At 38.2% G+C, this 137161-nt stretch overlaps 23 protein-coding genes and 1 long non-coding RNA gene across 35 annotated transcripts; 6 read left to right on the forward strand and 18 right to left on the reverse strand.

Moving 5' to 3' along the window:
- Positions 1–2814: 2814 nt before the first annotated feature.
- On the reverse strand, positions 2815–5659 carry LOC117623736 (protein yippee-like At5g53940). Its single transcript, XM_034354693.1, has 5 exons — positions 5419–5659; positions 4410–4453; positions 3799–3907; positions 3167–3222; positions 2815–3090 (listed from the first exon to the last, which is right to left on the reverse strand). The coding sequence occupies exons 1-5, from the start codon at positions 5512–5514 to the stop codon at positions 3012–3014; spliced, it is 384 nt and encodes a 127-aa protein (XP_034210584.1). The 5' UTR covers positions 5515–5659; the 3' UTR covers positions 2815–3011.
- A 4986-nt stretch (positions 5660–10645) lies between these two features.
- Positions 10646–12055, reverse strand: LOC117626085 (ethylene-responsive transcription factor 4-like). Its single transcript, XM_034357735.1, has one exon. The coding sequence runs from the start codon at positions 11767–11769 to the stop codon at positions 10975–10977; it is 795 nt and encodes a 264-aa protein (XP_034213626.1). The 5' UTR covers positions 11770–12055; the 3' UTR covers positions 10646–10974.
- A 4328-nt stretch (positions 12056–16383) lies between these two features.
- On the forward strand, positions 16384–20513 carry LOC117626300 (MACPF domain-containing protein NSL1). Its single transcript, XM_034357971.1, has 7 exons — positions 16384–16990; positions 17458–17696; positions 18137–18332; positions 18681–18761; positions 18842–19025; positions 19122–19288; positions 19617–20513. Exons 1-7 carry the CDS (start codon positions 16736–16738, stop codon positions 20307–20309), a joined length of 1815 nt encoding a protein of 604 aa, XP_034213862.1. The 5' UTR covers positions 16384–16735; the 3' UTR covers positions 20310–20513.
- Positions 20514–20646: 133 nt separating this feature from the next.
- On the reverse strand, positions 20647–23628 carry LOC117623838 (pentatricopeptide repeat-containing protein At5g04780, mitochondrial-like). Its single transcript, XM_034354839.1, has one exon. It carries the CDS (start codon positions 23591–23593, stop codon positions 20750–20752), a length of 2844 nt encoding a protein of 947 aa, XP_034210730.1. The 5' UTR covers positions 23594–23628; the 3' UTR covers positions 20647–20749.
- Positions 23629–24424: 796 nt separating this feature from the next.
- LOC117623839 lies at positions 24425–25025 on the reverse strand. The gene is made up of 2 exons (XR_004585234.1): positions 24855–25025; positions 24425–24681 (listed from the first exon to the last, which is right to left on the reverse strand). It is a non-coding gene; the product is annotated as an uncharacterized LOC117623839 (long non-coding RNA).
- A 1092-nt stretch (positions 25026–26117) lies between these two features.
- LOC117626697 (protein DEHYDRATION-INDUCED 19-like) lies at positions 26118–29348 on the reverse strand. Of its 2 annotated transcripts, XM_034358507.1 has the most exons (5): positions 28818–29348; positions 28565–28704; positions 27489–27566; positions 27104–27387; positions 26118–26498 (listed from the first exon to the last, which is right to left on the reverse strand). In XM_034358507.1, the coding sequence occupies exons 1-5, from the start codon at positions 28900–28902 to the stop codon at positions 26390–26392; spliced, it is 696 nt and encodes a 231-aa protein (XP_034214398.1). In that variant the 5' UTR covers positions 28903–29348; the 3' UTR covers positions 26118–26389. The 2 variants fall into 2 exon arrangements, with proteins under 2 accessions (XP_034214398.1, XP_034214399.1); XM_034358508.1 differs by lacking the exon at positions 27489–27566 and having other exon boundaries at positions 27104–27381.
- A 1262-nt stretch (positions 29349–30610) lies between these two features.
- LOC117626649 (protein NUCLEAR FUSION DEFECTIVE 6, chloroplastic/mitochondrial) lies at positions 30611–33958 on the reverse strand. Of its 6 annotated transcripts, none has more exons than XR_004585602.1 (4): positions 33704–33926; positions 33473–33594; positions 31923–31994; positions 30611–30930 (listed from the first exon to the last, which is right to left on the reverse strand). XR_004585602.1 is itself a non-coding variant. In XM_034358433.1 (4 exons), exons 1-3 carry the CDS (start codon positions 33856–33858, stop codon positions 32595–32597), a joined length of 285 nt encoding a protein of 94 aa, XP_034214324.1. In that variant the 5' UTR covers positions 33859–33926; the 3' UTR covers positions 32095–32426; positions 32551–32594. The 6 variants fall into 6 exon arrangements, 4 of the variants coding, with proteins under 4 accessions (XP_034214326.1, XP_034214325.1, XP_034214324.1 ...); XR_004585601.1 differs by lacking the exon at positions 30611–30930 and adding an exon at positions 30975–31183 and having other exon boundaries at positions 33704–33958; XM_034358433.1 differs by lacking the exons at positions 30611–30930; positions 31923–31994 and adding exons at positions 32095–32426; positions 32551–32602.
- A 587-nt stretch (positions 33959–34545) lies between these two features.
- Positions 34546–36603, reverse strand: LOC117625770. The gene is made up of 3 exons (XM_034357316.1): positions 36501–36603; positions 35219–35377; positions 34546–35066 (listed from the first exon to the last, which is right to left on the reverse strand). The coding sequence occupies exons 1-3, from the start codon at positions 36510–36512 to the stop codon at positions 34782–34784; spliced, it is 456 nt and encodes a 151-aa protein (XP_034213207.1). The 5' UTR covers positions 36513–36603; the 3' UTR covers positions 34546–34781.
- Positions 36604–43219: 6616 nt separating this feature from the next.
- On the reverse strand, positions 43220–44429 carry LOC117624606 (protein E6). The gene has a single exon (XM_034355956.1). It carries the CDS (start codon positions 44362–44364, stop codon positions 43504–43506), a length of 861 nt encoding a protein of 286 aa, XP_034211847.1. The 5' UTR covers positions 44365–44429; the 3' UTR covers positions 43220–43503.
- Positions 44430–46735: 2306 nt separating this feature from the next.
- On the reverse strand, positions 46736–47368 carry LOC117625880. The gene has a single exon (XM_034357470.1). It carries the CDS (start codon positions 47315–47317, stop codon positions 46856–46858), a length of 462 nt encoding a protein of 153 aa, XP_034213361.1. The 5' UTR covers positions 47318–47368; the 3' UTR covers positions 46736–46855.
- Positions 47369–47773: 405 nt separating this feature from the next.
- On the reverse strand, positions 47774–56399 carry LOC117625752 (glycogen phosphorylase 1-like). The gene is made up of 22 exons (XM_034357294.1): positions 55567–56399; positions 55232–55346; positions 54905–55005; positions 54676–54767; positions 54079–54214; positions 53881–53949; positions 53622–53723; positions 53331–53429; positions 52644–52754; positions 52247–52453; positions 51846–51953; positions 51355–51450; positions 51183–51239; positions 50483–50629; positions 50315–50374; positions 50106–50210; positions 49657–49818; positions 49429–49502; positions 49161–49284; positions 48743–48831; positions 48437–48557; positions 47774–48319 (listed from the first exon to the last, which is right to left on the reverse strand). Exons 1-22 carry the CDS (start codon positions 56269–56271, stop codon positions 48161–48163), a joined length of 3039 nt encoding a protein of 1012 aa, XP_034213185.1. The 5' UTR covers positions 56272–56399; the 3' UTR covers positions 47774–48160.
- A 719-nt stretch (positions 56400–57118) lies between these two features.
- Positions 57119–59453, forward strand: LOC117626800 (dnaJ homolog subfamily B member 1-like). Its single transcript, XM_034358642.1, has 3 exons — positions 57119–57697; positions 57992–58428; positions 58785–59453. Exons 1-3 carry the CDS (start codon positions 57533–57535, stop codon positions 59221–59223), a joined length of 1041 nt encoding a protein of 346 aa, XP_034214533.1. The 5' UTR covers positions 57119–57532; the 3' UTR covers positions 59224–59453.
- A 115-nt stretch (positions 59454–59568) lies between these two features.
- Positions 59569–70030, reverse strand: LOC117626801 (homeobox-DDT domain protein RLT1). The gene is made up of 18 exons (XM_034358643.1): positions 69314–70030; positions 68763–69215; positions 68038–68111; positions 67214–67621; positions 67046–67135; positions 66809–66973; positions 66462–66684; positions 66218–66318; positions 65822–65908; positions 65566–65718; positions 65308–65463; positions 64545–64754; positions 63697–64410; positions 63059–63613; positions 61834–62463; positions 61605–61709; positions 61078–61341; positions 59569–60699 (listed from the first exon to the last, which is right to left on the reverse strand). The coding sequence occupies exons 1-18, from the start codon at positions 69465–69467 to the stop codon at positions 59947–59949; spliced, it is 5295 nt and encodes a 1764-aa protein (XP_034214534.1). The 5' UTR covers positions 69468–70030; the 3' UTR covers positions 59569–59946.
- A 1366-nt stretch (positions 70031–71396) lies between these two features.
- LOC117626802 (triose phosphate/phosphate translocator, chloroplastic-like) lies at positions 71397–74680 on the reverse strand. Of its 3 annotated transcripts, none has more exons than XM_034358644.1 (12): positions 73983–74680; positions 73799–73873; positions 73649–73714; positions 73363–73441; positions 73139–73259; positions 72939–73034; positions 72671–72783; positions 72489–72566; positions 72273–72389; positions 72041–72140; positions 71858–71958; positions 71397–71728 (listed from the first exon to the last, which is right to left on the reverse strand). In XM_034358644.1, the coding sequence occupies exons 1-12, from the start codon at positions 74237–74239 to the stop codon at positions 71711–71713; spliced, it is 1221 nt and encodes a 406-aa protein (XP_034214535.1). In that variant the 5' UTR covers positions 74240–74680; the 3' UTR covers positions 71397–71710. The 3 variants fall into 3 exon arrangements, with proteins under 3 accessions (XP_034214535.1, XP_034214536.1, XP_034214537.1); XM_034358645.1 differs by having other exon boundaries at positions 73978–74218; XM_034358646.1 differs by lacking the exon at positions 73363–73441 and having other exon boundaries at positions 73983–74246.
- A 1874-nt stretch (positions 74681–76554) lies between these two features.
- On the forward strand, positions 76555–79196 carry LOC117626803 (pentatricopeptide repeat-containing protein At5g46100). Of its 3 annotated transcripts, none has more exons than XM_034358649.1 (3): positions 76555–76686; positions 76924–78490; positions 79086–79196. In XM_034358649.1, the coding sequence occupies exon 2, from the start codon at positions 77035–77037 to the stop codon at positions 78469–78471; it is 1437 nt and encodes a 478-aa protein (XP_034214540.1). In that variant the 5' UTR covers positions 76555–76686; positions 76924–77034; the 3' UTR covers positions 78472–78490; positions 79086–79196. The 3 variants fall into 3 exon arrangements, with proteins under 3 accessions (XP_034214540.1, XP_034214541.1, XP_034214539.1); XM_034358650.1 differs by having other exon boundaries at positions 76954–78490; XM_034358648.1 differs by having other exon boundaries at positions 76555–78490.
- Positions 78833–79807, reverse strand: LOC117626804 (protein DMP4-like). Its single transcript, XM_034358651.1, has one exon. The coding sequence runs from the start codon at positions 79717–79719 to the stop codon at positions 79075–79077; it is 645 nt and encodes a 214-aa protein (XP_034214542.1). The 5' UTR covers positions 79720–79807; the 3' UTR covers positions 78833–79074.
- A 9814-nt stretch (positions 79808–89621) lies between these two features.
- Positions 89622–90251, reverse strand: LOC117624197 (protein DMP7-like). Its single transcript, XM_034355340.1, has one exon. It carries the CDS (start codon positions 90249–90251, stop codon positions 89622–89624), a length of 630 nt encoding a protein of 209 aa, XP_034211231.1.
- A 2696-nt stretch (positions 90252–92947) lies between these two features.
- On the forward strand, positions 92948–96793 carry LOC117626805 (receptor-like protein kinase HSL1). Its single transcript, XM_034358652.1, has 2 exons — positions 92948–95657; positions 95910–96793. The coding sequence occupies exons 1-2, from the start codon at positions 93062–93064 to the stop codon at positions 96299–96301; spliced, it is 2988 nt and encodes a 995-aa protein (XP_034214543.1). The 5' UTR covers positions 92948–93061; the 3' UTR covers positions 96302–96793.
- A 2633-nt stretch (positions 96794–99426) lies between these two features.
- Positions 99427–101237, forward strand: LOC117624892 (serine/threonine-protein kinase-like protein CR4). The gene has a single exon (XM_034356398.1). It carries the CDS (start codon positions 99766–99768, stop codon positions 100759–100761), a length of 996 nt encoding a protein of 331 aa, XP_034212289.1. The 5' UTR covers positions 99427–99765; the 3' UTR covers positions 100762–101237.
- Positions 101238–104222: 2985 nt separating this feature from the next.
- LOC117626370 (NAC domain-containing protein 73-like) lies at positions 104223–106637 on the forward strand. The gene is made up of 3 exons (XM_034358033.1): positions 104223–104494; positions 104645–104834; positions 105573–106637. Exons 1-3 carry the CDS (start codon positions 104351–104353, stop codon positions 106190–106192), a joined length of 954 nt encoding a protein of 317 aa, XP_034213924.1. The 5' UTR covers positions 104223–104350; the 3' UTR covers positions 106193–106637.
- A 2075-nt stretch (positions 106638–108712) lies between these two features.
- LOC117624450 (guanylate-binding protein 4) lies at positions 108713–116027 on the reverse strand. The gene is made up of 14 exons (XM_034355697.1): positions 115451–116027; positions 114687–114848; positions 114487–114552; positions 114257–114397; positions 113943–114056; positions 113573–113674; positions 113274–113459; positions 112729–112818; positions 112530–112664; positions 112038–112160; positions 111871–111956; positions 111154–111766; positions 110932–111009; positions 108713–110273 (listed from the first exon to the last, which is right to left on the reverse strand). The coding sequence occupies exons 1-14, from the start codon at positions 115709–115711 to the stop codon at positions 109227–109229; spliced, it is 3204 nt and encodes a 1067-aa protein (XP_034211588.1). The 5' UTR covers positions 115712–116027; the 3' UTR covers positions 108713–109226.
- Positions 116028–118569: 2542 nt separating this feature from the next.
- LOC117624946 (glutaredoxin-C9-like) lies at positions 118570–119244 on the reverse strand. The gene has a single exon (XM_034356480.1). The coding sequence runs from the start codon at positions 119141–119143 to the stop codon at positions 118715–118717; it is 429 nt and encodes a 142-aa protein (XP_034212371.1). The 5' UTR covers positions 119144–119244; the 3' UTR covers positions 118570–118714.
- Positions 119245–124418: 5174 nt separating this feature from the next.
- LOC117624972 (MLO-like protein 12) lies at positions 124419–127494 on the reverse strand. Its single transcript, XM_034356521.1, has 12 exons — positions 127324–127494; positions 127172–127229; positions 126778–127049; positions 126385–126445; positions 126182–126270; positions 126014–126088; positions 125850–125938; positions 125686–125735; positions 125544–125584; positions 125253–125426; positions 125130–125165; positions 124419–125026 (listed from the first exon to the last, which is right to left on the reverse strand). The coding sequence occupies exons 1-12, from the start codon at positions 127447–127449 to the stop codon at positions 124607–124609; spliced, it is 1491 nt and encodes a 496-aa protein (XP_034212412.1). The 5' UTR covers positions 127450–127494; the 3' UTR covers positions 124419–124606.
- A 1423-nt stretch (positions 127495–128917) lies between these two features.
- Positions 128918–134565, reverse strand: LOC117624607 (auxin response factor 3-like). Of its 2 annotated transcripts, none has more exons than XM_034355957.1 (12): positions 133618–134565; positions 133443–133499; positions 132692–132925; positions 132509–132593; positions 132254–132344; positions 132018–132182; positions 131780–131899; positions 131632–131707; positions 130760–130919; positions 129779–130671; positions 129553–129650; positions 128918–129225 (listed from the first exon to the last, which is right to left on the reverse strand). In XM_034355957.1, exons 1-11 carry the CDS (start codon positions 133894–133896, stop codon positions 129597–129599), a joined length of 2214 nt encoding a protein of 737 aa, XP_034211848.1. In that variant the 5' UTR covers positions 133897–134565; the 3' UTR covers positions 128918–129225; positions 129553–129596. The 2 variants fall into 2 exon arrangements, with proteins under 2 accessions (XP_034211848.1, XP_034211849.1); XM_034355958.1 differs by having other exon boundaries at positions 128921–129225; positions 132743–132925; positions 133618–134564.
- Between the last annotated feature and the right edge of the window lie 2596 nt (positions 134566–137161).

The following is a 137161-nucleotide window of genomic DNA, read 5'->3' on the forward strand; positions in this document are numbered from 1 at the left end:
GCATTCTTAATTTTTAGAATTTTATAATGCAATAAATAATACGGGCACAAAGAAAATGAGAAAGATGGTTTGGATTTGATTTGAGTGATGAAAGTAGATGAGAAAAATCTCTTGGTCAAATATTTGTAATCTTTTCTTTTCCAAAGTCCCTTTTAGGCTTTTAGGACGGCGGCTTTGGTCGCTAAATATATCCATATATCATATCATGTAGGCTAATAGGTACCAGCCCATAGTGTGTTGTGTTCCTCAGGTCGCATTCAAAATGTAATGTCATTTTCATGTGTAGCACAAGAAAACTCTTTTGCCTTTTATTTGGTATTGCATTTAATTTGAATTTACCACTTCATTCCATACACTACTATTGTCCTAGACTACTCCTACCCTACAGCATTAATGACTGGATGTGGATATATATTCCTCATCCACAGTACAAGTTTGAATTTTAGATACGTGATAAAAACGCTATTATCATTTTGTCACGAGTATAGTACAATCTAATCGTTGTTATTAAAATCAAAATTCATAACGCATCAAAGACTGAAAATCATTCATGTACGCGTGATCAACTGACACAACTTGACTTGATGTGAGAAATGTTATGAGAGAATATGAGATTTTATTTAATAATAAATACATAGGTTATCAATATTAGTAGTGTATAAAAGGTGTTTATATACATATGGAATATGTGTATAGACGCAAAGAATAAGACAGCGAAAAAAAAGAAGGGAAAAAGAAGAACAATGACACGCAAATTGAGAGAGAGAGACAGAGAGAGAGAGAGAGGTGCGTGTAGGTGGTGCAGTGCAGTGAGCAGCAGACGAGACGACCTCTTTAGTCTTTACTTTAGACTTTACATACTCAGAGATTCACCTAATTTCAACGTCACCACCATCAGCATGCATCAGCGCTGCTGCTTCTGTAGGCAGCTCTGGCTTTTGCTTGCTGCTTCTGCTCTGCTAGCAGCTGCAGACTTGTTGTATGTAAACTTAACCTAACCCCGGCCGTCAATTCAAAAACTGATCGATTTGACCCTCCCACTGCCCTTTGGGTCCCCACCGCCCTTTCTGTGCCCCCCCTCCCTTACTCCACTCTGCTTTGGTTTTTTTATTTAAAGAAAAAAATCATAAAACTTTGAGATTTTTTGTTTTCAAAAATATCTCTTTGTTGTGGGACCCGCTTAATTTACGTGTCACCCTCAGGCACGCTGGCCGGTCCCATACCCAAGCGAATCTGTCGGCACCAGAGGCATCACGGCCGTCTCTCTCTCCCCAACGCTGCTGTTTTGGTTTACGTAGCGCACCCCACACCACACCCACAAACTGAAACAAAAGAGTAAACAACAACAATTTTAAAATAAAACCCAAACCCAAACCCAACAATAAATAAATAATTAAATAATTCAATTGTGTTTTGTCCGTTGACGGCGCGGGTGCGCCTGCTCTTTTCGTTGTTGCTTGACCAGACGTGCCACCGGTTAAGATATTGACCGGAGACTTGTTTGGTCAAGCAATAATAATATTATTTTTTATATGCTAATTAAGTAACTAATTTTTTTTAAATAATAAGCCCTTTATATTTAATGTTGGGTTGGCGAAAGTACAACCAGCCCTTGTAAATTTTAAAATTACTTTCCTTTGTAATGTATATATAATAATATTCTTCCAGGATTATAATTTATATATACAGAGGCATGGCCTATATACTACGTTCTTGGGGAGTCATGTTTGCTACATGATAAATGGAGGACATGACATGACATGAGCATGGATACAGATGGTCATCATACATACATGATGATAATGATGATGTTATCAAGGACGTGAAGAAGGAAGAAGAAAGAAGAAAGAAGAAAAAAGAAAAAAGAAAAAAAGCCAAATGAAATCCCATCATCATGGTCTTCTTCACTGGTGGTGAGGCGTCCGTGTCGCCCAAGTAAAAAAAAAAAGAAAAGAAAAGAAAAGATGGTCGATTTGTCTTTGGCCTGTCGTTTTCTACTTTCCTCTTAACATTTGTTTGTGTGTATGTAAAAACAATAAATAATGGATTGATGAGTGACAACTCAGGAGGAAAAGAAAAATTCAAAATATAGAGTAGAGAATGATGAAATAGAAAAAAAGAAAGAAACGGAGGAGGAGGAAGGCGGTGGGGTGGTTGCTGGGCTGGCTTTGACTCAATCTCTCTCGTGCATCACGTGGGGGGTAGAGAAGAGACAAGAGAGAGAAGAGGCGCATGCACGGCCGTGCGGTTCCATTAATAACAACACAAGAGTTAAAAGATGATCTCACATCACATATCATATCATATCATATATACACCACCCTCGTCGTCGTCGTCGTCCTCCTCCTCCTCCTGACATATTTATTTCTCTCTTTCACCCATTTATTCTGTGGGCCCCATCTCTACTTTATCTCTATGTACGGTGTGCCCCTCACTCAACTCAGTCAAACAAACACTCAAAAAGAACCAAAACCAAAATCAAATGCTTTCTGGCTCACATTCTTTTCACATTAATCTAAATCATCAAGAACTTCAAAATAATAAAAAAATAAATAGTGAATTTCATATGCCATGCATGCACTGCACCCCACTTAACCCCACTTAATATTTAACTCGGGGCAATTTATTTTTAATTATTTGGGACGGCAGAACACCTCCTACACCTAAACAGTCACTGAGATGGCTCCAAAGGAGAAACCAAAATGGGCCCCAGAAAAATGATACCCTTGACAAAGGCGCACAACTTCAAATGATGGCTAAAGCCCACCATCACCATGCATAAACATACTAGCTTTTCAGGTCTGCAATAATCACTCTCAACATATTTATCTGCTCACATCTGAATTCAAAGAAGAAGAAAAATAACAATTTAATCCAACATGCTTTGCTTACAGAAAAATGCATCTTCCTCATACTCATAATAGTTACAAATGGCTGTTCAAATTGTATATATGATAACATGTATAGTATAGCATCCAGATCTTATTAACTGTATGATTAGTGATAACTTCCTAAGGAATTTCTGTGTCACTTGAACCGGGAGGAGCGTCTAAATTGAATTCCTCAGCAACATCCACTTCTATCCTCCATCTGTTTACAGACACAGGCGCTATAGTTCAATCTGAAACAGTAAATACAACCAACAGTAAAGCTAGTGAGTGAGTACCTTTCGAGCACAAACTTTCCTTCCTTGTATATTTGGTTTCTGTCATGTGCAATTACCTAATAAGATTCAACTTCAGTATAACTCATTTGTGAATTGACATCAAAGACTACACACATAAATATGCCTTCTCCACACATAAGCTGCATGCCCATCTTTTAAAAGAGGTAGGATACCCTTAAGAAAATTGAATATTTTTCAGGAGACATTCATTCAATTAAGCTCTACCATAAAATAAAAAACTGGCCGTGCAAAGTCTGATAGAACCGCATTTTATCATTGGCCTATGCATTTTTTAGTGATGGTTTACATCTCTCCTTGGTGCTGTTTGATTTGATTAAAGATGACCAACTTTACATCTTAAAAGAATAATAATTCAACAAACCATTACACTCGACACAAGTTTAGTAATGTATAATGAATTTGTTTAGCATATTAATTCATTAAAGATGACATTATCTCTTTGAGGCCACAATATTTTTAAAACAAAAAACTTTCTTCTGTTCGTGAGAAAACGTGTTCATTTATGTTTGTGTGTCTTGTGTTTTTCTCCTTTTGTTTACTAGTTTCACGCTCTAGTCCTGCTCCTACCTACCCATACCAACAACTAAACCAGAGAGATAAAGAATCCATACATATTTCCATCCAAGAATCTGTCCGCAGCAGCAGCAAAAAATATCTTCTACAGTATGCAAACCAGAAAGCATTAGCCTCTCTTCCTCGGGACCAAGCGTTATGTTCACCCTGGATAAAATTTTCATAGGTCAGATGAGAAGAAAAAGGACAAAACAAAAACCAATTCACATTTCTCATGGTCTGTCAAAGAAATATAGCATCCTTATTTCTTTGAACAAGAACAAATGCAATTGCATCAAATTTCATAACATTGTGACCAGCATGTTGAAAATAGCTCGTTTGTGTTCAACAGTGGCATCCTTAAAATGTACTGGCCACAAAGTTTAGGACTTGGTAATTATCAATTCAAACACAGGTTTCATTGAAGAAAAACATCCATTTAGAAAGAGAGGCTGGCAGCTGATGAATTTTAAGGATCAATAAATTTGCAGTTTAGAGAAGGGACTGTTCCATTCATAAAACTGACCCAATATGGCTAATTCACTCTACGATCTTTGTTTATTTGCCCCAAAAAGAACAAATAATAAGTACCGACTACATTATGTCAGCCAGAAAATGACATTAAAAAAGTCAACTAAAAGCAAAGGCAATAATAATAGGAAGAACTTACACAGTGCTGAACAGATATGCCCCTCCTCGACGGCAGCTGAAAGACTAATCAAATTACAACAAACTAGAGTCAAATTGTTGAGCACTAAAGCATATTAGATTAGATCTAGGTGAGAATAAAATAAAATAGTAAGGATACAAAAAAATTATATATATATATATATATATATATATATATATATATATAAGAGTAGTGCACATAAAAATAACTTCTAAAAGATTGAGAATGAGCTACATGGCATAGAAATAAACTATAAAAGTTTGGCTGCAGCGTCAGTAGCCAAAAGTTTATTTTTTATCAGCCACTTCAGCGGGGGAACACTCCTCATGGATTTTTATCCAAACTAAGAATGAATCTTTGGGGCATTTGTGCAATTTATGTATGTATGTATATATTTTCCAATCGTATTCAAAGCACTAAGTGATTATCTCCTCCCAATGGAACCATCCCATTGAACCTAGCTAGTGTTTTATAGCCCTTACAATCTTGTTGAATGCTGCCATGTATTTCAAACAAGAACCATTTAAAGTGCACAAGCAATCCAGTCCTTGTACTATTTTGAGCTTCCTAAAGCTTCCTCACCAAGAAATACCCCTGTTCTATGAAATCCCAATTCCCAACTCAGAAAAACAATGCTACACAGAATCTAGTCAATACACGGCCTGAAAAACCTTCCAGCACACCCTTAAACATAACAGCAAACAAAGGGGTTAAATGCTAAAATGCTTCACTCATGCTCATATCAACCTTTACCGACCATTTTCCTCTGAATTAAAAAAAAACCCCCAATTTCTAAAACCCTTCAGATCAATATAAACCCATCCCTAGCTTCAATTCTTTACCCATTTCAAAATCCCACTAACAAAAGGGAACAAAATTTCAATCTTTCCTTGATTCAATCACAAATTAAGCATATACTGTTTGTAATTATGCTTATGACATCGACATAATCTTTATAAATGTAAAAAATAAAATAAAATAAAACTTGATAGAGTGAGAGAGACAGTACCCGAGAGATGATATCATCGGCAAGGGCAAGGGGGCTGTCACAGAATCTGCATCTATAAGCTCTGCCATCTAATTCAACCAGGAAAATTCTCCCCATTCGAGTTTTGATCTTAACCTAGAACTCTAACAGTGTCTCTCTGGCACTCTGCTCTCTCACCCAAATTCATTTACCGATTTACCATGTCCAAATTTGAAGTCCTCTTTACTCAATAAACCCGAATACGGGAAAAACAAGGTCTGCTGTTGCTCTCCCACCCATAGTCTGAAATATCGATAATATCGAGGAAATATCGAGGATATTTCGGAACATATCTATGTACATATCGTATAAATATTGACAATATCGATGATAATATCGGAAAATATCGATGTCGATAATTTCGCTTACATTTCAGCAATATTTTGTCAAAATATCGGTGTAATATCGCGAAAATATCGATGTGAAGGAAAAAAAAGTTTTTTAAAAAAAAAAGGGAAAAAAGGAGAGAAAAAAACACAAAGGGGATATGAACCCCTCCCATTTTACTCCTCCAACACCTTAAACACCATATCACTTATGTTTTTGTGATAATATGCTAAAATATTTATATTTATATGGGTGGTATGTTAACAATTACATGCAAAACTATTTTGTGGATTTATCATTTGATGACTACTCTTCACAATACACTTATTCTACACATAGAGATGATGAAGATAGTGAAAATTTTGAACCTCGTAGGAACTCTATGTGGTACTAAGTCACTCATGTATCTTACCATGCAATGTATAAAGTGTAAAATATTATAGTAAATCATTATATATAAATGATTACGGTGTATTTAATCTTTTTTCATTAATTATTACATATTTTTTACACTAATAGTGTTTGCCCGCTTGCTGTATAATCAACTTAAAATTAGTTAAATCCATCATGCAATGCATTTTCTTCTAATTTTTTTGTGATAAATCCATAGATAATTGACTAAATAAACATTCTCCAAAGTTTCAATGAAAATTTCCAAGTTTTTCTTACAATTTTCGTGGTTTTTATTCAATTTTTATCGATATCGATAATATCCCGATATTTCCATCGAAATTTCCATATTTTTGGACTACCAATATTTCCGATATCATCGATATTTTAGACCTTGCTCCCACCGACCCAATCTCTGCTACCGGAACCGGCAAATCCCGGTGCATCATCCATCTTGTGCTTTCCTCTTCCTGTTTCAATTTTCAAACACGTGGGAGTGTTCGTTAGTCGTTACACATGCAATAAGGCGACGTGTCGTTCTATTATGAATGACATGCCGTTCTTACCCACACCACATTTAGGGGTCGTTTGGTACGGCGGACTGTCATGGACTGGACTAAATCCTTAGGACTGTCTTGGATTATGTTTGGTGTTGTGTCGGACTAAAAAATAATTTTTGCAATATTTAAATTTAATTGAATATTTTGACTTAAAAAATATTTATATTTAATTAGGGATATTTAATTGGGGTTGATGTGTGAATTTTTTTTTAAAAAAATTAATTTTTTATTTAAAAATTAAAAAAATTAAAAAAAAAAAAACCATTATCTCGTTCTTTCCTTCTTCCTTCCTTCCTCTCCCTGGCTCTCTGCCTTTCTTTCCCGTCTGTCTTCCTCTCTCTCTGGCTGTGTCTTTCTTTCCAGATTACCAAAGAGAAAAATAGAATAAACCCAATAACCCCACACCACAACTTTTGACAAACCACACCACAAAATTAAAATTAAAAAAATACCAAAACACAATTGGGATCTTTTTGATCCCTTTCTTCTTCCTGGTAGCATACCCTGCGAATCCAGTAACCATAATAAAGTCCCTGCTTGGCTTTGTTTTTGTAATTCCTTCTTCTCAAAATCATAAAAGGGATATGATGGATTGGTATCATCGCAATCAGTGGAATAGTCGACCCATTTTCTTACACAAGCATTTTTGTACTCAGATCGGCAGGTATGGAGGTCTTTCCCAACCTCAAGCCCACCGGCAACTAGCTCCACATCCTTGTTGCCAACGGAAACGGCACCATCGAATTCGACAAGCTACTCACCGCCATCTTGCCTGACATGAACGGGGAGGATCCTCATCAACCAGGAGCAGCTCATGGAGGTCGCTGTGTGGGTCGGACTCGATGTTTCAAAATAGCACGCTCGCTATTTTGCGAACTGCTTTTCATCCTCGCAGTATTGGATGAGCGAGTCCGGTGATTTTTTCAAAAGTGGACTATACAATCCCATTTATTTTAGTCCCTCTTTCACCAAACGTGGGTTTTAAAGTGTTATTTAACACTGTCCAGGTTAGTCCAGCCTGCCAAACATGCCCTTAAATCACTTCACAAGACAAGACGGCATGTTGGGTCCTACAGAAATTTACTGTATTTTATTGTCTACGTTCACATCTAGTCCAAAAGGCAAAAGCTGATAAAACTTTGAAAACTTTGAATTTTGATGACAAAACCACTTTTTTTTATTTAGTGGTTTCTAGACAAGAAGCTACTCTCATACAAAGTCATACATAGGCATCTCATATTCTTCTTCGTAGAGTTCATGACAATAACATTACGTATGAACCAAGCTGCTGACATCTGTCAAATTTAGTAGACAAAATACCTTTGGCTTTCTCCACTCTCTTGCGATTAATGAATTTTGATACACACATGTTAACTATTTGTAATCTTATCTACGATATCACAGTTCAAATTAATAATAACTGCACTATATTCATTCACCAAATTCATGTTGTTAGGAACAATTAAGATATTCACGATGAACTCATTTCGTTAATACATATAGACGATTAAACGATTCTATTTCGAACGAAAATGTATCAATTCCAATTATGATTTATATGATGAACAGTGAGGTGAATGAGAACAATATACTCCAAGCGCACAATACACGCTTACCTCCTGCTGAGTAACTTTATCACAAAGCTAACACATATACAGACTACAGTCGAGTCTACGATGCCCTCCTCTCACGCAACTTACTACCAATAAACTTTTGCTAGCTACTATTCATTCATTAGTTGAGGTCAAATCTGTCTCTCCACTCCACTCCAACGGATTTTATTCTTTTCTTCTTTTCTCTCTTTTTTTTCAAAAAAAGAAATGACAAGAATTGGTCATATGGGATTTTAACAGCTAAGTGCCACGAGTCCATTCACTGACTGATTGTCTTAGAACCTCATCTTAGAATATATTTATAACCCTACCTATCCCAAATCACCATCACAAACACTTTGATACTTCAAAGAATATTAATGTAGGGATTTCATTCCAATCTCACAACATTATCATACTTTATTTTATTTTTTCTTTAAACAAACACAATGGTGGAATCATGAGTTTCGACCGGGACGGGATAACTAGTTTTCATACTGCGGTTGACACCTACATATAAGTGTGAACGATTGATCTTAATTATTGATTTTTTAAAAATAAATAGACATCCGGCACAGTGAAAAAGCAAAACTGGAATGACAATGACGTGGTGTGTGATAGTAACTTCCAATACAAGGCAACCATTGTTCAAGATGAAACTACTCCATGTAAAAAATATACATGGGACTGCACACATTTTTGTGGGAAATGGGGAAAGCGAACACTTTCACACCTTGGTTGGGTTGGGCCCAACAGAAGCACGTAAGACTGCGGTCTGGTTGATTCTCCAAAGCGCACGTACCAAGGCACCTCACACGTGCACGCTCCCCTTCTTCTCACGTACGGCTTATCCTTATCCTGTAAATTCAATTTCATCCATAGTGGAACGACGTCGTTCTTTATTCAAATGATCTAGAAATCTCCGGCTGAAATGCGCTGCTAAAATACGCCACGTAGAGAGAGAGAGAGAGAGAGAGAGAAGAGGTGAAGAAGGTGTCACCTCAGGAGGCAACAAAGTCCACTATACAGAAAAGGGCAACACCAGCCGCCCACACCTATACCACCTTTATTATATTCATTTCTTCAATGCCATGGCGCTTGGGTTTTTTTTTTTTTTTTCGCTTTCTCTTCTCCAGGACGCGATACGTGGCGCATCATGAGGCGTCCCAGTCTCTCTCTCTCTTTCTGTTGGCGGGACAAAACCCGTTGGGTCCCGCGCAGAAACAGCCTTGAAAAAAAACACGCCGACCCGCCGGCGTAACTGTCTGTCCCTCCCCGACACGTCACCCTCTCTCACGGCTTCGTACTCTTTCTTATGTTTTTATTTTATTTATAATTATTCTCGCTCGTTCCACGTTGCTACATAAATAATCGTAAATTTAAATTCACGAAAATTTGATGCCATGCCATGAAAATTTATATTCACGCGTGCTCCAACAACTTTGAATCCTTGCGCATACCACCTATACCCTATATAAATAAAATATAAAAAAACCCAACCCAATATCCTAGCTAGCCTTTGCTTTTAATTTGTTTTCTAAAATCAAATAGCTAATTCGGTAATCTAAAGATAATTAAAATTAGATGGGGAGGGAGAGAGAGAGACGGAGCAATATTCTTGAGAAAAAAGGACGGGTGGGCTCCACTAAAAGCGGCAGCCACGCTTTCCCACTTTCACTCCCAGCGCCCGCCTCCACGCGGGACCCGCCTCTGTCTGCTACTTTCCGCCTTTTTCGCATTGCTAAGCAACTCATCTCTTTAATTAAATTACTTTGTAAAAATAAATAAATTTAATAGGTACGCGAGATCGGACGGCCGTATATCACGTGCAATCTCAACTCGAATCTCGAGACCTACCCAGTCAACACAGAATTAACTTTCGGTCTCAAAACTACAACACCGCTCTCTTACCCGATACGCGCGCCGATTCTCATTGACCCATCATACGCGCCTAATAATTTCGATTTTGTTTTTGTTTTTCCTTTTAATCCCCAAATTCCGCCAGAAATTAATAAAATATTTGTAATTAAATGTAAAAGCACTCGTTTTCCCGAAATAATGAGGCAAAAGCAAAGGAAGCAAAGAAACTCGACTCGCCGTCCTACTCATCTCACTCGTCCCAGTCAATTGAGGGCCGCCGACGCGTGGGACAGACCCAGCCACGCGGCAGCTAGCCAGCACTCCAGGAATGGGGCAAGCTATCGTCAACCACACCAAATCACAAAATTCGTGCACTCTTGTCCGTACTTACATGGATCGCCGATTTTATCATAGTTAATTCAAAGGCTTATAGCAAAAACAAATAAATAAATGAAATAAGCTAAGAAATAATACTGGAGATTCAGAAAATATGAGTATGGTTCTGTTGATGGAAAAAATTATTGCTGAAATGAAAGATTACAACTGAAAATTGATGACAAGAAAGGTCTCTACAATTTAGAACAACAGATTGAAACTTGCAGTTTCGCTGCTGCAAAAAAGGATGATTACGACCATCCGCTACGTATTCACATGGAGCTTCTTACATTGGTTGCTCTCAACGTATTTTTTTTCGTTTTCTATCTTAGAAAATTCGAAAATTAAAAAAAGAAAAGAAAAAGGAACTGAAATTAAAGATCCCTAATAAAGTATTAACTCAGGCCATCGCGCTTTTTTCTCTAAAAACAAAATCAAGCGAGCTCCGGAGGTGGAGGGAGGTTGAGATCGAGCAATCCTCCGCGAGGCAGATCGTGGTTGTTCAGATCGACCACCGAGGACGAGTCCGAGTCGCTCTGGGCCCCACACGCGAAAACCCCACCGCCTCCGTAGGCGTGGAAGTCATGCTGCTGAAGATTATGATGATCAAATCTCAGCCGTTGATGAAACTGATGACTCTTCACCATCCCGGCTCGGAACACCGAGTCGAAGTAGAGCGCGTGATTCGCCGCCGCCGCTGCAGAAGCCGGAACTCCGATGACGGCTCCGACGCTCGGAACCTGGTGGTGCTGGAAGGGGAACCGCATCGGGCCGGAACCGAATCCACCGGAACTAACACCCTGAGCGAGATTTAGATCCAACGGCGAGGAATCGACCATCAGAGCCGGCGGCTCACGGCTGGACGACTCCACGGTGCTGCTCTGGCTCGGGCTCTGATTGTTGCTCCCGCTACTATTTTTATTTATATTATTATTTATATTTATGTTATTATTTTTCGTCATATTGAGGCTAATATTCTCAGAAGGGAGAGGGAAGTTGGTCTTGGCCTTGGAGCCGCGGAACTCTCTGGCAGCGGTGTCGTAGGCTCGAGCGGCTTCCTCAGCCGTGTCGAAGGTACCGAGCCAGACCCGGCTCTTCTTGCCGGGGTCTCTGATCTCGGCGGCGTACCGGCCCCATGGCCTCTTCCTCACTCCTCTAAAATGCACCTCCTTCACGTTTCCGTTGCCGTTAGCTCTGACGGCGGTGGCCGTCTTCTCTCTCGGCGCCATATTACACTGGAAACTGGAGAAACAAAAGATAAAAACGGCAGCGTTTTTGTTTTTTGTGCGTCTGTGTTTGGGTGGGGAAGAGTGGTTGGTTGCAGTGAAAATATGTGAGAGAAAAGAGAAATGAGGAAGGAGGGTGTGATGAGATTGCAATGGGGAGGATGTGGCTTTTATATAGAGGGGAGAGCGTGTAATTAAATAGAGAGAAGAGAGAGAGAGAGAGGGGGGGGCACACAGTCAACGAGGGATTTGACTGAGATGGGGTTGAGGTTAGGGGCGGCTCTGGGACAGAAGAAAGAGAGAGAGAGAGAGAGAGTGCATGTATCAAGTATGTGTGTGGTGTGAGTGGTATTTTAGTAATTTAGCACTGTTAGTTCCCGTATTACGTGGCATGTGGGTTGTCGAGAGAGCACACCCATCATTATTATGATTATCTAACGGCTGCAAACGCACTCTTGATTGCGTGCGGTGCTTCTTTCCCGAAACCCCACGCTCCTTCCCGCGTGTTACCCTCCCGCGCCATTTACTGCCTTGGGTCAAGATCTCTCTCTCGGGGATGGTATAAAATAAAAATGATAAATGAGGGAGCGTGGGAATATTTCAATATTAGCATTGCGCCGGTTGAACAAGTTGTCGACATAATGTGCTATCTCGCCGCGTGACTTGGATTATTTTTTGTTTTAATTTTTTACTTAACTGCGATTTTTAATTAATTAACCGGAGCCTGCCCTTCCTTTGGTTTTATCCTCCCTTTGAACCGCTCGCGCTCTTGGACCAACGGCTGCTTGCCTCTGGCCGAATGGAACTCCAACAAGTGTCGGTTTCTTACGCGTGTTGAATGAAGAGCGGAGGATCCTCAAGCCACCGGGCCCATCGATTCTGATGGAACACATGGGTGTGGTTTCTGACAGCGGTATCGCTTTTATCCGACATCTACTCCTCCCCACGCTTCATATTAGAGACGTGGCTTACACGCGCAACGAAATTTACTAGTTGCTTGAGGACAAAGGCTTTTCAGTAAGTAATTTACCTGTTTCTAGCCTCCGAGTTCGTCACCGAGCTGTCTGGTCAATGTAGACAGATTTAGGAAGCTCGTAAATGGGGGGCGTATAGTATTGACTGTGGATTTCGGTTTACATTTATTCCTAACATGGAAACCAAGTAAAGTTATTTAAACCGATGCGTTCTTTAATGTGTTGGTAACGCATCAATATGACGAGGGTAATTTAGTCTTATTTATATGTACAAGAACATTACTCGTTTCAGTCGTTGTCAGACATTAATTTTGAAAGAGCTTACGAATACTGAAATGAGTATGATTCGTTTGCATTTATTCTTGCGAATGCAATGTGTATTTGATTCATGTGTGCGGATAGTAGGACCGCGAGTGGCAATAGTTGTTTGTTTTCAGGAACAGATTTTAGCCTAGGGAGCGAGCGATGTGATGTCGAATAATCGAAAGAAAAAATTAAAATTAAAATTAAAAATCTTCTTCATTTATTGGTAAATAACCATATATAATAAATTAAAACCTAACCTTTTTCCTTATTCCCTGTGTGAGGGGGCATATACGTCATTTTCAGGGCAGTTACTTTGTCCTATTTCCATTGGACGTTGGCATTTCAACTTTGTATGGCTTCGATTCAAAAACATGATGGGGACGAAAAAGATGCCGGCTCTATGAGTTTGGTCAGAGCCACAAGAGAATTTTGTGGACCAGGAAAATACTTTTTTTATTTTATTTGAAATTTTAATAATGCTTTTGTAAGATGCATTTAAAAATATTATTTGAGCAATTAAAATGATAACGTACTGAGGATTTTTCTTTTTAATATGAACTCTCATTATGGGACACGCTGTCTAGTTGTTCGTCAAACTCAAATGCTATATTTTTGAATTTGAGATCTTTAATTTATAAGTTAAAGACTATTTTCAATTGAGATAGATCTCGTTAGCTATCGGGGGTTATAAAATTTAGTTAAAGTAATATAATAAGGGTGCAATATTTTCCTTTCTTATTGAGATTCTTTTATTTCCTAATTGTTTACAAGGGATAAAAGTATTATAATAATGGTTGGATTTGGGAAACAAGAAAGAAACAGGCAGGCACCTTATCCTCCACCGCCAACATACACATCTAGAAAAAAGACATAATCCCGAAAAAGGTGATTATAAAATTTAGTTTTTTATGTTTCCTAGAACAACCACCAGATACACACAATGAATATGCACCACCTAATCCTGGCCGCCAATATTAAAAAAGAAAAAAATCAGCCACAAAATAATTTGCTGGATGAGGACCCACCAAATATCAGCCTCAGATTGATTGGATTTTATCCTGTAATCCATCTTTTGCATTATTATTAAAAAGATAAAGCATATCTTAAAGCAGCATATTTTAAGGCCTCATATGGAAACATCATCCTTCGTGAAACACATTTTCTAATACGTGGCCTATTCTACTTGTTCACAAACCTGCACCTACTTTATTAATTGCGACCCATAATGAATATATTCATATACGTGTATAGGCATCATAAGCTATTAGCAGCTGAATTAAGCACGTTAATTAATTAATGTCACAGTCAATTATGGATATTTTTTGTTTATGATATAATCAATATAGGTAGGAGGGAATCGAACTTAAAAATGAATAAATGCTCTTAATCAATTTAATTGTAAATCTCTTGTAAATATTGTGTAATATTAAAACATGAAACACAACATTTATTCATATATAACGTGACAGTATTTTAGTACTACCCAATAACAAGTCGATAGGAGGTGATCAAAGTAGAGAGATTTGGGGTATATGCATGATGAATTGAGTGTTGAGTGCATGATGACATGCGGTGGTAGATAGGGTTTTGTTTTGCTTTATAGAGCAATGAGGTGAATATGATACAAAAAAGCAGACAAACAATTTGATGGAGGGTCTGAAGTGTGAACTGCAAGTATGAAAGGGAGGGAGAGAGAGAGAGAGAGAGAGAGAGAGAGAGAGTATGTGGTGATGGTGGTGTCAAGTCTTGCATTTTGCATGTTGGCAAATTAATGAAAGGGGACCAATTTTTATGGCGTGTTGACTTGTAGTGTCATGAAATTGTCAACGTGTTAATCATGCTTTGGAGCCCTTGGACTTGTTCCCTAACTTCCCTTGGTTTTCCTTGTTGGTCAAAATTACAAGATGAGCTCGTCCACAACATTATAAATTATTAACAAAGAAACTGTGTGATTAATGGTGGTTTTAATTATTATAATCAGTGTTATTGTATTGACAACGAGGAGTCAAGTTGGAGCCACAAATATTAAGAATCGTTTAGAGCATCTCCAAGGGAGATGTCAAATACTAAATATCAAATTTAAATTTAATGGTTGATGTGGCAATTTGATATTTAAACAGTTTTACACTCAATCCGATATGTCAAATAAATAATTATTGTAACAGTCAAATCATTAAAGATAAAAAAGAAAAAAAAAGTAAAATTATAAATGAAAGTAATAGCCAATTGTCTTTAAAAATAATAAAATATTCATTTGACATCTTACTTTTGGGATGTCAAAAATAACTGCTGAACTTCCAACCTTCATTCCACATCAGCTTTGACAATTCGGTTGGAGTGATGTGAGATGTTATTTATAACCGTTAAATGTCTATGTGGCACTTTTAACATATCGATTAGAGATGCTCTTAGAAGGAAAGATGTCACGTATATAGGTGCTGCCAATTACTTTTAATAGCCCAACCCTAAGGATCATCATGCATTGATTCGTCAAGAAAAGAAGGAAAAACATTATTGACTTCACCAATTCTTACTTTATATAATTGTAAATGCCAACAACCAAGTACTAATGAAATGAAAATGTCACTCTATTTGAGAGCGATTTTTCTTTTTCTTACCCATGGAAAGAAGATGAGAAAGAGTTGAATTACTATTTTTTATTGAATAATTGAAGGATATTAGGTATTATCATGTATGACTTAGAATTTCTAATGAGAGATTTTTTGTTCACACTCTGCTCCTTGTGAATGGCCGTATTAAAGAAAACACGTCAATCAATTATATTGAGTGACACAGGGGATTATCTCTTCCCATACCTTATTAAAATTAGTATCCAAATTAATCCAATTGATGAAAGGTTAAAAGGGTTATGCTATAAAAGCTTACAATTTTCCATGTTGATATTCTATACTTTCACCACACACAAAACCTAAAAGGGTTCATTTACCTAATTACTAGATGGGAATAACCAAATGGCATGTATAAATTTATAATATTTTTTAACCAATGAGGGTTGGGGATGCAATTAAGAGGAGAAATAACACAAGATCAAAAGCTAGTTATAAAAAAATTTATTTTGAGTTATATAACTCATATTACCTACCTGTAAACATCCACGAAACTCATAAGAACGACTGGTTGGGCCCTTGGCTACTTTCGCCTCCAGGAAACTCATATGAAAAGATAATAAATAAATAAATAAATGACTTAATACACATAGGAAGGAAGTGCCGAAGAAAAAAAGGGTCAAAAAGAAATGTACGAAAAAGAAACAAAAAATAATAACGCGCTGTCACGTGGCGGGAAAAGAAGGGAGGCCGCCAGCCGCCTCCTCCTAGCTTTGGAAGTCTACGTTCCCACTTAGGCTTAGACTTCCGGTGAAGTCGCTCCGCGGGAGGCTTCAAACAAACAAAACCAAAACCCATTGTAGCTGGAAGTCGCTTTCAGCAAATGCATTAATATTCAAACTGTTTTTTAAAATTAAATTCTTTTAAATTCTTTTAATTAAAAAAGAAAATCAAAGAAAACAACTTTGTCCCGGTCTCAACGCATCGTTGAAAGCTCAAAACCAGAGACCCAAAACCCACTTCAATGGGTCTTCGCCTAAATCAACCAAACCCCATAAGCACTCACAAGCCTCGCGAACTCTCTCTTGCTACTTATTCGCTGTCCGATTGGTTTCGAACTCAATGGCACTCAATGCGTTTCGCTCCGACCCCCAGTATGCAGCCCAGAAGGCCGTCTCCGTAATCGGGTCCGGGTACGATCTCTGCAACGATATCCGGTTGACCGCATGCAAGTCCATGCTCATCGAGCTCGACCCGACCCGGACCCGGGACCTCGTGGTGCCGGGCGGGGCTGTCGTGCCCGACGTGTCCACCTCCATCAAGTGCGATAAAGGCGAGCGCACCAGGTTTCGCTCCGACGTCGTCTCTTTTAATCAGGTTTTTTTTCTCTTTCTTAAGAAGGAAAGTTCGTTAATTTTTGCTTTTGGCGCGAAGTGGTTTCTGGGTTTTGATTGTGGTTGGTGGGGAATGAATTTGGGGAATATTTTGGTCACATTCGGTGAAGTGGGTTTTGGTTATGGTTACTATTTATGGCTGTTTTGATTACGGTGCTGGGAAATTCTGGATGAAACGTGCTGAATTTGTGACATTCTATTAATAGCGGCAGAAATTGAGCTCTTTTCTTGATTGAGTGATGGTGAATGGCTCATGCCTAAATAATTTCATTTGGCACTGACACAGAACACAAATTTGAAACTTCAGTTTCTTTTTAACCATTGCTCTTTTTTGATCCATCTGAGAATTCTAGTTCTTCTTACTCATTACTAAAGTGGAACAATTGGCCTATATTGGTTATAAGGAGGTTCTCTTTTCTTCTTACTTTGTCTACATTGGTTGCATTCCAGATGTCAGAGCAATACAATAAGGAGCTGTCTTTATCAGGCAAAATTCCGTCCGGCTTGTTTAATACTATGTTTAACTTCAGCGGCTGCTGGCAGAAGGATGCAGCTCCCACAAAAACTCTTGCTTTTGATGGTTGGTTAATAACGTTGTATAACATTGAGTTAGCAAGATCCTATATAACACTATCCCAGAATGTGAGACGAGAAGTGCCTTCTACATGGGAACCTGCTGCCCTTGCTGCGTAAGATTTCTTTAATCGAAAAACTTTTTTATGTCGTTAGTTGTGGTTTCGGCTGAGCTTATTAATGTAAAGGCCCTCAATCTCTATATAGTCTGAAAGGAAAAAACAAAAGAAAGGTAAAAGAAGAGTGTTTGTTAAGTTTGGAAGACAACTGAATGTTCTTCAATGTTTCCTTTCCATTGTTAAATGCACACGAAAGTTCTGCAGAGTAGACACTTGAAACTGGATACACGTTCTGCAAACAAGCACAGATAAACCTAATATAAATTACAAAGAAGCTTATGTAATGCGATTCAAGTTTTTTGAAATAAGCCAAGTGTAGATATAGATACTTACCATATTATGAAGAAGTAAATGCAGAATGTATATCGTTTGCACTGAGGTATATACCACAGGCTTGTGCCAATTTGCACTGATGTTTTAAGTAATTTGATTTTCAGATTCATTGAAAAATATGGTACTCATATTGTTGTTGGGGTGAGGATGGGTGGAAAGGATATAGTTCACATAAAGCAGTCGCAAAATTCAACTCTTCAACCCACTGAAGTGCAGAATTTGTTAAAGCAGTTAGCTGATGAGAGATTTTATGAAGATGTAACTGGATCGAACCCTGATGATTTATCAGGAAAAATGAAGGTAAGCAGGGTTTTATGATTGCATCGTGATTATCTACTGCTCACATTGGTCGTATTATTGAATATGTGAACTGTAAAAGTACATTACTGTGGTGTTATGACTTGTGAGAATGAAGGAGAGAACTCAACAAAATGACTGGAAACGGGAAGTTTTCTGATTAAGAAAAGTCCATAAAATAAGAGAAGGTCCTTAATTACAGCCATTTGCAGAACTGCCGATATCGACAATTGGCATTTCCTCTTTTTCTTAGAGTCTTATGGGCTCTGTTTTATCTTGATACACGTAGTATGTAATGGAAGTTGACGATTTAACTTATTCTTACTTTAATGTCTATGTCCATTGTTTCAGGATGACCATTCTATGCCCCGGAGTGTTCAGAGAACAATTGCGGCCCCAATAAGGCCACCTATCATCACTCAAAGGAATGATGTAAGCCTTTTTCTGTCCGTTTGAAACAATCAACCTACATTGAATGGATTGAGATATCTATATTTTCTCATCTAATGCAGGGTACAGTGACCATTTGTGTTCGAAGGGGAGGTGTTGATGTTGGTCAAAGTCATAGCAAGTGGCTTTCAACTGTATCAGAGTCTCCTAATGTCATATCGATGTCCTTTGTCCCCATAACTTCACTTTTGGGTGGCGTCCAAGGAAATGGATTTCTAAGCCATGCAGTGAACCTCTACCTTAGATGTCAGTATCAGTTTGCAACTTTTTGTCCAAGTTAGCTACATTACTGTTCCATAAAAAAGTTTGAATAATCTCATATTTCTGTTATAAATATTGCAGACAAACCGCCAATAGAGGAACTCCATCAATTTTTAGAATTTCAATTACCACGTCAATGGGCTCCAGTGTATGGTGATCTGCCTCTTGGTCTCAGGCGCAGAAAACATGTGTCCCCGTCACTCCAGTTCACTTTTATGGGCCCCAAGCTATATGTTAACACTATGAAGGTAATATCTTGTGATGTAAAATATTGACACAGTAATTGCTTATAGAATGCTGGAGATCCCTTTTCCTTAGAGGACTTCCATTATATATATATATATATATTTATATATATATTTATATATATGTATTTTATTATGCAATGAAGTTCTTGAGAAAAAATTTGTAACGGGAGAAAGTTGTGTCAACGAGTATTGTGCACCTATTTATTTGCCTTTATAAAATTTATATGTCCTCTTAAAACACTAAATGTCTTTGATCACAGTACTCGAGTATATCATTACATACATGAGTTTCTCTTTACTTTGTGGTTCCTAATTTTACAATTTTCAGGTTGATACTGGAAATCGACCGGTGACAGGAATGCGTTTGTATCTTGAAGGTAAGAAAAGTGACCATCTGGCAATGCATCTCCAGCATCTTTCAACAGTTCCGGATACCCTCCAACTCTCAGATGATCACAGTTATGAGCCTATTGACGAGCCAGAGGAGCGAGGCTACTTTGAACCTGTCAAGTGGAGCATATTTTCACATGTATGCACGGCCCCAGTACAGTACAATGGTGCCTGCATTGATGACTCTGCTTCAATTGTGACGAAAGCCTGGTTTGAAGCCAAGGCTATCGGAATGAGGAAAGTTTTGTTCCTGAGGCTTGGATTTTCAACGGTGGCATCTGCAAGAATCCGTAGATCAGAGTGGGAAGGACCCTCAAGCTCTTCTCGAAAATCAGGATTCATCTCAACCTTAATCAGCACAAGGTTTAGTACTGCATTGAATCCACCTGTGACGCCAAAAAAAGTGGATTTGAATTCAGCAATTTACCCTGGTGGACCACCTTTACCGACGAAGGCACCAAAAATGGCGACGTTTGTAGATACCAAGGAAATGTTGAGAGGTCCTGAGGACTCGCCAGGTTATTGGGTGGTAACTGGAGCCAAGCTTTGCGTAGAGGGTAGCCGAATCTCAGTCAAAGTGAAGTATTCATTGTTGACAATAATGTCAGAGGATTCTATGATGTTGATGTAAGAAATCAAATAGGAAAGAAACACAATGTTATTTTGTTGTAAATGTTACCTTACCATGTACATTATCCATTCTTAAAATCGGTTTAAACTGATTGTATATGGCCCAAAGCCATCCTGATTTGGAAATGTTGATTTTTTCGAGGAATTAAACACCCATTTTCCTCTATATGTGAGTTTTTTTGGTGGCAGAGCCTCTTCTTGATGAGCCTTGGTGTGTTAGAGAGACTTTGAATGTTTTTATATGATGGAAGCTTATTAGCTTTTAAGCTGTTAAGAACAAACTCCTTGTCTCAAAAGAAAAACAACTCTTCATTTATTAAAAATGACACTATAGTACATAAAAATGGCACACAAAAATTGGGTGGTTTGAGTTAGTAGGGCAGAAAGTATAGCTTCTTGTATAGGCCCGTGCCTACCAACTTTAACACTTCCCCGGTAAAATCACCAGTAATCCCCACAAGAGCATGAACCATCTTTGAAATGATGGAACCTATTGATGTCCCTCACGATAATCTCCCTTGAGACGATTTTGCAGATGAACTTGAATGCTGTGTGACAGTCCACACATACTCGTAGATTCTTCTTCACCCTAATGGGTGCCCCTGGTGGAGTGGCAATTAACCCGAAAGCCACTGCAAGCTTCTCGCTGTGGTAACGTAGGAGCCGCTGCTTTTCACTCTGTTCCACATCATGGAGGTCAATCTCCACCATAGGAGCATAGCCAGCTTTATACATAAGGTCAAACAGCTCATCAAGTTTAGCATATATTTCCCTGCTTCTTGAATGACTTCTATCTCCTACTATAAAGGTATGTACCTCGTCTTTGACCTCAATCCAACTCATCCCCGGTTCCTTCTTTACCTGGCCATCTCTCATAAGTCTTCTCATTTTCGCCACATTATCCCACATGCCAGCTGATGCGTAAATATTTGCAAGAAGTACATGGGTACCAGATTTTTCGGGCTCAAGAGCTAAGAGCATTTCAGCAGCACGCTGGCCAAGCTCAACATTTTTATGGATTCTCGCTGCACCAAGAAGTGCCCCCCAAACAGAGGCGTTCGCCTGAAATGGCATCGTGTTGACAAGCTCTATTGCCTCATTTATCTTCCCTGCTCTGCCAAGGAGATCAATCATGCAAGCATAATGCTCTTGCCTTGGCACGACTCCAAACAATTCTTTCATGGATTCAAAATACTTTCTGGCTTCAGTTACCAAACCTGCATGATTGCATGCACAGAGAACACTGACTAAAGTAATATGATTGGGGGAAACACCATCTTTGAGCATCTGATTGAATAAGTTGAGGGCCCGTTTTCCATGCCCGTGTTGAGCGAGTCCTCCAATCATTGCAGACCATGAAACTAATCCTCTCTGAGGTACCTCAGAGAAAGCACGATCCGCATCATCTATGCTTCCACATTTTGCATACATATTAACAAGAGAATTCCCGGCAAAAGCATCGGACATGAATCCAAACTTCAGAATGTGAACGTGGATCTGTTTCCCTTGCTCATATGCGGATAAATTTGCACAAGCATTCAAAAGAGAGCTGCATACAAATGAATCAGGTTTGTTCCCTCTCTGTTGCATTTGCAGATAGAGTTTTAGAGCTTCTTCGCCTTGTTCATATTGAGAATAGGCTGTGATCATGGACGTGAAAGCCACCACATCCTCAGTTGGGCATCCTTCAAAAATTTTTGCCGCATCTTCTACTTTGCCACATTTTCCATATGCATCAAGAAGGCTATTTATAACATACATGTCACACTGAAAACCTGATTTGACAGAAAGTGCATGAATTTGTTCACAAAACTTTATGGCCTGCACGCTTGCTGTGGATTTGAGAACTGTGGATAAGGTAGTCTGGTTGAATTCTATTCCCTCCTTGTACATTTCAGAAAATTGGGATACAGCTTCTATATCTTCCCCATTCTGTGAATGTCCAGAGATCACAGCATTCCATGCGATCATCTCCTTCTTTGGCATCATATTAAAAAGCACCCTTGCATCATCTATCATCTCACACTTGCAATACATATCTATCAGTCCCACATTGACAAATGAATCTGATTCTGTATCCATCTTTATCAAGAAAGAGTGCAACTGTCTACCCAATTTCTCAAACCCCAATCCGGCACAAGCTTTAAGTGCACTTGATAATGTAAACATATTTGGACAGATTCCTGATCCGTTCATTTGTCCAAAAAATTGTAGAGCCCAATCATGGTACTCGTGAAGAACACACCCAGCAATAACAGCATTCCAGGAAACAATATCAGGTTGTGCAATTTTATCAAAAACTGAAATCGCATCTTCAAGACCTTTGACTTTTGCATACATGTCAACAAGTGCATTGGCCGAGAACGAGTCGGACTCATATCCAAGCTTAACCATATATCCATGAATTTTCCTTCCTCGACTACCATCCCCCAACCCGGTACATGCATTTATTATACTAGAAAGACTATACTCATTAGGTCTTACGCCACTCAGAATCATTTCCTGAAATAAATCCATTGCTTCTCCATAGGAATCACTCTGCACATAACAAGAAAACAATGCATTCCACGAAACGACATTCCGTTCTGGAATTGCATCAAACAGTCTCCTAGAATCCCCAAACTCCCCACACTTTGCATACATAACAACCAAAGTATTAGCAACAAACTCATCGGACTCAAACCCCGTAAGCAGTGCAATCCCATGAACCTGCTTTCCCAGCACCAAATCTCTAGTAATAGAGCACGCCTTAAGAACACTGGGAAATGTAAACTCGTTACACTTAACCCCCAACGAGTGCATTTCACGAAACGCTGAAAGGGCTTCTTTACCAAGCCCATTTTGGGCATACCCAGATATAAAAGCAGACCAAGAAACCAAATCCGGTTCAGTACTTTCATCAACCAGTTTCCGGGCGTGCCTGAAAAACCGGCTCTTGGAGTACAAATTGATCAAATGGTTCCGAAGACTTTGGTCTCCGGAACATCCACATCTAATTATGTGGGCATGGACTTCCATGCCCACACCAACAGACTTGGAAGCAGCGCATTGTGACAAAAGCTTAGAGTAGGATATGGAAGTGGGTGAGAAATTGCCCTTTTGGACTGAGCTTGGAACAGGGGTAGTTTGAGCGTCTGTGCTGACTTGAGCTGTGGTTTGGATGTGTTTGGCAGAATCTGGAAAATGGGTTGAGAGGGTTTTGGGTTTAAATGGCAGGTAAAGTCGTTGGGGAAGAGGGTTTTGGAGGGAATGGAAGAAGCAAAGCTTCATGGTCCATTTGATCATTGACTAACCGTTCAACGCCTGGTAACGTTAGGCAGTAAAACGTTTTATGGCGAAATCAATTATGTGTAAAAATAGATGTTTCTCGTTCAATACCTTTTGTTTGGGTATGATTTAGAAAGAAAGAGTGCTATTTTATTCGTTTAATAATTTTTTTTATTACAAATTTGTAATCACGAAAAAAGAAAGCATACCTTTTTGGAATATAAGTTGGTGTTTTGAGTAACATAGAAATTCTTGGAAGGTTCTACAAAAATCTTGCATGGTCTCACTTAATGTAAGAGTCTGGAAAAAAAAAGAGAGTAAGAATTATGGGGTTCATTGTAATTACATTACTTGAATTGCATGCTTGCATGCCAACATGTTTCCCCAATAAATACATTACTTGAATTGCATTAAGCCTTTGAGTTCATTGTAATTTATGGGTTCAAATTTGAGAACGTTGGTCTATAAATTAAGTTTTTTTTTTTTTTTGGTATAAACTGAACTAGACCCTGTTGGCTCAAATAACTCTTCTTTTTAATGGATTTCATGGAGAGGTTTCTCGAAGCCTGATATCTTGGTTAGCTTGCTAACAATTAGTCAATGCTTTTGGTCCTTGATGAAATTGCTTCCAGTGTTTTTCAAACATGTGGGTTTGGATTAACAAAGTTTTAATTTCTTCGGGAGGGTTGGGCGAAAACGACCATTTATGTATATATATCCTGTTGACACTTGATTAAGGTGCAAATTACAAATTTGACAACACATGTTATATTAAAATTGGAAGCAACCTGTGTTAGTGTGTGTTGCAACTCGCATTAGCCTAGAAGGATATCAAAATTGACAAGATGGTTTAGCTCAAAAGCTAGCCCTCAAAGAAAAGGCTTTACCTTTCTTGAGCTTTATTATCATATTTGGCATTAATTACAAGATGATCATATCATCATCTGCTAATTAAACTAAACTAAAAGATAATTAACCACTGCTTGGAAATATTGGGGTGTCCTCCTATACTTCATAAACAAGACAACATGCGGGGCGGCGACCAGTCTATCATCTCTGAGCTCTTATACTTTTGTTTGCTTATCTACCACCCAAATCCCAGAAAACTGATGAAACCAAACAAAACAATTCATACAGTTTTAAAGTTAGGAGATTAACAATTATATTCACTGAGGCAGAGAGAGAGAGAGAGAGATAATTCCGAAGATATGGGAAATGAGTCTCAGATGACTAGCTAGATCAAACAGAGAGAGAGAGAGATGATTAGTTATTTGATTACCTGAGAGATCGAAGAGCAAGGTGACGGGTAAGGAGGTGGAAGAAGAAACTGGCGCCGTGAAGGAACACCACAACTCCCGTGCACCCCAACACAAATAGCACCACCATCATCTATATATGGATCTTCTTCTTCTCTATCCTTTACCAGTATTGTCCATTATCTATTGGACTTAATACACCGACAGAGACAGTATATATATCAACTTGAAAACTGTTTTCAAATCATAAAAATTTGAGAACTTGTGGGTTGTTAGAAAAAAACTGAAAAAACATATATTTTTTATTTTTAATAATTAGGTGTTTTTTGTTGTTCTTGAATTTGAGTTTTAAAAAATAGGACTACCAAACAGGTTTTCTTTGTTTTGGACTCAAATTTTGTTTTTAAGTTTAAAAAATTGAATACAAGTTGAATACCAAATAAACCCTTAATTTCTTGTTTTTTGTTTTTATTTTTTAATTTAAAAGAACCAACCAAACAGTCAACTGCCCAATAAGAACATAATGGAGTGCCGTATGATATATCATTGATTGTTATTTTATTTATCTTATTAACAATATATTCCACGTGCATGAAATATGAACCATATCATCTACTCATTTCATAGTACTCAGATTATTTCAAGTCATCTACTCATTTCATACTACTTAGATTGATAAAATCATATGACAGGTATTAAACATGGCAAGTATGTGGAGAAGAACTCTACTTAAAGCCTTAATTAATTCAATCGGGATATTAATCGTCCATGGGACATTGCCATTGGCCACTCATGCGTACATTTTTTTTTTCAAGCCCTAATCGAACCACTCCACAATATCATCTTACGATCTAAACCGTTTAATTTTTACGTCATACGATCATTGCAACAATGTTATTGCACTTGTGTAAAGGAATGTGAGAGGGTGCAAATGGAAGGCGACTCGAATGCTTCAATGCTTAATGATTTTGATCGATTTGCACAAACGAAACGATTGTAGTCTAAATCTTTCAATTTGGTCGTTTAGACAAGATGACTTCCATAGGAATAAATAACAATGGTTCTTCAATATTAATAATTTTTTTTTGGGGGTCCTCTTTAATTTCAATTTAAGTAAATAAATTCAACAACTTAGTCCATGCAGAAACAACATTCTGTTTTCAAATTAAAAAAGTTTCCTTTAATTATCAGAATTCAATTAATCTGCTTCAACTGGAACCAATTGCGACTTTTGCTATGCTGGAAACTTACACGTTCACCCGTTTGTTTATCATGTACAAGCTAACTATCATAAAATTAAGGTTCTCCATTGACTAAAGAAATCAATGTTTCTTCAGACTGCATTACATTCTGAATCTGAAGGAAAGGTGCTTAATAAAAGACAGGTTATTTTAATCAAGCACTCATACTGCTGCTGCTGAAATACTCATATGAGGCAGGTATTGTATTGGGTTGTTTTAGAAGGTAAAACCATTAGAATCCCACCCAACAAGAACCGCCATCATAAGATTTTGAATAACTCATTTTTATTTTTATAGAAACAAACTTACTGTCTCCATTAGTCACCTAACAGTGTCGAGAGAAACAGATCTTGCATAAAACCAGCTCTTCCAGTAGCTTGTCGAATCCTTTTCGCCCTCTCTTCATAACTCAATGACGGATCAAAACTGCAAAAGAGAGATAGACGGAGAGAGACGGAGAAAGAGAGAGACAGACAGAGAGCCATATTTCAGATTCAAAGAACAGCTTTACAGGCGCTTGGGCATGTATTAACCTTAAAGAGGGGCATCAGCTTCTTCAACATTAACAGTACTTTGTTTTGGTGTCAGATTATTAGTTCTACGGTCTAGGAAATACTGGATGCTTAATAAAAACTAAGTATTGTCTAGGAAAATAAATTGACACCAATTCAAGCATTGACTTGGCACCACCTTGGCTACTAATACTTATACCTTGGAGAGGTCTGACCACACCGATCCAAACAAAAGTTTGTCAGTGTATACTCCATTCTGTATGACCAAGATTGATGATTTTATCTACCACATACTTTTGATGCACCAAGAACATGCACAAGAAATTTTAGAAAGTAAAGAGAGATAAGTTGAAACGAGTACTTCCTCTATACACGGGAATGAGGTAACAAGGTAATAACCACCATTCAAAATATTGTGTGATGGTGACAATTATGTGATGCATATAATTGAACAATTAATAGGCTAAAGAAAGGGCTGAAAAAATCAATGAAAGCACAGTTTCTAATACGAAACAGTACCTTGATTTCCAAATATGTGCCGGCGCCACATTCTTTGCAGAAATGTCCTCAGCAGTGGTTACCACAGATTTTGAAATTTCATCTGCTCCTGATGCAGGGAAATTCAAAATAAGTGATGACAGGAATGGATCGGTAGCGGCATTAGACACATTAGCATTGTCTGATCGATATCCACCACTCCCTAGAAGCACCTGAAGATGAGCCTCACGAAGATCCCGGCCAAGGAGGGACAGTGCCTGACTGTTAGGAATAGCAACTCTACGTAACCTGCGACGTCTCTGCAAGTGATATTCGGTTAAGGAAACTACAAAAGAGAACAATCAAACTTTGTTCACGGATACAGTATCAGGAATCCAATTTGATAAAATTCCAATTTAAAGGATATCTTGAACAAATGTCCATGTTGCAGTGTGATATGACTTAACATGTCCCGTGCAACTTTAACAGAGCAAATGGGACAAACCTACAAAAGAGAGTAATTTTTTTGCATGAAATATTAATCAGAAATAAAGGGTAAAAGTACCTAGCACAAAATGAAGGAAAGTTGATTACTTTTTGTTTAGTTACTACAAAGTTTTATCATTGCAAGGATAATGGTGGAAGTACAGAAGAAAAAAACCAAAAGAATAGAAGTACCAACCACACCATTTCATCGCTCAAATAAAAAAGAAGCTTAATGTGGCTTAGAGTTGAACAGAAGGGTGAGAATTGGAGGCGTTCTATATAAGCAGACATAACATGAAAGAGGAAGGGTGAGAATTGGAAGTGTTCTATATACAGAACAGAAGATACAATGATGAAGAGTCATATTCCAAGTCATCATAGAAATTCATTAAATGGGTCAAAGATCAATCATTCTAGAAAATGCCAAGAGACATTTCCCAGCTTGTGTTGAGGTTTTGTGTATGAAAATAATCAACTACTTAAGCCCTCTTACACGTTTTCTATCAAATAAATCATCATTATGTCACACATTAACCATCTAAATCTATCCTTTGCTTAAACATGCATCATATGGGCAATTCCTGGAAATTCCTTTGTATTAATTCCTCCCTTCCTTATCCAAAAAACCAAAGGGAAAAAACAACAAAATTAAATCATTTCACTAACATATGAACCATTTCAAATATTTCAGGAAAAAAGAAAGATACTTGGGCGCATTCCTACCCGTCTCTTTCCTCTTTCTTTCTATAAGAGGAAAAAACTACGATTTTGTTTTTAAACCAATACAGGACTGCATGCTCAAAAGAAGAAAGCAAAGACAAGATAGCAGTTATAGTTATACGCCTTTGATAAAATCAAAAAGTCAATCGCAGATTTCCAGATTAGGCAATAACATTTGACCAACACCAAAAACAAAGATCGTAGCTTCTTCTTCTTCCAGTAACCAAATTAACAACTTTATTTATGTAACAAATATTATGCATATAAAAAAAGAAAAAGAGATAAATAAGCACATACGGTGACTTTAGATTCGCACGAATGCTCGTCTTCGAGGTGTGAGCACAAGGACGCGATGTCGAAGTCTTCGTAACAATACGGGCACGGGAAGTCGGGTCGGACCTCGTCTTCAACCTCGAAATCATCGATGCTTAACCGATCTAATAAATTTTTTTTTTTACAGAATAAGAAAAAGGAGAAATGATATATCAGATTCAATAATTGATGAAATGAGAAATGAACAAAAAAAAACAGAGCAAGAGAGCGTACGGACCCAAGTGGGAGCTCTGGTGATGGTGCTGCAACGTGTACTGGCGCTTGGCGGCGGCGAGGCGGGAGGTCCAGAACTCAGAGTCCATCGAAGAAGAAGAAAGATACGATTCGATCCGATTCGCTCAGGCGTCAAGCTCTCTCTCTGATTGATTGATTTCTCAACAAATTAATTTTCACCCAAAAAAAAAAAATCAACAAAATTAGAAAATCAATCTTTATCCTCCAAAGTCGGTGTTTATATTTGCGTGGCTTAATTTTCAGTTTCTGTTTTCTCTGAAATATTATGGAAGTTGATTCTTAAAAAATGAAGAGAGAAGAGAGACCGAGAGATATTTGAGGAGGAAGCTGGATTATTTGACATGTATAAATAGAAATAGAAATAGAAATGTAAAATATAAAATATTCAGATTGTGGAATGAAGCATAAATAAATAAAATTTCGGAGAAATTTGACTTTTTCTTAAATATGAGTGTGACTATGAGGACGCTGAGGAGGAAGCATCAGAAATAACGATAAGGATAATTAAGGCGGTAAGAGAAGAATAAAATGATTGACGACATATTATATAGGATAGGATTCATTTCATTAATTAATTTTTCGTTAAATTCTGTTTTTCAGGTTTAATTGTAGGATTCCAGACCCTAAAAAAGGTTTAATGCTAGGATTTGTGGTCAGCACTGAGTATCGGAGTTGACATAAAGCAAATGTGAAAAGATATGTTGGTTATTTTATTGGTGGTTTAAATTTGTGTTCTGTTTTTGTTTTGTTTTGTTGTTAAGTTTTTAATTTTGTGGACTTAGATCACTGAGGAAATTTTGCCCACATTCGCCTCACCGCATTGTCTTGTTCTGCTCTTAATATTAGTGCCTTCATCACTTAGTTTGAGAAACCTCCATATTTTATTTGTGATTTTTTATTTAAGGATTGTAACATGTAGTTTTTACGGACATGTTTTGAGAGGGATCGGAGCACACTCTATTAGAGATAAGATTCCTACTCCCACTTACAGTTGAACGGATAAAGTTATCCGGTTAGATTGACGATCGAGCTCATTGATATAAAGACACTTTGTTTTTGTATTAGTTACCCATATTTTCCTCAATAAAAAGCTACCGCTTTTCTCTCCAAAATTATTATTATTATTATTATAATTTTCCATTTCGAGTTTCGACCATATATTTATAACTTCCATGTTTCTTTTCTTCCTTGGATGGAACGTGAATGGAAGCTGACAATAATAATAAACCACCAATGAGACGAACAAAAAAGAATTATTCGACATCAAACCCTATACATATAACTTTTCAATAAATAAATATATATAACTTCGCTTTTGTTTATTTTTCCTTTTCGAGTATCGAGTCTCAGCAATGAATTTATATATATATATATATATATATTTTTAAGTGTAAGATGCCAATGATATAAACTGCTTAGGGATTTTTCTGTGTCTGAATAGGTACTAATTGACTGACGAGAAGACAAATGAGATGTAGAATTATATCCTATAGGCTATAGCATTCATCTTGTTTGTTTGTTTTGTGAATGATGATGGATCTTTCCCTCTTTGGATTCAAGAATCAAACAAAATGCTTCGATTTGTGAGTGTTCCAAGTCTTAGCCTTGACTGCATTTAGTTCTAGTCAAACTGCTTTCAACCGGCATTCAGGCCATCTTTAAAGCCTCGTGGCTCATGGAAGAAGAGCAATTTGGCTGTTCATAAAGTCAAATTTCTCATCGGCCTGTTTCCAAGTAGATGTATTTACTTCTTTCATATAAAAATTAAATAAATAATTAAGTAAAAGATATATTTACTTAGTAGGATCAGAATCATGAGAATTGAGGAGAAGGGAAGATGATCCATAGCTTGGATCAATAAGTTCAACCTCAACCTCATCATGAACAGGATTTAGAAATTGGAAAATTATATAAAAACAATATAAATCATCATGACATCTACTTCCTCAAAATGATTGTAGAACCAAAAACATTTCTGTGAATTATCACAGCCAACTATGATGAAGCATGCCTCAAGCAAAGTCCTAAAAAGTCGATTGAAATCCAATGAAAACTACGATCAATGCACCGCATCCCAACAGATAATAATCATCCATCTACAATAAAAGAACAAAAAGTAAACTTTTTATGAAGACTGAGAAATTTGGAACCATTTTAACCATAATTTGCAGTTCAGATGAAAACGTAATGTATAATGAGACAAAAGCATGAGTCAATTTAGACATCAGTTTCTAAGTACATAACAACAACGTTCACAACTGAAACTTTATAAGCAAGGTAAACAGAATCGAAACATGGAAAGTCTCCAAGCCAAAGTCTGAAGTCTGCTAATGAGGAATCATCACAGCCCTAAACAAAGAAAAACCCACAGTCAAAAGAAGAAGAAGAAGCTTACGAGGGATTTGGAAGCGGGTGGCAGAAAGGGAACTATAACATTTTATCTTCTAGGTCCGGAGTCACGGATACGAGTTAGAATGAAATTTGCGGCAAAGTTATTATCATCCTTAAAACTGATTTCAGCAAGTATAAGAATCTAGTGCAACTGTGCAACTATTGCCTAAGAAACTTGATACAAAAAGGGACAAGTTATTAGCAACATCAGAATCATATGCCTACACTTGTTAACTTTTCTGCTCATTCAATCAAGTTATAACAGCTTTCTTGGCATTTCCCAAATTATTCTATGAACATGAAGTGCAAGTACTAGACTACCATATCCTCTATCCAAATAAAGAAGGTTCAACACTAAAGACAAATCTTTGCTGAGGAAGAAACTAGATTAGAAACATTGAGTGTTTCCTCCAGAGATGAAAATAGAATGAAGTCATTAGTTGAAAGTGAAACAAGATGTGCACGAGTGCAATCCTTAAACTAATTTATGAGGAACCATGATCATCATTGTAATTGTCATTATCATCACACTACAAACAGATTCAAATTGTTTTAAACCAAAAGACCATTAGGAAGCACCCAGACATAATTTTAGTTCCTTTCTGCATCAAGAACTACATTAATTTTTTTCACCACCTTGTCCAGCTATATAAAAAGAATCATCTATTAACCCTACCAAAAAGCTGTATTTAACCACCTTGTCTTAGGGCGCAAGTACATAAAACTTTGCTCGAACCCTCTGATATTCATCATACATCATCATTGCAATCTGAGTGAATACAACAAATCAGGATTATTATTATTATTATTATTGTAACTATCCTTGTATGACTATGGTGACACAAATAACAAAGAAAAAAGAAAAGCAGTTCCGCCAGAATTTTCATGTTGACTAAATTTTTGCATTTCCATTCAAAGTTTCAATGTTCATATCGGCAGAAACCATCAGATATTCAATTCACCATTGTTGAAAGAATTGCACAAAAGCACATTTATGCAAAGGAATACAACTGTTATATGAATGAAAAACCCAATTTTACACATAAAAGTCAACACTTTGCTAGATAATTGTAGACTGATGGTCTTCTCATCTATTCTACTGAAGAGAACAGTCCAATGAACACTTTCAAAAGTCGACAACAAAAACAAATCCAAGTCACTCCATATTTGATGCTTGATCCTCATCTAGTCTTGTCTTGCCCTACAAAAGAAAAAGCATATGCATTCTTTCATTGTGCAAGACAGGGGATAGATAGAGAGAAAGATGGGATAACCCAAAGAAAATAAGAGATTTTGGAAGAAAATAGGCAAAAAGATTGGCTCACTGATTCAATGTCATGGCCACACTTCCATCCATCATCATCTTACATCACCCCCCTCCTCAGACAAAGAAAAAAAAAAGAAAATTGAAGAATTTTTAGAAAGAACAATTAGGCCATCTGGAATGTAGGTAAATTACTATACTTCCTTTGCATGTAAAGTTGTCCACTTTTTACTACACCTTGTACAAAAAAAGAAAAGAACTGAAATTGAACAAATTAAAACATAGATTCAAAGTAATGCTAAAGGATCTTTATTCCTAATAATTCTAATTTAGGGAGGTCCCTCATTGGAACCCCAAACTTAGCTTTTAGATCTTTTATAAAGGACTGGCCAAAAAACAGATCTTTTATAGAGGTTTCCTAGATACCATGAAACTGACCATGGTAGCCAATCATATTCCCTCAGCAAAGAAGATCATATATGCAGTTAATTATTCTTAACCATGTGAGCCAATCATTTCCTTAACCATTCTCTTCTGGGCATAGATTTCTAAATTTAACTTCTTCCTATTACTAGGTTCAGAACAAACCGAAAAAAAAGAAGAAGAAGAAGAAAGTCTACATAATAGCAAATGAATCACTAAAGGACCCCCGACTTCACTTCAGGGATGAAACAGAAAATACTGTGCAATTAAAAGTAACCACAGTGCTCAAACCTCAGACCATAAACTAGCAATCGTCGACCAATTCACAGAAAAACTACAATGCAAAAGTTGGCCTTGCTTATCACAAATTAGCTTGCCTATTGGCTCCAACATCCCAGATATCACAACTTGTAATGTACACACAAAGAACATAAATTGAACACCACCACAAGTAAATGAGCTGATAAGCAATTTCCAGTTGCAATGCCACAAATAACTCAAAACAGCAAATAGCCATCACGAATCATGAAGCTATAACTCAAAAGGAAAAGAGGAAATACCTTCAGGGGTCCAACCGTAGGAGCGCTGAGAGACAGAGAGCATCGAAGTGAGCAATGCAGAGGCTGTGGCTGTGTGGTACGGAAGCATCGTCTCCACACAGCAGCTCAACTCCACAGGCGACCTTCACAAGCCCAACACAACATATCACGCATGTGAATGAAAATGAAAAAATGAATATGAACAAACAAAAATAGCAATAAGATTTAGGGTTTGATGTGCATTTGCTTTACCTGAAAATGCGAGGAGAGGTGGAGCTTTGGTTTAGTTTGGGGATGCGAAATGGCGAGGAGGCTGGTTTGGGTCTGGCGGCGGAAGCGAGCCTCGATCCGACGGTGGCTCGAGCCGCGGTGGAGCGGAGGACAGACCTGGCGGCGAAGGAAGCCATGGCTGAAGGGGTGGTTTTTGGGGTTTTAGGATTTGACGAGGACTTGTTGAAGGTTTTGGGACTTTAGAGTGGCGGTCTCATGTACGTGTGTGTATGTCTACTCCAATGGATGAGGGACGTGGCATATGATGATTGGGAGTTATATAGACGGCTATGATTGGGGGATTTAGATTAGTTTAGTCAAGATCCAACGGTTTGTATTTATTTGTAAGTCAACTACAAGTATTTTTTTCATTTGACCATAATACTCATAAATTTTAAGTATAGTTTACATGTATTTATATTCAAACCCATGTATATATTTCACATGAATATCGTTACAAAACATAAGTATTCACGGTGACAAACGAAATCTCATGTTTGATTCCCCTCCTTTCCAACACCAACATCATTATTAAAAACATACAAAACATAAGTAGGAAATCTTATTTCCAAATTCCAATTGATCTGCTCCACCTATCACAATTATTAGAAGAAATGGGGAAACTTTATGTTAATTTTGTTCTTTGTTACTTGTTAAGGCTATATTGTTTTTGATCTACATGATATTAAGATCTCTTGGAATATGGTGCTTGCTTAGTCAATTTGCACACAAGATGCTCTTATTGCTATCAATCCTTTTCCTTTCTTTTTCATAATCAATTTGAAGAAGGCAACCAATAAATACCACAGCACTCAGTGGAGAACTGTCTGGGGACCCTGGGGTCCTGAACCAAGCTATCAATGACCTCTTGAATTTTTATCACATCCAAACTTTTATCAAGTCCTTAGAGCTTTAGAGTAAATTTTTTAATGAAACAAACAAATGCAATAATCTAAATCAACATGTCAACTCAGTTCTCAGTACACAAAATGGCTGAAGAAATTAGACACAATGTTGTGAAAATTTTATTTCCCTTGTGTGGCAGTGTAGATGATGTGGTTTAGCCTTTGCCATCAAACACTGCCTTCTTTGACTTGCTCTTGCTCTTACTCTTACTGCGGCTTATCTTTACGAGAGCACCAAGCATCAATGGTATGCAAATTCGTCGAGACGTGTCTACTTGATGCCTTGTAGAGACATCAGAATGTGAACCCTTAATGGAATTCCTGTCATGTTCTTCGAAGCAAATTGAATTTGGGTAGTACAAGCGTCCTCTATCCCCCGTTCGAAACCCTATTAGCCGGCCTAGTGACATGCTGTGGTCTTGGAAGAAGGATGCTGTGGACTGTTGATTGCAGAATATATAGCAGCAACACCAATACATCAGAACTATATAAAAGTTATAACAAATGCATACCATATTTCATAAGAAGGGAACAATTTTGCAATGTGGGCAACCAAGCACTTGAGATCAAGTCAGTTAAAAGTTCAAATTACCTCAGTGTCAAGGTTGGAGGATGAAAAAGAGGTGAAACTAGCAGAGCGTATGTGCAAAGGACGGTGTCCTACAACTGCAGCCGGTAAGCTCTCCACCACTCTAAGTCTCATGTTCATGATCTCAAGCCCAAGGGGCCATCCATGGGGCGTTTCATGATCCTGGGGAGTTACCAATTCAAACATCACCACATAAAATCTTCAATTCATCAATGTTTTTAGCCAATCACATCTTACTAATATTATAACATATATGCGCTCAGTCAATATATAGGAAAAAATACAACAGAAAATGCAGGTCTTGGTTTAAAAAATATTAAAGCTAATTCATAGGGCGTTGACATTTAAGTGTAAAAGTGACCTTGTTTAGGTCTACCTGCTCACTCTGTCTGCAGCTCAACCAATTTGTAATGAAATGATTGTAAAAATGCTCATCTAGTCTTTCTATATAATTCATTTCTCCACAGAGAGAATTACAATGATGCATATTTTATTCTCCTAAAAATGACTTTACATCTAACACGCTACTTTGAACTTCGAATCGGTACCCTGCTAAAAACTATGTTTCTTTGACAATTTCTAATTAATCATCTTGCAGATTCCAACCAGACGAAATCTTAGTATCAATATAACATACAGCCAATAATTTTGTCAAATTACATGTTAGGAAGAAGAACACAGATGTAATCGCAATTTTGTTTCAGAAAGAACATTCTAAGTCATGGAGCCATTGATTTGTGGCAACTTAAAAGTCTTAAATCATGACCTAAAAAGCTGAGAGCCAGAGAAGAACACTTTTTTCTTCCACAATAAATTTTCTTCTTCCTCCTTTTCCTGATATTGAAGTGACAATCAAAGCAGCCTTTGTCTGAGACAAAAGGTGATCATGAAGGATTTTGTCATTGATGAAGGATGAATACTCACACATCCATGACACCAAAAAAATGATACTACAAGCATGCATGTTCCATTTCTGCTCTCTTAAGAACCCCATAAGCCAAAACAAAAGAAATTGTTTTAAACATTGAAAATTAAAAAGAGGCAGTGAAACTGAGGTAACAATGAGGTAACTATGAGCGTGACCATAACCAGAGCCAGAGGCAAAGCAAGTTTCAATTCTCATCAATCCTATAAAATCCTATTCAAACACTGAAAACCCAGAAACAGAGAAGAAACCAGACCATCATTCAGAAAACAATGGAACAACAAACACACACTAAGAAATCCTAGAGAATTATAAGTACTTCAGTTATAAGAGTTCCAAATGTAAGGCTGAAAATGTTACCTCCGTGGCCATGGCGTGAACAGCCTGAGTAAAAGAAGAAAAGAGAAGCAGAAGATTATCACAGGAAGTCCACACACTGAGAAAACGTTATTGGGAAAACAAGGGTTGTTTATATTCTTCCTTAAAAAAGATTACATCAGGAGATTAAATGAGCTTGGGTCCCATCTCGATGTCTAGTTCAAATCAATTGATGATATAACTGCAAATTTACACAACCTCAGCCTGTTGTGTTTTTAATTAACATTTGATAGTTACCATGGCTCAGACAAACGTCAACAGTTTAACCACTAATTCAATTCCTTAATTAAAAATCTTATCTGTGCCACATAACCACCTATTTAAGTAAAGGCTTAACATCATAAATGTCTGGTCTTTTTAGTCTGTTCTTGGTGCAGCCGTGCAGTAATTGAAGTTGAATGTTGTAAACCATGTGGAAATCAAAAGGGTTAGGTGGGTTCATTTAGAAATGAGAAAATATATATTTATTAGGAAACATTAGGAGGTTGAAGCTGTTGAGCAATCTCTGCTGCCTTTTCAAGAGCTGACTGTGATTGTTGAGGTACACTTGGACCTGATGTGAAATTACAATTGTAAAATGGATTATACAACAGAACAGAAAGGGTTGTTTTTTGCAGTTTCCTTTTTGCTGCTTAATTATCCTTAAGTTTGAAACAACATTATGATCATGACATCTTAACCTTAACGTGGAATTGCACTGTAGATGTGACAACAGCAAGCAGATAAGTAATCATGATCAAGGTAGAATTCAATTTTGTGTTTATGGTGCTGTTGTGAAATTCATGAATTTCTGATGCAGTATCATTGACATTTCCAAGAGCTTTCTAACAGGTTGGCATTTGTAGCCTTGTGGTGTATAATATATATTGGATCAAATCATGAATAGTATGGGATGGGGGGGACAAGGCTCGTACTTGAAATGGGGTTTTCACAATGAAGCTGCGAAGCCTGTAATGTAATTGCTTTACATATTGTCTGTTTAACAGTACATTTTGAGTTTCAGTTCTTTCTTATCCAAAAAGAGCACGCCATTGATTTCATCATGTGCATAATGATATGTGCATGTATTCAGAAATTGCAGCTTGGGAAGCTCTAAAATCAAATCACTGAAAACGCATTAATAACAGGTGAAAACAGCAAACTAAAGCAGGCAGCTGTAAATTGTAATCGGACAAAGCTAGCTTAGCTGTGTTTCTTGGCCTGCAGTGCAGCTGCTTTTCCCCTCCGCTTTTACTACAAGCACTGTCCACCAATACCAAAAATGGATCTTTGGGGTTGAAACTTTTAGTGGGTCCAGTTTCTGGGTTGCTAAACTCATTCACTTCATACCCTTTTTTGCTATATATATGTCATTCATTTCATGCCCTTGAATTACACTTCAAGTTAATTACTTGAATCAACAATTGGAAGAAGAAGGAAAAAGATTGGAACTTTGAATCTTTGATCAATCAATTTGAACCAAGTTCCAACGATTTAACCTTTTTCACATGTCGACACTGACATGCAACTATGCAAGTCAGAGAGCAATTTCTGTGCCCATATTCATTATTCACCAAGAACTCACGGCACAGAAAGTAGAAAGAGAAAAGTTATGGCGTGGGCACATCTGAGAGGCTAAGGGAGGAAAGGAAGGAAAATTTTCAGGTGAGAGATTAAAGACACCAGTGATGCTGGCAAGCAGCTTGAGTTGAGATGAGACAATGAAGGTGAAGGTTGAAAGTGAATGGTCGCAAGGAATGATTAGTTGGGTAGGTCAGGTAGGGACCAAAAAGGTCAGGATCAATTTTCCAAAACGTGCCCAACACAGTTGCACGCATAAAATTATTGTTTTGGTCGCTAGCAACTGGCAAACACCAGCCAAAGCTCGAGTGCCAAGACCCCCTCCACCCTCCTAGGATTTTGAATGCCGACACCGTCCATTTTCTCATATGTTATCCCAACCCACACGGCACACTTCCAATATACTTATAAGCCCGGCAAATTTGGCATTTTTTCATTAAAGAAAATGCTAATCACAATCGCAAATCGTTAATTAAAATGAACCTCACTCTTAATAGTGAGACATAACATAGTACATTTACTAATGCATGCATTGAAAGGTTGTATGGCAAACCTCTAAATTGATTAGGGATTTTGTGTGAGTAATTTTTTGTTACTGAGGAAATGCCAACTCCGCATGCATCAATGATCTGAAATCACTTACAAGATCAGAAGTGACACACCGTAGCACAGCTCGTTGACCTTTTCTTTCTTCTTGTCAAAGTTCAAACTTTTTTATAATGGGTTTGCCACCTCCAGATTGTTTGGTATTTCTTCGCGCTTATGCTTGAAGAAAATTGGGCCATATTTTGGTATTTCTGAGAAATGTTAAACCACAACGTGTGGGCAACTACCCATAACCCATTACAAACATGGGCTTATTTTCTTCTGGTGGACCTTTAAAGCAGGTGGACTCTTAAGTTTAATTGTAGGTCAACCTTATTAACTAGGAATTACAACGTTACATCAATCAAACTGAGGTTGGTAGCCATTAATTCCGGCCTATATTTGCAATGCAATGCATAAAGTAAAGCTGCAGATTCCGAATGCAATGCAATCCATAAACTAAAAAGCTGTTTCATGCATGCCTAAAAATTGAATTACCTTCTAGACCATTTCTTCGGCCGCCTAGAAGAAGAAGAAGCTTCAGCAGCAGCAGTCTCTTTTCGTTCATTTTCCCTTGGCCTCTTTGATGAAACTAGTGTATGTGTATGTGTACGCTGCTGCGCTTCCGCTTCATGATGATGATTTGAAGGACTGGTATGTATTGGCGTCGGCCACCATGGGAGCACAAAAGGAAAGACTGGGAATCTTCCTCCCCATCTTAAACTGAAAGGTGTGAATTGAGTGGTCCAAGTGGTCTCCTTTGACGTTCTTGCACCAATGTTGTACATGACAATGCGACCAAACAATTGTAGATACAAGACATCCTCATTATTTGGATCAAAAGCTAGCACCAAAACCCTTTTGGTGCCTCCTTGACTCGAACATGACGTTTCCAATCCCAATCCCAAACACCATGACCATCGTCTTTCAACTCCCAAACACTCACAGCACCTAGAGTGTGAGCAGGATCATCATGATCTAAATTGGTAGAGGAGAAGACGCACATCCGCAGACACCCTTCTCCTCCTCCTCCACACTCACTTAGGAAGTCAAACCTTCCAGATTCGATTTCAGGCTTATCAATGTAACGAAAGACATATATACTATCACCAAGCTGGTCACGAGGAGAGTAGAGATCCAACCCAACAGTAAAGCCCTCAACATCACTCCACCAATACAAGCTTCCATTGTGAGCAACCCCGGGGTAGGGAGCCAATTTGCTAAAACAAAACCTCCGTGTGGGCTATTTACAAGTCCTTGTGTCCATTGACCAGTCTCAGAAGAGAAGATCTCCAGGTAGAATTCGCTGGAAACCCCCGGAAAGTCCAATTTATCGTCATTTATTCGCACAACCTTGTACCTATACTCAACATTAAAAAGATTATGATTAAGCTGAATACTGACACTCCTACTAGATCTTTCTAGGTCTGCTGCTTGCTTTCGATAGTAGGGATCGCATATGAATCCAACCATTACGCACTTGTGGCATCCTCCTGATCCACGTCGAGGTCCACGTCGAGGGGGAGAGGGAGAGCATCCCATTGCTTGGTGTATGGATTGCAGATGTAGTAATCACGTTGATAATACGTGGTTGCACAACACAAAATTAAATCATTATCTGCTCCTATCACAACCGGCTCACCTTTATAAGGATCAACAATATCAGTTTGGAAACAAGGGAGGAAACCCAGAGACAACTCATGTTCATGTGGTTGATGATCAGGCTCCGATGACATGGAAAAAAATTTCCTTTCACATGGTTCATCTTCATCAGGTTGCTCCGATGATGACGTGGAAAGAAATTTACTTCTTCTTGTTGTACGCCTTCTATCCGAGATGATTATAGCACGTGCACGTGCACGTGCAATGGTGGAGTTTTGGTTATTATCACTTTGGATGAGACTGAACCAACGTTTGGAGACACACATGCATGGAGCCGCACACTTAGGAGGGAGTCGGGAAAGAATTTCTAGCAAAACAAACTCAGGGAGATCATCAAGACTAATATTCATGGTTATGGCTAACTCTTTCGATATTGGTTTTTCGGGTGCTCACCTTTTTCATCTTTTAATGGAGACTGATAATGATCAGAGGCTTCTCCAATAGGTTTGGATTGGGATATTCTACTGCTCCAACTCCTTTTGGTAGCACGAGGTCTCATCATGGCGCCGATCGATCCGTGTGCAGTTTGACTGACTATTGCAATTTGCAGAGAGGATTTGGGTCTTGAAACATGCATAGCTACTTATCCTACTTTTAATCACTATATATATAGGAACATATATATATATATATATATATATATATATATTTGGGGTCGAAAATAGGAAAAGATATCTATAAAAAAAAAAAAAAAAAGGGAAGCAAGCACTAATTATTAATTTATAAATAGGAAAGAAATCCTCATACGAATAGGAATTAATTTATAAAGGAAATATATATATATATATATATATTGGGGTCGAAAATAGGAAAAGATATCCATAAAACAAATAGGACAAGCAATCACTAATTATTAATTTATAAATAGGAAAGAAATCCCCACACGAATAAGAATTAATTTATGAAGGAAATATATATATTTATAAGCCCTGCAAATTTGGCAAGTTTTTCAATAAAGAAAATGCTAATCACAATCGCAAACCGTTGATTAAAATGAACCTCATTATCGCAGTTTTTACTGATGCATGCATTGAAGGCTGTATATCGAATTTTTATAAATTAATTGATTACGGACCACACATAAGTAATTTCTGATCGTTGATGAAATGCTAGCCTCTCATGCATCAATGGTCTAAAATCACTTACTCGGGTGGAAGTGACTGACCGCAGCACACCCCATTGACCTTTTCTTTCTTCTTATCAAAGTTCAAACTCAAAAGTGTTTATATTGGGTTACATAATGGGCTGCACAACCCTTCCAGATTGTTTAGTATTTCTTCGGGCTTGTGCTTTAAGAATGGTATTTCTGAGAAATGTTAAACCACAAGCTATGGGCAACCACCCATTGCCCATTACAAAGAAAAGTCCATTGGGCTTAATTGTGGGGTTCATACTTTACACTGAAGGGAATCAAAATTGAAGTTCAAGATTAAGACCTACACTTGCCCTCCACTTTCTTGACTGCTTGTGATTGATCAGGCAGGCAGGCTGGTGTGTAAGTAGATTTTTATTTATTTATAGGTCACTTTACAGTAAGATGCTAAATAAGTTGAGGGTAGATAGAGACGGTGGGAGGACACTATGATGAAACTGAAAATTTTAATGGGGTGGGGATGATTATTAGTCCTACATGCTCTCATGAGTACTAGTACTGCAATTGTATGCCCTTTTGGTGAAATGGGCCTCTATATTCATAAAGACTACCAAATTTTCAAGAACAGCTTTTGCTGCTAGGGAACCTGTTGCCCCTATATCTGGTCTCAATTAACTGGGTTAGTTAGTTCATAATATAAATGCACGTGAATGCATTACTTGGATGGATGAGGAAGATGGCAAGAAAACACACTCAGCTTACTTCTGATGAAACGGCATTGAAAGAAAAGAAAGTTTTGGTGAGGTTTTAAAATGTCTTGATTTGGCAGGGGACGACCCACTAGTGTAGTGGTTTGGAGTAATTGCTCTCGATGCAAGGTTTTGAGTTCAAATTCTAACATCCGTGTTGTATATGAGTTTAGTATATTATCGTCTCTCTCAACAAGAAAGGTCCTTAAAAAATATCTTGATTTGTAGCTAGCTTTGCTCTTTATTGAATGAATAGGTAATGAAGCTTTAAAACTGGACCAAACTTAACGCGGAAATCGCAAGATAGCTTTTGCTCCTAGAGGCCCTTCTACCCTCTATCTGGTCCCAATTAAGTTGGTTGTTTATATAATATAAATGCTTATTAATAATATACATGGATTGGGTGGATGGTTAAAAAAAACAGAGTTACTCTGTTACTCAAACTTTGATAGTTCAATTCCATAGCATACTGGGATTAATTGGAGACGACAAAACTACAGTTAATATACCTTCTGGCTTCACAAACTACATAGAAATGGTACATTTTGAGGTTAAAGGTTGATGCGCGTTGGCAGCTCAGATCATGACAATCAAATATCAAATCTGGAAGTTGATTTTGTTCTTTTTGCTCCACTTTCTTTTGTGCAATGTACAGTATAAGATGGGCGCAAAGGAAACCCACATAGCTGTAGTTTTGTGTATAACCATCCAAGGAAGGGAAAAAAGAAAAAGTTATTGGTCAAAAAGATGGAGACCCCAGCTTCCCCGCAATTGAAGTTGAATGACGTTTTGCTTTTTACCAACTATTTACTCTTGTGGAAAATGCATACAGTGCATGCCGCCTGGCCTGGCCATATTGAAAACTTGAAAGCAACATTGATCTCAGTCTCCTTCCTTTGTCTTTTACAATATGACTATGAGCCTGCTAGAAGCTAGCCTAGGGCTCAAGGCTTAGGTGAGCGTAGGTGATGACCTTGTTATGAACGAGCCTGAATGAACAAATATGAACTATTTTGCAGAAATAAGACCAACCAACTTAGCAAATTAAAGAGTTAAAATAAGACAAATGCTCTTATAAGCAGAAGCTACCATCATATACACTTTATTGACTGTTTGTTTCAACTCAAGTAGTCCACAAACTTCAGCTTTTTCAAAGCATGAACATTAAGCACTTATGAAAAACCAGAGACAACAGATACATAATTAAATAAACATTACAAAAACCCTTCATAAAATATTCTATTTTTCTTGTGTTTTTAACTCCCACGTGAATATATGATCTGAGGATAAATATATCAAACACAGCAAAGCGGTACTAATCAAAACAAGTCTCAGCTTATGGCACGAACTCTTCTTCACTCTCTTGGAACTGATCCTCGTTCTGGTTCACATTGTTGTTGCCATAGTTACCCCTGTTGTTGTACCAGAGTCTTGAATCCACCACCCTTGAATTTTCATACTGGTTCTGATTGTAGTTGTTCTCGCTCTGAGTGTCATAGTAGTACTTTCCATTCTCCAAAAACCTTGTGTCACTCATGCCCTGCTTCTCAGCATTGTAGTGGTTGTTGCTTTGGTAATTGGTTGGGGTTGTGTAGCTGCTCTGTGTAAGCCTTGCATCACTCAAGCCCTGCTTCTCAGCATTGTAGTTGTTGTGGGTGTTTTGGTAATTGGTTGGGGTTGTGGTTGTGGTGTAGCTGCTCTGTGTGAACCTTGTGTCACTTGGGTTGCTCTCAAAATTGCCATTGTAGTTAAAGTTGTTCTTGTTGGGGCGGTATTGGGTGCTGTAGGTCTCAGGGTACTTGTTGGTGTGCTGCTGCTCTTTCTCTGACTCAGCTGTATATGGCAGATTGTTGTTGTTGGTGGTGAATTGTGCACCATTGGTGGTGGTGTAGGGTGCACCTGTGTTTGTGGTGGTGTAGGGTGCACCAGTGGTTGTGGTGGTGGGAGGCAGCTGGCCAGACTCATGGCCATAGAGACCATATCCACTTTGGGTCTCTGGAATGAAGGCTGGCTCTTGCTCTTGTTTTTTCACAGGGGTTTCTGTTTTGGGGGCCTCTGGCTCCTTCTCATAGTTGTTGTTGTTGTTGACATTGGCCACTTTGCTAAAGAATTGGCTTTCTCTAGCTTGAGCTTGTTGAGAGAAGAGGAGAGATGCAAGGAAGAAGAGGAAAGAGAACAATTTTGCAGCAGAAGCCATAGTGGCAAGTGAACTTGTTGGGAGGCAGCTGCTGTAAACAGAGTGTATGTAGTGGGGGAGAGCTAGTGGTAGTCCATTCTTTATATAGAGGACCCTTTTTCTTTTCTCACCCAAAATTTTCAACTGATTAGGTGCAAATGGGCTGGAGGATGGGTGATGGTTTGTGGTCCCCAGTGGGGGCAGAACTTCAACAATATTGAGTACCTTTCTTTTCCTTTTTCCAGTTAATTAGTTTATTTTGTTTTGTTTTTTTAAAAAGATATGTATATACACATTACTTTTTCCCCATGGATGCACTTCATGCTTTCCATGGAAGAAAACAACATAATTATCTGCCATTTTTCTCTACTAAAAGCCAGCCAGTCTGCTCATTCTGAACTTGCTTAACATTTAGCTTAGATGACCCATGATTTTTCTTTTCTTCTAAGCAAATCAAAATATGATAAGATAAATTAGAATAAAACCCAGCTAGCAGAATTAACAAGGAATATGGAACTTTAATTGTGGGTGTTGATGGTGTTCCCTAAAGTTGAGGGGAAAAAAATTAAAATAAAGAGGCAGCAACCACAAAGGATAATTTGGAAATTAACTACATGGTGCCAAAGATGAACCAGGACATTGACGTGGCCGTCTAATTATGCGTGGATTGTGGAGTGGGTGGGGCATGCATATATAATATCATATGGTGCACGCAGCATGTGCCCTCTTTGCTCGGTCAAATTTAAGATACGTATCTAACCTCTACTGAAAAAGAAAAGAGTACTCAAGACTGAAACACTCATGTTCTAAGTCCCTGTCATGTTTTAGAGTTGTGCTACCGTCAGTCCCGTTGAGTGCTTGACGCGTTCTCAGCTGTTGATGAGTGCAGTGAAAGCCAAACTTCAACCTTGTTCTGGTTCAGCTCATTTACTGCTTCCCTGCGATTTAAACCAGTATTAGTAATGTCTTCTTCTGTTAGTTGGAATATTTAAGTTGCATAACCAAAACCTAGTAGATGGACAGATAGATAAATACTCGATACCAATCTCATTCGATATAGCGGTCCAATTGGTGAATAATAGATAGATACTTCACAAAAATCTCATCTGCTAATATGTAGATGCCACTATGATCCCAACTACTGGGTTGGTCCACTACTAAATTATGAAATTTGTCAACAGAGGAGAGAAATAATAAAGCTGATAATGAAATTTCCTGTTGGTTAGATTTTGTTACATTTCCCAACTTCTGTCGCATTTAATTTTTCTGAAGGTCATTTTTAAAGGAAAAGAGAGGAAGGTTAAAGAAGCTTCGATGCCTACATGCGCCACTAGCTCCTGTCCTCCCACAAAAGACTCAAAGCATTACTTCTAGTTGCATCATGAAAGCCAAAGCAAGGGAAGAAACAACAGGTACATGCTATCATTGAAGTTGATTTTGGAAAGCAAAAGCGTGTTAGCACCTTCCTCTGAAAAAGAGCTTAGTCTTAAAGCAGTAAAAAAAAAAAAAAAAACCTTTGAAAAAGCAGCCCTTTAGGTTAACTTATAAATCTCACATTACGTAAGTTGTTTTTTTCCTTCTAATTATCTTGAACCAAGTTTGTTTTTTTTTGGTTACATTGGAAAGAAAAAAATCACTATAGGATTTCGATCTTGAGTGTCAAGCAGGGAGGGCCACAACCACTGTGGTAACTCCACTCTACATTTTAAAACCAAGTTTAAGCCTTGGTGAGATTTTCAACAATCTCAGTGAGTGGTTAACTTACCCAAACAAAACAACCAACAAAGTGAGACTTTTTAAAAAGATAAACAAAACATATAGTAGTCTCATCTCAAGGCATCCAAGAGGCAAGAGGAGCAAGATCCAAATTTCACATCAAGCTTTCATGTGGCATTCCATTTGGTGATTGAAGTTTGCATGTGGCAAGTAAGTCTTCAATGTTTGGTTATAGCAGTTGCAGAATTAAAGCACTTGATTGATAGAAAGGGTGGGGGCCATTGTCCTTTTCTTCTCTCCTCAACCTCCTTCCTCAATGGAAAATGGGGTTCACCCACCAACACCCCTCTCTTCCTCACTCAAAGCAATAGACAAAGGAAGATGCTTTTGTCAACGTTTGTGCTTGACAAAGCAGCCAGAGCCTTTTCTTTTTCTTTATATTTCTTTTCACTTTTCTTTTTATTGAATTATGTGAAATTTGTTGCGCGATTAGCGGAAGGAATAGTTTCAGCCTTTCAAATACGTTTTTTCTTCTCTCCTTTTTTCTCTGTCCTTTCCTTTTGTTTCTCTTGCAGACTTTGAGTTTTGAACAAAAATTAGTGGGAGCTCAAAATTAATAATACATTTATCTGTAAAAGACTACTGATTCCAGCTGAAAGCTAGCTAGTATGAAAAGTTATGAACTCATTCTTTTATATATAGAAAAAAGAAGCATTAATAATAAAACATAGATTTCTCAAAGACCCAGATACAAGAAGAGTAAGATAAGATGTTAACAACAGGAACCACTTTTAATTTAAAGAAATGGGTTCCAAAACAGAAGAGAAAGCAACAAGAGATTGGGAACCAAAATAGGAAGCACAGGATTAACATCACCCCCAAGGCGTTTTCTTCTCATCCTTTTCCTAAAATTTTCTCTCCTCTGCTCATCACCCCACTGAGCTTCCTCTATTCCTTTTGCAAGAATCAATGGTGGGGGCAGGTGATAAGGGCATTTGGACCTCCAAGAAGTCTCAGGAAACCCAAATCTGGAGACCCTTTTGAGGAAGAGAGAGAGGCCCCATTGTAGATGGATAGGAGGGAAGGTGGATTTGGTGCAGAGGACTGGTGGGTAGTCCCAGTTTAGGTAGCATGGGATTTGGGTGGAGATGAAGAACTGAGAGTGAAGAGGTGGTGTGGTTGTTGGGTTGATTAGGACATGAGTTAAGGCATGGAGCCTTTGCTCCCATGTCGTGTCTTCCATTTTTTTCTTACTCATCTCTATCCCAAGAATCAAGATGAGGTTGGTTGACTTGAGAGGAGGTAGGCGCTAGGCGGCCGCCTAGGCGGTCCTCTTTATTTTTTCGGAAATATATTTAAAGAGTATAGCCGCGGCTATACTCTTTCAATAAGTCGCCATGTCGTATTTTGAAACAGTATAGCCGTTCGGCTATACTAGTTAAATATTCGAATATATTTGAAAAGTATAGCCGCGCGGCTGTACTTTTAATATGTATATGTTCTTCATTTTATTTTATTGGTTTGAAAAGATGTTTTAAAGGTTAAGCTCAATTTTTTTCTTTTAATTACATAATCTGTTAGATAAGTTAAATTTCTAATAACACTAGTATTCAAACTTAAGAAAAATATAAAGTTAATACCTTTGTCCTTATTTAGAAAATAAAATTAATAAATACATTGCTGTGAGATTATTTGAATTTTATGAAATGTGGCCAATAAGAAGAAAATAATTTTATTGATTATAAAATCAGTAGTCTTTTTTCCCTTGGTTTGAAAGTAGAATCAGTGTTCTTCTAACTGAAGGCATCCTCAAAGAACACGTTACATCCTTTGGTCGTTTTTGTAAAACTCAATAAATTGTAATCGTGCAATTTACAGCTTAAAGTCTTTACTTGAGGCTATAGGTATATGGCCTATAGTTATTACACTTTGAATTGCAATAGACCTACGTATACACAAGTAGTGGTGGCTGTCTCTTTAGTACCCTCTCATTGCCACAGGCTCACAGCTCCTTATCTGGAACAGATACGTTATTTGAAAGCTTATTGACCATTGATTCAAATCTGTAAAATGTTGCTACTGGGGTGTGGATGAGGGTGAGCTAGCCATCAGATGGGAATCTGCATGGTTCAATTCCCCAAGTCTTCTCAGCGTAGTCTCGGATTGTTCTGTCGCTGCTAAATCTCCCCGACCCGGCCGTGCTAAGGATGCTCATCTGAGTCCACTTATTTGGATCCGCAAATGCTTTATCAGCAGCAGCCTGTAGTCATATAGATTCAAATCCCACGCACCATAGTAAAGTTATACAACACCAAACTGAAACTGCATGTATATATATGCTTTGGGTTGGGACTGCCAAGTAAACAGAAATAATTACCTGAGCCTCTAAATAGCTTTCAAAATCAGAACCAAGCAAATAGAAGTCTTTACCACCGTCCACAGTATCACATAGAGATTCAAAATAGTCTTTAAAGCCGAAATAGCCATCTCGGACCATCCTACACATAATAAATATCACAGCAGAATTAGAACCTGAGGAAACAGTTTGCTCAGAACATCACACAATGGTCAAAAACGACATCAAACACATGCCCTCTAAAGAATCTGAAAATTCTAGACTGGTCACCCCAATCACTAACTGGCTAAGTGAGTATGATTGATTGAAGTGACTGTAATTGCATACCTTATAACACGTGCACATTGCAGTGGCATTTTAGGAGATCCTTCCTCACGCAATTTGGGAACTTCATGAATCTTTGCCCCGAACAAAAACTGGAGAAAGCAAGTTCTAAGAGAATTATCTCTGCTATACTACAAACAAGTATATACCAATCTAAAATCTTGAAATAGTCAATACACAGATTCCATCTTGCAAGAAGTAACAGCAAAAGCAAATTTCAGTTGCTCGACAATACTTGACATCACAATCAGCTAAGCTGAATTCAACTACATTAAGTTGGCTACATAAATCTCACTCGGACTTTCCATTCTCTACAGAAGCTCATGTTATGTTCAGTCACACGTCGTCTATCTTTAGAGAAGGTCTCAAAGATCAATTCATATCACAGTGGTATGCTTGAATAATTTTATATAAAATTTACCAGGTTGTCTGCTCCTATTTCTTCAACAATTTCAACTGTAGAGCCATCTTCTGTAGCTAAGAGTAAACATCCATTCATAAGAAATTTCATGCTTCCAGTTCCAGAGGCCTCATGCCCTGCGGTGCTGCAGAGGAATCATCACAAGTTGAGATATCAAATATGAAAACCGCAATAACATTGAAGTTTGGCCAAGAAACTCCAATAAGTATATGGAAAGATTGTGTTTTTTGGGGTTTCATCAAATTTAGATGCTGCAAAGTTTACAAACCTTATATGCTGTGAAAGGTCAGCCCCAGGTATTACCAATTCAGCAACAGATACATTATAATCAGGAATAAAAACCTGGAATAACAGAGAAATTACATCAAATAGAAGATAATTGTATCCATATGTAGAGTGAAAAACCAGAGATTTTAACTCATGCTAGTTCCTCTCAATATTTGTACAAAACCAGATAGGAAGAATGCATGGAAGGATACATAATTCTTTCTCTTACCAACTTCAGAAGATCTCCGACATCAGTGTCATTATTTATTTTTTCTGCTACAGCATGACAAAGTTTGATAATCTTCTTGGCAATCTCATAACCGGGAGCAGCTTTTCCTCCAATAATGCAGACACGAGGTACAACCTTACTCCTTTGACTTTTCTCCATGTTCTGCAGCAAAGTGCTCATCTTATAAGTGGGGGCAAAAAGGAAAGAAAGCTCTTACCAAAAAAGAAAAAACATGAGAAGAAAGCTCCAACTCCACATCATATCTCATTGAAAAATCAACAAATTACTGTCCAACAACTTCTTAAATTACTGTGACAAGAAGATGAAAAAGGTATGCACAATACTTGAGGATGGTGATAGCTCCCTTAAGAAGGTATAAGGTAGTTCTTTGTTAATAAGTTATAAAAATATAGAATGCAAAGTTCTTCACCATATAAAATCAGATTCACCTTGATACAGTCATATCGATGGATAATGCCAAGTATATTAAGCAGCTGTCTTTTGTACTCGTGTATTCGCTTTGTCTGCACGTCAAACATTGCATCTAAACTAACCTGCAGTTGAAAGTGATAAATTTCAGTGTAATCTATTAGACATATCTTCCAGACAAAAGAGAAAAGATGAACAGGATAGAAGTTCTAAGAACTTGTGACCAAACCTTCACACCACTCATCGCTTCAATGTACTCAGCGAGCCTCATTTTGTTAACCTTCTTAACCTACCACATGGGCATATATACAATAATAATAATAAAACAAACGAAGCCAAAAGCATAATATATTTTTGGTTCCTAAGCAGCTGTACAAATATCAAGCATCGGGAGTACCATCATCCATTCTTGTTGAAGGTCAGGATCTGCTGCATATGCTCGCAAGCCAGTTAGAAGGTCAACATCACGAATCCAAGCTTCTGTTCCGAGCCATTTTGAGATAAGAGCACACAGGCTAGGATTACTCACCACAATCCAGCGGCGCTGAGAAATCAAATGTCAGTACATTATCACATACATGCATATAAACAGTATACTGCTAAGAATAATGATGAATCCTGATTCATCGATGCATCATAAGAACCTCCTTTGAATATGTTATGAGCCATATAATAACAATAATAGTAAAACTATACGCACGTGTATGTATGCATGTATATGCACAAATAGAAAACCTCTCAGACCAAGATTACAAACTGTACAGGAATCTATTCTAAGTTCCACAGCATCATGCATCCAATTAAGTGGTCACCAACAGACAGCATCAGAGTCAAACATTAATTAAGACATTAAAACTGCAGGAAAGGTTGATGCATCCCAATTTACTGCTCAACTGGGGTAGTTTAAAAGCTTAAACTATGTCGAACACTCTGCTCCATAAGCCCCATTTGATAACTATAACAGCACAAACTACAAAGGCCATCAGAACCCATCTTTGGAGGTGTGTATCTCACCATTCTTCTTCAACCACATAAACAGATTGAAAAATCTAATGAAACTAGCAAGTACTTTATAAAAGATGCTATGAACTTTATACCTGGGTAACACCATTTGTCTTGCATTGAAATTTCTCAGGCCACAGCTCATAGAAGTCCTGTGAAAGAGAAGAGGTGTCAGATGACCTAATTTAAGGTATCATAAGAATTTGGACATCTTCAACTTTGTCATAAGACAAGGGAAAAGACAACGATGCAAGGAACACATAGTACCTTGAATAATTTTGCTTTTAGCAATTCTGAATGTACTTTGGAAACACCATTCACAGAATGGGAGCATACAATCGCCAGGTTTGCCATTCGGATACTCTGTCAAATCAAATGGTAATTGAAGGTCAAATTGCTAAACAAACATTTTCTCATCAAGAAGACCAAAGAATCCTTAATAAACACCTTAAGAATGTACTTTTGAAAGGGGAAAAAGAAGCCAAAAACTCATTTAAGTACAAAAGACTGCCTTGCAGAGATTTCCAAATGCCCCGTTTTCTATGCTCTTCTTTTGTTATGTCATCATTTAAGAGAGATTATGCATAGGAGACATAATATGATTGCAAGAATAAGCACAATGGTGTACGGATTAACTGTAGAGTTTACAAAATACTACATATAATACCAGACGCCAACCACAATTTAAGCCCAGAATCATATATCTATCAAGAATACAATCAAATATACCATCAAATACAATATGGTTTTAAACATACCTTCACAGCGCCTTCCTCAATAATTGACATTCGGGATAGCCGATTGTAATCTAAACCAATCCTCTTCTTCAACTCTTCCACAAACTTAAAGTTTATTTCATATATAATCTGGAGCAATAAAAACCTTACCACAATGATTTGAGTGACAAAATAATAATCTCATAAAATAATGGCTATTGAACAGATAATTCTATTATAATTAGTTTATAAGGTTGCTTCAGTATAAAGGAAAGCATAACAATCTCATGGAAATAGAACTCCAGGAGTAAAGATGAACTGATGCACGAATTGATACAAATTTCCAAAAACCTAGCAGACCACTATCTTGATGTAAATTTGTAATATATATGACAATTAAATCATTATTTCTTCATGTCAAAAAAGAGTCTTTAGAATCGCACTTGTAAATGGCGTGGGAGAAGACTGCCCAGTAAATCAACAGGGATTTTCTCCAACCCTTCAGCAATTACTGCGTGTATTGTGAACGAAAAGATTTTGCAAGCAATGTCCCACGCTTTATTCCAACCCAAATGCTCTTTATCAACAAGCACTCTCATGACCTCAGCTATCGCAAGAGATGGGTGAGTATCATTGAGCTGCAGAGCAACCTAATTAAGACGAGGAAAAATGAGCTGAGGAAAAAAGGAAAAACAGAAAAGCAAACCTGAATGACTATCAGAGGAAAGTAATATATATAAAAGTTCATTGTAGCTAAAACAAGCTGCCATATAGGGTAATAACATGGTTTATTCCCTAGAAATCAACATATGATAAAACGCATAACATTAAGACTTGGACCTTCTCCGGAAATTCATCAAAGTTACTGTGAGCCTCTCTAAATCTCCGAATTATGTCTTGTATGGATGCTGAGACAAAGAAATATTGTTGCTTCAATCGCAGTTCCTTCCCCTGTAATACAAAATAAAGTGAAAAGGGAAACATACTAAGCAACAAAATGAGAATATACATGAGTCATCCCCATGGAAACCACGTAACTGAGTTCATGACTTTTCTCCAAACTTCTAAGAAGGTACATTTTCTCAGAAACATGCAGATAAAATAAAAGAACAATAATGATAAAACCATCTTTCTTTTTTTCAAATAAGTAAACATGATTTACAACATAATGCTGGAAAAGAAAGAAACTATCATGTACCCAAGACCTCAAAGATGTTTAATGTTTACAAGGTGGATAGAAACGCAGGGAAATAACAGCATGATTATTGTACTCCAAAATCCTAAAGTTTGAGAGTTCAAGCTATCCATACAATTCTTATACAGAATGCTAGATAACAATATGTTGATAAACTGTCCCAGCATCTATAAAAACCTTAATGATAGGCATAATGGAAAATCTTCATCTCATTGAAGTAGCCAGTTTCTGCATGAACATATCATCTTTTGATACAATACAAATTACAATACATATTCAAAATATATTATAAATAAGCAATAAATAACGGAATTAAGAAGAAACAAGCAAACCTGAAACGAACGGTCATCAGGGTACAATACACTACTTATATTTTCTGCTTTCTGTCTACAAACAACAGCATTGATGTAATCTCCAGTATTATAAGCTTCCTGCATGTGCGGATCATTGCATAGAAAAATTAGTCTCACCTAAAATTTTTAGGAGGCAAGAGATGGATTCTATTGAAACATGAACAATTGGAGAGAATACTGTAGCTACTCTTTCATTTAGGATTTCCGTAGGATATTGATTAAAAACGCATTTCTGGAAATGCATAATGTTTAATGTTAGTAAAAAATTACCATATCATGTTGATCACTTGGTTTTCCAGCCCATAAACGGAGAGTAATAGTATTCCTTGTTCCATAACCAGGTATGGGATTATCATAAGCCACAGCTTCTACCTAGCAGTGTGGAGACAAACCACTAAGCTGAAATAACCAATTATATTCATCATGTTTACAAGATGCAATCCATCTTGCACATATGAATTAAACAATATCAAAGGACTTGTAGAACGAATGCAGCCTTAATTAATGGAAAAAGAGTTTATTGTCTTACCACTTCTCCAGGGATCCAAACATTGCATTTTTCTCCATTCAAATTTTCCTCTTCAACGACCCCATAGAACTTATCCATGTTAATAATTAAAAAACAGAAGTTAGCAAAAGGTTTTGAAGTTTTAGGAGATATAATGAATATCAAAACAACCTCAATTATTCAATGAGCACTTTAAAAACAGGAGTAGTATTTGCACACCTTCACTGGATACGTTACATGAACCCGCTCTGTTTCCCAAGGATTTCCAAAGTTCAACCAGAAATCGGGTTGTTCATGTTGGAAGCCATCCAGTATAACCTGGCGGAATAATCCATATTCGTAACGTAGTCCATAACTGCAAATTGAAGATGCAACGTCACCAAATTACATCCCATGTAAGAAATTGTTGGCAAAAAACTAGTTCCATAATAAAAACGGTGTGGAATTTTCATATTGATTAATAAGTTTAGTTCTCAAAGCCATTAAGCATGCACATTATTATAACGCATAATATAAGTGAGGCACATCAAAGCATTTCCTATGGGATCACTAGCCTATCTGAGTTTTGAGTTCTCTCCAGAGACTGCTTCTATTCTAATTTATAAAGTGTAAAGAATCATGTCTGCCGCATTTTTTTATCAAGCGGGAATAATATGCTATACATTAGGGGTAACCCTCGCTTGCCTAGACTTCACTGTCTTGGAGGAGGAAAGAGACCAAAGAGCTAAAAGGGACTGTAATCCTAGTATTAAAGACAAAAATTTGATGGGGGTATAATGAATTAGATTATTATATGCTAACAGAGAGTCAGCATACCCCCATGCAGGATAGTCCAAAGTTGCCATAGAATCCATTTGGCAAGCTGAAAGACGAGCTAGGCCACCATTACCAAGGGCAGCATCTCCTTCCTTGAAACATCAGGAAAACACTTACCATAGCAGAATAAATTGCTAAATTAAGTATATATTCCATGGTGTGCATGGTATATATAAGAGATCATAATGGGGGAATGACATCAGCAAAAGAAAAAGGTGTGCATACTAACTTGCTCTGCCAAAACTTCAAACTCAAAACCAAGCTGGCTTAAAGCATCTGCATATTGATCCCGGATGCCAAGGTTGATGACACTATTTGACAAGGAACGACCTGACAGCTCAGTAACAAATAGCATTTCAGCGGCAAGCAAGCGATACATCAAGGAAAATATACACAGCACTAAATTGGGAACTCATGGAAAACAAGCAGTCACTTCATTACAAGATCAAAATGAAACATTATCAATTAGTCTAGAGAGGCTTGAGGTTAACAGACACTAGCATCATCCAAAGTCCATAGATTGTATAAAACAACTCTGATGGAAGTACATAAATACCCATAAGATACTCAAACGAGAGGAAGTATACGCGCTTAGGGTCTTTCCTCTTGAAGTAAAGCTGAGTGTCATGCGAACGTTCAATCAACCGGTCTCTTACACTATGCGCCAAGGCCTGCAAAATAATCATAACAAGCGTAAATAAATATGCAAACACTTGATAACTACAATAAAACTCAGGGAACCCAGAATAATGATAAATGACGAAAATAAAGAACATTTCCCGCCAAATTTGAGAACATTCAACTGTGCCCTGTTATGCCAATTTTGGAAACCACAAAATCAAACTATTCAAAAACATAAGCCTAAAGATTACTATAAGAAAACAAAATTACCTGATAAGCTTCAAAATCATCGAAGTTAAAGCGGGACCTGGCCACCGTGTACTCAACGTGACGAAGAATATCCTGCTGCAGACTAATGGAGTCATTTTTCAAAAACCCATCCATTAGCCTGAACATCCTTTCAGCCTTGGCACTATCGGAGCCCAAGCTCATGCCCAAACCCGACCCGGGCCTGCGGACCATCACACCTCTCGTGGTGGGACTAGCGGGACCCATCGAGACCGTACCACCGTCTTCGATGGCGTCCGTCAGGGCCTTCTTGATCCTATCGAGGCTATCCGGGTCGGCGATTTTCGCGCCATGAGAATCGGTGACGAAGAATCTTTTGACGAAGAAGTCGCCTTCGAACTCGACGGTAGCTTTTTCAACGTGGAGGCCGAGGACTTTGAAGACGCCGGTGATGACCTGGAGAAGGCCGATGCGGTTTCGGGCTCGGATCACGAAGAGCGTGCCGGACGGGTCGGATTCGGACTCTGAGTTCTCGACGGTGACAGATGAAGCGGCGGAGGGCAGCTGGCTAGCGGGGGCGCGTATGGGTTTGGCAACATGAGTGCGGCCGTAGAGGATCGATGATCGCGGTGACTGTGAGAAGCTTCGAGAATGTGAGGGAAATAGAGGGAACAGAAAGGTGGAGGATGAAGATGCGAGCTTAGATTGGTCAGTGATGGTGAAAAGCCGTGAAGATAGCATCGACATTGTAGAATGCGGGGATTTGGAGGGATCACATTCGCATGTGGAGAAAGACTCTGGTAGATAGAGCTTCGGGGTTTGGAGGTGGAAGAAGAAGAAGAAGAAGAAGGAGCTTTGAGTGCAATCACAGTAAGTCTGTGAGTGACTGACCGTGATAGTAGGAAAAAGGGACTTTCTGGACTTTTCACTTTTGGAGGGGACAGGGTGAGGATACCAAGTGGACAGCCTCATTTTCATACGGTGAGGCTTCGTATTCTTTATCGCCACCTATATTGATTTTTGTTTTTATGTATGTGAATAAAAATGCAATATATTAGGCAATGGAATTCGTCACTACCGAAAAAAAATATCGAAATTTGCTCCATGTTTACTTTTGAAGGATGGAAGAAGTCATGGATTGGAGAATTTAAATGGAGTAATCAAGATATGAGAATTAGATTAACTACTTCTTTTATGAGTGCGGCCGAAGTTGATTTTATTCCCGATTTTGAGCGTATTTGATTACGGATTGTAGTTGATTTCATTCATGATTTTGAGAGTATTAATTACGAATTTTAGTGTGAAACTCATATAATTTTTTATTCTTTATACGTTAATAGAGATATAAAAAGTCAAGAATTGAAATCATTCAAATTCACATGTGTTAACAAACACGTAGAATTTGAATTATTTCAATACCCATTCATGATCGCAGCACCGCATGTGTCACAATTGCATTGGATCTAATGAGAAGAGCAATGGGGTTGAATGTGGGCGATGAATACGGGCAAAAGAAGGGTCGTCCCATTGGTTTGGGCAAAAGGCAAGAAAGATGAACAGCAAGCACGCCCCTTCCTTCCACCATCGTACTTGCATAATTGCATTGCACCCTCCACAGTCACGAGCCCCAAAGCCCAAAATTATTCACAGCACAGCAACACACAAAGCCACCTCTCCGCCTCCCGCCAGCCGTCACACTCACACGTGTCTTTTATTGGGCTCAAGCATTTGCCACCTCGTTATGCCCTTTTACCATACTGTAAACTTTAGATGCCACGTCACTACAAACCACACAGTAAAGTAAACTCTCTATCTGGAAACTTCCACACCGTTCTGGTTCTTTCGACATATTGTTTCTCTTTCCTTCGAATTCCAGTGCCACTTTCCTTAATAAGAACAAAGCATCAGTTTTCGAACATACTCAATTATAAATTTTGATAGCCTTGAAGAATTTGAGCAATTCATTGAGTTTTAAAAACACTAGCAGCTGTCTGAAGAGCAGGAAGATATGGGTGTGGATTACTACAAGCTTTTGCAGGTTGACAAGAACGCCACAGATGACGATTTGAAGAAAGCTTACAGAAAGCTGGCCATGAAATGGCACCCCGATAAGAACCCCACCAATAAGAAAGAAGCTGAAGCGAAATTCAAACAGATCTCTGAGGCCTATGAGGTTGGTCTTGTCTTCACCCTTATCTTCCTTTTCTTCGTTCACCTATTTTCTTTTGGTTGTTGTTGTTGTTGTTGTTGTTTTTTACTTTTTATCATCTGGGTTTTATACCTCTAAGCGAATCCCACATGTTCCTCACCTCCTTTTCTATTTAAGTCTCATTGTATAAGTTAAAATTTCTATCTTTTATATATAAATTTCCTCAAAATGACAGAAAGATTCCATCTTTCATCGTTTTCTAGATGGTGTACGAATGCCAGAGCTTGGAATCTGATATTGTGTCTTTTGAATTTATAGGTTCTGAGTGATCCCCAGAAAAGAGCAATTTATGATCAATATGGAGAAGAAGGCCTAAAAGGCCAGGTGCCGCCACCAGATGCTGGTGGTCCTGGTGGAGCTACCTACTTCCAAACTGGGGATGGTCCAAATGTCTTTAGATTCAACCCCAGAAATGCCGACGACATTTTCGCTGAGATTTTCGGGTTCTCAAGCCCCATGGGTGGAATGGGAGGTGGAATGGGAGGTGGTGCTGGTAGTGGCATGAGGGGTACCAGGTCCTTTGGTGGACTGTTTGGAGATGACATGTTTAGCTCATTTGGAGAAGGCCGGCCCATGACTCAGGCTCCACGAAAAGCTTCACCGATAGAGAAGAGGTTGCCATGTAGCCTTGAGGAGCTCTATAGGGGGACTACTAAGAAGATGAAAATATCAAGGGAAATTGCAGATGCAAGTGGGTAAGTTCCTGCTTATCACTCAGTTTTATAGAACATACTTGTGTTTTTACTTTTGTACTTGTTTAATTTATTTTATGACTTTTTCATAATCAGTTATTCATTCATTCGACAATTTCAGAAGTTTCTGTAAAAAGGATGTCAGCAGTTTTCTGCATTCCAATTTTAGTTGGACTTTATTTGAGTTGATCTGTTTATTGTGTTCTTATCTTTTGAAAAGAAAAGGAAAAAGGAATATAAGTGTTGCTACCATCCCATTTCCCTGCTGTTGATTGAATGATTCGTTATTCATAATGCAAGTCATGTGACCAATCTATATCTATTTTCTGGTTAGTGACCTTACTTATCATGTGATGCAGGAAGACCTTGCCAGTGGAGGAAATCCTAACCATAGAAATCAAGCCTGGCTGGAAAAAGGGAACAAAAATCACCTTCCCAGAGAAAGGGAATGAGCAAGGAAACGTAATTCCTGCAGATCTTGTGTTCATAATTGATGAGAAACCACACAGCACATTCACAAGGGATGGCAACGACCTCGTTGTCACACAGAAGATCTCCCTAGCAGAAGCTCTCACGGGCTACACAGTCCATCTGACCGCACTAGATGGAAGGACCCTCGCCATCCCCATCAACAATGTCATTCATCCAGACTATGAGGAGGTTGTCCCTAAAGAGGGTATGCCCATACCTAAAGACCCATCCAAGAAGGGCAACCTTAGAATCAAATTCAATATCAAGTTTCCGAGTAGGTTGAATTCTGAACAGAAAGCCGGAATTAAGAAACTTTTGGCGGCATGATTTGATTTCGGGGTATGATTTGATTCGAGTCATTCGATCCACCATGCGCCATGCGAATCTTCTGGGATCTTCTGGGACGGTTGTGAATATGTTTTTTGAGATGGCCTGGATTTGTATAACTAGTTAGTCTTTGTAAGGTTAAACATTTGTTTGCCCCACAGATGTAAGCTGGTCAATTCTAGCTTGGAAGCAGCAGCAAATAAAGCTTAGTTATGTGTTCTAGAATTTAATCTTGTTCAGTGATCGCATCACACGATTGTCTCCAATATAAATGACCCTTTCTCCAAAATTGAGTTGCTTGTTTAAAAATGGGAAAATAAAAATGAGAAAAAACTCTTATCAAAATATCTTCAAATACAATCTTCCATGAATATAACTGAAATATAAAAGATAGGATCTTTGCAGTATAACTTGCTCACCTTTTTCATTAGGTAAAGGTTTGTTACACGCTTAAAATGACTTACATGTTACACTGCACAACTAGTGCAGGACCTCTATCCAGTACTTCTATCCAAACTACTGCTAAAAATGTAATCCATAAACAGGGAAAGTTTAAAATAAAAGGGAGGCTAATAATAATAACAATAAAAAGAAGATTTGGTGGGGCAATATTGATTCCATCACCAGGATAGGATGAGCCGCTAGTGAAGCTGCAATATCAAAAATTATATTGCAGCCAGTATATCTGGGATGCTTGCACAAAGGCAGTTCAGGTTTCAAACTTCAATCACTATAGTCATCTGAAACTGCAGAATCTGAGCCATCATCATTTGTAATCTTGTTTTGTATTTCATCCGAGGCATCACTCATATCTACATCCCCCTCTGAATCTTCATCTCTCACTTCTTCAATGCCATTATTGTCATCTTCAGAAGCATCCATATCCTCATCACTTGCTTCCAGTAAACTCTCGTGCCATCCGCTGGAAGTCCCATCAAATCCAGTTTCCCAGTTTCCTTGTTCATATCCCACTGCTTGGTCATCGTCTTCAGATTCCAATGCCTCTGCTTGTTCATATCCCTCTCTTTGTTCATCACCTTTCATATGGATCATATCTATCTTTTCATCATCCCATTCCTCACCCAAGTTTCTCGGGGACTCCCCTCCACTCTCAGGGCTACTGCGTACGTCAGTCATGCGGCCCAGAGGTGTCCCCTCAACAGCCCTGTCCTTTGTTCTCCTCTTTCTAACAGTTCTGCGACCCCGTGCACTCCCTTGTCCTTGTGTTCTTTTCCCAACCGGTCTAAACCCTTGATTCAGATTCCCACTACCCTTTTGCCGACTTGCACCAGATTTGGAATTATTCACTTTTCTCTGCCACTTTTTACCGCGCCCTTGCTCACGACCTCCCCTACCACGTCTAAAGCTGTTTCGTGCACTTTTCAGGTGAGTATTGTTCTCTTCCCGAATGTATTCATTGTGGCCTACTTCTGTTTGTTCAGACTCTTTCAGTGGGGCAAGTCTCATAGGGAGCTTCTGTGGACAAGAAAAGCACATGTAAGATCACTCGTTCATGGCACGTTGAAAGTTGTATAAACACCAGCAACGTAAATTCAACATATTCTATAAGGCAGGTCCCATGCAGATAGACTGATATGTAAGACCACTTGTTCATTGACACGGTGAAAGTTGTATAAACACCAACATCAATTACATCCTGTGGCTAACATATTCAACATTGGGGGGTTCCATCCAGATAGACTAGAACCGCCAGATCTTCATAATATCACAAGATTTGTATTTTTCTAAAAGAATTGCAAGCATTTGTGTCAGTAATCATACACCTGATTCTCTTTCAACTTCTTTTTTTGGGGAACCCTCAATGAGAGCAGAGAGAAGAACAGGAACACTCACCAGATATTCTTTGACTTCCTTGTCTCTGTTGGGCTCAGCTTTCTCAAGCTGTATATGTGTAATCGATGAATCCATCTCATGAAGCCTCAGAGCCACAGCTGCAGTGGTATGTGGTATCCAAGGAAGTAGGGGAACTGATCCACTGTCTAGAAAGTCAGGAACAAAAACCTCTGATTGTTTGCTGGTGCCAAGTAATTCCTCCGTCGCTGCAAAGTTTGATGACAGAAAGTCTCGCTTCACGGCAGTCTCAAGCAGAGTCAATATCTGCAACAAAGTTTGTCCAAAATTGAGCAACTCAATATATAAATTATGTATCACGAATTGACACATCATGAGCCATGGTCATACTGGTCCGAAGCTCACCGGTGAATAGAATACCATAACACGTAGAAAAATGCATGCGGAATTGATGGATAAATATTTCCACATGATATTTTCATATTGTTTGTGAAAAAAAATCAGGAAATTAATTTACATCATGACAAAGGTTGAATCATAAGAATGAAACTAAAAAAAGGTAAGACAACCTGTAGAAGTTCTTCCGTTGATGATGATGCATTCAGTTTCCCACCCCAGGTCTTTCGACGGTCTTCAGTCCAAAATGATTGAAGAGCTTCTGGTGGAATAGATACCTATCAAACAGAATGTCAGTGATGTATAGACTCAATAAAATAAAATAAACAAGTGCACATACATTAGATGCCACGTTCTTAGGCAAGCAAACTCAAGATTATAGTGAAGCCATTAGCATCTCACCTCAATAAGAGCTATTAATGCCTTGAGCAATCTTCTGGCCAAGGGAAGAGAAGTACATGGCATATGGGAATCCCAAGGTTCCAACTTCCTTTTTTCTTTACATTGAATCACATGTTCGCTAAAGTTAAAATTTGCATAGAAAGCACTGAAAGTCTGATGGCAAAAAGCACAGTGGGAATCTTCGAAGTAGTAACAACTAAGGCAGAAATCGCAAACATCAAACAGTGATCTGCACCTCTTCTTCGCATACTTCATGGCACAAAATGTAGATGAGCTAAAGCATTCTTTCCACATCCACTTCTGAAAATCTTGATACCTTCTCAAGGCAGCCCTTTTTTCTGCTTCATTTCTGTCAAGCTCAATTCTGAAAGAAGAGGATGTCTCTGCTGTATCAGAATTCAAAGCACAAACAGTACTGCCAGGGCTGTCGAAACCAGAAGGGCAATCAGGGCTAGAATCCATGTCGGCTTCATTTTTAACACGGTTTTTACTTGGGCCTGCACTGTTAGGACAATGTGAAGTTTTCCGAACATTCTCCTTGAAGGATGCCTCAATCTTTTGCAACATTAAGCGTAGATGGGATTCCCTAATCCCACGTGTGTCCAGAGACGTCAATAGAGCATCAAAGGCCTACACAGATAATGGATTCAACAAATTAAAATAATGAAAAAAACAGAAGAAGCAAGGTTAAAACCAAATACAAGTCTAAAAGAATTGAACCAGAAAAGTATTTATCAACATTTAGCACCAGAAAAAGGTTGAAAGCGCAAGAAGCCACCATTATTGGGATACCAAGACCAAAGCATCTTAATCTTAACTTTGCAGAAAAAGGAATATAAGAAACTCTTAAAAGGAAAATTGAAACAGCATATCAAATCTAACAAACATAAAATTTGATTCAACCAAGCAAGCAGACAAAACCTATTACCAATGTAAGACGTGCTGCCAACATCAATCACAAGACCCAAATCTTGATGATCAGATATTTTATTCCAATTGGTAACAAGGCCAGCAAACAGATAATAAAGAATCAACTTTGCTAATAAGCAAATGATGCCTAGCCCAACCTCAATTTACTCAAAAGGGCTGGAAGGGTCAATGGCAGTTTCTCCTAAGGAGGATGAAATGCAGTCATAACCAACAAAAATATTCACCAGTACTAAAATATTCTCATGTCATACACAAGCCCTGAAACAAATTGTTAAACCCGTAAGCATTTAAGTACCTCTTCAGTGTCAATAAGCCTCCAACTTCCATTATTCAATTCAATAAAAATCCTGCCTGAACCAGGATCATTGCTTGATGCAGATGCAACAAATTGCCAGTATCGATTATGCCTGCGATCTTGACCAAGAGGCAGGGACCTATATGCATACATCTCTTCTGCTCTATGTGCAATATATGATTTTAACTGTGAGCGCGACCTTTTTGATGCATATGCAAGTTGCTGACTCAAGAAGTTGTCAGGACCCATGGAAATATCTTGGGTTCCTAAAGTCCTTTCAACAGGCAAACCATTAAGCTGATTCTGAACCCCTTGTGAACCATGGATTGACTTTTGATTTTCTGCAGTGCCTGGAGATGCTTCAATATTTCTATTATCAACATCCCGTACAGGGCTTTGTCCATCCTCCACTCCGATAACTTGTGTTTCAGATTTGCCTCCCACAAAAGATGGAAAATCTAACTTACCGACATTCTCTTCTTTTAGGCGACTTTTATCAAGCTGTGCTTCTGCCCACATTTGCTTCTTAAGAGCATTTGCAGCTTCTAAGCGATCCTGTTGAACTCGTGGTGTCAAATTTAACACAGAAAATACAACAATTCATTGATTTTCACAAAATTGAAAAAAAAAATGTTTACCTCAAGAACAACACGGATGGAGTTTCCTTCATTTGCAACACCAATTAAGGTAACCAGGCCATTAAGACGCTCTTCCACACTGAGATCAGAATATTCCCCTTCTGTAAGTCCTTGAACCCATGACTCACCTGATTTGCTTTCATCAATCTCCATATTTTCTTGGTCAAGATTACTAGCACTAAAATCCGCACCCGAAACACACTGTTTAGAGGAAGCACTAGGGCAGTTTGCATCTTTGGAACCACTCACTGGGGAAGATGAAACATCGTTTTCAAACTCATTTTGCACATTCAGTGCAACATCATTGCATAAATCCTTTCCATTTTCTGAGAAAGTAATTACTTCATTGTAATCATCAGGGGATTTCTTTGCAACTGATGGAGTAGCTAAGTCATCAACTTCTGGATCGTCATCAACTTCATCACATTCAAAGTCTTCGTCTCTTTCAACCTCATCATTTTCAACCTCATCAGCATCATCTCTTTCAACATCATCGGCATCTTCTGCAGCTAAAAACCCATTTTCAAATATCTGAATTTTCTTCCGTGCTGCAGAAAGTATGGCCTCGGCATCAGCAGGATCCTTTCTGTAAGCAGCTCGTACGCGATATGTTGAAGGAGCTATTCTTTCGAAAAGCTTAGTATCTCTTGTCAAAGCAACAGAAATTGAAGCTTCAGGAGTCTTGCTTGTTGTCAGGTCCCGAAGGCCAGATTTCTTACAGAAAAGAACAAATAACAGAAAGAGAAAAAAAATCAGGAAAGAGGGAGCAAATAAATCCCGATACCAAAAAACTCAACTCTTGTCGCAAGACACACAACAGAGTTTCTGCTAACATTAAATCAAATCACCTGAATCTTGTCAGCAAGCTCTAACACTGTTAGTCCCTTGTTTCCCTCAAGTGAAAGCACATGAAAAGCTGCAAATTTTACAGTTCCAGGAGTCAACCGGTGTCTAGATTTTCGTGGGGCTAGTAAGCCTTTTTCTTGCATTATTGCAAATGCATTTTCAGCTGCTGAACCATTGCGAAGATTAGAAATTGCATCCTGACAACCTTTACCCTGAAATTACAAGTAATACTGTGCGTTTTACAATTTTTGGAATTATTAAAAAAAAAAAAAAAAAAAAAAAAAAAAAAAAAGCATGTCTGAATGTACTCTATTGATTGAGCAAAATTTACATAGGGACAGCCACCTTTAAGGTGGTTTAATATGAATGAAAATTGATACTGAATTAGAACACGCCGTCCAATCTGAAAGTCCAAGATTTTAAGTCTTTGAGCCTTGTGCTAATATTACACTTCAAGCTAAGTCCAAACGACATTCATATGGGTTCCTTAGTTATTTATATTTTAGAGTTTTTTAGTAAAAATAAATTAAAATTCACTTTTGTTGTGCTTAGTATGCTAAGCCTGAACTAAATCACTACCTCAATTCACCCTTTCATAGAGTTCAACTCACAAATCAATACTGAGCGGAGAGAAACATCTATCAGGAGAGTATGACCATGCGGTATTCCTTTTGTTTTTCAGTTTTTTCCTTTTACTCTTTCCTTAACTGATGAAGGAGATGAATTCCTTTGAAAGAAAAGATAATAAATAATTGAAAAGAGAACCTCATCATTATCAGGAGAGTATGACCATGCGGTACTCCTTTTCTTCAACTGTGGCCCAAATCCGGCAGACAGTGCTAGTTGCCGGAATATTTCTGGCCATGTTAGCAGATTTAAGTGCTGCTGCCAGTTTCGTATATCAAAGCCCCATGCATATGCCTGAAACAGAAAGTAAAATTCAATATATTTAAAGAACAATTAGGAAAAAGCAATAAAATGAACAAACAAAACAACTGCAAGCATGCAGAGAGCGAAGATTACTCCTTCAACAATCTGTGGATGTCCACCACCAGGATTAGCAGCACCATTTTGATTTACTCCTAATCCAGTAGAAGGAGTCCTTGCAACATCTTCAATATCTTTTATAATCAACCTCAAGAGAGCAACATGGATCTCTCCTAACAACCTTGAATCCTGATATCAAAATTGTATGGAATTAAACAGCAGCAGAAAACAGATGAAGAACAGTTAACTAGAATGCACAATTTTGAAACAAAATAACTCATTGGTGGCTCACATAGTCATGAAAAGCTTGAACAAACTCATCAAGAGTAAAAGGCCATAACTCGAGAACATCAGCAAAGGTAATCAAAAATCTCCAAACCTGTCACCGTCACGATACTCAATTATCAGAACCAGAGGCATAAATTCAAATATCAGCAAGAAAATAATCTATTCAAAATAACATGCATATGACATTATTGGAGAGAGCATTTAATTTATAACTGCACAGAAAAAACTGAAAGCCATGAGAATCACATGCCAAGAAGAGCATATTGAAGCTGGACCATAGATATTACCAACCATGCAGTGTGCATAAGGAAATAATGTAACCATCAGCCATACAAGAATATAAAAAATATACACATAGTACTTCTAAAATCTCATGTAAAAGGAAAAAGGAAGGACGCACCATTAGGAAGTTACCAATATTCTCCTCTGAGTTGATCCACGGCTGAACTGCAAATGGTCTTTTTAATTGCACAGACTTAGGTGGGAATGCAGCCAGAGAATCTAAAGCAGAAAATCACCTCATCAGAAAAATTGGTAGAGTTACTACAGAAAATAATGAGCCAAAACAATGAAGACAATCTCATGGAGTTGAGGAGGGGAACACAAGATGAAATTCTCAGTGCAGAATGCCAAGCAATACCTACCTCTGAATGCATCAAGGTTTTGCAAGGTGTCAAGATCAATACAAATGATTGAGGATAAACCCTTGCTTGCAGCAGCCAATTCCATTAGTTCTAGTTGCTCATCCTCAATAAGCTCCATAGATTCTTTAGCAAGCCTGCGTGCAGTAGCCTTCTCAAGTGCTGCTTTGCGTCTCACTGCCTCTCTCTCTTTGCGAAGCTCTTCCTTTTGCCTCCTTTTCTCAGCCTGCAAGATAAACCCAGGAGAAGAAAAGCAAAAAAGACAAGGGGGGATCAAGAATTTATCATTTTATGCTGAAAAACCAAAGATACAAAACAAATGCATTACATTAGTGGCTCCTCAAACTTACTCTTATATATTCTTTCTGCAAAAACTTTTCCCTTCGTTCAATTTCACGTTTTTGCTCACGCTTTGATCTCTCTTCCTCTCGCTGCCTTTCACGCATCAACCTCTCTTCTTCTTTTCGTCTCTCACGGTCATGCCTTTCCATTTCTTTCCTCATTCGTTCCTCATTCTATAAACAGAAAAATATCAGCATACAAACACCTATAGTTCAGAACAAACATTTTGGAGTGAAAAATAGAACCTTTCTCCTCAGAATATCCTGTTTCTCCAGCTCCTTCCGGATCCGAATCTCATGAGCTTCAACTTCTTTAGCAATTCTAGCTTCTTCACTCTACAAGGGGCAACTATTAAAATAATCCTTGATTGAGAAAATATAGTTTTCGAATAAAATTGAATTGCACAAGTATACCTTGCGTTTCCTCTCCATTCTCAGCATAGAGTCATTAATTTGACCATCAGACAATACATTAGAGTTTTCCGGTGCAACAGTAGGAGGATCACTAAACTGAGTATTTACTCTAACATTAGTAAAGGAGTCCCTTTGTGGCACACAGCCATCATCACCAGGAGATGGAAAGGCCACTGCTTGCCTCTCCTGCTGAGACAGAAGACGAACACGCGACACATGACCATGACCATGGACACCATGAACCCTTGACAAAGGCTCATTTCCAACTGCAAATGATGAAGCTCTGGCACTAGGACCATCAATTGGTGAATCTTGAAAATGAGATTGTGCGGCTTGTCCATATGCATCAGACCGAATACTGGAGTGATCTTGAAGAAATGGATACTCATGGAGAGCCCTTGGAGTTGCCTGAGATGAAACACATACTAATTCAAAATTACAAGTGGTGATGCAATTGTCTTATGGTTATTTGATAGAAATACATTCACTTTCTATTTCTAAACAACACATCATTTGAAAAGAGTGCGTTTATCAGAGTTTCTTAACAGAAGGTTATGGTATACTGGCAAGCAGGAGAACAAAGTAGTGGTATATTTATTCGCTAAAAGAAAATCTAATACCCAGAACTTGGAAAATGAGAGAGCAAATGGACGCTTCTCTCGTATTTTTAGGGATAAAGTCACATAAGTTATAAAGGATGTATCATACTAATAAAAAAAGAGCAATACATGTATATCACTTAATGATTCACCAGCATATCATTGCATATGCCATCATATGGTGCATATAAAGTAATAACTTTTATCAAAGAAAAAGAGACAGACTTTATTTGGTTTTGCATCATGCCGCTCATATTTGCCCTCCAAAGCATGGGCAGCCCGCTTCTGCTGCTCTGCAACTGCTTCACCAAGCATAGAAACAAAAGGGTTAGCAGCAAACCGATCGCATACAAGAATCAGTCAAACAATAGGCAATAATATGCTAGGTCAATAATGTGGCCTTTATTGAGCAATAAATCATATGTTTTTGCAATTTTTCTGATTCCAATGCAATAATTTTAGGAAATAGTCCATACTTTTAGACCACCCCCACCACCACAAGATGAAAAAATTTGGAACTCAAACTTCTTAACATAATCACCACAGTGCATAAAGCCTCAAAGCAAATGTGAATGTTAAACTACACTAGAAACCAAAGTTAAACCAACTAAAAAAACCTTAATTATTAAGAAAATTGGTGAACCAAGTAGCAAGTGTGATCCAAATGCATCTGGAAACTTGTAAAGCCCATGACTGCCATAAAATAAACAAACTTATTGATACATTTAAACATGGCAAAAAGAAAAGTCATGAAAATAATTTCTGTTTATCTTAGAGATGGGAATGCAAAATACAAATATGCTCTGAGAAAAACAGACCATCATAAACTCACTAGACAACTACAAGCACAAAATTCTCTGCATAATGCTGCAACGAAATCCCATATAAGTCAAGTACAAGGCATTGCTGAACTGAGCTGTACAATCAATAAGGGAACCCAATAGTTATACCTATAGGTGCCCCGAACGCATCTGGCGGCAACCGATCGAACTCTACGCCGAGAACTGGCCCATCTTCCCTCAATGGCTCTCCCAATTGAGCTTCCACACAAGCAATGGCTCTAAGCTCCAATATCGACTGGGGTGACTCGTAATACCTCCTCCTCATTGGCACGTCGTCAGCCCCACTCCTGGAAACCACATTCCGCAACTCCGCATGCCCAAACGGGCTTGAGCCGGAGCCTGAACCCGACCCATAATCACTACCTGGCTCAGACCCGTGAGCCAAATCATCAATAGGAGGCTCGGGCAAAGTGGGCACCGATTTCCGCTGTTTCTTTGTTGGACCCCCTTCCTTTTTGTCCTTCAATCTTCTGTGACAGAACCACATCTGCAACTGCCGATCAGTAAGCCCTAATTTTTCCGACAGCTCCGCCCTTATCGCCTCCGACGGGTAGGTCTCCACTGATCAAAAACCCAAAAAATAAAAGAAGCTTCAATTTTCACAGACAGTAACTATAAATTTAAAACAAAAAAAAGAAAAAAATCGAGATTGAACTTACAGGCATAAGCTTTCTCGAGGGTTTCAAGCTGAAAGGGGGTCTTCATCTGGCGCTTGGGCTTGCTCTGTCCCTCACTGGAATTATTAAATTTCCCATTACTGTTGTTATTTTCATGATTTTTAGTCGGATTTTCTCCTTCGGAAGCACCCTCCATTGAAGCAAGATCAAGATCTGGGCAGAACAAAGCTTCTTCCTTCAAGCCTTCAAGGCCCCAAACCTCGAAACCTCGAAACCCTAGAATTCCCAAATCCTCATGGAGAGAAAAACAAAACAAAAACTGGGTCTTCCGAAAGCAAACAAACAAACAACGAAGAATCTGATTTCTCCTTTTCTCTCTCTCTATCTCTATATCCTCTCTCTTTTCCTTTGTTTAAACAAATACCGTAACAGTCAAGGAAAAGATCAAGAAAGAGAGAGGCGTAGAATTATCATGATGGAATAATGAGAATAACATGAATAAAATAAATGTGAATTTCGGGGATTGACATGAAAATATGACAACAACAACATCAATAACAAGAATAATATCAAAAAATAGGAAAAGGCAAAATCAGGAACATAAAACCAACAGTCTTTCCTCACTCTAATTCCACCTTCCATAATTTTCTTATTTTTTTTGTTTTTCACTTTTCTATTTCTATTTTCTTTTCTTTCGGTCTTTGTTTTGTTTTTGTTGCCTTTTCTTTTTTTTTTTTTTAATTCGATGGTACTTTCATACTTCGTTGCGTCAAACGATACGAGGCCCTTTTCTCAGTTTTAATGTTGCGTGGTTTGGTTGGGCTGGCTAAAAACACGAACCCAAGTTCCAACCAACAAAAATGAATTTCTTTTTATTTTGTGTTTTGTGTTTTGGTTCCAGCGAGCGGATGCCGAAAACTTCTCTTCGTGTTTGTTTTTAATTCGATTGACTTTTCAATTTTTTAGGTTGTACGAGTTTTTTCTTTCGTTTTTTTATGTTTTTTTTATTGATGACTCTAATGTTATTGCAAGTGTGCGTGTGTGTTTGATTTCGAAGGCTTCTGTCTGGTTGTTAAATTTGGGTTCTTTGTGATCTTTGGATGCGATCTTCGGCTGCGATGATCGAGCATGTCTTTCTGGTTTGTGTTGTTGCGGGCCCCGCTGTCCGCTTTGGAAATCTTTGGGCTAGGCTTTCTGAGCTGGGCATGTATTAAGTACAAAAAAGGGTCCGCCCACAACAAATTTTAGGCATGTTATATTTTCGACTTTTATGTTTTCTGGCTTTTTTGTTCTTGATAAGTAAACATGTTGTTATAATTTCTTGATCAGAGAAAAAAATATGTCGTTATAATTTTAATTGTTTCTGAATCTTCGAGCATTGCTCGAGAAGAGTTCGAGTAATGCTCCAGGGTCCCAAAATGCTCGAGTACAACTCGAGCGATTATTTTTTTAAATCTTGGAAGGAAAAAAACTACATGTATTTATTGTGTTATCAGAAAAAATTAATTTTCCAAATTTCACAACTTCCATACTAAAAGAGCATAATAAAATACCAACACCAATTAATCAATGATCATTGAATGCCAGCAGAGACTTAGCTGCCTGATTTGAAAGATGCGAACAAGATCAAAATGTTCCTTTGGGGTCTTGGGCTCTGAGCTCGTGGCAAGCTTCTCACCAGTGAGCAAATGGCTAAAAGACATCAGCAGAGGATATCATACATCTTGCTCTAGCTGTAGTGGTCCACTTGAATCTCTAACCCTTCTTTTTAAGGACTGAGATAGAGAGTACGTAGAGCTGGTAAGGTCCTTATCCTTTACCCCTAAACCTCAATATTCTCCATTCCTAAGGCAAGAGTTTTTGGGTCTAGAGTGAGTTTCTGCCCTCTCAATTTGGTCACATGAAACTAGAATATCTTTGAGCCACTTTCTAAAGTTCGACGCGATTCTAATAAAAACACTTATGAGCAGAATGAGAGTGGGAGTGAGAATGAACTTAAACAAAATAAATAAATTCTTTGTCTTAAATATCGTGTATATTTCCTATCCTTTCTAATGCATTACTTTACTTTTGAATGAATGAAGATCTACCCAAAACATGTAAATTGGCAGTTCAAGCATGTCTCTAGATACAGATAGCAATCTATTCACTCACATATAAAATCTCCATTATGTTGACCCTTTTTAGGCTTCCATCCGTAGGAAGAGCTCATTGTGAGAAAGATAAAAATTGATACATTATTGAATTCCAGTCAACATGAGACCATTGCAAATTAGAATGTCTTTGTGCTCTCAATCAATCGGAGTAAAAAAAACGTTGGAAGGGGGAAATAAACTGTGACATGGATAATAGACAGATACTCAATTTGCCATTTCTTCTGAAGGGAATTTATGAAATTTACAATGCAAGGTTCCCTCCATGTCCATTCTTCCCTTCTTCTCATGCAGCTTTCCCTTGCTGGGTTTTATGAACCAAAAAAAGGGTCAGAAGAGCAATAATATTAGACAGATAAATTTATTTAATGGAATTGGATGCAAGGGACTAACTGCCACATGCATGAGCTAAATTTAGCTATATCTGACTTACTCGTTTCTCTTCTTCTATTTTGGCCTTGATGTAAGAGTAGATTGCCACTCCTGCAATCGCAATGGCTGTCCCGATACCAGTTTGTGTTGAAATCTTGTTGCCTGTGAGCAGCAAGTAGCAATTAGTTATACAAAAGAATAAGGAAGTTGAAGAAGCAAAAGCAGAAGAAAAGAAGAGCCTTACCAAAGACCAAGATGGAAAAACCAATCACAAATACACGTTTCAGCACATTTCCAACTGCATGCGTAAGAGGTGCCACTCTCTCCAGGGTATTGGTGGCCAACTGATAATTTCATAACAGGATACTGATCATTAACTTGGGCAAGATTTGAGTTATTTTGAGAGGATTATCCTCCTACTATTACAAAGCCATAGAACCATAAGTTACAATAGAAAGTAAAGAAAACAAATGCACCTGATTATAGAGATGGTAGAACAATCCCACCCAGAAGAGATCAGAAACGAACTTGACAAGACCTACTTTAGCAATTACATCATTGAAGCCGTACTTAATCAGTTGAGGCCCCTCTACCTGTGATATGAGAGAGGACATTGAACCAAAATTCATCACAATTTTTGTTTCAGTTGCACAATCAAACTTCAAGGGTTCTCAAGTGTAAGTTTTACTCACGATGAGAGCTGGTGGAATGCAGACAAGAAGAGCAATGATCGAAATATAGGCATAGAGATTGGTACTGTCCATATCAGTCTGCAAAACCAATAAAACGTTATACAAGTAAGAAGCAATCTTTAGCTCCCCATGTTCTGTCCTATTCAAAACAAAATGCTAGCTAAAGTTCCAGAGCCACTCACCATGGCTTTCTTTGAATAGATACTCCTGTAGGTAAAGGAGATGTTTGAAATCATAGCACTAATGAAGCCAGTCCAGTTGAATGACAACTCAGTCAGCGATGCCATCGACACACCTTCATTTTAAAAGTACGTAAATACTAAGTGAGCAAAGACAGTCTGAATAAATTCTCATGGCTCGTAGTTTTTGGGTATCTGCATGATTTACATTTTCCATAGTTTTCAATAGTATGATTGCAACAACGGGATGAACATAAAGAGAAGAGCATACCAAGAACAACAGGAGCCAGGGACAGCCATAGAGACAAGGGGATTGATTGTCCGAGGATAAATTGCGAAGCAGAGGCATTGAAGAATGGCTCAAGAGCTGCAACAAACAAATTCAACGTCTAAATGCAATAATTAAAAGTGCACTTGAACAATTTTGGCCATTGTACCAAACATATGAGAGCATAAGATTTGTCCTCTCACCTTTGATGGTATGTGTGAAGGAGACTGCAACGGCAGCAAATGAGACATTGCTGGTGACGTGGCCAAGTGCATGGCACACGGCCACAGGGATAAGCAGCTTCAACAGGTTTGAGTCAATAGGCTGCACGGAGAGGAGAAACACCAGTCAGTCACATAAACAAGACAACCAACTGAACAGACTGAGAATAGCATTATGGGCCTGGGCCTGAAGTGAATTCACTTACAGCGCGTTTAGGAAGGCCCACGGCCCAGCTTATCAAACAGTACACCACTCCCACGCCCAAGTGCACAACCGACACAAAACTGCACACAAACCTCAAACCCACTTATTCGACCCAAAAAAAAAAAACCGCAAACCCACTTCATCAGAAGTTCAGAACACAGACCGAATTCAAATGGCTAGAACCAGCTAAATTACGCCTGAACATGAACACATATGCTCTCCTACGCTTTTTCATTTATTTGTTTACAAGAATTATAGGTAACGAAAATTGAAAATGGCACACTTACTAGGGATAAGGGAAGTAATTGTAGATCTTCTTGTTCATGATGTTGAAAATCACATTCAGAAAATACCTGCGCGCCAAGGACGACTCCGTAATTTCACATACAAAATATTTCTCCAAAAAAAATGCTTGAAAAGTTCATAAAAAAACGTACCACATGAAGAAGAAGAAGCCGGTGAGGATAGCCGGGTACTTGTCGAAGAACCCGAGCGGCGCGACCTTCGCGTCCCTGTTAAGAGCACCGAGTCAGGCAGAAAAGGCCAAAAAGAAAAAAAGCATTAGTCCGGAGGCCGACAGGGCGAGTCAGACCGAGTCGGAACGGAGGAAACGGACCTCACCCGGCGGAATCGTTTCCCTCGGTCGGAGAGGAAGCGGCGGCTAGGCAAGGCCGGAGAATCTCCCTCTTCAACGGTGAGGCCTCGAGCAGCAGCGCGGGGCGGAGTTGCCTCCCCCATATGAGGTTCCCGCCCTCGCTCACGGCGCCGATAAGCCGAGCCGAGACGAACGAAACGGCGGCGTTTTCCCTGGGAGATGGTTTGCGGTGGCAGGGGAGGGCTCCGAATGTGGTAGCGCGTGATAGCACTCGCGACTCCATGATTGCTGGGGCAGTGAGAGAGAGAGAGAGAGACAGACAGACAGACAGAGTGGAGAATGTGGTTTGGGAAGCTGCAGTGAGCTCTTATTGGTGATTCAGAGTAGACACGCAGCACAGCAGAGACAGAGATGATGCGCACCGTTTTGGAGTGGGTGTTCGAGGGCGGTTAATTGCTTTTGTTTTTGTTCGTCTGGGATATAATCTGTTACGACGCGGGACAAGTTAAATAAAATGCATCCCCCAGTGAGATTAGATGAAGAACTTGAAATGATGAATGGGAGGGTGTGGAGAGGTCGATGATGGCGGGATATGGTGAGGTGGGGGAGGGAGTATGGGAGGTTATGGTCGGTACGGGATATGTTTATGGAGGAGAGTGAGTGAGGGAGATAGGGATATAACTGTGGAGGGGGGTGGGGACATCTTATCCCCAGCGTAAGGCTTACGAGCAACGAAGATTGGCAGTGTTTTGAAGCCTCTTATCGATTTTGTTTTCTTAATGGCTTTTTTTTCTTTTTCTTTTTCTTATTTGTGATGAACTGTCAAAGCTGTCCGTGATGTTGTTATATGGGGTTTTTGCTTTTTATTCACTGTTCTCACGAGAAGCCAACTGTTTGCCTCTGTAAAAAAATTATTTCTGCAGTCCGTCCCAACCCAACTACTAGTCTACTAAATTAATTTCGTTTTCTAAGTAAAGAGGGAGATTCAAATTTGGAACCGAAAGAAGAATATCATTACATTAGGAGTAAATTAGTGATCTACTTGGCTACTATTCCGGTCATTGAGATTTCAAGTTTTCTAAGTAGCAAGAAGAAGGAACATGCTCACTCCTATTGAACCCGGCTATAGCCTATGGTGATAGGATAAAAAATCCAAGCACAAGCACAGGAGTCGGAACTGCCATGCCAACGCCAAGATGCGTTACAAGCTTAGGTGGGCCCAAGCCACCAAAATTACCCGGGGCTTGCTTGAACGGGTTGTGGTATGGATGGCAACAAGCTTTCATAAAACTCATTGACGAGCCAAGGAAGTGGTAGTTTCGGGTCACTTGGGGGGCCCAAAACTCAAGCCTATTTCTTCGGCCCGAAATGTATGGGTTAGCATGAGAGAAGAGAGAGCATGACCCAATACCTTAGAAAAAAAGTGCAAAGCCTGTTAGAAAAGGCTAAGACAATTAGAAAGCCTAAACGTGCTGTTAAAGTGCAATAGGCAAGCTGCTTCCGGCAGCTTGACGAAAAGCCCAGTAGATTGACCAGAAGACATATCACCAATTCAAAGCCTAGGAAAGAAAAGCCCAGCCCAAGCTCTCTGTAAAATATCTGGCCAAGCACGTTTTGTCCCTATCCGAGAGAGTCAACAGCAAACATCTTAAAAACCAGAGGAAATCCACACAAGCAAGAGGTTTATCCGCTGAGTAAAACGTAGCTCCTTTCCCTCCCATTGTCCTGGCAGCTTGCATAGGAAAGGTCGAGAGAAAAACAAGCGGCTCTTCACCTCTATGAAGAAGGGCCAGCAAAACCAAGACCTTGGAACCGCAAATGGGGTCCTTACCCATATGTCTTGGGCGGATAGGATTCATCAAAGAAGACGAAGTGGGGAAAAACAATGGAAAGAGGGAAGGAACTATGACGAAATTAGAACCCTGAGTGGCTATAAAAGGAGGACTTCTGCTACCCAGAAGAACCAACCCACTTCCAGAGCTCGACCAAGCATTGTCAAGCAGCTGGAAAATCTACTCAAGCCACCCCATCTCCCCCTCCATTCGTTTTCTTCCTTCATCAGGAAGGAAACCAGCTGAATCTTCCTTTGCTTGCTCTAAACCTCCATCCTCCATAGGAAAATTCATCTCTCTCTCTCAAAATTGCTAAACCTGTGAAAGCCTAGCTCCCATGCCACATGCTCTTCAAGCCAAGCTCTTCTGTAAAATTGGTTAAGTTTGTTTGGGCTATTAGTGAGGGAAGCCTGAGAGTGTTTTCGTAACAGTTTCATCAGGCTCTGCGAAAAACACTCTTCCAGGCGCTTGGTATCGAACCCAGGCACTTGGGGAATTTTGCTCACTTCTCTTCTTACGACAGCCCAAGCCCATTCATCAGGCTGCTGGAACAAAAGGCCCCAACACATCTTTTATAACAAGTTGGTTTTCTTGGTGGAATTGAAACCCCAATATAGAAGAACATTGTCAACTAAACTATAACTGGCCATTTATTGGGCCTATGACAGCGTAAATTGTCGATGACCCGATCCATTTGTCTATGGGCCTAATTGAAGCATTGCATTGCATCATTGCATGTTCCCATTTTGATCCAAATTGCCAATGTCGTCGAGTATTCGCGCCCTAGGCCGTCTAAAGCCTCTGCTGCTGAGCATTACCATTCAGGGACCGTCCAAGACGTCGGGAAAATACGATGAGTCTGAAAGAGAAAAACAATTTCATGATAATCAGTCCGCAGGTAAGGTTGCTGCTACTTCTGTTTAAATTAAATTTGTATTTTCCCCTCAAAAATTTTGTGTGATTTAAAGTTCCCGCCTAAGATTGGTGTTACGGGACGACATCTGTTTGATGAAATGCCCCACAGAGTTTAGACTAGGTGGCTTCTTAGCTTGAATTTTACTGCTAATCGATTCATGTTGTTCGTGGGTAGTTCTTTTTATCTGGTTCTTGTCTCATTTTGCTCTTATGTTTATAGAAATGTAGAAATTGATTCAGAGATTTGCAGGCAGAGCTTTTATTGTGCAAAACTGAAACATAATTGGAAGTGAATGATATTGTCTTACTGAGAAAGAGTGCTGCCAATACAATGGGAAGCAAAACTTTGTTTAAATGGTCGCAAATCACTACTTCCCAAGTTGAGCAGCTGATAAAAGCTGAAAAGGACATACAGAAAGCTATTCTCATATTTGATTCCGCAACAGCCGAGTACACCAATGGCTTCCGGCATGATCACACCACCTTTGGTCTCATGGTCGCTAGGTTAGTCTCCGCGAACCAGTTCAGGTCAGCCGAGGCGTTACTTGATAAGATGAAGGAGGAGAAATGTAGTGTTACAGAAGATATATTCCTCTCTGTTTGCAGAGGATATGGCCGCGTTCACAGGCCACTGGATGCTGTCAGGGTCTTCCACAAAATGGAGGACTTCCAGTGCAAACCAACCCAGAAATCTTACATTACCATACTTGGCATTCTTGTTGAAGAAAACCAGTTAAAGATTGCTTTCAGGTTCTACAAGTATATGAGAGAAACAGGCATTCCAGCTAGCGTTGTGTCGCTTAATATTTTGATCAAAGCCCTTTGTAAGAACAGTAGTTCCATGGATGCAGCTCTTCGAATATTTCGTGAGATGCCCAATCATGGGTGCACCCCAGATTCATATACATATGGTACTTTGATTAATGGATTGTGTAAGTTAGGAAAGATTGGTGAAGCAAAAGAGCTCTTCAATGAAATGGAAACAAAAGGTTGTTTGCCCTCTGTTGTTACGTATACTTCCTTGATACACGGCTTTTGCCAATCCAACAATTTGGATGAAGCTGTGGGGTTGTTTGAACACATGAAAACCCAAGGTATTACTCCAAATGTCTTTACTTACAGCTCTTTGATGGATGGACTTTGCAAGGGTGGGCGTTCTTCACAAGCAATGGAACTATTAGACTTAATGATTCGTAAGCGCCATAGGCCAAACAATATCACTTATAGTACTTTGCTTCATGGACTCTGTGAAGAAGGAAAGCTTCAAGAAGCTTTGGAGATTCTAGATAGGATGAAGCTTCAAGGCTTGAAACCAGATGCAGGGCTGTATGGGAAGGTAATTAATGGCTTTTGTAACATTTGCAAGTTCCAGGAAGCTGCAAACTTTCTTGATGAGATGGTCCTTGGAGGAGTTTCACCTAACAGACTAACTTGGAGCCTTCATGTAAGGATTCATAATGCAGTGGTCCAGGGCTTGTGTAGTAGCGGCAATCCAAATCGAGCTTGTCAGCTGTATCTTAGCATGCGTTCCAGGGGTATCTCCATAGATATGAAGACATTTGATACTCTAGTGAAGTGTATCTGTAAAAAAGGGGACCTGCACAAAGCTTATCGAATTGTTGATGAGATGGTGCTTGATGGATGTGTTCCGGATGAGGGAATATGGAGTTCCATGGTGGATGGATTTTGGAATCGCAGGAAGGTGCGTGAACCTGCTGAGTTGTTGCAGGCTGAGCTGATGAGCGAAATGGTTGAGCCTGAAACATAAATCTGAAAGTTTTGAGCTAGTAAGTGCTCTTATCCACGTTTCATTTATTTGCTTTCTGGTCATGGAAGTTTGTTCACCACATTGCCTTTTCTTTTTCTTTTTATGAAATTATAAGTTACTGGCTCAAAATATGACTACTTACGTGGCACATGATTTATAAAGCACTTGCTTAGTATAATGTCATTGGTAACTGTCCATAGTGAATTTAACCATGAACGTTGGTAACTGTAGCGCTAGAAAGGATTTTTCTGTATATTAACCATGAAATATATTTGGTTGACAATCTTGAAGTAAATTGTTCTTCCTATTATTCACATACCTCACTCATGTACTACACTCTTTGGCATATAAGAGAAATAAGTATGACAAGCATTTGTTAAATCAGTACCAGATACAATCTATCCTGTCAAGAATCGAGGTTTTTAAAAGCTATTTCTTTAAAGGTGGAACTAGGATTTACAAACAAAAATAGAAATCATATAACTGACATTGACAGAGCTTGGAGGAAGCTGATATGGAAGAATGAATAAATAACGTTGTGTGCAGTCCACAATTTTAAGGAGCACGCAGGCAAATATTTCTTAATTAACAAAAGAGGAGTTGTTAATTTACAGACAGGGGGAACCCAATTCCGTGGCGCTTGGTTGGAAACACAACAAACAACATACTGCAAATGACACCAATGCCAACTGGCAATGCTGTGAGAATCTCCTGAGCCTTATCCGACGGTGTTGGATAGAAGCAATTCACTACATTCTGATCAAATAGTGCAACAGCTGCAAATACAAGTATTGACATAAAGGCATGGAGGAAATCTATAAACTGCAGTTGGAAATTTGCATCAACTTCGGGTGAAAGGGTGGTTGACCCATCGATGATCCATAAGCCTCGGAATGTAGCAAAGCCATAACAGACATTTCCATTCTTGTCTCTATAGCTGTCAGTGAAGCTCAGTAGAAAACATGAAGCTCCACAGAGGGCTACAAGACCAGCAGTCATGGACCGGCTGACTGAGTCACAGTTGCCTTGGTTTGAAAATATGGGTGCTAGGAGCTGAAATGCAAGAACTGTTCCGGTTGGTAAAAGATTGGCCAAATGAGCTGTGCTTTGAAACGTCTGGCGAATGGCTTTCTGTATCAAGGTTCTTTCCTCCTCTGTTACGGACTTTGACATATCTTGCAAGAGGGGAAGTTTTTGTTCATCATCAGGCCAGTGCCGGGATTCCTCAGCTTGTATCTTGATCTCCATTGACCAGAAACGCTTGAAGCTTCTTTTCCCTTAATGTTTTGGTCTCTTTTCTTGGTTTGTTTTAGAATTTTTTGTTGGGAGGAACAATGTTATATAGATAGAGAATAGAAATGAAAAGAGTGGAGGTAAAGGGAGGGAAGAGTAGTTAGTCATGCCTTGCAAGGAAGAGAAACCTAAAACTGGAACTGAAATTGAGACAAAGCTGCTACCAAATGGGATTTTTGGTTTCGTGCATAGATCTTCAAAGTAGATGAAAGAAAGCTTTTTGGGGTTAGCCAAATGTCCATCAAGAGGCTTCATTTTTGTGCTAACTGCCCATCAAGCTTTCATGACCGTTATAGACCATGGTTTTTAAAGTTGTCACAAAGTGGGAGGGGTGATGTGATCAGTTTCAAGAAGTTTGGGGCTTACAAGGTTTTTGTTGTTTGTTGCGGAAACGCAAAGTGTATTGCTTAAAGGCAAGAGGCTTCATAAGAGGTGTTCTTTACTTTTATTATTATTATTTCTAAATTTAGAAGTGGAGACCCACACTTCTTTGGTTTTAGGCTTTGCTTTTTAGTTTTTCCTTCAACACATGAAAGTCCGTATTGGATTAGATATTAGGCTTCACTTTTAAGGAATTGGTGTTAGATCATACATGGTGTCATATACTCATACCTTGCACGATATAACTTTATAAACAGGTGGGAATTGAAACAGGGAAACATCTGTGCCATGTGTTCAACTATTGCTGCCAAAAAGGCCCATTTTTGCAGGCACTGATATGCTGGAGTTTTTAATCCACTCACCTTCTAACCAAAATCTTGCAAAACATTTGCTTTGTCCTTTTTTTTTTGGTATTTTTTGATACCAAGAGTGGTATAAATTATTCTAAACTAATCTAATATACGAGAAGAATGACTCGAGCTTAAGTGCAAAGGGATGGACTCACTGCTCTGACCAAGTAGCCTAACTCACTTCTGCGCTTTGTCCATTCGCATAGTTGAAACAAATCCAACCCACCTCATATTTTTCAGATCTGATGCCCATGTATCAAATTGGACACGTGTGTGGTGAGCCAAAATGCACAGGCCCGTCCATTTAAAAAGGACCAGGCATACATGAATAACCCATTTGCTCATGCTGGGCTCAAGAGAAGATACCAAATTGGCCTTTTTGTTTTGCTGTGTCCTTGTTTTTAAGCAATTTGAAGATAGGAAAACAAAGTCAAAAAAAGATGTCCTTTGAGAGCTACAGGTCATAGTTATGGGGAAGAGAGACGTCCCATTCAAAGAGTTTGACAAATTATGTGCCCTCTTCGCGTTGGACCATGCATAATGCATTGCCTGCCAAAGGGGTCACGAGGCTGAAGCATATAGATAGACGCTATAGGCAGAGACTTTTCATCACTTTTTCCCAAGGCAGAATTGTAGCTTCTACTTCTGCTTTAGCATCCGTTACAAACTTTAAGTTTTAACCATAACGTACATTTCATTCAGTCACAGTATCTTAATCCTAAAGGAATGAGAATCTCGCTCTTGGTTTAGTGGGTACGAACTTAAAGTTTAATGTTGAAAAAGGTTTTAAATTCGACTCCTCGTGTCTTAATAAAAAGAAAGACTTCAAATCAATAAGTGTTGCATGTACTGTGGTCCTTTTCTGCAACTGCAACATCACAATGCTGGTGTAAATTTTATCATTGTTACGATTCCCTTCCTTTGTTATTTTAATTTTCTGATAACTGAGAAGAATCTTTGAACTATTAGATTACAGAATCTGGTCCAAATGGTTAGGTAACTGTCTACCAGCTACAACAGTGAAGTTGCTTTCATTCTAAAAACAACTATTTTTTTCAACTTTTGTTATATAGAATTCTGGGTCTAATTTGTAACTGTAATTACCAAAAAACTGACATATCTTTGTTAATTAGCCTTTGATACTAGCATGGCATCTAGAGCAGACCCAAAAACAGAAATTGTAGCATCTAGGGAGGGGGGGAGGGAGGAAGGGAAGGAGGGAGGGAGGGAGGGAGGGAGGGTATCTACAGTTTACCTTCATTCATGATGACCACCAACCCCTACTTCCTACTCCTTAAATGATTTAAAACATTGTGAAATAATGACACCATCAAACTGGACCCCATATATTATAATTTTGTTTCTTTAGGGCTTTCATCAAGAAATCATGAAAGAAAAAAATTTTATGGCATCTGAATTAATAATTATAAAGGTTTTTCCCAGTACATTTTAAAGTTGAACCCATGTTTTTTTTTTTTTTTAAAAAGACCCTACAAAATGCACAAGCAAATGATCATTTGGAGAGAGGTGGGAGAGGGGAGGGGGTGTGGTGTTCTGAATGATGTGCTGGGTGTGATGATGAATTGTGTCATGTAGCCTATTGGCACAAACAAGCATGTAGATGATCATAGAGTGCGAACCTTAAAAGAAGTCAAGGGAAAATGTTTTTTTTTCTTTTTCTGGCTTGGTTGTTCGCCTTTCAGTTTCTTTCTAGTACCAATTGATTTGTTGCTTGCTGCTTTTCCCTCATTTTATGGACTGGTTCAGAAAGCCAAAAAAAATTCAATGATGCCATATGGCCATGAGAATGCTTTTCTGCATATGCACCCATATGGAAACTATGAATGAATTATGAATATGACTTTATTGATTTTATGTTCTAACCATCAGGGCTTTGTTACCATTAGAATGAGTTTGTAACACGAGTGAGCATTATCCTTGTATTCGAGGTTTTGTGTTCAAATTCCACTCTTTCAATATCAATTGTATTAAAAATAATAATAAATAAAGACTTCGTTACTGTTTTAATATATGTGTAAATTCAATATCATTTTCCATCTAAATCTTCTGAGCAATTAACAACTTGATTTCTTTCCTATATTTGTGAGAAATCAAATGTTATACGTTTGGGGCTTGGATTCTCAGATTCTTGTCTGGAAACAACTATGCGCCAAGGAGGAAACAAAGAAGAATATGCAGGGCAGTTTCCTGATAAATTATGCATACGTATAAAATTGAAAAGAAAAAAAAAAGAGTACAGAAAATGATTCAGGGTCACGGGTTCTGCAAGAGAAGATAAGGATGGATGTGTGATGTGCCACATCTGTTCCTGGGTTATTCGGTACTCCGTTCATTGGACCTCCTGCACTCATTTCACACTTGAGGAGTGCATAAAATTGTTTTTAGAGTCCAAAATCAATCTAAATTTTCAGATAAGTATAGCTAGGGTTGGGTATGGTTCGATTCGGTCTTGTTTAGAGCCAAAACTAGTAGTCAAACCAGTAATCAATTTAGATTAACTTCTTTTTGTTGTTTTCATGTCCAAAATTAATAGGCGAAAATTACCAAAACCTTAGGCGATTAGGGTTTTAGCATATTGGAAAGGTCAGTTTTCTGAGACATGTCATGCCTTTGAATTTTATATGATGCTCATGCGGATCAGTTTCTGTCTTGTATGATTCTATCCAGGACAATGCATGCCATATAGTAGATACTCAATCGAGATTGCAAGGCTAGTCATGCATCAATCCCACCTTTTTCCACATCAGTTTTGGCTTCTTTTTCTTTGATATTTCTTCAACTTCAAGAGTCTCTCAAGTGGGTCGTACTCCATTTGACTATCGAATGGCTATAACTTAAGGCAGCCTTTCAGGGGAAAAAAGAAAAAGAACAAAGACTTATGATTTCATTGACTTGATTAAGAGTCGTTTCTACAACAGATCCAAAATCATTTTTGGCATCATCTCTTAGTGTCTGGAATAGATTGATGATAATGATATAATCAATATTCGAACCCCCCTCATTTATGAGACGGCTAATTAGTCTAGAAGAAGAGCATCAACCCCTTCAATCTAATGGGTTTTCTTAATTACACTTCAAGCAATCTTTCACCCTACAGATTGTGATAAATTTTTATAACCAACCTTCAAATGTCGCTTTTTAAACAATAAATTAAAATTTGTTTATCTTTATAATATTGAAAGATGCCCTAAAATTCGTATCTAAACGATGAAATCACAGAATTACAAAGTAGCCAACGTTGCAAATCAGTTTCTTTTTAAATTAAAAAAATGGGCAGAGTGAATCTAATTATAAAAACCTAGAATACTTAGGCTTTACTTAGTATGAGGTCTCAAGTTCATATTAGTCAAAGATTCTCAAGCGTGTATGCTCCATTTGGGACTAATAAGTCAAAAAACGTCACCTAACGCAGTCAGTTGCTGCTCCAACAAATACCACTCTTTACATTATTTTTCTTGAACTCACTTGTTTAGGGACTAATTAGGCGACTAGTTCAACATAATCATAAATTAAGCAAGCGTATTACCGTGGCGATGCAACTTCTGTTTTCCAAACACATGAAATCTTCTAAACTTTCGACCCCATGTCTTGACCAATTAGCCGTTTTCCAGATTATCATACATTTAAATGATTGCTAGACCCTAAAGAGAGAATAAAGTTTTATTCCTCCTCTTAGACTCCAGTGGGGTTTAAACACATAACATAATCCTATTCAGATTGATTAATCTCTGTTAATTAATTAGTCCTGTTTTGTTTAAAGCTTCCCAAAACCTTTTCAATGGTGCTAGGATGGCCAGTTTATAAACTTTATATATTATATGACATATGTACATACAGCTGGGCATGCATTTGGTGTTGGTTTCCCATTAAAGCATGACCTCTGCCAAAAAAAATGTGTAAAGAAAGTTAAAAGAGTTGCCTTTGCCATGACCTTTCTCTCATTTAAATCCTTGGGGAGGAAAAGGAAGGGGTGCTTTCAGAATATGCATCTTTTGAATTAGTCTTGTAAACCCTATTAAACAATAATCCTCTGCATACCACATCCATATGGTATAGAAAATAAAAATAAAACCCAGAGGAATAAAATCTCATGGGATCTTCCCAAGTGTACCACTAATGATTTCAGAAGAGCAGGAAAGTGAGGGAGGCCTGTTGAGAAAAGAAGATAAAGCAGAACACTCCAAATGGGAGAAAATTTTGCCACATACTGTTCATATGCATCTTTTTCTCACATCAGATAAAGTGGAAGGTGATGGTGGCATTGAGGGAGAAAGGTGGAAATGAAGCATAAGAGGACAATTATGATTATGGTTAGGAACAGACTCAAATGGGTTGGATCCACCATATCCTTTTTTCCCCCCCTCAAAGTTTGTAAAAAAGCCATTGATCTTGGCCCTACATATCTTGCCTTGTAGGTTCCACAAAATACCTCTCAATCTTTCAAGGCTGCTGCTGGATCTGCTTCTTCTTCTTGTTTTTTTTAATTTTATTTTTAAAGGTCGGAATAGGTCTGCTTCTTTTGTGTTAGAAAAGTGATGGCACTGAGGCTTTTTGTACCAATTCTTTTTATATTTTGGGTTTCTGGAAACCAATTGTTTTTTTTGCAAAATTTATTGCAATAAAGATAAAATCATGATTGAGTTAGGAATTTAGGAAGGTGTGCTTAAGTTGGGCCACGGCTTCAACCTTTTTCTTTTTAGACCAGAAATCTGAGTTTAATTAAATCATCATAGAATTTTTGTTAGCAGGCCACCAAGAAATCTTTTTTGTTAATTAAACTTGAAGCAAAGCTCAAGCACGACCCCTCAAGCATCATGTAATTATATCTCTAAACAGTAAAAATTTCAGAAAGTTCTAAGCAAAACTAATAATCACACTTAATTTCAACATTTGGTAATTAGCTTTTCATCAATCAAAAGTTACCCTTTTTTGCTTTCTAATGTGGAAATGGAAATCATAAAACGTATGCGTCTCTTGCAAACAAACAGCAATAATTTTGTTGTACCGTTAGCTTTGCCAACAGAAGAGACACACAGACACATGGTTCTTCTGTTCATGTTTGAGTTGAGATTGATGTAAGGCCAACCTCATGCAAACGTTATCATAACTCGGGGCAAAAAAAAAAAAAAGGAAGAAGAGAATCGTAAAGCTTTGTGTTTTACTTGCCTGAATAATTTGGTAAAGCTTTCAAGTTGATTTTGCCCTTTTGTCTGCATGCACAGATAGTGAGCCTCCTCTTTTCTCGCGGGTGACAAGCCCCATCATATCTTCTACAACAATGTCTTTACCTAACCAATTTACTGTGCATGTTCCCCTCCTGAAACTCTCTGTTGTGCATTAGGGCTTCAGCTATGCACTCTATAAGATTCTGTGTCTTATGTTATCACTCCGTGACTTTAAACTATTGATTAGGTTGATTGATAGGGTTTATATATTGATTATGTTGATTCTTGTTTGAATGTGTATTTCGAATTCATAGTTTATCAAAAATAAATAAAATCATATGCACTGTAATCAAACTTATTGATCAGGTAGGTTAATACTCGTCTAAACCTAGAATTCAGACTCACAATTGACCAATTGTGGGACAAGAACATTATGTACCCTAGAATTATAATAGAAGTAGGTAGCAATTAACTTGGAAGGCTTAAAAACATTTGCATTGGGGGAACAGATAAGTAAAAGCGTTGTGTCTATCAGTGTGACGTTTATCGAGTAAGAATTGAAGTTGAAGGAGATGGCAATTGGGTGAGGATTAAATAAAGAACAGGGTAGGTGGTCCAGGTGGATGTTATAACATTCAGTATAGGTTAGGTGGCATACGTTGAATGCTAAAATTAAACCAAAGTTGATAAGTTAGAGGCTCAATTTAAATATAGTGACGCCATTGCCACTATGCCAGACACCAGTCATGATACTTGTTCCCGACATAAAAAATCAACACTACTGTGTACATTTACTTGAAAAGAGAAACCGCACCAAATTTACAAATTCTTTGAATAGTTTTTCTAAGCAGTTTTGTATGCCAGTATACATATAGAGGCGACTCGAACTCGTAATCTCTTATAATATTAAAAAAAATCTATTAAATTAAGAGTTAGTTGATCTGAGTTTTTAAGTTATTTCTTTCACTGTCCAAAGATCAAAACACTAATCCGAAGTTTTTTTTGTATATTTATGCATACCAATTTGGATTCTGGCAGCAGCCAACTTGGAAAATGTTCAGCACATGTGACGTGCCTTTGTGTTTAATCAATTTCTACTTCCGGTCTACTCGAAGTCCCAAAAGCTTCTTGGTGGTTTCAAATCACCTTCCTGGAATTTTACCCATTATTCAAGCTTTGAGACAATCTATCAACATCAGACAAAACCTTTAACATATACAATTTACAAAGAGACACCACTCGCACAGCCTTTTATTTTTATTTTATTTTTATAAAAAAATTACAAAAATATTTGCTTCTGCAAAACATGCATGTACATTGTACTGTGTACAGTACGGTTTATAAATGTGCTGCCAAGTCCCAGATTTACCACCAAACAAATTAAAATTTATTTTAATTTCCTTCACCAACCCTTGCAATTTAAATTTGAATTTTTATTCTTTTGTATATATATATTTTTTATAAAAATAAAACGTTGACTTTGAATTTCAAATTTGACTATCGACAGGTACAAATCAAGTTGGTGGAACCTTATTGCAAACCCAACAACTTGTACAATGCGAATTCACAAACATCTGGGTATCCAGAAAGACAAGCAAATAATGGCATTGCATTCACCATCCCCAATAACTTCAATGCCATCAAATTACAATCATTTAAGAAAGTCCAAGAAGCTAAGAACACTTTATATATGTTGGGTTGATCCCCTTTAACTGCTACATAATGTCGTTTTAATATGTTATGTTATTAAATTATCAATATAAATTACGCAAATTCCTTATTTAATTTTACTATTTGATAACGTTATGATAGATGCACATAAATGTATTTCAGGAGAAACACTCTCATGCAACTTAGATAACATTTTTTGTTATATTCGACTAACACAAGGGTATGTGAGTTAATTTTTTATATATTATTGTGTTATTAGTTAAAAATAATAAAACAGTGTAATTCTCGTTACAATAAAGAATTTTTTATTACCGAATAGCAGGTGTGCTCGACAAAGTGTGTGTCACACTTGTCGAATTGTCAGGGGGGGAAACTCTGGCGCGCATGGGGTTAAAATGTCAGCAAAAGCAAAGGCCTCGTGTGGGCCACCCCCAGGAAGAGTAGGACCCAAAGAAGAGCTAGACCATTTTACCACGGCTGGTGTCTGAGTACCCGCTTTGTGGCCTAAACTCATCTACTTTTGGGCAAAAGAAAACGACGGTGATTAATGAAGAATGCCAAGAAATTGGTGGGAGAACGTGACAAAATTAAACACTAGAAGAAAGTTTTAGACAAAAATGGAAAACTTTGGAACTACCCCAATATATTTTACACTATTTATGATTTGGTGTAATTTTATTCGTCCCATTCTTATTTAATCCTTCCCCTTCTGCATCGTAAACTAGAGTTTCTGCATTTTTTGTAGGTACAATGTGCTGCATCTCACTAACCTTCTCCAATGGAACAAAATCTGTCTTCCTTAGATGTAGAGTTGTAAATTTACATGCTCATTCCTTGATAGTTTGGGCTTTTCTTTTTCCCAAACTTTTTTTTTCCTTTCTATCTACCCAGCAATTTTACACAATTGTTTGTTGCACGGGAAAAGTTTCCTTATATAAACATGTATTTGATTTTGTTCATTTTTTTATTCAAGACGTGGAGGTTCAAAATGGACTTGCTTATTGTAAATGCAAGATAATTGCTATATGACTAAAAGTTATGAGTTCCTACAATTTCACTTATACTTTGACAAACACATAATACAATTAATTATAAATTACGTGTATTTATTATGTAATTTGAGTAGCATTTCTACGCATGAATATTAGAGTTCAGACGTTCAAATTCACAATTCATTTTATGTTAAAAAAACTAATTTTTGATGTTATTTGTGAGTTTGCGAGAAATGTGAGAAGTTGGTTTATTTATCATTTTGAAGGGATTTTGCTACTATTAAATACATAAATAATATTTATAAGAAATTAAAAAGAAGGTGGAAGTGGAGAGTTTGAAAATAAGCGTAAAAGTAAGTAAGGGTCATTTTGCAAATCCCATGACCCAAGAATTGGGAAGTTTGAAAATTCCCTCCTTGAAGAACCGTTGAAAACTTGTAAGTAAACATCGTCTTAACTGTTGTGTGTGGAGAGAGCACATCTTCCCAAAAGCTTGGACATTAGGCAGCACAGAAAGGTCAATTGGAGTTTCCATTTTCTACCGCTGGTTCTTCAAGTCATGCAAACTGTTCCTCTGCCTCTGGCCCTGTGATGAAATCTCCACCGAATCTTGGGCGTCAGATTGATCGGATGGTTTGGTAAGCTACTGTAATAGATACGATTTTTGCCTGCTTTGTAGTCTTACCCTTGTGGACACGACCAATGGCTAAGCATAATAACGAATATACGGACTGATCTCCACCGTGCACGGCACCTAACCCCAACAAAATCTTCCTTTCTAGACTGATTTCTTAACCCCTACCTAAACCCTTTTTTTCTGTGGTCAAATTTAGCAATAAATTTGGACGTTAAACTATAATTAATTAAAACCAACTTTCAACTTTGCCATTGGTAATTGCACTTCAATCCCAAATTTCTTGGGTTGTTAATTGGTTTTCCTAAAACATGCCCTTAATTATATTTTTAATGGAAGTTTGAAAAATGAGAAAATATACATTGGGGACACCATATCTCAACTCCAGGAGAAAAACTTACTTATTCCTTGTTTCATATATATTTCTCTACATCTATCATCTTATGATGTGCAATGGGAGAGATGAAAAAAAAAAAAAAAAACTATAAAACATGTTACATGGAAATTTTACTCAACTCGAAAGAAGTATATGATAAAACCATATAATCCGACAAGATAGATGTGTGTAAAACGTTCAATTTTTTTTAAAAAGTGTCCAAGTAAAAATATTAACAAATAAAGTGAATGTGATCCCGAGTTCTCTCTAGCTACGAGAGAGAGGGAAGCCAATTCCATGACGCTTGGTGGGGAACAGGACAAACAACAAGCTGCACACAACAGCAATTCCGACAGGGAACGCCGCTAAAAGCTGCTTGCCCTCCTCCGACGGCTTGGGGTAGAAACAGTTGACAACATTCTGATCAACCAAAGCCAGTGCAGCAAATACAAATATGGACATCAAGGCATGGAAGAAATCAATGAATCTCAGCCTGTACTTGGCCACCTCCTCCGGTGCAATGGGGACTTTCGACCCGTCGATGACCCACAACCCTTTAAAAGTCGCCAACCCGTATCGAACCTTGCCCCGTTCGTCCCTCAAGCTGTCGGTGAAGCACAAGAGGAAGCAGGTAAGGCTGCAGACTATTAGAAGCCCTAGCGTCATGGTTTTGTTGATGGGGGTAGGGCACTGCCCTTGGCGTGTGAAACCCGGGGAGAACATTTGGAAAACGAGGACCGTTCCGGTGGGAAGAAGATTTGACAGATGGGCTGTGCCTTTAAAGGTCTTTCTAATGGCCTTTTGTGCAGGGGTTTTTGGCGGTTTTGGCGCAATTGATGCTGCATTATTTTCCAACAGTGGTTGCTCATATGTTTCTTCAAGTGCAGGTGCAGCCATGTAGATATATATAAATATATATATATGTATGTATATATGAGTTCTATTTCTGTATGAGATTGGCTCAAGATTGATTCTTCATTAGCTAGGGTTTGTGTGTTCTTCTCAAAAACTTTGATTCACCGTGTGCTTTGTGATTATGGAAGATTGGAATATATATGGTTAAGGAAAACTTGTTTTTCTGTTTGGTGTTAGCGAGCAAATGGTTAATTTTTAGGGATGGATGGATGAAGTGTTGATCAACTGCTCTTTTTCATAACTCTGGCCTTCTAGTAACTGTTGTACAAATTCATTTTCGTTAGGAAGTTTCATTTGATTGGTTGTTGTGAGATCTAGGTAGGAAGGGTTAGGGTTAGGGTTTACTGAGATTGAATGGACGGGATCGAGTATGAATAACGTTCGCATTACTAAATGCACATGGAAAACAAATTTAATTTATACCAGCCTAATGCTTCATGGTACTTACTTTTTATAATTAAGTAAAATATGTATCCATTCTACATAAATAAATAATAAAAAAAACACACACACATTTGAATTAACAATAATGTCTTACCACATTTTATGCCATAGTTCTTTTTGAGAAAAAAACGATAGTTATTATTGATGAAACATATCAAAGTGCAAAGCCATAAAAGAGTTTGATCTGGAGAGAATTAAGCCTAACCCAACAAATACTCAACCCTTGATTCAACATCTAGAAGAACTCGTACTCAGACTAACAATACATCTCCACCGTGCAACGACAAAAATGGCATATCTGTATTGCTGTCGAAAACTATAATACAAAGCACAACAAACTCTTAAAGAATTCATGAAAATTAAAATAAAAAATGCAGCAAACTCCTAAAGAATAATAGACTTAAAACAAGAAACATGAACAAGCAACATGCCATTGTTCTATTTGGCTGAGATGGCGAGGTCACATAACCTATAGTTATGTTGTTTCATGCCTTCAATTAATAGCTGAAAACGTATTTTTGATTTTTTTAATTTAAAAAAAATAAGTAATAATAAGGGAGGAGGTTTCTCATACACATACTCTATAAAATGTTATGGGAATTTGAATATGAAACCCTCATGCCTTTTGCACTGGTTAGATTCGGTTTGTATTTTACCTTTGCCATGAGTGAACCCTTAGGCCCCATTTGGTTCACAAAATAGATTTGAGTGGAAATCATTTTCCATGTCATTTCCCAAGGAATAAAAATGAAATATTCATTTCCCACATTTGGTAATGTTGGGAAAGTAACCGGGAGATTTCACTTTGTTTCCTTTCCCATGTTTGTTTTGAGTAGGAATGGAAAACAAAGTTTGTAGAATTTTTCAATTATACCCATATTAAATCAAATAAAAAAAGAATGCATTTAATGATACGTTGTAATTATAAATTGTTCATAGGGACAAAATAGTCATGAAAATTGTGCATTGAATGTTGGCTTATTTTCCCAAACTTTTCCATGAGGAGGAAAAACAAAACTCAAGTTAAGAGAAGGGCTTCACTTTCCCCTACTTTCTCATATGCCAGGCAACCATTTATCATGCCTAAACTTATCAAACATGTGGGAAAACAATTGAATTCTCATTTTCAAGCCTCATTTTCCATGAACTAAACGGGTTAAATTATTATAGAGGGGCAACGACTTTGTTTTTTAATTGAACAAGAAGAACAAAGATTGATATGGGTCTAGAAAAAGGAAAAAGAAATAATTTTAACATAAATGAGATGAAGTGAGTTGGACTTATCCTCACTATGGGAATGTCGTTTTCTCTCATGGACTGCAAATTGACGGTCGGCTTTTCTTTGCAAAGCAAAGCTTCCGCCCGCCACGGTGGCTGCCTCCATCCATAAACCGTCAGGCAAGACGACCACGAACTGCAAGCCTCAAGCGTTAGAAACCTGACCGAGAAAATCCAAACAGAGACTCCAAATCCGAAGCGTTAACCCAGACACACCCTGATCACGCTAATCTTGTGCGAGCTTCCTCTTTTCAGACTTGCAGTGTTAAATTTAAAAATAAAAAAAAGATTCAAAAAACTTGAATTTTCGTAACTGCATGTCTCATTCTACTAATTAAACTGTATTAGTCTAATCCAGGGCCATTAATCTCAGCCCTCCAACACCGTCAATCCCCATCGCACCTCGGAGAGACCGACATGGTCGACCTCTTCACCTCCAGATTTCTAGCCGTTGACCGTTCAACCTTATCACTAGTATCATTCGTAACCTACTTAAATATTTTATTATTTTCTTTAAATGAATAATAAGTTTGTATTTTGCATACAAATTCATTTTTTTTTAGTGAGTTCTTATGTTACATTGTTATAATCAAAATCTTGGTTAGGGGCAATGACGCACCTCTTCTCCTTCTTCTTGTACTTAAGTTCGAATTCGAACCTCCGTTGTTATAAATTAGATTAATTAGATCAACAAAAAGAAAATCTCACATATTTATTTGTAGAAATTATGCAAAATTATTTTGTCTCTGAAAGTTAGAAAAAGAAAAGAGAAAGTTGGAGATGAATTATGTTTTACTACACAAGAAAACATTTTATGAAAATGTTTCATAGACAAGAAGAAAGTAAAAATGTAGTCATCAATTGAGAGCCTTCCGTCATAATTTTTCTACCAAGTTCCCAACACAATCAATTACTTTTCCCTCTTTACTCAAAAACCACTTCACATATATGAACACACCCACCCAATATTCACCCCACAAACACAAACACAAACAGAAGCACACACCCTTCCCTCCTCCGCCTCGCTCCTCACTCCCATTTCTTTCTAGAAGCAAACCACAGCACCGAAAATGCTTCTCTTCCTCCCTCTCCTTCTGTCCCTCCTCTTCCCCCCACTCCCAACCCTCTCTGTCAACCAAGAAGGCCTCTACCTCCAGCACTTCAAAAACTCCCTAGACGACCCAGACTCCACCCTCTCTTCATGGAACGACCACGACGTCACGCCGTGCTCCTGGTCTGGCGTCAAATGCGACGCCACCTCCAACGTCGTTCACTCCATCGACCTCTCCAGCAAAAACCTCGCCGGCCCTTTCCCCACCGTCCTCTGCCGCCTCCCCAACCTCACCTTCCTCTCTCTCTACAACAACTCCATCAACTCCACCCTCCCCCCCTCCCTCTCCACGTGTCAGCATATCGAGCACCTCGACCTCGCTCAGAACCTCCTCACCGGTGCGCTCCCCAGCACCCTACCAGACCTCCCCAACCTCAAGTACCTCGACCTCACCGGCAACAATTTCTCCGGAGAAATTCCCGACACTTTCGGCCGCTTCCAAAAACTCGAGGTCCTCTCTCTGGTCTATAATCTCTTCGACAGCACCATCCCGCCGTTCCTCGGCAACATTTCCACCCTCAAAATGCTCAACCTCTCTTACAACCCGTTTCATCCGGGTCGGATCCCGCAGGAGCTCGGCAACTTGACGAACCTCGAGGTCCTCTGGCTCACCGAGTGTAACTTACTCGGCGAGATTCCCGACTCTCTGGGTCGCCTCAAGAAGCTCACCGATTTGGACCTGGCCATCAACGACTTGAACGGCACGATTCCGGCTTCGCTCAGTGAGCTGACCAGCGTTGTTCAGATTGAGCTCTACAACAACTCGTTGACCGGAGAGTTGCCTCCCGGAATGTCGAACTTGACCCGGCTGAGGCTGCTCGACGCGTCCATGAACCAGCTGAGTGGGCAGATTCCGGACGAGTTGTGTCGGTTGCAGCTCGAAAGTCTCAACCTTTACGAGAACAATTTCGACGGGAGCTTGCCCGAGAGCATTGCGAACTCGCCCAATTTGTACGAGCTTAGACTCTTCCGAAACAAACTCACCGGCGAGTTGCCCCAAAATCTCGGGAAAAACTCGCCGCTGAAATGGCTTGATGTTTCGAGTAACCAGTTCTCGGGTAGCATCCCGCCGACTCTTTGCGAGAAGGGACAAACAGAAGAGATTCTGATGATACACAATTATTTTTCCGGCGAGATTCCGGCGAGTTTGGGTGAGTGTCACAGCTTGACCCGGGTCCGATTGGGTCACAACCGGTTAAATGGGGAAGTTCCTGTGGGTTTTTGGGGGCTGCCTCACGTGTATTTGATGGAGCTCGTTGAGAATGAGCTTTCTGGGCCGATAGCGAAGACCATCGCCGGAGCGGCGAACCTCTCGCTTTTAATTATAGCGAAGAACAAGTTCACGGGTTCGATACCGGAGGAGATTGGAGGGGTCGAGAGTCTTATGGCGTTTTCTGGTGCCGACAATGGGTTCAGTGGGCCTTTGCCACAGAGCATAGTGAGACTTGGGCAGCTTGGAACTCTGGACCTCCACAATAACGAACTGTCTGGTGAGCTCCCAAATGGGATCCAATCTTGGACGAAGCTCAACGAGCTCAATTTGGCAAATAACCAGCTTTCTGGGAAAATCCCAGATGGGATTGGGAACTTAACGGTGCTTAATTACCTTGATCTTTCCGGGAATCGACTTTCCGGGAGAATCCCAGTTGGGTTGCAGAATATGAGACTCAATGTGTTCAATTTGTCCAACAATCGGCTTTCGGGTGAGCTCCCGCCTCTTTTTGCTAAGGAAATTTACAAAAATAGCTTTTTGGGAAACCCTGGTCTTTGTGGAGATTTGGAAGGGTTATGTGATTGCAGAGCCGAGGTGAAAAGCCAGGGGTATATATGGTTGCTGAGGTGCATCTTCATTCTAGCTGGTTTAGTCTTTGTTGTGGGTGTGGTTTGGTTTTACTTGAAGTACAAGAACTTCAAAAAGGCGAACAGAGCTATCGACAAGTCGAAATGGACGTTGATGTCGTTTCACAAACTGGGTTTTAGTGAGTATGAGATATTGGATTGCCTTGATGAAGATAATGTGATTGGCACTGGGGCATCTGGTAAAGTGTACAAGGTTGTTCTAACCAGTGGAGAGGTTGTTGCGGTGAAGAAGCTATGGAGAGGGAAAGTAAAGGAGTGCGAGAATGACGATGTTGAGAAAGGTTGGGTCCAAGACGATGGCTTTGAGGCAGAGGTTGACACTTTGGGGAGGATTAGGCACAAAAACATTGTGAAGCTTTGGTGTTGTTGCACTGCTAGGGACTGCAAGCTCTTGGTTTACGAGTACATGCCAAATGGTAGTCTTGGTGATTTGCTGCATAGCAGTAAAGGAGGGTTGCTGGATTGGCCTACAAGGTATAAGATAGCTCTTGATGCTGCGGAGGGGCTTTCTTATCTGCACCATGATTGTGCTCCTGCAATTGTTCATAGAGATGTGAAATCAAACAACATCTTGTTGGATGGAGATTTTGGAGCACGAGTGGCGGATTTTGGAGTAGCCAAGGTGGTTGATGCAACTGGGAAAGGACCTAAATCTATGTCGGTCATTGCAGGTTCTTGTGGTTACATTGCTCCAGGTCAGTGAGTAAATTTCTATTCAAATTGCAGATAAAATTCCCTCGAATTTATGTTGTATTCATGTTCTTGTAGAAAGTTTAGATTTTGATGCTGAAATTTGATTGTGTTGTGCTCCGTCATTCTTGAAGAGGAATGTGCGGTGCACGATATTTGTTCAAAACTCTTGCCAATATCTCTCCTATCACTTTCATATTTTCTAGTTAAAAATATTATTCTAGTATTCTAATCCTGTAAATGTAATCTTGCTGCAGAGTATGCTTACACCCTCAGAGTGAATGAGAAGAGTGATATCTACAGTTTCGGTGTGGTTATTCTGGAATTGGTTACTGGAAGACTCCCAGTTGATCCAGAGTTTGGAGAAAAGGACTTGGTGAAGTGGGTCTGCACCACTTTGGATCAGAAAGGAGTGGACCATGTAATTGACCCCAAAATTGACTCTTGTTATAAGGAAGAAGTTTGCAAGGTCCTCAATATTGGCCTCCTCTGCACCAGTCCTCTCCCAATTAATCGTCCATCTATGAGAAGAATTGTGAAATTGCTGCAAGAAGTGGGCACAGAGAAACATCCCCAGACTGCCAAAAAAGAGGGGAAATTGTCACCCTACTACTATGAAGATACCTCAGATCATGGAAGTGTAGCTTGAGAAGTTTCATATATGGCCTGTTGCAAAGCAATGGTTATGGGGGAAGTTTTATATCTAAGCTTTATTTTATCAGTTTTTGAAGCTTTTTTGAAAGCTAACTTCCCAAATCGTTTTCACCCTCTTGGGTTTTGATCTCATAGCAAGCAAGGAGGGAAGAGAATATTGAGAGGAATTTCTTTTTGAGAAAGGGGAAAGTTATGAGGGGGGGGTGGGGTTAATATTCTATACTGTAAAAATTGATTAACCACCAAAGTTTTTCATCTGCTAAGTTTAAGTAGCTACCTGCAAGTTGCAATGGCAGACCTCCTTGACAGTGATGTGTACACTGTTTAGTGATTGTGATTTGTCTCTGAAATCTCACTCAGGTGATGTATGAAATGAAATGGGAATTCTGGCATTTATGAGCAACCCTTGTAGCTAGTTATGTACTTTTATGAATTGTGACAATGTTTTGCGATTGTACGCCTGGTTTGGTTTGCTGTGTGAGCCTAAGACAATGTTCCAGAGTTAAATGTTTTTTACTATTCTCTGCAGTGACTTTTTTTAATTTAAAAAACCTCCTTTATTATTTGATTATTTTGATTCATTCATATAAGCAGAGGACAGCAATAAGCCTGTCTATTAGTATTAATAAGGTAGTTAGGTAAGAGTTGGCCCTCCTTCCTGGGTCCAATTCCAACTAAGTGAAAAGTGACCCTTGTCTGTGCTGCCTCTCATTTTGCTGTACTTGACTCTAATAGGAAAATGACTTAGGAGGACATAAGAGAGAGAGAGAGAGAGAGAGAGAGAGAGAGAGAGAGAGAGAACTATTCAAAGTTATGATTTTGTTTGGTAGTTGGTGGTGGTTTTGATTGCCCAGCAGAGGAAGATTTAGTTAAAGCTTAATATGCAAGGATGGCCAAAGAGGAAAATTTACAGAGGTCTGCTCCTACAGTGAGCTATTATAAGTAGTAGATGCCCACATTGGCCTGGCCAGTCTATTTAATATGGCCCGCGAATATTTGACATTGCAAGCAAACCCTATATCTATATCTATATCTCTATCTATATACTTGAGTAGCTTTGAGGGTACACTGCCCAAACTGTGTGTTCCCAGCAAATGCGTAGTAAATTGTGAGTTGTTCATCTTGTGAAAAACTTCCAAATCTGTGTTCCACTTTCAACCTTACATCAATGCGAGACACTGCCAAGAGAGCAGATGTAGGTCTGTGCCGTTATTAGAGTATATAACTGATCACATCCCTTCCTAACTTTATTCGTCACATTTAGTTACTGCATCAATGCACACCCCCACCTCCATTCAGTAAATTTTGCTCTTTTTTACTACTAGCTTGTAGCTTTGGCAATCCAACTTTAAACCTATTATATTACTATCTATTATTAGTCTAGCGACATTTCTCTTTCTCAAGTTCGATTCCGTCCTTTCCCAATCCAACTTGAGAAAAATGCAGTAGGCATAATAAACTGACGAGGACATTTACTGAGGTAGGTGTGGTGTGGACCGAGTAGTTGGGGCAGGCTTTGTGAGTGGACTGGCTCTGAGTTTGGGTTAATTTTAGATATAGGTTAGCATTTACAGGTTAGTTAGTACTTAATTAGTGAGTTGACGAGCTAATATTTTGTTTTAATCATTTATGAACGATCAATTTCAATGTGCAGTTGTGCATGTTGTGCATGTTGTGCATGGTTTTACCTGTTACCTTATTATTTAGTTTTAATGGTTGCTTGCTTAGTCAAATTTTAACAAATTCCTACACCTAACATCTACTTATCAGTTCCAACATAAACCCTCAAATTAACACACTTTTCAATCTCATAAAGAAAATTACGAATTTCCTAAAAACAAAAAATTATTTATAAATCCGCAATGGTTAATCAATATTTATAAATCCATAATGATTTTATTCTGTTACTCATCTTAAAATGGGCCTGATAGAGCCCATAAAATATATCATATTTATTGGGCCTTCTCAAAATGAGAGTTTCAAAATGAGAGTTTCTAAGAACATTTGCCTAGCAAAGTATTTCTTAAATAAATAAAATATTTTCAGAGATCTCTTTAAATAAATAAGAAAATATTAAGAAAAAGCTGACCTCCACCATGTAAATAATTGTGTTTTGATTGTTTTATGGTCCATTATATTTCTGTTGTCCTAGCAAGATATCTAATTATTCAGTCTTGAATTAACTCTTGGTTAGGTTCTCCTATTTTAGGAAGGGGCTCACGAATTGTTTGGTAAAATCAAGAAAACAGGGGGATAAAATAAAAACGAAAGAAGGAAAAGCTTCTTGACAAGACTGATTTATCCAAGCATTATTCTCAGTTGAAATAATATTAAAATGGCGTTATGGATCAAAATCAACGATCTCTTTCAATATGAACACATACTCACTACAACTAGTGACAAATGACCATTCAAATGGTGTGTATTAGACGTAGAAGTGGTTCTACACCACTCAATGAGATTAAAAGCGGTTTTTGACAATCAAAAGCACCTCTGACTTCGTTTAGTCAAAAAATTTAGAAGCATTCTAGGCCATAGAAGCGCTTTCTGAAGAAGCAGTTATAAACAAGCCTAAATAAGTCATGATGATTCAACAAGTTTGGTATTATTTTTATTGTTAAGTTAATTGTAATCGTCACATGTAATTGAATTTACTAAAATTTCATTTAACATAAACAAATCATCATAGGCACAATCTAATCCTGCTCAAGTTCTGATTGAGAATTCCACTTTCAAAAGCTTTACTTCTCGGTAAGCATTTGATACAAATATTCAACTGATTATGGGCTAGGAACCATATAGCCCTTCCTTTCTCACCTGTGCTGCTATCTTTTAACTTTTCACTTGTTTATTTATGCCAAACAAGACAAGAACAAATGAAAAATAATGGATTAGTGGATTACCCAAACCAAATGGATTGGTGAACTTTGCAAATTTGCAACCACTCACTTAGTGTTTTAGAAAGTTTGAGATATTTAATTCTCTCAGCTCTTGACATGGCTAAATGTCTCTGTTCTTAACAGAGATTAAGGAAGCAAGGAAGGAACCCCAATCATAAAGAGCTAAGCATGACAAAGCAACAGAATATTTAATTAAATCCCATAATTTATACTTTAGTTTTCCAAAAATCTTACTTGCAATAAGCTTTGTTTGAAAAATTAGAGGAGGCGGCCAACCATGAACCAATATAACTAAACAAGACCAAGACTTCCAAGTTTCTTACCAATCCACCACAATTTTCAAAGAAGATGCTATCTTTTTCTTTCTCATCTCTTTTCAAAATCTAGTTTATCTAGTTTGTGATCTTTCCAGCTTTCAAAGCCATATATATATACATATGTAAGCCTATTTCCACGCTCCACCTTTATAAACTAGCCAACCTCTTCCTCTCTCTTCCCTTTTTTCCCACTCAATTTGATCAGACCAGATCAGAGCAGAGCAGAGCAGCCATTTATAAACATGAACCACAGTGAACATATTGCCTATCTTTTTGTCATAGCCCTCCTTTCCACATCTGTTGTTGTTCTTGGTGTTGTCCTTAGTCTCCTTCTCCTTTGCAAGAAAAAGCCAGTTCAATCCCAAGAAACAGTGACACCAATCAAGCCTAGTGCTCAGGTGTATCCACTAACCAATATAGATGCTGCCACAGATGGTTTCAATCATCGTAGGATCGTCGGCGAGGGCCGGTTGGGAACTGTCTATGCTGCCATATTTGAGAAAGGGGAGATAGCAGCAGTGAAAAGAATCCATTCTAGGCATGTTTTGAGCAATGCGGGTTTTGGATTTTCAAGAATACTTAGATCAATTTCTTCAGCTCAGCACCCCAATGTGGTACCAATAATTGGCTACTCAGAAGGGCCAGGTGAGAGAATCATAGTGATGGAGTTTGTAGGTATGGTGTGCTTAGATTTCTATCTGCATCAAAACCCAGAGGGGGCATCTTTGTTAGATTGGAACCACAGATTGAAAATTGCAGCAGGGGCAGCTAAAGGGCTTGAGTATTTGCATGAAGGAGTGGCACCAAATATAGTACATGGTTGTGTAAAGGCTTCAAACATTTTGATAGATGTAAATTTTTGTGCAAGGATTTGTGATTATGGGCTTTCATTTTTGGCACTCCAAGAGAAGAGAGGTCTAGTTGGGTATGTGGATGATGAGTATTGGAGAGGAAGTGGTGCTTGCAAGGAAAGTGATGTCTATGGATTTGGGATTGTTTTGTTAGAGCTTTTGAGTGGGAGATTATGCGAGGAGGGGAGGCTTGTGAATTGGGCATCGCCACTGATTAAGGAAATGAGAATTAGTGAGCTTTTGGACCCCAGACTTGTCCTTCCTGATGATATTAGGGCTCTTGTCAGATTGGCAAAAGTTGCTTCTGCTTGTGTTGGAAATTCCAGAAAAAGCAGGCCTTCAATTTGTCAAGTGGCAACTATCTTGAGCAACTTGGAGATGGATTGAGATGGGATTTTCATAAAAGTCAAAAGTGGAAAGCCATGAATTTCTGTTCTAAAAAAGTTGCTGTGATTAGTAAATGATGAGAATTGGGCACCACACCAACCAAGAATTGGAAATTTGGGTTTACACCTATTTTTCTTCATGTAATGTATAATGCGTACATTCACATCAGAGTTGCAACATATAGTTTTCACACGTGTGAGTTATAGCTTGCATTGCATATATGAAGGTGGGGTTCGTGGAAAGAAATGTTTGAAATGAGAGGTGGGAGGGACGGTGGGTTTTGTTTGTCTCGTGGGCTGTGAATTTGATCTTTTTTCCGTGTTGATTGAGATCTTTTGGTGCCGAAAGGGACCCAATTTTTTGTTCTCTCTCTTTCAATCAATTTCTCTGTCCAGTGTTTTTTTTGCTTGTCATTGTTTCATCATTTGACTAAACATCATAGGTAAATAAATAAATATATTTTTATTTTTATTATTTTTCAATAATCAAGTGGTCACATTTGTATATTCATGGTATGGTGGTTGGGTGTTCTCAACTGTCACGCTGAAAACTTTATGTCCATTCCATAAATTTATTTTATGTAACATATACTTTGTCTTTTGGCAGCATCTGAGGGGTGAAAAACAAAAAAATTCATCCCTAGTCCCCTCTTTTTATGGTTGAGGTTTATCCACAAATTATATGATTAGACAATTAATGTCAACATCCCGCAAGAACTACCGACAATGAATGATGGGTAGAATGTGACAGAACACGCGTAAAAAATAAAACAAATTTGAATGTGAGTAAAATGTATCAATTTATTTTTCAAATATTAAACAAGGGAAAACAATAGTCTTAAACCTTAAGATATCATCGCGTGAACCTTAAGACATTGCATCTTGAATCTCAAATTGTCGCGATGTCGATCTCTTAAGATATCGCTTTCATTTTATGGACTTGGTTGTCTTTTGGGCTAGTTGTTTCGTTGAGTTACCCAAAAGAAAAAACGCATCGATATCTTGGGCTGACGGCCCATGCTGCATGTGAAAGGTGGACTCAGAGCTGAAGTATTGGGCCTGCGTTGGGCTTTGCAAACTCCTAAGCTAGGGTTCATGGCCAGTGAGCTCGATGTGTCTGGACTGAGAAGCCTTTTCTGAAGCTCCTTGTGGTAATGGCAGCTCAAAGGGAAGGAAAAACAATAACAATTCGACAAACAATCCAAAGGAAAAGCCAAAAAAGAAGTTTGATTATTTTTATTGTTCGATGATAAATTAATGATTTATAAGAATGTTTCTCACGATCAACATTTATTATTTAATTCCTCCTTAACAACCGTATCATCAACGCTCCTAGAAAATAAGAAGAAGAAGAAGAAAAAAAATTATTAGTCTTAATCCAAGTCAAGTCTCGTTGTCATCTTCAATTGACGAATTGGTGATTTACATTGACAATTGGTGTACCTTTTCAATGTATTTTCATTATGTAATAGTTAAAAGCAATTGCTTCCCAAAAGTAACCCAGATGGTGCAAAAGTCGTTGATTGCTGTGCAATTGTTCTCATTATGAACAGTTTCACTGTATTTTCTTATCCAAAAAAATATATATATTCACAGACTTGACTATGACCTTAATGTCAGTTGAGATTAAGCAACAACTTGATTTATCCGGACCATAAAATTCCACACGAGAAATTTTTGAATTAATAAATCGTTTATATCATGATGTTATCAATTCACGTATTATAATATGAGACACGTAATTATTGACACGTAAAAATAGAATATATTAAAGGCGATGTCTAAACAAGACGACGGACAAGTAGAAGAGGAGAGCCCTTTCCACATCGGGAAACAACTTGACAAAGTCCCAAATCCCTAACCCATACGTTACAGATAACAAAAACAAAATATCCCAAAGGGTAAAGCTTCATGCTTAAGCTTTCTGTTGCGTGGCTTCTCTAAGAAGCTCAGATATGTACATGTCGGCTGGTACAAGAAATATATACGCGGGGCAAAGCAATTACCGTCTACAATCATGTCCTTCTATTCTAGTTGCAACGGCCAGTAAGACAAGTCCATCCGGCAAAGAGCCTCACGTGGCACAAGGGGATTGGCATGGTTAAGTTGCAGCAGTTGGCAATGGAGACGGATGTAGTGGATTGTTTGCTAAAATCGAATAAATATATATGACGATGAAAATCGTAGACTCGTAGTCGTGCAGCCTAAGCCAAAAGTGACATGTCCGCATACCAAATTCTCTGATTTATTTGTTGTTACATACATTGAAAAGGATCTGCATAATTAATTTTTCAAAATTAATAAGAGTGATTACGAAATGATTTGCAGCGCGCTTGACATAACACATCATCGCAATATATGTAAACATTGATTAATTACTGCAGAGACAGAAGGCATTTTTATCGAAAGCTCCAACCACCTCTCCATCTGAAAATGTCTTGTTTTCTTTTTCTTAAATATTTGTTTTCTTTGAGAGAGAGAGAGAGAGAGAGAGAGAGAGAGAGGAGAGGGAGACAGTGATTCTTTGCTTGACATAAGAAGTCTACGTGAAGAAAGGGAGAAATGGGGAATATATACAACAGAACAGAGGTTGGTATTTTGTATAAATATAAGTATATGTAGTTGATTTTGAGTTGGTTCGTATGTAGGTGTCTCTGTGAAATGAAATGTATAAATTTATATATCTTTAGGGACACTCTAGGTTGACACTGCAGCTAAAGTCCCAACCCCAACCCCAAACCCAAACCCTATCTCTCTCTCTCTCTCTAAAGAGGTAAAACGTCTTAGAATCAGGTTGCCCCCTCTCCACTCTAGCCACCCTTTTTTTTTTTTTTTGGGTGTTTTAACAATTAATAGGTTTGTTATTTACTTATTTATAATTAACTTCCTTAAATAATTTGGTAATTTATAATTTGAACACTTGTTTTAGACAGGCAGATTGATACCCCGTGTGGGAAGAAAGACACAAAATAAATTAAAAAAGGCGACCAATTAGCTATAAGACTACATGGATTCTATTGTGCAAGCGTATATACAGAAGCAAAACCAAACTTGACGTCCAAGCAACCTTTGCTATTTCTAGAAAATTCATTCCTCTCTCCGTTCTTTATTTTATAGCTTGGCTAGCTTGCTAACCTTTGTTCTACTTCTCTCTCTTCTCTCTCTCTCTCTCTCTCTCCCTCTCCCTATCTCATTTTTTTATGGAGGCGGTTCTTTGCAAAGAGATAATAATATCATAGTAGAAGGAGAAAAAAGATCAAATGGGACAAAGATCAAATTCCAATACTATTATTCCGTCTCAAACATCAATATTCAAGAAGAAGATGAGCAAAAAAGTGGTTAAGGAAAACGTGGTTTAAAAGTGACAAGCTTGGTTTGCTTGTCTGCTTTGCTTGCTTTAAGTGTTTTCAGTTTTTGTTTTTGGGTTTGCTTAATTTTGTGAGAGAGAGAAAGAGAGGGAGAGAGAGAGAGAGAGAGAGAGAGAGAGAGAGAGAGAGAGAGAGAGTTGTGTGTATTTGGAAGAGGTGGAGGAAATTAGAAGAAAGCTTGGGGTTTGGGATGAGCCTCAGAGCAAAAACGGCAGAGAGATCATGACATGGTGCAATGACTCAGACGACGAGAGGGCCATTCAGATTATCACCCCTCCTCCCCCTCCTCCTCCTTCTCATAACAATAACGAATTTCGGAACATAACATGCCCCTCTTGTGGCCACCACATAGAATTCCAAGACCAGGTATTTAAACTTATTATAACTTAGTTTAGTTCTTTGTTGAACTAAATTTTAATTTATATGATTTTTAATTAATTACATGAATTAATTGTTTGGTACAAACTACGAAGTTTTGATTTTTGTTTTTGTTTTTTTGTTTATGTGATGTTCTAGGCAGGGATTCATGATTTGCCTGGACTACCAGCAGGGGTGAAATTTGATCCAACTGACCAAGAAATTCTTCAACACTTGGAGGCAAAAGTGCTGTCTGATACCAGAAAGCTTCATCCTCTCATTGATGAATTCATACCAACCCTTGAGGGGGAGAATGGGATTTGCTATACTCACCCAGAAAAGCTACCAGGTAATTTATTTTTTTTCATTTTTTGTAAATTTTTTATTTTTAACCCTATCTAGAAACAATAATGAAGACACTAATTATCACGGGCGTCTCTCATTCATTTGATTCCAAACTTGACAGTTTTAATTTCTTGGTATTCATATCGTAATTGTATGGATTGGGACTTAACCAAAGATACTCACAGATACTCTTTTTTTTTAATTTAAAGATACTTGAGATTTTATATTTTCCCAAAGAATATTGTTATTTTTTTTGGGAGGTATATACGTCTCTATTTTTAGATGTCACAATTGAAACAAACATATAACCAACACATGGGTTTGCTTGCTTCTCCTTATTAAATCATTCAAATTTGGTATGCTTACGTTTCTTACTTTTTTCTTTTCAAGCATGTTATTTGCATGTGAATGCACAGAGGTTGGCTATGCATATATGGATCCTAACACCAAACGCAATCGCATATATAGATAAAGATATAGAGCGTCGGTTCTCTTATATATATAGACCATGTAAACCTCCATGTTAAAATTCCTTCGGCTCAATTTGCATGTTAAATCTTTTATTTCCATCTGTTGGTGACACCATTTTATGGACTAATTTGTTCGACTTTCCTTTCAAATATGTCAATATCTTCAATTTTTCTCAATGTGTATGTGCCTTTACAAGTTATAATTACAATTCTCTCCAAGTGATAAAAATGCAACACATTTTGTTTGGACATCCTGTCTGACGTCCATGCAGGAGTGAACAAAGATGGACAAATCCGGCACTTCTTTCACCGGCCCTCCAAGGCATACACAACCGGGACTAGAAAGCGAAGGAAGGTTCACACCGAAGAAGATGGAAGCGAGACGAGGTGGCACAAGACAGGGAAGACAAGGCCAGTCCTTGTTGGTGGAGCAGTTAAGGGTTTCAAGAAGATCCTGGTCCTCTACACCAACTACGGAAGGCAAAGGAAGCCTGAAAAGACCAATTGGGTGATGCACCAATACCACCTTGGCAACAACGAAGAAGAGAAAGATGGGGAGCTGGTGGTCTCAAAAGTCTTTTACCAAACACAGCCCAGGCAATGTGGTTCAAGCGTCAAAGATGTTCCAATGTTTGATCACCACAAAGGTGTGAATATAAGAAGTGGGCATGGGCATGATCCTCTTCCTATAGCAAAGAAGGCTGGCCTTGTGGAGTATTATAATCCTGGAGGAGGTTTTATTAATTATGATCACCATAATCTTCATAACCAGGGGGGACATAATAGAGAAAGCCCACCTCAACTAATCCCGAATTTAGTTGTCCAAGGTGACGGGTCTTCGTTTATTCGATTAACTGCAGATGCAAGCAAAGGAAAGCTTGAGAGAAAATAGTCCATGGGTGGCCGTGGATGTTGGATATTGGATATTGGATATGGACGGAAGAGCTTTTTCAGTTGAGGTAGCTTTATATATAGCTAGGGCAGCAATGACAATGACTCTTTCATGGTGGTGGTGGTTGGTGTTGCTGTGTAAAAGTTTTACTACTCATGATGATCAAATAAGTTATTACAAGATTGAGATTTTTTATAACCCAAAAAAAACAAGAATATTATATATACACACAAAATTATATTGGATATGTTTAACTACTTATATGAATATTATACTGTGATCCTGAAGTTTATGATGACCAGTTGATCGGGGATTAGATAGGATAATGATGTTTTTCTTTTGTTTTGGAACTGTACAGACATGATTATACAAACTTGTATATCTGATTTGTCTGATACGACATTTGAGTTTTATCATTAGGTTTATGATTTGCTCTGTGGATTAAGTAATATTCTCTTAAACTTGTACATGAAAGTACATATACTTTGTAGTAAAACTCCGTTGTTATTGCGGTTGGAGTTCATGGTTGCCACTCATCTTGCAGACTTGCTATAATAAAGATATTTATAAAAATAAAATAAAAAACTAGACAGATTTTACATGAAGAAGAAAACCGTGAGGGGAAATACAACTTAGACTCATTGGCCAATATTTTTATAATGGGAAATATTTTCTATAAAAGAATATATGTTGCTAGACACGTTGTGACTGGGAATTTGAATCGCACATTCAACTAAGCCTATACCTAATTAAAGAATCTGATAGGAAAGCATTTTTCATGTTTGGTTCATGGTAAAGGAGGTTTGGGGATGAGAAATCAATTGATTTTTCATGTTTAGTAAGTCCAGGTAGGCCTGGGCACGAATCAGTTTGGAACGGTAGAGAGCTCTTTTGTTAACCAAATTAAAGACTTCGGTAGACTTCAGATCGGTTAACCTAATATTCGGTTCGGATTGGTTCGGCACGCCGGTAGTACCGTAATAAAAACATACTAATAAAAATACAATTTATAATACTTTCACATAACATAAGTTCTTGAACAAATACATCAAATTATCCTTGTAAAATATAAAAATCCAATAATTCATCCAAGTATGAAATCAAATAACTTAGTTACTATATTATTCAAGATGTACCGGGAGCTACTTATGTTTGTTGTTTGAACCTTTGAGTGTTCTTTTTACTGAATTCTCTACATTTATGTAAATGATTTTGACATTTGTTCCGCGCAAGGTTCTTTAGTTTTTCATGTTGAATCCAACCATATGAAGAACATAAAATTTGGATCAACGGTTGGAAAGTTACAGGTAAAAAAGAGACAAAGGTCGAAATTGGAAAATATAGAAAGTGCATAAATTCCTCTGTGTCCAAAAAGTGCTACAGTACCCAGGTGATAAAGAAGTGATACAATGGTGATAAAGCAGTGATATAATGGGGATAAAAAAGTGATACATCAATGATAAAGGAGTGATGCAAAATGCTGATTGTATTTACCTTTGGTTTATTGTTTTGAATTTAAATAATAAAATAAGTATAAATATTGGATCGGTACGGGTTTCCGTCGGGTTAGGGATATTGTTTCTGTTAACCAAACCAAACATTTCGGTACGAATCGGATCAGAACAATGAAAATTAAAAAATAATTATTTAACCAAACCAAACCGTAGGTACGCGGATAATTCAGATGAAATGCCCAACCCTAAGTCCAGACATGGAAAATCATTGCTTTGCACATGGGAAAGTGAAGTCATCCTCACCCCTTAGGTTTTGTTTTACTCCTTATGGAAAAGTTTAGGAAAATGAGTCAACATTAAATACACATTTTTCATGACCATATTGTCCCCATTAACATTTTAGAATTACAATATAGCATTAAATGTAAATATTTTTTTTATTTTTTTATATGGGTATAATTGAAAATTTAAACAAACGTTGTTTTACATTCCTACACAAACCAAACATGTGAAAAATGAAATAAAGTAATATTTCTTTTTTATTTCCCAGGATTACCAAACATGAGAAAAGAATATTCATTTCTCATTTCTTGATAAATGACATGGGAAGTAATTTTTTAGCAAATCCTTTATGTGAACCAAAACGGGAGCTAGGAAGGTTTAGCAGGTCATGGAAGACCACGGTGACAGACAGGGCAAGGCTGTATACTAGCAATATCTATGACAATGGACGTGCCAAATATTTCATCATACATGCAGCCATTGAGAGAAAGCAGTTGGAAATTTGTCAAGTATTTCATCATTCTTTTTGGTTCATTCTTTTTGGTTGACAGGAATTTTCAAAAGTTGAATAAATTGGTTTGATCATGACTCGGTTCTATAATTCCATTAGTCAAAGTATTTCTGCTTTAATGAAATTAGGAGGAAATAAATCATATTATCTCTTTCTGGACTGCTTTTCAATATGAGTTTGCAAAATACTGACTTGAGTTGTTGAACACTCGATATTCAATAACAAATAAAAATAACACTGTTGTTCAAAAAATAATTGTATGCCAAGCAGCAAGAGCACCAAAAGAAACTAAAAATTATCATTAAACAACACACAGAACACAAAATGAAACTAAACCTACCCGGCACCTGGACTTACAATTCATTCTTCAAACAGCAATACACTACCAAGTTTTTGTCCACAAAACACAAAGAAGTTAGCTGACAAACACATAATAGATCGCCATACAGGCGCATGATAGACCACTGCAAGCAACACCAAAACAACATGCCCACACGTGGAATACTTGGAGGGAGACGAAAATTAAAAAGAAAACATAAATTTAGGCAAATTACCCATAGGTCACCTAACGAGCAGCTGATGTCAGTAGCCTAAAACACTAATATTTCAACCATTTTGTAGTTACACTAGAATAACAGATAGTTTTTGCACCAATTCTGGTGAGATCTATCATAAAACCAAACCATCGAGAACTTGAAGCTCTTGCTAGCTAGGTCCTGGACTAATTCAGGGCAACGACTACCTGTGTAGATTATACATTACCCTCCTGCACAAGAGCTTCAACTGGTCACGACTTCTGAAGTATACAGCTCTCATACAGTTCAAGCCATTCTCTTTTGCTAGCACCAGTTCTCATATCCAGCACTTGGGCACCAAAATTATGTTTTGTGAGTTCCTGCTTAATTTTTGTGACAGTGAACTTTCTATAGTCTTCCGAGTTAGTTTGCTGACTGCGGGTATCCTCATCTCCCTTGAATACCGAACCACCATCTTCAGCTTGTGTGCGCTTTAGAGGGCTAGTAGTACTTCTAGACCTCTTATTTACTCTTACAATCCGGTCACTCATCTCCATGTCTTGAACGGAGTCCATGCCCATTTCATAGTCATCTACCCTCGAGCGTTTCCCGTGGGAAGCAGTCTTTAGCTTGCTATCCAGTGCTGTTTCGTTCAGCCGAACAGAAGTCAATTCTTGCTGGAGTGAATCAAGCTTTGCCTGTGCAGCTTGTAGCTGAAGAGACAGGGAGTCTGCCCTATTGTTTGCATCTGCATGTGCTGCACGCTCACTGTCCAGAAGGCCTTGAAGGACGTGAACAGTACTAGTTCTCTGCTCGTTATTTGATTTTAATAGTGATTCTATTTCCTTCTCTCTTTCTTCAACTCTTGCCTCCAGCAGAGCAACTTTCGAATGAGCTCCCATCTCTGATACACGAATTCTCTCTAACTCATCATCCAAGTCTCTTTTTTCCCTTTGTAAAGTTTCAATATGCCTCTCAGCCCTCTCAATTTGGGCCAATCTTTCCATTGCCAACTTCTGCATCTCACTCTTTTCCTTTTGAGCAATATCTGCTTGCGCTCGTGCTTTATCAGCAATATCAGTCGCTCTTGTGGCTTCTTTTTCAGCAATTTTACACCTTTCTTGGACTTCATCAAGTCTTTTTATTTCAGATTCGTACTTCTGCCCCAGATAGATCTTCTCCTGCTCCAGTATCTTTTTTTCTCTCTCAAATGAGTGGGCCTTTGCATTTGCAGCTTCTAATTTTTGACTTAACTCCTTGATTTCAAGCTTCATCGATGATATTTCAGCGTCATAACTATCTACTTTCGATTTGGCAGTCTGCAAAGAATGTGTAATAGTCAAGTACCACACCATTGATAAATACATACGTTGAAAAGAGACCGCAAAAGAAAAAGCAAACATGTGCAAAATAAGGATCTTCTTTATCCAAATTTCAATGATTTCCATAGGGCTCTATCTACTTCGGATAATTGATGTTTTACATAATGCCTATGAGCTTTAGCTCAACTGGCATTGGGATGGGTGGCTAAAAGGTATAGCAGACAGATGATATGTGTTATCTATACCAAAAAAGCTTGTAGATAATCAAATTATAAACAAGTGGAAAACACAGACCATGAAAAACTTCAAGACAAAAAATAAGACTCCTGATATAGTAAAATTTAACCCTCCAGAACTCCATTGAACATGTAAGAGCAGTTTCCCAGGCCAAATGTATTTTTCTGACTGAATCACATGCCATTAACCCAACTGCTAACCTCCCAACAGTATGTATCAATAAGCATACACACAACACTGCATAACCATTTGATGTGGCAATTTATGACACGAGTACAAGATTCTAACCAAATGATGCGGCAATTTATGACGCGTGTTTTCCACTTGCAAATGAAGAGGGGGGAGGGGGGGGGGGGAGAGAGAGAGAGAGAGAAGGGTACATAAAAGATTCTAACAAAGTGTGAAGATTCAAACTCACCTTCAGTTCTAGTCTTAGAGTTGTCAAGCACTGCTCAGCATATTCAATCTTTGCCGTCTTATCCTTTATTTCCTCCTCCTAAATATTTATCGACAAGAGAAACAAATCAAAAATCCATAGGAAACTAGAGAATTGGAGTATGCATTTAGGTGCCTGTGTGTGTGTGTGTGTGTGTGTGTGTGAGAGAGAGAGAGAGAGAGAGAGAGAGAGAGAAAGGATCACCTTCTCAGCCAAACTACTCGCGAATTCTTCCCTCAAAGCATCTTCTCTCTTTTGTGTTTCCTTATTTGAACGTTCTTGGACAATTGCAGCCTTCTCTAGAGCAGCTTTTGCTTCTCTATAAGCAATGTCATACTTGCGTTTCCACTCCTGAGCCTCCTCTTGAGCAGACTGAGCTTGTTCCCGAGCAGCAGCCAGCCTTGCTTCACCAGCACTGCATCGGGACTTGAGAATTGCAATTTCAGAACTAGCTTGGTCTTCCTCAGCCTTCTGCTTCGATATGACCTGTTCGTATTTTCTTTTCCACTCTAAGGATTCTTGCTTTGCAGAATCCAATGTTTTAACTAAGCTAGAACATCTCTCACCCAGTGAGCTGGAATTACTCTGTAAGTTATTAATGCGGCCCATATATTCATCAGCTAACTTCTTCTTGTCGTTGATAGCATCCTCATAACGCTTCAGATATTCAGACTTAGACTTCTCACTAGACTCCAGCTGCTTGTTCAGTAACCCCAACTTATCTTCTATTGAGCGGCATCTCAACATGAGGGTACTCTTCTCCGATCCAGCTTGGTCAATCAGTCTCTTGGCAAGGTCAAGTATTGGACCTTCCAAACTGTGAATTTGGATTGCATGCAATACACATTAAAATTCACTCATACATTAATAAATAATTATAATTAATTATAAATTGATAAAAATTAAAGACAACAGACAAACCTCTTTTGTAAGAAACTGGTCAGTTTCTGCCATTTTGCTGGACCATGACTTGCTGCTTCATAGTCGGCTAGAAGACCATCAAGAACCTAGAAAACAAAATCACAGTCGAAAAAAAAAAATTTCAATTAAAATGTTAAAGACATCAGGGGCAAGCAGCTGTTGCTTACCTTCAGAACATTATCAATATTAGCATCACTAGCATGGCAAGCTATTCTCAGCTTCCTTTCCATGCTTTGTATAGAATTTGAACATTGCAACTCTGCCTCCATATATGCATTCCTTTTACAATCCTGCATGAGTACCCAATTTAAACGAATAAGACCGGTGTACGAGAGATGAGCTAATAAGATATACACATCCATATATACTGTCAACAAACTATTTATTATCACAAAGAATTCAATTATATCTGAGGCAAGAACACTTAAGATTCTGATCTTTTTATTTTGGCAATACAATCTCAAAAGAAAAGAGATATTCAACATATGCACAGTGTGCATGAATATGCACCATATGCACGTGTGTGGGTGCTTTTGCTTCTAGGTGTGTCTTTGATTCTAAGCAGCCGAGGTCAATTGAAAAACAAATTGTTTTTCCATTCAGTTCTAACTGCGCCCACGTCCTACTAAAACTAAAGTTCGTCTTATCTAGTACTCTACCTCAAACTCCTTTTTCAGCTTTTTGTGGAGCTCCGCCTCGTATTTCTTCCTTGCTGAACCAACCCCTACAGCACCATCATTAAATGCAGCCACTGATTTTTGAACTGCCTTTTCATGCGCTTCCCTGAATGCAGCCTACAACATCTGGAATTAGAAACAAGAAAAATCATCAATAATTAAGGCACAATTAACAACTTACTTCTTCGGGATCTTTCGGACGGTGAAAAGCGGACTTATACACCTCAAGAGCATAATCATATGCTGTTCGGCACCCATCTTCTTCGACACTCTGCAGAGCAAGATTAACACAATCACATGAGGCCTCATAAATTTTTAGCCAGAGTTGTTCCAGAGTCAGTTTCTTATCGAACCTCTATTCCGTATGAAGTTTGAGATCCAAAAGATTTTTTTATTATTGTATTCTCCATTATTGTAGTTTAAAATGAAAACAGAACATCCACTTCAACATCTACTGTCTCCAGATAAGACACAGGGCACCATATTTATGTAACCTCAATGAAACAACACAAAGAAACTAACCAAGACCAAGATTTATATAGCACATCTAATTCAAGTTGGTTCGTCACTCCTTTATTGGATATTCAAAACTTCCACTTTTTTCCAGTTAGAAACTAAAATTCTGTTAAACTTTTATACAGAAGGAAAATCTTTTCATGGATAAAAACTAATAATTTAAAGCCTACTGCAAACCACCCAAAAAGACAGTTCAAGGAGAACACAAACCTGCCATGAAGAGGATATGGTAGGCACCGCGCCTTTATTTAGAGCATCGAGATAAGACTGTGTGATGCCAACTAGAACTGGACCCGTCATCATAGTTGCCCCAACTTGCTTGGGCCTTGTTCTTTCAAAAACAAACCTTGTCAATGCGTCTAGCCCAGATCTAAATTCAGGCCTTAATTTGTCCAACTGCATTAGAAAAACTTAGCCTTCAACACAACTAAATATCAAAAAAGAAAGAAACAAATTTGAGTTCATGACCAACGAGAGAGAGAGATCAAAGACAACAGTAAGTTGCTGACCTGAATTTCGTCAAGTCTCTGTAGATCATGTTCGTTGTTCAAAGGCCGTACAAGGGTGAAGCATTCTCTATCTGGAAATAGAGCTCGAATGGAGGCTCGTATCTATATTGGTCATCCATAGTGTAGAATAAGCACCTCCGAGTCCAACATACATAGATAACATAATTCAAGAGTAGCAGTGCTCAATGTGCCTAGAATGTCATAAAAATGGCTAACAAGCATATATCTAAAAGCGGATAATGCCAGTTCAACAATACATGTATGAATTGGCATGCAAATCCTTGAAAATAAAAGGTCAAGATTGCTCTCTCTCTGATAAAATAAAATGCAGAAATCTTCTCAAACGAACTAAGAAGAACCAGATAAATACCTCATTTTTCGCAACTACATCCCTTTTTCTGTCATCAACTGGCTTCAAAGCAAGCTCCAGATAGTCACGAGGTGTTATCCTTCCACTATCCTCAGATAAATCCAGATAGAAGTCCTGAAACCAAGGCAACGTAAATTACCGCAAATGGAAAGCCACATAACATATTCTACTAAATACACCATGTATTCATATGACGATAACAAACAAAATAACCACAACAGAGGAACCATTATCATAAGAATAACAGGATTACAATAATTATTGTAGTTGATGGCACAAATATTAAAGAAACAAGTTAATTCAAAACCAATTACCCTTAAGAGCCACACAAAGATTGGAGAGAACTGCCCAATTTCAGAAGCTGTGGTTCCTCCAGAGGCTTTAACACGTATATGTTTAGTCATTTGAGTGACAAGAGAGATACGATCGAGTGAACCTTCATCTATACCACCCATCTAAAAGAAAAGGAAAGTAAATTATGAAGAAGAAACTATAGAGCATATTCAAAGAGGAAGGATCAAAGTCTCAGCAAAAGTTTTCTAACCTGGTTGTAAATAAACATGCTAGATAAGAGAACAGCCAAGGAAAATATCTGTGTGCTGTATGTTTCCTGTCAGATAAAAGTAAGTCATAAGTATTACAATCAGCTTATTAAGTCTTATTGGTTACAGAACCAGTAGAATGGTCATAATTAAAAAAGAAGCAGATACTAATACGTTGTTAAGTAAGGGAATGAATGCTAACCGTCTGATCAAAGGCATCTATTCCTTCAGTATCCAATAGTAATAGATTGTATTCAGTTCCATCAAGAGCAGTTCTCTTAAAGGGTGCACTCCATAGCCATAGCCCTTTCGTACATGGGCGATGCGTAGATGCTACTTGAAATCCACCACTCCTTCCAAGAAGCTACAAGAGAGAAATACAAACATAAACATCTTTATTACTTAAAGCAACATTGAACTGGTGGTGAAGCAACAGTAGAGTAAGCTTAGTGGTCAGAAATTCATAGAGAGAGAAAGAAAGAGATGATCAGAAAAGGTAAATGTTTTAATCATTAGGCCCCACTTTAATATCTTGAAGTTAATCAATGATTCACACCCCAGTTTTGGTTGCAAGAACATGTGAATGAAAATTCGCATCTAACACAACAATATTGCCCATGGAAAATACATGCATCCATGTATTAGAATCGATTACACTTGAACATTGTTGCGGAAAAGATGGTTTAGGTTAACTATGACAATTCCAAGAACTGAGAATTAATCAGAAACAAATACACGGTAGTTCCAGCAGCAAAAACACAAAAACTGAAGTAGGCCTACAATTTCTACACTTCATGCAATTCCCTAGTCCTCTACAATTCCCTTCAGAAAGCAGATTCTACAATTCGTACAATCATAAACCCTAGACTTCACAAGCAGAAAACAAACCCCCAGAGAAAGAAGAAAAAAAGAAGTTTCCACTATCATTTCTTCTGAAAATTGAGACAAAAAGGACGATAGTTTTACCTGGTTTAGAATGAAGCTCTTGCCCTGGCGAGCACGGCCACAGACGGCGACTATACCGATAGGTTCCTTCACGAGCTGGAGCATGGATACCGCTTCCTGATCCATCCTAAACTTTCCATTGTCGTCGCAGTAAACAAGTCGTATCGGCCTCGGCGGACCGGTCACCGGCGCCGACGATCGCGATGACGGTGAGGGAGAGAACGACGGGGTGGGAGGTGAAGAATCGGAGGAAGTATCTCTTCCTCTGAAGAACCTCCTCATGCTTTAACGCTGCTCCTGGTTCTTATTTCGCCTTGTGAACTTTGCTTCTCCTGAGATTTCTATTTCACTTCACTGCGAACAGAGAGAGAGAGCCGAGGGTTTAAAATTTGGGGAGGGAAAGGGGTTCGAGGTTTTTGGGCTTTGCGGAGGAGCGAGACGGAGGGCGCGTCAAATTACGATCATGGGACTGTTTGTCATGGCGATGAATCTGTGGCGATTTGAGTTATGAGAAGGGCTTTTTCGTATTTGTAGGTGAAGGTGGACCTCGAAGCGGAACGACAGCGTGTTAATAAAGCTAACTTTGCAGTCGGCTGCTATGCTATTTCCCTTTCCTTTTAAATTGGAAGGCCAGACCGTTACTATTACTTGTTTTTTTTTTTCGTTTTTCGATACAATTGTAACCCAAGATCTATTCGACCCAAACCAATAAAGCACAAATAGGCCTCGGCCTCGTTATATGGGCTGACAAATTGATTTATGGGAGGCCCACACAAATGTTAAGACCCAATCTACATGTCCACTTGTCAATCCATTAACGAAACCAGCCAACTAATTTGGGCTGGGCTGGGCTTCTCTTTGTTCGGGGGAAGGTTGGGCGTAGAATTGGGTTAGGATTAGCGTCGTGTGCCCGAGTTTATTCATCATCCAATCTCTATACCTAGAAATTTGGTATTTACACCCATTTTTTTTTATATAAGCGATATTAGAGGAGAAATATTCGAATACATGAGATTGGATACAGGTCAATCATTTTCTTGACTATCTACACCCATATTTTGGCCAGATGTTCTTTTCCCCGAGGGAATTGATCAGACAATTTCATTTGTCGATAATAAATCACTTTAAGTTGAGCGTCTGTTATCTTACCATTCATAACATACCAATCATTCTCCCCAAAAGAAAGCTGTATCCTAATTAACAAAAGAAATAAATGCAACGCGATGAACATTCACAAGCTTTCCTGATTGAAATTTGGAAGGCATTCAAAGGTTTAAATTGGCTTATGAAGGTAGTGACCAGACTAGCAAAGGATTTTGGAATTACAATGTTCATACCAAAGGGATCTAAATTATTACCTTATGAAAAAAAAAGGGCTGGTATTCGCCCTTCCAGGTATGCCATAGGCATTTGGACTTTGGATTGTTATTTTTTTTCCATGTCCTTAATTAACTTTTAAGCTTATGTTATTAGAGTAAAATAAACACAATTAATAAATTAATAAATCTGTAGCAGCCATCATCATGCATTACCCAAAATCCAATTTTAATTATTAATCTTTGATTGATTATCTAAAATGATAGGCTTGAAATGGAAACGTTAACAAAGTCTTGAAATGGTAACCATGGGATGATATTATAACACTTGCAGGCAGGTGATTGGTTCACATCGTGTCTGGGTTGTCATTTTCTCATACTACTACTATTAGTCATGATCTCTTTGACTACAGGAGTCCAAGAGATTTGTAGTCACTCACCGTTTGATGTAAATTCAACGGTTCACTCACTCTTACACTCATTTTAAGAAACTTTTTAAAACCATTGGATTAATATCCAACGGTAGGTGACCACAATATCTTAAACTCCTGTGGTCCAAGAGATCTGTACTACTACTACTACTATATATTTGTGTATTTTATTACAAAGTGGATGTATTATCATCGTCGTCAGATGAGTTAGGGTGACTGTAGATGACTTGTACACAACAACTCTCAAGTCATCACAAGCATCATTATTTTCATGATCCATAAGTCACAACTATCCTTTCCTATCTCATCCATCTACAATGACGGTGCACAAAAATGGATACTAAATTAGATATGCTCTGTTGGCATTTTTAATATGTGCGATTTTGTTTTTTAGAATTCTTTTTTGATATGATTTAACCATACAATTTTTGTTTTTAACAAATGATAGCATATTCTTTACAAGATGATAATACATTGACTACGTCAGACAATTTGAATAAACCAAAATTAACAAGATATCGAATACATTATGATACATTGTCGTTGTATGAATACTATTTAACAGCATTCTCAGCACAATCTGATCATGCGTCAGCGCAATTTGATTATTATAAGTTTGCAATCTTAATTTGGATGTTTATGTCAGAGTTTTTTCGATCTTGCGTGATCGTTAATAGAGGCGCATCAAATTGTCTTTATTTTAATGTTATGCCTCTTCGTTATTGTAGTGGCCCTTTGCATCTAGTTTGTATTGAGCTTTTGTGATTAATAACTTTTTTAATTGAATTATGAATGCAATTTTAAATTTTCTATATATATATATATATATATATATATATAAAAACCAGCCTAAAACTAACTAGGTAGTGAAACGAAGAAGAAACCACACCCAATCAAATAGAGAAAACTAGTAAGCAAAAACTCATTGATTTCCGTAGTTTACGGTTACAGGTAACTTGAGGTCCAGGTATTAAGCGTGTGGAGCCCATAAACCATCCCCACCGCCACACCAATTGTAAACATCTAATTAAAAACTACACCAAACTAATAATTAGTAATATAAAGCAAAAGGATTTTTTAAATATTTTACTACATTCGGTATGAAATACCATTTTACCTGGTACTGATTGGTAACTGGCATCATTCGGTATGCAAACACTTTGACAAGACAAGTATTGGGTGTTGTACCAGCCAGCTTAACTAGATTGGCTGCTATCCCTGTCAATTTTCATTCTATTATTAATTGAAGATAACAAAACAGTAATATCTTTATTATATGTATAAAATAATTTGTCATAATTAGCATAAAGTTGAATATTTCTTTCAAATCACCGAATTATTATTATCTCCAAATAAATCATGTCCTCCGATCCGATGCATAAAAAAGAAAAAAGAGAAGGAAGAAATCACATGACACATGATCTAAAATTTTGAAGCCCTACTTACATAAATAATTAATCTCTTATTTTTTCCAACAAGTATTTCTCCCATTCTCCAAAGATATACAAGTCATGAAAATAAATTAAAAAGAAAAAAAATCAAAGCCACAGAGCTCCGGCTTGTTTTAACACGGGCACAAGTTCACCTGAGATATGGGTAGCCATAACTCTCTCTAACCCACCAAACAACTTCCCGCCCACAAACACGACAGGAAACTGCGGCCAATCCTCCAGCCCTTCCCCGATCAATTTCCGCAATTCAACGACAACGTCGCTCTCGTCGTCCTCGTCGACCTCGAAAACCGTGGGGTTAACACCGTGGCCCAGCAGCAGCCGCTTCACGACGTGGCACATGCAGCAGCCACGCCGTCCGACAACCGTAACGGCATTCTCTGACACCAGTTTTTGTACGCTAGCTGCCGATCTGCTGCCCACGGCGGCAGCTTGCTGATCACGTGCCGATGACGACACGTGGCCGGCTGGAGTGCCCGGAACCCATGCTCCGTAGGGAATAGCTTGTGACTGCATACTGTTTTTGAGTTTAATTTAATGGATGCGAAAAGGAATTTGAACTGTTTAAGAGAGAGAGAGAGAGAGAGAGAGAGAGAGAGAGGGGCGGCGGTGTAGAAGTGGCGTTTGCGAATGGGCCTTTTATAAATTGGTTTGTGAGGGAGAGAAGCGTAGACTCTATCGTCAACGGCAGTTGCGCAGTGTGCTACGTCAGAGGGTACTGTGGGTGACGTAGTTTTACGTCATCCGCGTTGGTCGACGCTAGACAGATTCCAAGTTGCGATTAGCGATGCCCCCACACGTTCCCATTAATTTTCCCACCTATTTTTGCCTTTGTTTATATCTTTCACCTTAATATTAGCTACTCTACTCAAAGCCGAAAGTATTGGCCCTACTCTTTTGCTCTCATCTATCTACCCCTTATTATTTTAATTATTATGGAGTTGAAATCAAATCACTATCCTAACTCGTACATCCATGGGAGACTTGTGGCAGCAAAAACCCATCCATAGATGGTGAATGATTGATATTCGTTTGATGCATTACTAGTTAACAATCCTTTTTTTGTGTGTCAAACATTGTTCATCACAAATCATCAATGAAATTGAATTCATTATTCAAAGAGTTTCACATATCTTATAGAGTTAGAATAAAACAGTTATCTTAACTTGTACATATACGAAGAAGTTGTGGTAACAAAAGTCGTTTAGATGGTATGGACCACTATCAATTGTTTAATGTACTAACGGTTAACAGTTATTTATCAGTGTGTTAAACATTAATCATCACAAGTTATTAACCAAATTAAACTCATTGTTCCGAAAATTTCACATGCCCTATAAAATGTGTAGGTTGGCCCTTTAGTTAATCCTACGCTAGTGCACAAAATATAGTGAAACCTTTTAATTGCAAAATGGGTGAGCGGGAAGTTTCTTGTAAGGATAAAAATCAGAAGTGGGTGAAATGAATGATGCATATATTTTCACCAAATTAGACATAACATCAGCTCTCTCTCTCTCTCTCTCTCTCTCTGTGTGTACAAATGTTGAAAGTAAACCCTCCCTTGATAGAGAAAGAAACAATTCCCTCCTATTATCATGCAAGCCAAAGCCATGAGGCTTAGAAAAAGCTAAATAGAAAAGTGAAAGCCATTATTGATATTGTTTAGTGGAACAAGGGATCTCACATAATAGTCCCAACGCCCGTGTAAAGACAAAGCCGCTCGCGGACGGTGGGTGTGCGCCCGTGTACACGTAACAATACGACAACATCCCGTGTCGTCACACACCATCACCGGCTTAGCACAGCAATCGCAATCAACGCACGACACGTGGGGTGGATAAAATGAGGGATCGTATTTATCTACAACCGAACCTATCATTTTCAGTCACGTTGCAAAACTTTAGCTTCTTTCTCCTCTGCTGACGACTGCATGATGCGGACGTTGTTTTATTTTTGCTTTTTGTGTTAAAAATTCTCACCACGCCATCTTGAAGCAGTCAAAAGACTCGAAGGTGGGAAATTCAAGTGGCTGTGAGTCTTTGAAGCTTTACATATACGCATGTTTGAATGGGAGCCATGAATCACACATGTGATCATCTTATTACGTGGGGTCAACGCTATGATATTTTATTTTCTTGTATTTATTTATTTTTTTTTTTGGTGGGCAAATTATCAACGCATATTTGTGACATTTATTTATTCCAAAAAATTACATATAATAATGTCACGAAATCTGTCTGAAATTTGTGTAGATGAATTGGTTACTTCTTGAAATTTTAATACAAACAATGGTCTAGATTATTTTATACTAATTTAATATACAAGATAATTCAAATTTGAGTGCAATGAAGTATGTGATAAATTAATATGATTATTGTGCAATATATCATCCAAATTAATAACGCACTCGTATTTAATATCCCGAATTATGTAGAGATTCTAAAAGATAGGTTGATGCAGGCCTTTTGTGGTTTTTCTTTGTAGCAAGAATGGGTTTTGTTTTCTTGTTGACACAAAAAAAAAAAAAAAGATGCTAAATTAGGTTTACCACATTACTTGGAGAATTGAACAAGAAGAAAAAGGCTAATTGGATTATTGGGTGGAAATGGGCAAGTTTGGTAGAATAAGAATAGAAACCACGAGTTGGGGTTACTTTGAAAATTGAGTAAAGGTTGTTAGTTGGTCAATTCTAGAAGAAACTGAGAATAAATTCAAAATCCACGAGAGTACTACTATTTCCAATATAAAAGCCAGTCTTTTCTTGCAGGACGAATACTCAAAAAAAACATGTTTACGCGTGCATGCACATCATACTCAAAATCAAAACCAAGACCAACCATAAAAGAAGGTTCCATATTTTACTTCAAGAAGTTAAGATATATTAACTGAAAAAAAGGGCATAGGACCACTGAGGAGAGAAAACTAGCTGGCGGTGAAGTTGGAAGACTGGTCCAAAGTAAAGTAGCCGTTATTCCATACCATGTTACACGACTCTTAGAGCCAGCAAGCTTAACATATAGTGATTTAAAACCGATGCCAGTATCATTATCGATAATATGTCAATAAGAAAATGTAATAACGTATCTTATCAAAATACATTATGCACAAAGATATTTTTATGGGTTGTTTTTGACCCAATTACATCCTTGTAGTATTTTTAGTGGAAGAACCACTTTGGCAAAACCATGCCCGCAGATTAGATTGACTATATGTATAATATACTCATGATTTCTGGGTCCATCTAAGATTCCTAATTGGTATATACGAGCACGAAATCATATCAAAATACATTATGCACAAAGATATTTTACTTTAAGTCGTTCAGTATAATTATTCATGTAAGTATGCGTTTAAATTCTTGCAATGAGGGATTTGTTGGCGAATTAAAAACTTGATTGAAATGTTTTATGAAAAAAAAAGGGGAAAGATTTTTATTGAAATGAAAAAAAGAAAAGAAAAAGGAAAACACAAAGGCCAAACCAAACGAAACAAGGAAAGACTTGGGCAAGTATGTAGGCCCATAAACAAAAACAATATGGAGGCCCCAAGTAATGTAGTACACTACACTGAATCTAATGAGCTGGAAATTTCATAAAGCAATAGGATCTTAAACATAATAAACCTAAGTAGCTCCCAATTAGAGTAGGACATGGAAGGAAGGAATCGATGGTCACTGCAACTCCCAATTACAGTAGGACATGTTACCACCATGTGCATAATTACTTTCCTTTACCTATCAAGATAATCTTTATGAATTAAATCGTATTCGTATTGGGATTTCTTTCCTAATAATTAGTTGGTTTTTTTTCCTGTTTCTTTATGGATGTGTATCTCTCCTATTCCTTCTTGAATCAGAGTTACATCTCTACAAATAGTGTGACCCTGCCTTTCTTCTGCCCTCTAGTTTGTATCCAATCCAAGTTTAGTTCTGCAGCCGCTATGAGACCTTGTGATAAAAGTTCCCAATCTCTTGGAGCGCCCTCTCATGGTCGTGGTCCTGGTGGTCGCCATCATAAGTCCTCCTCAAAAAGATCAAAAAGATCAGCACCCGGAAAATCAATATGGAAATTAGTGACGAGTAATATTAATCTTGATGATCTCCCTGAATTTATATTACTGGAAATTCTATGTCGACTTCCTTCGGAATTTGCGGTTCAATGCATGTGTGTGTCCAAACGTTGGTTCAGTCTCATTTATAATTCTTATTTTTTTCGTCGTGTCCAAAGTGATAAACCCATTACACGCAGTGTCATTGTCCCGGATACACAGCATGCAAGGACGACATTCTTTTCTGTGTCGTCAGAGGAGCCTCCTCATGAGCTGGTGTTCAAAACACCACCACGTGAGTTCTCTCTGAGTTTCCTCCCTTGTTTCCAAGCTGATTGTGATTTTTTTAAAGGCGAGCCGTGTGTGGTAGGAACATATAATGACTTAATTTTGTGTTGTGCAACCACGCATTATCAATGTGATTACTACATCTGCAATCCACGCACCAAGCAATGGGAGGCTCTCCCTCGCCCGCCTCGACGCGGACGCCACAAGAGGGTAATGGTTGGATTCATATGCGATCCCAACTACAAGTACAAGAATGATCGAAAGCAAGCAGAAGCAGAAAGATCTAGGAGGACTGTCAATATTCAACTTAATAATAGTATTATTAATGTTGAGTACAGGTACAAGGTTGTGCGAATAATTGATGATCAATGGGAACGTCCCGAGCATTCCTCCCGTTTCTACATGGAGATCTTCTCTTCTGAGACTGGTAAATGGAGACAGTCACATGTTTTCAGCCCGCGGAGGTTTTGTTTTACTAGATTGTCTCCCTACCCTGGGGTTGCTCATAATGGAAGCTTGTATTGGTTTACTGATACTGATCGCTTTATGGTTGGGTTGGATCCCTTCACTACTCGTGACCAGCTTTATATAAATGACACTAGTAACTATTGCTTTCGTTTCATTGATGAGCCTGAAGACGAATCTCGAACAATGCATTTCCTAGGTGACTGTGGAAGAGGGTGTCTGCGGATGTGCATGTTGCCTCATGACTGTGATCTTAGTGGTATGAGTGTTTGGGAGTTCAAAGATGACGGTCATGGTTATGTTGATGGTCAAGTCGACGGGCCTGGAAAATGGTGTTTGGTAGACAAAGTTTGCCTGTTCCAATTAGTCCCGGAAAATCCACTCCTCGCTAAGTGGGACCGTGAGTCCTCTACAAAAACGGTTATGGTGCTAGCTTTCGATCCAAATAATAAGGATGTGTTGTTACTACATTTGTTTGGTCGCATTGTCATGTACAACATCCGTGCAAAAACATTAAAAGAGACCACTTGGACCACTCCATTCACAACTCTCGTGCTCCGTTGCGCCGGGTTATCTGTCTTCCCAGCCTTTCCTTTTGTGCTCCCATGGTGGCCGACGCCGATAATTACTAGTAGGGGTAGGCGACAAAGATTCAGCCCTAATCGTTTAATTCCTCACACAGCGAAAGTGCAGCAACCTACACCAGTTTCATCAAAGAGGCCAAGGGAAAATGGACGAAAGGAGGCGGTTGCGACTGCCGTTTCTTCTTCTAGGCGGCCCAGTAAACGGTCTAGAAGGTAAATCATTGTAATTTTGTATATATAAGCGGGAATGGCTGACCACAATCTGAGTTTGATTTGAGTATATATAATGTAATCCTAGTTAATTAGGCATAGCTTAGACCTTGTCGTCCTTGTAATGTAAGTAACACATGTAGTCTCTTTAACTTACCACTTATGCAACTACATGTGTTGCTTGTACGAAATTAATCGATCACAAAAATTTAATACATTTGTTCTAATGTTCTGTTGAAAGTTCACTTCCTATGATACTCTAAACAATATCAAGAAAATCATAAAAACAAATCATACTCGTCAATCTATGAACATTATAGGCAAGATGAAGAGCAACTTTAATAACTGTGCAACCCCCCATCATGGCCAAAAATGGAACTCAAACTCAAGTGTTTGTTTCTCCTTGTGCCTTTTGGGCCTCCCTTATTTCAAGTGCTACATATTCAGCATCGTCAGACGGACGATCAAAATCCACAGTCGAGAATGAAGCATCATGACCACTGAAAGAAGGTGAAGTGCCTACTGACAGTGACGTTTCAAGAGAAGCATCCAAGGAGAGTCGTGCCGAGTGAGGGTGGTTCCTAAGAGCCAGGTTCTTCCTGGCCTTGGCTCTCCATTTTTTCAGCCCTTTAACCACGTTTTCAGTGAAAACTGCTTTTCTCATTGATGTGCCCATCTGTGTGACCAAAGCATAGAGAGGCAGAGTGACATAGCCACAGAGGATTTGCACAATTACACCCATGCCCAGCCTTATCACAATATCCTCTGTTTCATGGTGGAAGCATGATCTTAAACCAAACTTGTACTGTTTTTTTGAAACAATCAATTATATGCAATTAATTAGTAAAGGGAATATACCATTTTCAAACTTCAAACAACATATCGGATTAAAATATGTGCTTACTTACCCAAGTCCATGTGAAGAATGCCAGCTGAAAGGAATTCTGCAAGATGCAAACAAATTTAAAAGATTATCTTCTTTTCTTAATTCCATTATTTTATTGGCTTTAAAGTTATGATTGAAGACTCACCTGAAACAGTATGAAGTGCAAAAGATGGAGAAGCAACTGAGGCCAGTTAAACCAGAAGAAGTGATTGCTGGGCTTCACAAGCAAAGTTCCTCTAACAACATGAGATTTATCATGGCTGTCAAGGCACATCTTAGTTATGATGCCCTGCAGCTTTGTTCCAACCAGTAACAGCATCTGTAGGTGTAGCATAGAAGAAGAACAAAGCATATGAAAATTGCAACTCTTTTTTTTTTTTTTCTTTCTAATATCTAATCACAGCTTTAATCAAGTATTAAAGTTGATTTTTCTCACCACTAAAGGAATAAAGGGAACCCATAGATAATTGTAAAAACCTGCAGAGGTGCAGCAAATGATAGAGTTAGCCAAATTAAAAGTAATAATTTATAACTGGATTCATTTGATTAATTAAATAGATTCATTCAGGGCATGTTACCATGTGCATTGAAGAATATGACAAATACTGAGAACAACCAAATCCACCAGCTGCAAACAAATTAAAAAAAAGAAAATGCCAAAGTTTGCTTAGTTGGAGAGATGTGCAAGAGAGATAAGCATCAAGGTCTTATGATCATGAAGAGCCATCTTAATGAAGTTTACCTTATCCCCATAACCACACCAAAATCCTTTTCCAAATTCCTTCTTATATATTTTTGAAAGTTAAAATGGCTCCCTTCTGCAAAATGAGCCTACAAACAGCACCCGAAACTTTTTAGATTGAACCAATCAAATGAGTCATTCATGATTTGTTGACAGATTAATACCATTATGAATCCATGCCTGAGAGTGAAGTAATCCGATTTGGAGACAGAATTAAAAAATTGTCTAACAAAGGAAGCCTGCATTTAAAAGATACATCATTAAACTTGCTATATTTCTTGTTTATTAGTTACAGAACAGTATGTTTAATTAAATTTGATTGAGTTTAATACCGGCCAACGAAGTAATCGATTGTCACTCCAACACTTCAAATGTCGCTTCCCGAATGAGGTTTGATATGTGAGCTGAAACCTCCTTGGATCTACATGTTATTTGCAGTATGGTGTCAGAAAAATGTGGTTAAAAACTAAAATGGACCCGCAAAGACTTGTATGCAGATATCTATGCCATCCATTTATATCCCTTGAAAGCTTACCGTAAGAAAATTGATACTCCAATGTTCTGGTTTCTGCCTCCCAAGACTCCCATCTCTTCATCTGGAAAACAAGACAATATAAAATGTTCACAACAAAAGTCAACATAGTCAAACTCGAGTCAAACTTTCCCTTTTAAAAGCTCGAAAGAAAGAACAAGGAACCAATGATTTCAAAAGTTTGTTAAGAGTTCACAATTGTGGAAGTCCCTCTACAATTTCCCTTCCTCTTTTCGAAGTTACAATGCAACTTGAGTTTTATCTTAGTGTTTGCAAAAGTCAAAAGCAGACAATCAAGCTTCCCATGCATAACATAGGATTAACTATTATTTAGGCAGCAGAAATGTAATGGAAACTGCAGAAAAAAGCAAAGAATTGGTGAAATGAATGAGTTACCTTGGCCATACCAAGAGCAAAGGTGAGGACGCAAGATGAAACGTGGAACATAGCAAGCACAAAAATCAAGTATTGCAGCTCATATGCACCTTCCCTCGACATCAAAGAAACTTTTCCCTGGTCAGAGCATTTGGTTTCCTCGACAGCATGACCAAAGGTGGAGCTCTTGCAAGGAAGAAAAGATTCACCAACGCTCTTTGGGATGCATATATTTGCAATTGGCTTTTGGCCCACAGTTAGTAGCAACGATATGAACCCCAACAGCATCAATTCTACATGGTGGAGGGACAAACACAATCTCAGAACGGAAAATAATAATGTAGCATTTCTTATGTTACGTACGTACCCATCATTTTATATTAAGTTAAGCTTAATTCATGTTGTGGACTCTAACCTGATTTGATCTTATCAAGAGCCTGAATGAGAGACTTCCTCTTTAACCTATGAAAATACTGCACAAATATTTCAAGACAAAAACAAATGATCACCTTGCATTGCATGGATGGAAAGATGAAACAGAGTTTTATATATATAATTATAACATACCTTGTGTAAGAGATGAAGCAAATACTCGATTATTATGGAGATCACTATCAGAAGAAAGACAACAGTGGCCACAGCCCATGTTGGTGTAGCTTCAAGTGTGTTTGCAGTTTCCTCATCTCCAGCCATCTCTGTCTTTGCTCTGTTTCTCTCTCTGTCTCTCTCAAGGCCTGAATTGGGTTGGTACAGCTTATAAGCTAGCTAAATGTTTCAGAAGGAATACATATACACACCTGGGTCCTGGGCCCACTGGATTTTTCAACATGGGGTGCGCCATGTTTGACTCTTCGTCGACCTTGTACTGCACCAATGACGTGTCCGCACACCTCTCATTCTCTTACTACAGTGGCCAGTGGTTACTGTTCTGCTAGCGGTTGTATAAAAAGACAATACAAACTCTACATCACATATGAAAAAATACTAAAAATTATACACAAGAATTGTATTTTACAGATCCAGGCAGATTTTGTTACACCTAGCTTGATCTAAGCTGAGCTTTTTTTAATTTCTTGGTTTTACACGTGATTTTTTATGTTTATTACTCAAACACGTTTTTGTGATGCAAATTTGATACTACGCAATATGTTGGTTTTTCATAGACATGGTTGTCGGTTTTGATTTTGAGGACCACAAAAAATATTTTTCAAGGACGCGGGATATCGTTGACTCTCTCTCTTTTTCTGCCTTACTATTCTGTTTACACGTCGAGTCTGATGCAACTTCCGAAACCTTCTGCTTTGTGCTTATTGCTTGTACAATATGAATGCCACATCAAAATATGACTTCATTGAGTCCTGCATAAATGTTACAGAGCTTACAAGGGGGACCAATGAACAGCTTTTTTTGGACCAGAGTTGATCTTATACAACTCTTTGTTTGATAAAACTATTTGTATCATATTTATCGTTATATCATCAACGGGACATTTCTCTTGTGAGAAATGTGATTAACAAGGTTGTTGTTGTTTGCTTTTGGTTGATGAAGGATCACCTCCCCAGAATACAGTAGCATATTGATCGCTAATTGATTTGGACAATTTACCACTTTGGTTCAATAAATACGAGAAGAGTCAATGGTGTCACTTTCGTTCACTATGTTCTCACTTGTGTGTTGTGTTCCAAGAAACTGGTGAATGAATAGAAAGTTGTGGAGACCAATAAGATGGTGAATGCAATTAACAAGAAATAGCAGAGATGTCTCTTTCTTTTCTTTATGAGGAGAGGTCCCTATATTATATATATATATATATATATATATATATATATGTATATATATGTATATGTGTGTGTGTGATTAATGAGTCATTGCATGGACTTTTAGGTTGAGTTTCTTGGATTGATGCGACCATCTACTAGATATAGAATATTCCAACATTCAATAATTTAAGACTTTCAGTTCCCATTTCCAGCAAGACATGGCAATGTTACGTGGGAGAATCACAAAGGCAATCTGGGAAAAGCCAAGACAACTGAACCCAGCAATAATTCATAATTTTCTATTGCTGCACATTCTCTAACAATAACTACATCACAAAATTCTTGCTTTAGAAACAACAAAATACGAATATAGCAGGGCACTTTGGAACAGAAGAACAAGCTTCTTGTAGGGCAGAGGAATAATTTAATTAACAATTGTAATTGCGTGGATAGAATTTGCTCAGTTTGGATAGGCCCCTCTTTCCAACAGGGCTATCATATGAGAGGCAATACATAGATTCTACAAACTCTGTTGTTTTCAAAGCTGAATTAACAATACAATCAAAGTCACTTGAGGCGCTTAGTTACAATTTTTACCTCGAAAGTTAAGTTGCATAAACGACAGCACACGGATAATCTGCACAAAATCTCAGTTGCCAAGAGACTTCGCCCGTACATAGCATAATTATTGACATTATGGTAACATTTTCTGCAAAACAATGTCGACAGAAGTAAGAAACTCATAACATAAACTTCAAGGGGTAAAATACTATACATATGCATAGAAAAACTCATTCTGATTCTCAACAGAAAAAGAGAAATTCAAACAAACAAAAAAGACCTGACAGCTAGAACTTCCTTCATATTAACTAGGGTTACTTGTATACGACTTTGAATCATATATTTGGCCTCAATAAGTTTCACTGGGGTTTACATGGTACCAAAGTTTTGACACCACTGCAAGTAGGTTTTGATGCTAGGATGCAGACAAAACAAAAAATAGAAAGATTGATAAAAAGTACAATTCAGCACTTACTAGTTACTGCTTTTGATCATCTGCAACAAGCCATTGTATCATCGCTATCCTTGTAAGCAGCTTTCCATCCTTTCTCCACGCCAGTCAAAAGCCCATTCCTATACATAAACACACCCAACTCACAAATCAGATTATTGTAGCCATCAATCTTAGAGAAGATTAAATGTCCAGTCTACCGCTACAAAAGATACGATATTACAGCATAAATTGAAAAGAGGTTGCATACTTTGGTACAGGTAATTCCAACTGCTGATGTCATCAATGCAGGCTTTGAATGAAACTGCACTCCAGGATTTAATGTAGATGCAGTTGAGGTGGAGTTGCTCTCTCTGTCTGGGACACGTTTTTCCTCAGACAATGAGAAACCAAAGAGTCTACAGCTGCCTTTGTATGGTGAAACCGCATCCTGACTGCCACTAAATGTTGATTGACTTATTACAGGATGATTTGAGATACCATGTTGATTGTAAGAATTCATGCCTCCATGATCTTCCCTGCTGAAGCTACGTTCACAAAATGAGGATGATGCTTGCTTTCCGCCATCTGATTCAGAGACATATGGAGTTCGTTTTATAACTCTCTGTTCCTCCTGGTTATGACCATTGTATACTGAATTGAATTCCGGGCCTGGATTCATTGCTTGCTGGAACATTAACACAGATGATGGTGATGAAACTTGCACAGACGAGGCAGATGGGCGCACGTGTGCATTATTGCTCTGCATCATGGCAGACCACCCATTTCTAAAGCTTGGCACCTGAAAACCATCATAAATTCCAGGGCCACCATATTCATGAGCCTCGTTATTAGTGGAAGCTCTTCCATATGGTGGGCTTGGAAATATTTCTTGACCTTGCAAGACCTTATGGAATCGGAATGATTCACCAAAGCCTATGCCGGTTGAGGTAATCTCAGAGTCCGCAAGTGACTTTCTGAGACCATTACCTCCAGCAGCAATCCCAGAACCACTAGAACCATGAAAACCCCTCCTTGGTTCAGATGGATGTTGATTCTGACCACCTAAACCACCAAAATGAGTATCAAAACCCAAAATTTCTTGACCTTGCAAGACCTTCTGGAACCTTAAAGATTCCCCAAAGTCTGATGCTCCAATCCCATCTGTAAGAAAAAAAAAAGTCACAATCAATAAATTATGTTGCAGAGATCTTGTCACAATGGAATGTTCTAATCTGAATGCACGACATACTAGGAACTGGAAATTCTGTTTTTGCTGCAGACAAGCCACTCCTGGCCCTCTTCAAACCAGCTGCCATTAAGCTATGGGAACTTGAAACAGAACCAGATGGCTCGATTTCCCATGGGGAAACCCTGCCATGCTTACTTGTGTCTATATCATCCCACCTTACCTGCAAGAGCAAAAGAAAAGTTTGAAACCAATATATCTAGTGCTAATGGCGTGAACTTATCACCTAGTAAGTTAGTATTGGCATACTACAGAGCAGAGAAAACATCCTTTGTGATATTTTGGTTAATACAACTTTCAAGGCAGTGAAAAATAACTCAACGAATCTTTGCAGTTCTAAAGACTTGACAGCTACAATAAGCAACACCGATGTCTATGTATGAAACATTAAAAACATTCCTTCATTTCTGAATATGATAGGGTTCGAATAATCAAGACCCTGAGTTTCTATCCACAGGGTTATGAGTAAGGTGTTTTGTTCAACAATTAAGACAAATTTTGTGACAAATACAAGAGCAGATTTATCCGTTCAGAGCGTGATTTAGCCAAACTGTGCTAACCCCTCAAGACATGTAATGATAAATACAAAGAAGTGTTAGTGATTCATCCTAATTTTAACATGGTGAAGATGTCATACAATTTTCGTTATATTTTGCCCTCTTGTCCAGTGGCCCAAATGCTTCAACTCTTGTTTAAAAAGGCTTACACCAGATTTGTTCATGAAATGGTTTCGCGAATCTTAAATGTAAAATCAACAAAGTAAACATACAAACAGTAATGCATGCTCGTGTAAAAGTTTAAGATACACAAGGTCCAAATGCTTTTGAAGAAGAAAAAAAGGATATATATAGAAAGGCTCTGTTAAAAGTACGTACAACTAGACATCTCCATTTTGAACCAGGCCATCTTACAGGATCCAATTCACTAATTCCAGTTATCAGCCCAGTGTATCTGCCAAAAAGACATTTTAATTAAAATTTGAGTTTAAATCCTTCAACTATGTCAAATTTAAGAATGCCAAACCTTCGCTCTGCTGCATCTTCTGTTTCAAAACGCATTTTGAACCGCATTCCAGGTGAAAAGGAATGATCAAGGCACCTCAAAAATTTACGGGAAGGTATTATGAATTCTGATGAGCTGGCTCTACATGATTAATATGGAAAAATATAGGGAGAATAAGATCCAGAAAGACAGATAGGTCTAAAATCATAACTTTCAAGATTACTTTAAGAATATGTCAAATGAATGAGCAGCATATTACCTTGGATTGTAGAAGATGTTAAATGCATTCTTCATGGATATAGCATTCACCACGTCCGTGATAGTGTTATAGTTTAATTGCTGGCTACAAAGAGTTGGATAAGTAGCGGACCCTTTAACCTGGGCTGCCCTTCTAATTCCTAGCCTCAGTTCTCCATCATCACCCCTATTATAAACATTGTATGAGAATCATGAATAAGGGCATCCAAAGTTTCTTGAACCGAAGGATTCATATACCTGAGAAACAGCACTGCATCTCCAGAGACGAGCTTCTTCTTGTTCACAAATGCACTCCATCCAGTGGTGAGCAAATGCCTTCGTGGCTGCCCTACTCAAGCCAAATGGAAAGAAGAATAAAAAACAGACAAACAATGAATCTAAAACATTCCATTTACAAAGTTCATAATAAAACCCTAATAAGATTGCTATTGTTTCATAAAGAGATAAACCCGAAACTAATGAATACAAAACATGTCATATCTTTTGGCATACCCCTATAAATATGTCTGAACCTCCACTCCAGGCCATGCAGATCCTTTGCTACGAGTTCTTGTGAAGGCCTTTGTTGATTGTAATCCTACAAGCATAACTTAGTTGTCTCAAAATAAAATACAAACTTGTACTTGATTAGACTATGAATCAGTTATAAAAATGATTTCAGGTAATGGAAGTCACCAACAGGTTATGCCGAACTACATGTTGGGGGATAAAATGAACTACAAATACCAGGGGAGGAAAACAATCCTCAGCAGCACGACGAGGGACGGAGAAGCCTCCATGAGTGCTAGTATCAGAAGCAGTAAGGGTTTTGCAGAACATATGGGGTGTGGTTGACTTCCCAATTGCTTCGACATCCTCCTCCTCACCATATGCATCAGTTTCCCCTTCCCGCAGTTTGTGTTCAATTTCCTAATCAGATTAATGCAAAAATGAAGTCACCCCAATGTTCAATAGACACAACATCAGATAATCTCCAAGAAAAGTAAAGAAAACGGAAAAAATTGACCCCCAAATGAAATTGAATGCATAATAAGTAGCTGCTTCAAAATGTCATGGAATGGTTATCTTGTGTTGTCTGCTAAGAATGCCAATTGCCAAAATGGGATAGAAGGAGACAGACAGATACTAACATATAATCTTTGAAAATGCTAAAGCGGGAAAGAAAGCCAGGGAGAAGGTGAAATTTACAAAATTTTGGTTTTAAATTGTTTTGTTTGCTGAGAGATGAAATGCACTAGAGTCTACTGTATGGAAGGCTTACATTTCTGAATGACTATTGACAATTAAACTGAGCTTTAAGTTCCAAAATCACAAATAATAGTACCACCATAAGGAATTTGAAACAACAAAAAAAAAAAAAAAAAAATCTATTTTCAAGCATTTTCTCACAAACCAACCAGAGAATCAAAACCACAACAAAGCCCACCTCACTTTCAGGAACAAGTGAAACCTGCGCATACACATCGTCGGTACCAGTCTCAGCCTGTGTAAAAAAAAAAAAAAAACCCCAGAAAACATGAGAACCCAGATAACAAAAACAAAAAAGGCATCAAATTTCACAAAAACCCCAAAAACCGAAAGCATTGTAGAGTGAGACTCACATGGAGCTTGACATCAACAACGCGACAGAAAAGGTGAGGTGGGAGATTATAAGCCGAAGCTGGAAAATCAGAGACTTGCTCCAAGTGGCCCTGTGGAAGATACACTACCACACTCCCTTTCTTTGGCAGCGAAATCAGTGGGCCCGCACACGCGTGCCACAGCTCCAAGCACACCGAAGCCGAAGCCGAAGCGTCAGAAGCAGAGGAAGTTGAAGACGAACCACACGACGGCGTTTCCTCGTCCTCCGTTGCACTGTTCAGATCGATTAGACCCCCCATGTGGAAATAAACAAAAATTGCACGGACTCAACAACAAGAAGAGAAGGAAGAGGAAGAGAAGGACTTTGCTTTTGCTCTTGTTCTGCTGTTTACAATATGAAGAAGAGAAAGAAGGAGGAGGTGTGTGAATAAGAAGAGAGCATAGGAGGAGGTTTCATGTCTGCATTTTGAGAGGGGTGATGAGGACGAGGTTAATTAAGTGCAACTTTGGCATTTGCTAAAAGAAGCTCAAAAAGACACACCACAGCCCACCTCTCTTTTCTTTCTCCCTTTGCTCTTCTGTGTCTTTCTCTCTCTGCCTGCTTAATTTTCTTTTCTTCTTTTCTTTTCTGCTCTTTTCTTTTTCTTTTCCTTCTTGAGGTGAGAAAGAGTGTACCACTGTTTGTGTTGTGTGTGTGGATTGTGGATGGGCTTTTGGGTATCAAATCAAAGCTTAAAGCCTTTTTTAACTTGAAGAGAGAGAAAAGAAAACAGAATTTAATAAGCAAATCACATAATTAATATGGGGCTTTGTTGCTGTTCTCTTTTCATATAAAAAAAGATTAAATTTTTTCTGTCTGCAGGCTGAGCTGCACTGCAGCACTGCTGCAGCTGCTGCAACGCTGCAACTGCTGGGTGTGATGTGTGGCAGAAAGACAGTGTGAGAGAGACAGAGAGAGACAGAGAGAGAGAGAGAGTAATGAGAGTGTGTTTTTAATTTTTTTCCAATAAAATATCATGGACTGAAAAGTGGAGGAGGGTCTGTACGGCACCCCCTGTATTTCCGGGCGGATGTCTATTCTGTCCCCTTCTACTCCATCAAATCTCACTCGTATCCCCTTCCTTAATCCTCATTCTCTCCCTCCCCCATTTTTAATATTTAATATAAAAAGATTGAATTTTTGAGAAAAACAAAACCAAAGACCTCTTCTTTTTTTTTTGTCAAAACAAAAACAAAGACTTTGAACCCATCTTTTTTGTGAAAGTAAAGCCTCTACATTCTTTCTTAAAGCCTAGTTGGGTTGTCTCCCTTGGTTTCTTCTGATATAGATTTACCACTTTTGAAGCCATTGGGTTCCTTCCTATATATTACTATTGCATTGTAATTTGGGATGCTTTGGGTTTTTTCTCCTTTTCCTTTTATCTCTTGGGTTCAATTGATTTTTTGCATAGCCAGAGCAGAGACTATTGGTTAAAGTGTTGCTGAAAGAAAGTTACAATCTGGGCAATCTGAATTGGCCAACTTTGAAAGACAACTGTACTCTTAGGACATTTGCTATTGTGGGGCAACCCTTCCTCATCTCACAATCTAAACTTGGGTGCTATTTTAGCAACCTGTACTTGTAGGCTTTACACTTTCAACTTTGGCAAGCTTTAGCTTTTTTCCACTCACTGAGTTTGCTAAGTTAGAAAAATCCATGGTCCAACTTCAAAGTGATATCACATAATGTTTTACGACATTCTTCACTTTTGCTGCAAATTTACCCGGCTACTTTATTTGCCCATGTTTGGATTTTTCCATAAGAGTCTTGGGGCCTCATTATTTGTTGTTTCTTAGGCAAAACGCAATGTCAAATGTGGGTCATTATGCCTAACCAATTGGGGGACAAGTAAAAGATGTCCCTTCCCATTTCTGCAGATTAAGATCAAGACTGGTAAAACAGTTAGTTATGAGCTTTGGTATGAACTCTGCTTTTCACAGCTTCATGCACTTTCTTTTTTTTTTGGTCGAAAGCTTCATGCACTTCAGTAAAGTAAAAAAGGAAAACCCTGGAATTTATTTTTAAGTGAAGTCAAATTGAAATATAAGCTTGTGAATGTGGGGAACACTTACAAATACAAAATGTCAACCAGTTTGAACTAGAGAGTACTGAGTCAGAGACATCTGAGATTGATTAGCACATTTTCACATGCAACATTCTTTGCTTGTTAATCCTTTCACTTACACACGAAAAAGTGTATAACCCCATCCTTCGACCAATAAAATAAAATAGAAAGATAAAAGGCCACACCAAACACGAAAAAAGGACCAAACTCCTGAATAATTGCCACGACTTTAGAGTGCTGGGCATCTCAAATTGTAGTCATTTGTCTTATTGATGTTGGTAACTTTCAAGCATGCAGCTATTTTTTTAGTTTGGTCGTTTGGTTAACTTAACTTGAGTATTCAATCAAATTAAAACAGTTAAGATACGAATCAGCTTTTGTTATAGTGGTATTTCTCTTCTTAACAATATAAGGAATTTCCAATCCGAATCCCGTCCCCAAATATGAAAAATAAAAACTTCCAATTGAGGTAATGTTAGTAAGTCCAAAGAATTCTTAAAACAGTTTTTTTATATAGCTACATGATATTGCATGTAATAAAAACCTATGGACCCCTCCACAACGGTAAGAAAAATGGCCCATCATCAAGCATCAGGTTATGAGTTCTTTTTCATTCTGGTAACAATCAAGTTATGAGTTAACTGTTGATATATAAACAAGCAAGATGACCAATCTATAGAAAAACAAACAAAACTTTTGTCAGAAATTCATTTGATATGAGTAGAGCCTGTATAAGTATGCTGTTCAACTCCATAAATCTGAGAAACCCTAAATGGTAATGCAGGTGTGGAAAACGACAGAGACTGGCAAGATGAAGACGGTGACTGAAAATTTTGGTGTCATGCTTTGCAGACATTATAATTATCAGTTTTCAACTTTACAGGTACTATTTATATTTTACAATATATTATAATAATTTATATTTATATTTATATTTATATTTATATTCTTAGTCTATGGGCAAAAGGGTATATTTGTCATTTGGCTTTATGCATAAACATATGTGTCACAGAAAAGTAGCAGGTCTTTATCTGAGCCATCAATTGCAAAGAACCCAACCACACAGGGCTACAGGCTATAGGGCTCTATAGATGGATAGCTTTTCTTTTACTTTGGTGAATAACCCGGATAAAACGGGTTACAACTCAATACCCGATTGAGTAAGGACTCGGTCTTCGCTTTTATCTTGAATAGGAAACTTTCCAAGTACCACGCGCCCTCCGAGAGCGTTTTATGTGTTTATGTTTTCTGAGAGGATACGGCAGGGTTAGGCCAATCGGCCAAGAAAATGAGCCCTTTCCTATACATTCAGGTTTGAATCTTCCATTATCATTGATGTAAAGTCACATCACTCCTTCTCTATTGGTCGATATGGGATATTACAATCCACTCTCATTAGAGGCTCGACGTCTTCATCGGCACACTCACATCATACGGCAGAATGACTCTGATACCATTA

Source organism: Prunus dulcis, chromosome 4 (genome assembly GCF_902201215.1).
Source record: "Prunus dulcis chromosome 4, ALMONDv2, whole genome shotgun sequence".
Taxonomy (NCBI): domain Eukaryota; kingdom Viridiplantae; phylum Streptophyta; class Magnoliopsida; order Rosales; family Rosaceae; genus Prunus; species Prunus dulcis.

Excerpts from the sequence above, each read along its gene's own strand:
- LOC117624607 (XM_034355957.1), bottom strand. The coding sequence starts at position 133,896 with ATGGGGGGTCTAATCGATCTGAACAGTGCAACGGAGGACGAGGAAACG. Across the intron at positions 132,183-132,253 it reads GATGCAGTGCTGTTTCTCAG|GGGTGATGATGGAGAACTGA; the intron begins GTATATGAATCC and ends TGTTTATAATAG. Across the intron at positions 129,651-129,778 it reads TTGGAATTACCTGTACCAAA|GAATGGGCTTTTGACTGGCG; the intron begins GTATGCAACCTC and ends GTTTATGTATAG.
- LOC117626801 (XM_034358643.1), bottom strand. The coding sequence starts at position 69,467 with ATGGAGGGTGCTTCCGAAGGAGAAAATCCGACTAAAAATCATGAAAAT. Across the intron at positions 68,112-68,762 it reads TGCGTTCGGGGCACCTATAG|TTGCAGAGCAGCAGAAGCGG; the intron begins GTATAACTATTG and ends TTGGTGAAGCAG. Across the intron at positions 60,700-61,077 it reads AGGAAGTCAAAGAATATCTG|AAGCTCCCTATGAGACTTGC; the intron begins GTGAGTGTTCCT and ends TCTTGTCCACAG.
- LOC117626803 (XM_034358648.1), top strand. The coding sequence starts at position 77,035 with ATGGGAAGCAAAACTTTGTTTAAATGGTCGCAAATCACTACTTCCCAA.
- LOC117624892 (XM_034356398.1), top strand. The coding sequence starts at position 99,766 with ATGAACCACAGTGAACATATTGCCTATCTTTTTGTCATAGCCCTCCTT.
- LOC117626697 (XM_034358507.1), bottom strand. The coding sequence starts at position 28,902 with ATGGACTCTGAGTTCTGGACCTCCCGCCTCGCCGCCGCCAAGCGCCAG. Across the intron at positions 27,567-28,564 it reads CGTGCGAATCTAAAGTCACC|GTTTGTCCCATTTGCTCTGT; the intron begins GTATGTGCTTAT and ends TCTCTTTTGTAG. Across the intron at positions 26,499-27,103 it reads GCACATATTTGGAAATCAAG|TTTTGATCCGTCATTGAGTT; the intron begins GTACTGTTTCGT and ends TCTCTTTTGCAG.
- LOC117626370 (XM_034358033.1), top strand. The coding sequence starts at position 104,351 with ATGACATGGTGCAATGACTCAGACGACGAGAGGGCCATTCAGATTATC. Across the intron at positions 104,495-104,644 it reads ACATAGAATTCCAAGACCAG|GCAGGGATTCATGATTTGCC; the intron begins GTATTTAAACTT and ends GTGATGTTCTAG. Across the intron at positions 104,835-105,572 it reads TCACCCAGAAAAGCTACCAG|GAGTGAACAAAGATGGACAA; the intron begins GTAATTTATTTT and ends ACGTCCATGCAG.
- LOC117624972 (XM_034356521.1), bottom strand. The coding sequence starts at position 127,449 with ATGGCTGGAGATGAGGAAACTGCAAACACACTTGAAGCTACACCAACA. Across the intron at positions 125,736-125,849 it reads GGTGTGGTTATGGGGATAAG|CTGGTGGATTTGGTTGTTCT; the intron begins GTAAACTTCATT and ends ATTTGTTTGCAG. Across the intron at positions 125,027-125,129 it reads CATTCTTCACATGGACTTGG|TACAAGTTTGGTTTAAGATC; the intron begins GTAAGTAAGCAC and ends TCAAAAAAACAG.
- LOC117626805 (XM_034358652.1), top strand. The coding sequence starts at position 93,062 with ATGCTTCTCTTCCTCCCTCTCCTTCTGTCCCTCCTCTTCCCCCCACTC. Across the intron at positions 95,658-95,909 it reads TTGTGGTTACATTGCTCCAG|AGTATGCTTACACCCTCAGA; the intron begins GTCAGTGAGTAA and ends ATCTTGCTGCAG.
- LOC117623736 (XM_034354693.1), bottom strand. The coding sequence starts at position 5,514 with ATGGGGAGAATTTTCCTGGTTGAATTAGATGGCAGAGCTTATAGATGC. Across the intron at positions 3,908-4,409 it reads GCATATCTGTTCAGCACTGT|GGTGAACATAACGCTTGGTC; the intron begins GTAAGTTCTTCC and ends AATTTTATCCAG. Across the intron at positions 3,091-3,166 it reads GGAAAGTTTGTGCTCGAAAG|ATGGAGGATAGAAGTGGATG; the intron begins GTACTCACTCAC and ends GTCTGTAAACAG.
- LOC117626804 (XM_034358651.1), bottom strand. The coding sequence starts at position 79,719 with ATGGAGATCAAGATACAAGCTGAGGAATCCCGGCACTGGCCTGATGAT.
- LOC117625752 (XM_034357294.1), bottom strand. The coding sequence starts at position 56,271 with ATGTCGATGCTATCTTCACGGCTTTTCACCATCACTGACCAATCTAAG. Across the intron at positions 49,285-49,428 it reads GACCTTTCACAGCATATAAG|CACCGCAGGGCATGAGGCCT; the intron begins GTTTGTAAACTT and ends ATTCCTCTGCAG. Across the intron at positions 48,320-48,436 it reads AAAGCTATTTAGAGGCTCAG|GCTGCTGCTGATAAAGCATT; the intron begins GTAATTATTTCT and ends ATATGACTACAG.
- LOC117623838 (XM_034354839.1), bottom strand. The coding sequence starts at position 23,593 with ATGATCAAATGGACCATGAAGCTTTGCTTCTTCCATTCCCTCCAAAAC.
- LOC117624606 (XM_034355956.1), bottom strand. The coding sequence starts at position 44,364 with ATGGCTTCTGCTGCAAAATTGTTCTCTTTCCTCTTCTTCCTTGCATCT.
- LOC117624450 (XM_034355697.1), bottom strand. The coding sequence starts at position 115,711 with ATGAGGAGGTTCTTCAGAGGAAGAGATACTTCCTCCGATTCTTCACCT. Across the intron at positions 111,957-112,037 it reads ATATTGATAATGTTCTGAAG|GTTCTTGATGGTCTTCTAGC; the intron begins GTAAGCAACAGC and ends TTTGTTTTCTAG. Across the intron at positions 111,767-111,870 it reads ACCAGTTTCTTACAAAAGAG|TTTGGAAGGTCCAATACTTG; the intron begins GTTTGTCTGTTG and ends CCAAATTCACAG.
- LOC117624946 (XM_034356480.1), bottom strand. The coding sequence starts at position 119,143 with ATGCAGTCACAAGCTATTCCCTACGGAGCATGGGTTCCGGGCACTCCA.
- LOC117624197 (XM_034355340.1), bottom strand. The coding sequence starts at position 90,251 with ATGGCTGCACCTGCACTTGAAGAAACATATGAGCAACCACTGTTGGAA.
- LOC117626800 (XM_034358642.1), top strand. The coding sequence starts at position 57,533 with ATGGGTGTGGATTACTACAAGCTTTTGCAGGTTGACAAGAACGCCACA. Across the intron at positions 57,698-57,991 it reads AGATCTCTGAGGCCTATGAG|GTTCTGAGTGATCCCCAGAA; the intron begins GTTGGTCTTGTC and ends TTGAATTTATAG. Across the intron at positions 58,429-58,784 it reads GAAATTGCAGATGCAAGTGG|GAAGACCTTGCCAGTGGAGG; the intron begins GTAAGTTCCTGC and ends CATGTGATGCAG.
- LOC117626300 (XM_034357971.1), top strand. The coding sequence starts at position 16,736 with ATGGCACTCAATGCGTTTCGCTCCGACCCCCAGTATGCAGCCCAGAAG. Across the intron at positions 16,991-17,457 it reads ACGTCGTCTCTTTTAATCAG|ATGTCAGAGCAATACAATAA; the intron begins GTTTTTTTTCTC and ends GTTGCATTCCAG. Across the intron at positions 18,333-18,680 it reads ATTTATCAGGAAAAATGAAG|GATGACCATTCTATGCCCCG; the intron begins GTAAGCAGGGTT and ends CCATTGTTTCAG.
- LOC117626085 (XM_034357735.1), bottom strand. The coding sequence starts at position 11,769 with ATGGCGCCGAGAGAGAAGACGGCCACCGCCGTCAGAGCTAACGGCAAC.
- LOC117625770 (XM_034357316.1), bottom strand. Across the intron at positions 35,067-35,218 it reads CCTCCAACCTTGACACTGAG|TCCACAGCATCCTTCTTCCA; the intron begins GTAATTTGAACT and ends TGCAATCAACAG.
- LOC117625880 (XM_034357470.1), bottom strand. The coding sequence starts at position 47,317 with ATGAGTAAGAAAAAAATGGAAGACACGACATGGGAGCAAAGGCTCCAT.
- LOC117626802 (XM_034358644.1), bottom strand. The coding sequence starts at position 74,239 with ATGGAGTCGCGAGTGCTATCACGCGCTACCACATTCGGAGCCCTCCCC. Across the intron at positions 73,442-73,648 it reads AATTACTTCCCTTATCCCTA|TTTTGTGTCGGTTGTGCACT; the intron begins GTAAGTGTGCCA and ends GTTTGTGTGCAG. Across the intron at positions 71,959-72,040 it reads TTTTTCCATCTTGGTCTTTG|GCAACAAGATTTCAACACAA; the intron begins GTAAGGCTCTTC and ends TGCTGCTCACAG.
- LOC117626649 (XM_034358432.1), bottom strand. The coding sequence starts at position 33,858 with ATGGCTTCCTTCGCCGCCAGGTCTGTCCTCCGCTCCACCGCGGCTCGA. Across the intron at positions 33,595-33,703 it reads ACCTCTCCTCGCATTTTCAG|GTCGCCTGTGGAGTTGAGCT; the intron begins GTAAAGCAAATG and ends GGGCTTGTGAAG. Across the intron at positions 32,427-33,472 it reads CTACGGTTGGACCCCTGAAG|GGCAAGACAAGACTAGATGA; the intron begins GTATTTCCTCTT and ends TTTCTTTTGTAG.